Genomic DNA, 144,179 nt, shown 5'->3' with positions numbered 1-144,179 from the left:
TTTGTTACCCTCATATCCATTCTTCCTAAAAGTACCCAGCAGGTTGAATCAGCATATCCATAAAAACAAAATATTTAACATACCATTAATCGCCATTTAAACACGCCGAGTGACTACCAAGCGCACATTTTTTTGCAACGACATCCATTCTTCTTAAAATTTTTGCAAGAAGTTTTTGTTTTACTGTTCATGAACTGGCGCGTCAAGCCATGACATCCGCTGGCGTGCACGTCTGGGGTCCTTGAACTATAAAAACAACAACAACATACAATGTAAACTACATCAAAAAGCAGTGAAGGCAAGACGGCGCGTACAGCAAACGCATATTAAGGTTATTGCTTCTTGCTTGCTGCACACATTAGCCGATTTGTGCGATCGATAACCCTTTACACACTGACGACACACACGCACACACACACTTAAGCGAGATACAAAAATCAAGCACGATAAGACCCTTGCTTTCTTACATAGTTTTTAAAAATGCTATTGTTGCTGTTAATCGCCAACATTTTGCCGATGATGACTTGGTCTGTTTATGCAGCTTCCTTTTGGGCTTTCTTTTTGCATTCCATGATTTAATTTTTTGTTATTGTTGTTTTGCAGTTTAGATTTTTTCCTTATTGTTTTTTAGCTGTCAACTAGCATTTATGTATGTTTGTATGTACACATGTGGATTTAGTAGCGCTGTTAGTAAGCTGCTTGCAACACAATTCCCACAACACTTCAGACGTCTGTTGAACTTCCTTTGTTTGAATTTTTCGCATGAAAACCGGCTACCAAAAAATAAAGACTATAAGTACCAATCCAATCCTTACACACCTTTATGAATACACATACGAGTATTTTCGTCTGGGCTTCAACATTTGTCTGCAGTACACACACACACAAAAACGCACCAAGTCATCCAATTGAAGGGGAAACATGCCGAAAGAGAGATGGGCACATACCAGTGCTCACAATAATAGTGACAGATTGCAGAGTGGTGACTATTTGTTTAATTTTTTTGTAGGTTTTTTTATAAGAATATAGTTTAACGACAACTAAGTTAAAGTTTCAAACTGTGTACAAAATTAAAAAAAAAAAATCACAAAGTTTCTCCAAAATTAAAAAAAAATGTATCAGAATTTATAAACAAATTTTGAGTATGCAGTTTTATAGAGCTTTGATTTTAGTCTTGACTTTTGAGATTTTTTTGCAGGCGGTTTTTATTGTAGTATAAAAAAAAAATAAATAAATAGCAAATAAATTAAATAAATAAGAAAATTAAGTATGAATAATAAAAAAATTAAATAAAATAAAATAAAGAAACAATTAAATATAAAAAATATAAATTAAAACAAAAAAAAATTAAAGATTAACACGTTGAGTGCCACCATACAACAAAAAAAATGGGGTTCGTCCGGCCACGATTTTTTTTTACATAATACAATAGAATATTTGAATTTTTGAATAGGCCATATGATGCCACATTGGTCTCATACCCATAGGCCAAACAGCATAAACAATGCAATGGCTCTAGTATGGCGTGAATACACTACTACTAATAGCCTCTATGAAGCAGCTGCATCAGCACAAACCGAAATCTCACACATTATACCGTGAGACCAAGTGTCACCACGAGGCCTGAAAGTCCCTTCGCACTGTGAGACCAACCTGGACTCACATGGCACTCAGCGTGTTAAAAAAAAATAAAAAATAAAAATTAATAAAAAAATTATATAATATATAAATAAAAAAAAATAGACAGAAATAAAAAAATTAGATAGAAATAAAAAAATTAGATAGAAATAAAATAATTAAATATAAATAAAAAAAATTAAATATAAATAAAAACATTTAATATGAATAAAAAAATTAAATAATAAAAAATAAATAAATAGTCCAAACTTTGTCGTGCTGCTATTATTGTGATCACAGGTGTACATTTTCTCGCACATTCTACATACTCATTTATGTCTGCTCTGACTAAGGAATGCCACATTTAAAATTCCATAATTGAAGCTCAAAGTGCTGTACGTAGAACATCAAAGCTGAAAGTGGTGGTGCGGCTGAAAGAGAATTCGTGCGGGGGTGGTTGACTAAATTGGCAAATAAATTCTACTTTATGAAATACGCAGTTGATAACTGATATGTTGTCCGCAAATTTCCGGAATGTCCATTCAGTATTTGGTGCAATTCTCATGCGCCACAATTGAGCTCTCATATTCACCCTGTGTGGTCCCTCTAAAGGCTATATCCTCTGGGGCGCATACACTCGTCATAGGTATTGAAAGCAAACATCGAGTGATATGCCGTTCAGCCCAGTGGGAAGTTTCAATGTTTAAATAGAAACTGATTCGTCGAAAGTGTATATGCATATGTACCACAAGTACAGTATAAAAATGTGTATACAGATGCGAGCAGAAAAATAGCAGTACAAAAAACATATGAGATTTTTCCAAAACAAAATTTAATCTATGTTGTGATTAGGAAGTTATTATTATTTAAAAATATTATTATATTCTTTGACTACACACATTTCAATCAATTTTATAACGAAAAACAAAACTTTTTATAACAAAAAATAGAAATTAAGGGTTAACCTTCAAATAGCTGTGGTCATATAAGTAACACATTCTGACCAAGTTTATAAAAAATTAAAAAAAAAATAAACTGCATTGACAAAGTTTGCAGATACAAAGTTGTAACTAATTTTTAACGTAATTTGAATTTCCCAAATTTTTTATTGCGGCAGCACTTCGCTGCTTCGAAATCTTCAGTCACTTATCTATCACAATTTCCCAAAGATGTTGATTGTTACTCGTTTACGCATTTTGGGCAGCTCTTTTAAAGCCCCCCACAGGTTTTCTATAGGATAGAGGTCGGAGGTTTGAGCCGGTCATACCATAACATCAATTTTATTTGCGCGAAACCATTTCTTGGTCTTCCGACTCGTGTCTTTAGGAACATTATCCTACTGGTAGACTCATTTTATTCGCGTTCCTCTTTGCAACACGGCAACATTCTGCATTATTTCCACATAAATATCCGGGTCTATGATGCCATAAATTTTGTGTATGGGGCCTGCGCCATAATATGAGAAACATCCCTATACCATTATTTTTGAGCTCCCATGCTTAATGGTTTTCAAAGTGTATTCTTATAGACTCGTCAGTCCGTAAACTATTACGTCATATGTCAGCTGTCCTGCTAGCATGTTTTCTTCCAAATTCCAAACATTTTGGTGACGGGAGTGGTTTTTTCGTGGGCTGTGACCTGCTAATTCAGCTTCCTGTAGTCTTCTACATACAGTCTTGTCAGCAACATTTAAGTTGACCACTTTTTTAATTTGTATGACTGACTTCATGGGATCTTCTTTGGAGCAGAATTTTGCGATTGTTTTGCAGAGATGCTGTCGTTTTCCTCCTTTTTTTCGGGGTTTCCCACAAATTTGATTGCATTTGCGTGACTACCATTCGGATGACGTGAACACCTTCGCCAAGTAATCTTTGCTTCCTTGCGGGTTCCAGTCCAGTGTCATTCTCGCGATGCTATCTGGTGGTTTCTTAAGCGTGTAACCTATCCATCGTCACTTTCTGCGTTTGATTTGCCATAGGATGGACTCCTCGTTCGTTAATCTCCACAGCGCGTCGTTACTGATGGTTTTCGGCAAGAATATTCTAGAGATAATGCGGAGGCATTTGTTGCCGAAAGATTGTAGCCTCTGTGTGATGGTGTTGGAGTAGCTTACATCTTTATCTGCTCCGCCGTCTGTCGTGATAGTGTAACCGAGGTAGCATAAGCTTTCGACAAATTCCACCGGACACCCGTCAACCATATAGATCCTCTTCGGACTGGCTAAAGCTTAGAAATCAATTTTTGATGTATGTGTCAAAGTAGATCTCATATTAGACAGTGGGTCAAGGACTAGTATGTTATTTTTTTTGTTTTGGATTCAGTAAAACCTCAAGGTCCGCTATGGCTCGAAGTCTCAAGAAAGCGCCAATTATTATTATTATTATCGCATTATCTATTTCTTACTGGCACTTACTGGCACTTACTAACACGCCCTCACTAGCGCGCTACTAATATGGAGCCATTAACCAAACATATTTATAAAATGATGAACCAAACCTAGCGCATGCCCTGCGCCGTGTACCCAGCTTATTCTTTGTTAAATGCTTACTAGGTCCTGCATATGGCTTTGCCTTGCACATCACTCTGCCATTGCCTTGACTAACTCAGCGGAGGGCAATCAACTTTACTGACAATTTGCCACGTCTGCCCGCCTAACTGTCTAATCGCCTGTTATAGCAGACATCCAACAGCTGCCTCCGCTGTTTTTTTCTGTCCATCCTTCCAAGTACCAACTGCTACGCAGCCACGTCATTGTCACTCCTTGTCGTACCTCTGCTTCAAAAAATATTCCTGTATTTGTGCCGCTCCCAAGCTGCGCTGCCCCGGTTGTTATGGCTACTGCCATCGTCTGTGCTGCGTTGTTCGTCGCTCCCTTTTTGACTGCATTGTTTTCATTGCTGCTCTATTGCTATTTTCACATTTGCCTTTTGGTCATGTACTTTAACTATTTTATCGCTTATGCTCGCACTAATTACTATGACTGCTGTTTGTGGTGGCGGCGTTGATGCTCTAAAAGTTATACTCGATTCTCGTTATTCCTCAAACCTTTGGCAGCGCACATTAATTGTCTTTCGTTATCTGTGCGAATTTGTAGTTGCGGTTTTGTTGGTCTTTAAATTATTCGATTTTTTTCTTGCTTTTTATTTCCACTTTATTGGCCACTTAAGCGGTTCATTGTGGTTGGTTGTTTAATGTCTTTTGTCGGTGTTCAACACCACCCTCTATGCCATGACCTCAACCTCAACTAGTTTTCTGCGATTTCTATTTTGGTTTTTCTCGTCATATCTATTCGGAAAGTGAGTTTTTGTTCATGTATTGCACAGCGTTTGTCGTCGTCTGGCACTTTCTTGTAGTTATTGTCACAAAAGACTCAGACTAAAGTCATTACATTTGAATTTGCTACTTATTCGCCTTTGGCGTGTCGATGGCATATTCCTTTGGAGTTCAGCTTGTTTTTATTTTATTGCGACTATTTTCCAGCGTCAAATGCTGTTTGGCTTTTTTCAGTAAACCATATACGGGGGTGAATCAAATTAGCCAAGTGGTTCGGTTAGTTTTCGTTTATGCAGAATGGATTCTTGCTTTTGAGCGGGTAGTGGAGCTTCGAGTTGTGAGAAGATACGTTAAGGAGGGCCTAACCGAGTGAGAGTATTGATAGTGCCTTTGATATATTGACTTCAAGAATTAAAAGTAATATGGAGATATATTTTTCGACCGGAATTCAGGCTAAAATATTTTCATCCAGAGCTCCGCAAGCAGAGTGTTTTTCAGTAGCATAACACGAACGGAGCAAAAAAAATGTTCTATGTTCTAAAGGGTGTTTTTTTTAGAGGTTAGGTTTTCAAGTTGGCACTACTTTTTTCGTAGATGGTCTTTTTGACAGCTGTCACTTGATTTATGCTCAGTTTGGTTTGCCATTTCATAATGAATAGACTTACACCTGAACAACGTTTGCAAATCGTGCAAATTTATTACGAAAATAATGGTTCGGTTCGCGCGACGCATCGAAGAAAATTTTGTTCAGCGATGAAGCTCACTTTTGGTTGAATGGGTATGTCAATAAGCAAAATTGTCGCATTTGGAGTGAACATAATCCACAAGCCATTGCTGAGACGCCGTTACATCCTCAAAAAGTCACTGTTTGGTGTGCTCTATGGGCAGAGGGAATCATTGGTCCATATTTCTTTAAAAATGAAGCCGGCCATAATGTTACAGTCAATGGAGAGCGCTATAGAGCCATGATTAATGACTTTTTCGTGCCTGAATTGGACGATGTTGATGTGGACGACCTTTGGTTCCAACAAGACGGCGCTACATGCCATACAGCCAACGTAACAATCGATTTATTGAAGGAAACTTTTGGTGAGCGCATTATCTCGCGCCGTGGACCTGTTGCGTGGCCTCCAAGATCGTGCGATATAACACCGCTGGACTATTTCTTGTGGGGCTATGTGAAGTCGCTTGTCTACGCAGATAAGCCTGTGACGATTGACGTCTTGGAAGAGAATATTCGGCGCGTTATTGCTGACATACGGCCCCAATTGCTGCAAAAAGTGGTCGAAAATTGGGCCTCTCGGCTGAAATTTATTCGAGCCAGCCGCGGCCCGAAATCATTTTTAAAACATAATGGCAAACCCTTATCTTTATAATAAAGCTAAATTCTTGGCCATAACATTAAATTATATACGTTTTATTTCATCTTGAAAACCTAACCTCTAAAAAAAACACCCTTTATGTTTCCAAAAATGTTCCTTACACTCATGGACTCAATCCCCACTTGGTCCTCTTTGTTCTATGTAAACTTTTTTTCTTGCTAAACTTATTGTTGCACCTCTGGCGTAAAAAAATCGAATTTATATTTTAACCCATTAATGCTCACACAAAGAACTCGTGGAAATATAATTTTCAGCATATATTTGAAGTGATATCCGACTGTCAATTCTCAGGTTCCAAAAAAATGTTTCAAGTGATGCGGGCGTGGTGAAAGACATATATATGTATATATCAGGCCTTGTCACTAACGGGTTAAGAGGAGTAATTAGGCATAATATAAAAAAAGAAACTGCAACTTCCTTATTACTAAACAAACGTTTAAAGAGAATAGAAAATACAACAAAAAAAAATTACTGTGAAAACTTTTTATTTACAAAATTTCGCTGAAAACGATATTTAAAATTTTTTCATCTCCAGAAAAAACATGGGTCATTAATGTGTTAATAGAAATACATAGGTGTAATATAAAAACTAAAAAGCAATTTTCTTATAAATAGGTAAATTCTATTAACTCTCGAAGACAAAAAAAAATTTAAATTGACAATAAAATTTCGCTGAAAACGATATTTAAAATTTTTCCATCCCCAGCTAAAAGAAGGGTCATCAACGGGTTAATAGTAATAAAAAGGCGTAGTATAAAACCTAAAATGCCATTTCCTTATAAATAAATTGAATTAACTCTTGAGGACAAACTTGTGAAAAGAACAGGAATTAAAAAAAGCGAGAAAAAAAATTTTACAGCAAAAAATTTTATTCAAAAAATTTCCTTCGAAAAAAACGTTTCACTTTTTCCATTCCCAACTAATATATAAAGCAAGCGATATACGGTTGACCGTGCATGAAACAACTTGCCAGAAAATTCCCCAAATCTGTTCACACTTAAATTTTTTCTAAATTAAATTTTTTCTATGCGCTCTCTAGCGCATAAGTTTGAAGCCTATGTCAGGACCAGACCACTAGTCAATAAACCAAACAAAATTTAATCTAAATCCATTCAGTGGTTTTTGAGTTATTGAGTAACAACTAATACTGCTATCATTTTAAAGGTTGATCAATTTAGAGGTATCGTATTTTAAATCGAAATAAAGCAACAAAAATTCAAATTGATTGGGCTATATTTATTATTTTTCCGTAGAACCATTCATCTCATTTATTTTTTTAAGATAATCCCTTTCAAATTTTGCCCTCAACTGCGCTGTAATTCTGCCGGCCAAAAACACGTAATCCAATTTGAATGACTCGCTGGACGGCTTCGCTCGGAATCTCATGAATAACTTTGGTAATGTTGGCTTCGAATGCCTTACTCCAGCTGGTTTCTCCACAAAGCATTTAGACTTTACACACCCCTACAAATAAAAGTCGAAAGGTGTGATATCACACGATCTTGGTGGCCAATCCACTGGTCCGATGTGAGAGACAAGTTTCTCACCGAAACGACGTCACAGTAAATCCATTATTTCACGCGTTGTATGGCAAATAGCGCTGCCCGCCGTCTTATTGGAACCAAATGTTGTGGAAATCACCGACATCCGGCATCAAAAAGTCGTTTATTATGGCGCGATAGGGTTCGTCATTCACTATTACATTGGCGTCATAGAAGAAATATGGACCGATAATTCCTCTAGCCCATATGCCGCACCAAACGGTTGTTTTCAATGGTTGTAAAGGCTATTCTTGAATGGTCTCGGGTTGCTCTTCAGCCCAAATACGGCAATTTTGCTCATTGAAACTAGTAAGCCAAAAATGGGCCTTGTCGCTGAACGGTTATGTAGGCCTAAGTTGGCCTGAGCGCGATGGATACTTTTCACAGAGCGTCGATTTTCGTCAAATAATTGTTCGATTTGTAAACGTTGAGGCGTTAGTCTTTCCATAATGAAACGTCAGTGAATAATGAAAAAAATTATGTATTTAGTTTGGCAGTAGTCGCGCGTGATCTGTCAAAAAGCCCCTATCTGATTACCCTTTATTTACTCGCTCATTTACTAAATCAGTATAAGTCATTGTGTCTAATTAAAAAAGCAATTAAAATAACTCTACAAAATTGTATCCAAGTTTTAGATATTTTAGTAAATTTTTTTTGGAAATTTTTCAGGTATGCAGTTTTGTAGCACGTTCAGTTTTGATGTGAAGTGATAGATGTTTGCGTGACTGCTAATGATAATTTACGAGTTATAACGTTATTCGCTGAAGTCTTTCCACGTATTCCGCGGGAAAACAAAAATTACGTGAATGCGTTTTGTGGAGAGAATTGTCAGCGAAAAACCTAAACTCAAATTTTGTTTTTTTTTGTTTTATTATTATTATTTCTTATTTTTTTCATAATTTTTTTTTTGTTTTATTATTATTATTTCTTATTTTTTTCATAATTTTTTTATTTTTTTATTTTTTTATAAATTTTTCTTTTTATAAGTTTTTTATATACAATTTTTTAAATATTGTAATTTTTTTTAATAATTTTTTTATTAAATACATTTTTTATGAATTTTTTTGTAGTATATTTTTTTTGTATAAATTTTTTTTTTTAATTATAGTTTTCTTCTAACTTTTTTTTATAATTCTTTTTTTATTTTTTTTGTGTTTTTAATTTTTTTTATTCATTTTTTTACTAATTTTGTTTTATTCTTGTTTTTTTTATTAAGAAAACATCAGTGTTTTTTATACAATCAGTTGTTTTTTACAATAAGTTTTTTTAACGATAATTTTGATTTATACAACATTTTTTTTACAATATTTTTTGTTTTACAAAAATATTTTTTTATAGTTTTGTTTTTATTAATTCTTTTTAAATTTTTTTTTACTCATTTTTTTACTATTTTTTATTCACTTTATTTATTTTTTCCTTTTTTATGCATTTTTTGTGTTACTAATTGTTTTTATTAATTTTAGTTTTACTTCTTTTTTTTATTAATTGTTTTTTATATTTTTTTTTGTATTCATTTTTTTTAATTTTTTATCACTTTTTTTATTTATATTTTTTATAATTTTTTTATGCAACAATCTTGTTTTTTTATTTATTTTTTATTAATAGTTTGATTTTTATCGTCTTCCTTTAATAATAAAACAAACAAAAAAAAATACTTTAAACATTTGAAATTTACAGCTGTACGAATTCTAGCGATACCCCTCTGTACCTCCTCGCATACGACCCTCTTACAGTTTTCACATTCCTCAACTGTTATCTGCATACAACTTATCATTTATTATAATACTCTATAAAATTTCCTCTTAGTTTTCTTTACAATTTTTTTTTATTTATTGTTTTGCCAGACGTACGGAACTCCCCACGACATTGGCTTCTTTACTATTTGCCCTTCCATGCGCCTTTGTAATTATTACCATTTAAGTCATAAGTGCAGAAGTACGCGAAATTTAATTAGTTAAGCACAGCGAATAGAAAAGTTCGCTTAGTAACCAAAATTAGTTGCTGTGTTGGGTGTGATTGAGTCACGCAATTTACGTATTACAAATGGGTATGTGTGTGTATGAATTTTGTAGTATGTGTATATGTAAAGATGGACAAGTGTGGATGTATGCACTCTTATGTGTACATTTCGCTTGCCTACAAGAATACGTCAAAATTAAAGCATTTATATGTCCGATATCTCTACCCAAAGCAGATGGGCAAAACAGATGGACATTCGAGCTGCTTTTGCGCTGATTTTTGATTGGATAAAATGCGTCGCTTTTGAAAAACAAAAATCAAAATATTATATCAAACATATCCCTCATATATATATATGTATATGTATGTACGTATATCAAAATTTTAGATAGTGCTTTATCGGCTTTTTCCTTTTTAAATTAATGCTATTTCGATTCTATTGGCTAATTTGCGCTAAGAAAAGTAGCATAAACTCGGTAAAATAATTGCGTGGTATGAAATGGAATTCGTTCGAAATTGAGAATACGTTTCGGACGAAGCGTCATTCCACCTTAGCGCCTATGCATTTAGCAAAGAATTAAACGAAGCTCAATATGTGGTAAAAAATTCAATTTTTCATAATCATTGCAAACTTTTTCCATCCAATCTTATATATTCTCGTGATAAGCGGGAAGAACCATCGCGCATACCATCATTTTGTGCGACAGTAAGTAAAGTTTCTTATGCATTTTCGAAGAAATAAGGGCGAATGGTGACGACGGATCACAATCCATGCCGAACACTTGTGTAAAGACACCTGCTGAAGCTCTTGCGGGTTTGTGTCGTTCCAAATTCGGCATAAATGAGGTTGTTTATGAAATCACTTAGCAGAAATATACAGGTAACCCTCCTATAACGCGGTACTTCTATAGCGCGATTTCGCTACAACGCGGTTTGCGAATTGCGGAATGTTTCTTATAACGCGACTCCTACAACGCGATTTTTAAGCATTTTTTAAATACATATTCTATAAACACACAATTATCAAAAATTACTTGTGTATATGTGTATATCTATTATTCGTAGTCTCATAAAGAAATAATAATATGTTTGTATTATATATTACATATGTACATACTAAACGTGTTTGAATGTTTGTATGCACTATGGAATTTTGTAAACCGCAATTTTTTCAAACATTTACACACACGTTTTTAGATAAAACAAGGGGTTTCCCCGAAAATTAACTCTTGAGCACTGTTGCCAACTCCCTCTGAGTAACGAGAGCTAAAACACCTCAAAAAAAGAGCTAAAAAGAGCTAGAAAATTAAAAAAAAGAGCTAAACAAAGAGCTAAGAGCTAAAAAAAATATTTGAGAGCTAACGAGCAAAAAAAAGAGTTAGATCTAGCCCTGAAAGAGCTAAATTGGCAACAGTGCTCTTGAGAATGTTTTTGGAAATTTGATTTGGTTTAGTCATCCACAGTAAGTCGTGAAGAGGAGTTGAAACAAATTTTAAAACGTTTGTGAAACCATTTTTCGTATAATAATAATTTTGTAAAAATCAAGATAAATAGATTTTATAATCGGTGAGTTTCTGTTAAACTTTTTTTATAACTTAAATTAATTAATTTGTAATTTAGGCCATAAAAATGCCAAAAGCAAAGGAAAACGCATCATTAAGACGAAAGTTTATCACGATTGAAACCAAAATTCAAATTTTGAATCGGATTCAAAATCAAGAGAGAATAGCTGATGTTGCTAGACATTTTAAATTAAACGAGTCCACGATAAGAACCATAAAAAAAAACGAAGATAAAATTAGAAATTCGGTATCATCCGGATCATCGGTCCTCGCAAAAATCACTTCTCGGCCAAGGACGAAGATAATAGAAAAAATGGAACAATCGCTAACGGTATGGATAGAAGATATGACGCAAAAGCGGTTGCCTTTGGATGGGAATATAATTAAACAGAAAGCGTTAAAAATATTCAATTACTTAAAGGAAACAGGACAATCAACAACCAACGAAGATAACCACCAATTCGTGGCTAGCAAAGGTTGGTTTGAAAAGTTCAAAAAACGGCATGCTCTACACAATTTGAAAATTCAGGGTGAAACAGCATCCGCAGATGCTGATGCGGCGAATAAATATTCTGAACAGTTCATAAAAATTATTGAAGAACATGGTTATTTGCCAGATCAAATATTTAACGCTGATGAGACAGGTTTGTGGTGGAAAAAAATGCCATCAAGAACTGTTATTTCGAGGAACGAAAGAGGAGCTCCTGGCTTTAAGGTTTCTAAGGACCGAATAACATTGTTACTTTGCAGTAATGCATCTGGTGATTTTATATCAAAACCAATGTTTATTAACAAGTCATTAAATCCACGTTGCATGAAAGGAAACAATAAAAACAATCTTCCAGTGTATTGGAGAGCGAACAAAAAAGCATGGATGACTGCCAAACTATTTAATGATTGGTTCTATCATTGCTTTGTTCCCGACGTAGAAAACTATCTAAAAAAAAGAACTTGGCATTTAAAGTTTTGCTACTTTTAGATAATGCACCAGCTCATGCAACTGATTTAAGTCATCCAAATATTCAAGTTGAGTTTTTACCGCCTAATACTACATCAATATTACAACCTTTAGATCAAGGAATAATATCAATCTTTAAAGCATACTACATACGCAAATCATTTGAATTAATATTAGAGAAGATAGAATCATTGAATATAACGGTCAAAGAAGACTGGAAACAGTTCTCAATTTTAGATTGCTGTGAAATCGTCGGCAAATCACTCAAAGACATTCGTCAATCAACACTGAGAGCTTGCTGGAAAGCACTTTTGCCAGAGGTTGTAGTACAGGAAACTGTTGTTAATCTCGTTGAGGATGAATATGAAAACGTGGTGAGACTGGCAAACGTAATAAAAGGCAATGGATTTGACGAAATAAATGTGGCTGATATTCGAGAATTAGTTGTGGACGACGAATTAAATGAAGTAGATTTAGCAGCAATGACAAGTGAAGCATTATCGATTGAAGAAAGCTCTGACGACCTCTCTGACACCGAAATCAAAAACTTTTCGCTAAAAAGTGTGGAGAAACTTTTAAATCTGGCGAAGGAGTTGGAAGAGTATGTTTTGGAAAACGGTCCTCTAAATAGTAGAGCAGAAATGTTCAAAAGAAATCTTGAACATGATTTATCTGCCTACCAGGAAATCTATAAAGATTATCGAAGTAGGACAAAGCAGACATCAATAAAAGATTTTTTAAGACCAGCAATAATAGCTGAACCGGATCAATGTGATAGTGGGTCAAGCTCGGATTTTGAAATAGGACGACCAAGAGCAAAACGTTTGAAGCAAATTATAATAAGCGAGGACGAGGAAGCGGATTTGTAGAAGGTTGAGATTTAAAATCCTCTGAATTATGTAGATTTGAAAATCCGTGTCTATTTTTCCCAGATTTTATTTTCCTTAGTTTTATGTTATTTAAATAAATGAATTGCTTTTTGCTGGTTAATTAAATGAATTAATTTATGTTATTATATTGAAATAGACAAATAGAAAAATATCTTTGAAAAAATAAATTTTTTTTATTCGATGAAAGGTCTAATATACAATAATTAATTCGGCTGAGAAAACTTTAAAATGTTACTTGCGTGATATTGTTGAAGAAAAGGAAAAATGGAGGAAAAAAAGTTTTCTACAACGCGATTTTCCTACAACGCGGAGTTTTTCAGGAACCAATTAATCGCGTTGTAGGAGGGTTACCTGTACTTCATCATTATGAAGATTTGCTTCACGAGCGTTTGGCGATCACAGATTTATTGTATGTCCATATTTTTTTTCACAATTTCAACGAGCTTTGAAATGTAATGGTGAAATATGATAACCAATAAAGTATTTGATAGTTGTTAGCAAGATGGCCGTTAGGGATTCTAGTTTACCAATTGAAAACCCTTTAATAAAACTAACGAGATCTATAGATTTAATGCAATGGAAAAATTAAGTACTATATGCGTTAATGCAGTGAACCAGACAAAATTTGAGTTGTTAGCCGAAGCTAGTGCAATATAAATTGAAAAGGAAATATTAAACAAAAAAATTTAAAAGTAAAAATTAGTTTTAAAAGTAATTAAAAATTAATTTAAAAAAAATTGTTTTATTTGGATTTTCTTATTTTTAATTCCTTTATATATTATCCTTTTTATACGGGTTTGATAATTGCAGAAAGTTATTTTTTTTAATGATGATCTAAAAAGCTTTTTTTCAATTTTTTTTAACTTTCTTAAGTTTTTTAAATTAGTTCATTTAATTTCTTTTTAATTCTCCATTTGTTTTTAATTTTCCATTTTTTTAATACGGGTCTAGAAGTTGAAATTACGACAGAAAGTTGAAATTTGGACTGCTGAAAGCAAAACTACAAGCTGACATATTTTTTTTAATTTCGAAGGAAACTCAAATCTTAAAATATTTTTTTTTTTTAATGGGGATCTAAGCAGTTTTTTCTTTTGTGAAGTTTTATTTTTTTTAGTTTTTTAATCTTGTCTTTAGTTTCCGTTTTTTTTTTAATTTTAATATTGTTTTTAATTTTTTTTAATACGGGTCTAATATTAGCAGAAATTTGAACACCTAAAAGCAACGGTGTAAGCTGACATATGTTTTTGATTTTAATTCTCAAAGAAACTCAAAACTTAAAAAAAAATTTTTTTTAGTATTATTTTCAAGTTTTTTTTTTTAATTTTTCGACGATACTCAAAACTTAAGGGTCCCCCCAGTTAAGACTGATCAAAAAATCGACTCATTTATTGCATAAATTGTTAATATGATATATATATGAATATGTTGTAAAAAATTTTAAAATGAAATTCGCATTATTCCCGATTCTATGAGCACTTAAGTGACTGCCCGTCGGTTCCGCACCGTAGCGCGCGGTAGTTAGAACGGAGTTTTTCTCTAAACGACTTTTTTTCAACTGGTGGACACTCTAGCTCAAAAAGTTATCGACCAATCGTTATGAAATTTTTGGGGAGTGTTCTTTATTCCATTCTAATTTATATGAACCTAATTCTTGGATTATATTAACAATAAAAATATATTTTTTAAGCAAAATAGATGAAAAAATATGGTATGAAAAAATGACATTGTGTTCAAGCGCCTGAAAAACATGCAATTTTCAATATTATTTTATCAAAATTAGGTTCATATTCTTAGGAGACATGTTGTGAATGAAAAAACAAGTTGTTGATTACAGAGAAAAATTACAACTTCAGGAATGCCCACCAGCCAGATACTCGGATGGCGATCGTCCATGAACAGCCCGCTCTAACGCCACTATTTCCGGCGGAAATAGCTTGAAAAGATTTAAAAGTGTACTTAAAAATATTAATAAAATATCCTCTAAGTTTAAACAATTTCTAAATATTCCTTCCTTGTTAAAAAAATTCACGAAAAACACAAAAATTACAGCCTCCTAAACCGGTTTCCCCCTTAAAAATAATATTTCTTAAGTTTTATTTTTATTTATTTTTAATTTCTGTGTTGCTGTAAGTTTTTGCTTTGCAATTTCACAGTTTTTTATTTCTGGTTTTTATTTAATTAATATGGGTGTTCAAGTTATTTCTGGCAACACTATGCGTGTCATCTGTTATTGCTCATCATCTATTTCTTATTCACCATCTGTTTCTAATTCTTATTCTTCTTGTTACTGTGACCGCATTAATATCAACTTGTAAATTTCTAAATAAACTTAATCAAATATATCAACTGCAATCTCAATAGGTTATGGGCCCAGTTACCCAAAATAATTCTGCTGACATAATTTCATTTGCGCGTACTGAGTAAAACCGACGAAAAGGCGATTTCAAAAGAAGATTCCAAAAGAAGAAATTATCCAACAGACACGTGGATCGACTCTTGATACTGCATCTAAGATGGCTGTGAATTTAGTATCTAGCTCATCCAAAATTGAGCTTTTGTCCAAGGAGAACTTTGACACTTGGAGTATGCAGGTGGAGGCGTTGCTGATTAAAAATGACTTATGGGAGTATGTCAATGGTACGTGTGCTATGCCAACAGAGTGTGATGCTGCTGCTAAAGCCTTGTGGTTGAAAAACGATAAAAAGGCTAAGGCAGATTTAGTTCTTTCAATTCAACCATCAGAATTGAAGCAAGTTCGTGGCTGCGACACTTCGCGGGACGTGTGGCTCAAATTAGAGTCAATTTATGCATCAAAAGGACCGGCGCGCAAAGCAACTCTTTTGAAACAGCTAATGCTACACAAATTAGATGAGGGCGGTAATGTTAAAGAGCATATTGCTACATTCTTCGATGCAGTTGACAAGTTGGAAAGCATGTGTGTACCAATAAATGGCGATTTATTGTCAATAATGCTGCTGTATAGTTTGCCATCGTCGTACGAAAACTTTCGTTGTGCTATTGAGTCCAGAGACGAACTACCCAAGGCTGATATATTGAAGGTAAAAATTATTGAAGAGAGCGAGGCACGTAAACAAGCTTCGGGAAGTGCGGTTATTGCAATGGCCGCTGGGGAGCGTATGCATGCTCATAAGAAATTTACAAAGTGTAAAGATAAGTTCACTCCTAAGCACAACTTTAAATGTTTTAAGTGTGGTGTATTTGGGCACAAGGCAAGTGCTTGTAAAGCACGAAAAGGTGATAGTGCGAATCGCGGAAAACAACAACAAGATCAAGAAGTAAACGAATCGTATGCAGATTGTTATACTGCTGCTGAGCACACTTGGAGAAGTGAGCATAGTTTCAGGTCGAAGCATGATTGGGTTCTCGACAGTGGATGTACGGCGCATTTATGTGGCGATATTTCAAATTTTTCGTCTATTGACAAATCAACAAAGGTAAAACTGAATCTCGCTAGTCAAGCTTGTGCAGAAGTCAAAGGCAAGGGTAAAGTTAAGCTGGCAGTTGCTGGTTGTGGTGGCGAACAACTCATTGAGTTCAACAATACATTATTTGTGCCGGACTTGCGCACAAACTTGATATCTGTTGCAAAGATCACCAACAGAGGGCATACAGTAACATTTGTCAAGAATGGAGCATATGTTAGTGATGAGAATGGCAAAACAATTTTAGTCGCTGATCGTAAAGGTGATTTGTTCTTTGTACGTGAGGGCAACGAATGCGCGATTGCTGAAGTCAGATGCTCTGAGTTATTTAAATGGCATTGTCGTCTAGGTCATCTTAACTCCAAAGACTTAGTAAGATTAGTTAGTCAGGGGGCACTTCCTAAAATGGATGTTAGCGAGATTAGAGAACTTTCAAACTGTGAAACTTGTTTGAAGAGCAAAATGACGGCTTTATCGTTTGATAAAAGCCGTGAGCATTGCAAAGAATTGCTAAAGATTGTGCACTCCGACGTCGTTGGCCCTTTCAGGGAAGAATCAATTGGCCGTGCCAGGTACTTCGTCACGTTTATAGATGACAGTTCACGTTGGTGTGAAGTTTATTTCTTACGGCAAAAATCAGACGTTTTCACCGCTTTCAAACTTTATCAAACTTGTATCGAGAGGCAGACAGGACAGAAAATAAAGTGTCTACAATCAGACAATGGTCGTGAGTACTGCAATAACATTTTTGATCAGTATCTTTCAGATAACGGTATTTTGAGGAGACTAAGTATTCCCAATACTCCTGAGCAGAATGGGCTCGCCGAAAGAATGAATCGGACATTATTGGACATGTCTAGGTGTCTTTTATCACAATCTGGCTTAGGGAAGTCATTTTGGGCGGAAGCTGTTGCAACCTCTGCATACATTCGCAACAGATGCCCATCGAGTAATATAAATTGGAAAACACCCTACGAAAAGTTAAATGGCGACCAACCAATGCTCAATCACATGAAAGTATTTGGATCAAAAGTAATGGTGCTCGATAAGAATCCAGGTAAAAATAAACTTGCTCCTAGAGCCATAGAAGGTATATTTGTAGGATACCCACGAGACAGAAAGGGTTATCGTATATGGGTCCCTAATACTCATCAAATAGTCTATGTTCGAGATGTTAAATTTTTAGAGATGAATCTACCACGGTCACCACATACGGTGGTTGTTGATGAGTTGTTGTTGTCTGACAAAGAAGAAAACGTCGATAATGATGAGCGAGGGATCGTTGAATTTTCTCCTCCGAAGATGCAGGGAGATAATTCAGCAAATATTGAAGGTGATTCTGTGAAAAATGTTGCCCCTGTGAATGATATTAAACAGGTTGAAAATAGGGCACCTGGAAGACCACGACTCCTCCGCGGGCGTAGAGGGCGTCCGCGAAAGTTATTCCATTCTCGAAATTTAGAAGAAGCCTCACAAGATTCCGATCCTCCAGATGTTCAGGCTGACGAACTTAGTGATGACGTATTTACTGGAATAGCCGAAATTGAAACTCGAAGTGCTTTGAAAGGTCCCGATCGTGATGAATGGAAAGATGCTATTGAAAGTGAAGTTATTAGTATTCTTAAAAATGACACCTTTAAGATCGTGAAGACCGGCGATAACAAAAACATTATTGGCTGTCGATTTGTGCTTACTAACAAGTATGGAAACGAAGGAAAAATTGAGCGGCGTAAAGCACGACTTGTAGCGAAGGGTTATAGTCAAAAATACCGTGTGAATTACAATGAGACGTTTGCTCCTGTTGCGAGGTTGGAGACAGTCCGACTGATGTTGGCATTGGCCATTCATTTTAACTTTAAAATTTGGCAATTTGATGTCGTTACAGCTTATCTCAACGGCCCTTTAGATGAAGACGTATTCATGAAGGTTCCAGACATGCTACCTGAGATACTGAAGCGTATTGTGTCAAAACGGAGCGATGATTGTCCTATTAGTATATGTGCTGGAAATATGCTCACAAATTTACATAATGGTGGTAACGCGTGTAAGCTTAGTAAGGCTTTATATGGCCTCAAGCAATCTGGTCGCCAGTGGTATATTAAACTTCGAACAAAGCTATCTGAAATGGGATTGGAGCCATTGAAAAATGAACCCTGTTTGTTTTCTGGTATAATCTGTGATGAGTTTTGCTTGTTATTGGTGTACGTCGACGATTTATTAGTTTCAGCGAAAAGTTTGAAATGCATTGAATACGTAAAGAAGCAGCTCTTGCAAGAATTTGAGATCAAAGACATGGGTCAAGCGAAATATTGTTTGGGACTTGAAATAAGTCAATCTGCAGATTATATCACTTTGCGACAAACAGGTTATGTAATGAATTTGTTGAAGCAATACGGTATGGAAGATTGCAATCCTGTAATGACGCCATCCGAAGTGAATGTTAAGTTTCCAGATTCGAAAAAGCTGTCTGAAGTAAATCATTATAGAGAATTAATTGGAAGTTTGATGTATTTGTCAGTGGCAACGAGACCTGACATAGCTAATACTGTATCGCGTTTAGCACAGTATGTAACTAACCCATCTATGTGCCATTGGTTGGCTGCGAAGAGAGTTCTGAGATATCTTGCTGGCTCGCCACATAGGGGATTAGTGTTTCGTAAGACGAATGACCCACTGATTGGCTACGCGGATGCTGATTGGGGAGGTTGTACCGTAGATCGTCGTTCATATACCGGCTACGTATTTTTAATTAGCGGCGCTGCGATTACCTGGAAGTCGCAAAAGCAGCGTACGGTCGCACTATCATCAACGGAAGCGGAGTATATTAGCTTGGCAGAAGCAACGAAAGAAGCAATCTATTTACGAAGTTTGTTAACTGAGCTTGGTCTACGAGAGTTTATCGACATAACAATTTTTGTTGATAATAAAGGAGCTCAATGTTTGGCTGGTGATCCTGTTTTTCATGCTCGCACGAAGCACATCGACATTAAACATCATTTCATTCGTGAAACAGTCGCCGCTGGCCATTTGAAGCTACAACACATATCAACGCAAAATATGGTTGCAGATGTTATGACGAAATCACTCTCAAAAGTTAATCACGAAAGATGTCGTACTGGACTAGGTTTAACTACTTAGATGATCCGCATATTGAGAGGGCGTGTTCAAGTTATTTCTGGCAACACTATGCGTGTCATCTGTTATTGCTCATCATCTATTTCTTATTCACCATCTGTTTCTAATTCTTATTCTTCTATTCTCTTTAATTTTTTTAAATTTAAATACATTTTTTCTTTAATTTAAATCAATTTTTTCTTTAATTTTTTTTTATTTTCTTATATTTTTATTTGTTTTTATATTTCTTTTTTTTCAATTTTTTAATGCGTGTTTAATATTTTCAAAAACTTGAAACTCAATGCAAAAAAAAATATTTTTTAAGTTTTATTTTTTTTTACTTTAATTTTCTTTGGTTGTTTTAATGTTTTCGTTTTTGTTTAATTTTTTTTATTTTTATAAATTGTTTTATTAAATTTATGTTTCTAATTAAACTTTTTTTTTTAATTTTTATTTTTTAAATTTTGTGTTTCATAGTTTCAGAAACTGGAAATTCGTATTTATGAGAGAAAAAAAATCGGTTGCATATAGTTGTTTAGACAAAAGAATTACATACTTACTTCGAAGAAACTTAAGGAGACTTTATTAAATTAGGTTTTTGATTCAGTTTCTTTATTAAATTAGGTTTTTGATTCAGTTTCTTACAGAAATACTAAAAATAACATCTTTTCCCACTTGCCAGGATTTTCCATATGCCGTATACCCATACACTTTTAAATATTTAGAATTTTAATGATTTTTTTTTTACTTCTTTAACCTTTGTGAAACCTCATCCAAAATAAAAATAAAATAAAAATTTCAAGTGAAAAAAATGCTTGTTCCTACAAAATTATTTATATTATGATTGGCTCTACTATGCCCTGAACTGCAAATATTTTGTTTCATTATTTTATTATTATTTTCGAATAACTTCCGCACGTCGCTTCCTAATGAAGTGCACCAGACTCTGGCATTGACCGGGAGTGATCTTTTGTCATGCAATGCCTGGATGAAAATAAATAACATTTGAAATACTGTCGCCTCCACCTGCCGCGAACATCCAAGGCTCGAATTGGAGCTCCACATTTAGAATTCGAGTTTGGTCATTAACCTGAAATCATCATTCATGAATATTTATTACAACAAGGCGAATCTGAGGCGACATTTATTTAGATGATTGTTTTTCAGGAAAATCTTGCGATCATTAAAATGAAAAATACTAAAACGAACCGGTTATTGGTTTACGAAATTGAACGAGTTGATAAGTTTTTTATCACAGTAAGGGCGTGCATATTTTGCTGATTGAGTTATTACCAAGAAAGCCTATAAAAATTTGTGTGGATGTTTTTTTTATTTTAATGTTTTAAGTTTGAATTTTTTTTCATTCATTTATTTTTTTAATTAAAAAAAAAAAAAAAAATTTAAATTTCTTTTTCGATTTTGTTTTAATATAATACTTTAACTATTTTTTTTAAGTTCCTTTATTTTTGTTTAATTTTTAATTTTGTTTTTAATTTTCTATTTATATATAGTTATAATTTATTTATTTTCTATATATTTTGAATACTTTTTTTTATTTTTTTTTATTTTTTTTTCTTTAATATATTTTTTTTAATTTCAAACAGCTTTCAACATCATTGAGTATTTTTAAAATATTTTTTTATATTATATTATTTAATTTTATTTGTTCTCTACCTTTCCAACACCTTTCAGCATTATTGCTTTATATGCATGTGTAAAGAAATTTAAATTATTTTATCTGAATTAAAACCTCAATTAAAATATGCCGCACATAAACCCGATCGCCACTTTGACATTGAAAACGCAATTGTTTGAATTTAATATATTTTATTTGCGTTTCACACGAAAATGCAACGATGCGCGACAATTTCGCGTGCTCGCTGAATGAGGTCTCGCCGCCCAAGCACTAATCAAATGGCAAATAGCACACAAACGGACTGCTTTGTCCACATACTCAGGGCTCGTTTGGTGACAAACACTAATGATTTCCTGCAATTCGTTCATGTGTGACTTGAATATGTATGTATGTGCATATTTTCGTTCACTATCTGGGTGAAAAGTACTCAGATTTTGTCTACTAAACCCATATTTTAAATGTTTAATAACATTTATTTTTTTCATTGCCAGTGTAAATATACTCGCGCTTCATCAACCAATTCTCCATTAATTTTTAGTTAGCTGATTGCGGGCTGATCATCAATTTCTTCCGCATTCTTTGTAAATAGACCGCACGTAACCCAATTCTACATACATTTTCATTTGGCTAATTGAAAATCTAGCCATATATTTTTTCACATTCTTTAAATGAAAAAATAAAATAAAATACAAAATCATTTTATGTCTTCTCACAAATCTGAACGATTGCGGTAGATCGCCCACTGACCTCTAATTCGACCATTTCGCTTGATGAAATTGCATTTCATTGAGATGCCTGTCATAGTTATCTTAATTTCTCGAGCGAACTGATTAGAGTATCATATTCTACCTTATTTGTTCACATAACGGCAGATAGCGGTATAAATATGTATTTAAAGAAAAATACTCAGAATGATAAGAATGACTCGATGAACGATGATTCGAGTAAAAATTACGATATCGAACCAAAGGTTTGGTACGTGCAGAAAATACGATATTTCAGTATATTCTAACAAAATATTACGTACGAAGGATGATAACAAAAAAAACAATCCATTAAAATTTTTGTAAAACAGACAATAAACTGACCACTTGAGTATATGCATAAATAAATCGACTTAAGTAGACTCGGATAAAACACTGGAAAAACTGGAGAACAAATTGAGATTTTTCAGTGAAACTTGGTATCCGCATAATCCTTGTTATAAGGGCGATTGCTATTGAAAAAGGTTTATAATAGAGTTATAATGGGTTATTTCCATCAAGAAATTAACAGTAGTTAACAGATCGGCCGACGTAGCCGAAGGGGTTGGCGCGTGACTACCATTCGGAGTTCAGAGAGAACGTTCACGGGTAGGTTCAAATCTCGGTGAAGCACCAAAATGAAAAAAACGTTTTTTCTAATAGCGGTCGCCCCTCGGCAAGCAATGGCAAACCTCCGAGTGTATTACTGCCATGAAAAAGCGCCTCAAGCGCCTTTGAACTGCTGAAAGTTTGCATAAAAGATTAAGTTTGTAACACATATAAAAAAATTGAAGACACTACCTGGATATATACAGTTCGGTTCACCTTAACTTATTCAAATCTACATTTGTCATGGATTCGGTCAATATGTTTATCCTTGGCTTGTTCAGCCTAATCGATTTTGTCAAACTGCGTTTCATCACAATTTATGGTCTATCTTAAGGTTTTATATCGGAATTGCGGGAATAGGTTTCGGGATTCTAGGTTGTTTAATTCGAATTACTCGACTACATCACTTCACTGTACTTTTTTTAATCCCGAATTTTCGAAGTTAAGTTGCGTATTCTTATTGATTCATATCGATAAGACTGCGCACAAGAGTAACGCTACGAGCCAACAATTGTTACAGACCCCGATGCCAAAGAAACCTTTTACTGCAGACTTAAGAATGTGATGAAAGACTTCAAGAGAGGCGACCTAGTTATTCTCATGGGAGACATGAATGCTCAAGTCGGCCTAGGCAATATGGAACGATGGGAGAGCACTGTTTAGAGATGCTTATTGAAAATACTAAACTAACAACTATCCTGTCATTGGTGACTTAATATTTAATTACAAGCGTTTTCACAAAGTAACATGGACCTCATCCGATCGCAAAATCGAAAACCAAGTTGATCACATTGCAATAAGTCCCACGTGGCGTGGTTACCTTATAGACGCACGCAATAATCGTGGCCTTGATATATCTAGCTATCACCATCGTCTCGTCTTTGCTTCTTTGGTATTTATTGCTTTTCTTCCATGATGAAGTTACGGGGTGGAAGACTTTCGACAGCATCGATTCACTGCCCCACGACTAAAGAAAACCATTTTGAATATCAATCTAAACAAGAAGATGAATAACAAATCTCAGTACCATAAAGGTATTATATCCATGAGCTGAAAAGTCCTTTTTAACTTGAGGATGATAATTAAAAAAAAAAATATATACAATAGAAATATATAAACTCATACTTTTCATTCAGAAAATAGCTTAAGCCGCGAACGTATTAACGACCCCCTCGTATATACCTTGCGTGTGCATGTCGTCAATCGTTTGTAGCGTAAATTCGATTTGCGTCCGTTTCAGTCGCCACAAATTTTCGCTTGTTTTATTTGATTTTATTTTATTTCATTTTCAATGTATCAATAAATTCTACTTATTTGCTTTGGATTGTTTCTATAAAGCAAAGTTTCTCCTCTACAAGTCTTTACTCTTTTTTCGTTTCACTTTGCTGAATACTTGTTTGCTTGCCTTATCAACGCTTTTATCAATTTTGCATAGCGCAAGCACTTCAGATTTTTTTAATAAATTTATACAGCTGATATTATCTAAGTTTGCTACGATCCATTTCAGCACTTCACTCACAATTATGCAATTTTTTTGTTTCATATTCAATAGACTCATGGCCCTTTCTAATAGTCGCCCTTTCATCCACCTCATTCCGCTCATTGGGTATCAACCAAAACTGCATTGCTTCAGAGGAGTATTTCAGCGTGGCTTTTGCTTTTGTAATTTTCTGCTTACTCTTGCGTAAACCGCCGCTTTGTGACGCGTGATTCTTATTGAATAACAAACAAAATTTAATATTGTTTATTCGCCACAAAACCTGCATGAGCACCACCACCATCGCGACAGGCGCTGGCGTCTCAAATGCTCCGTTCACCGCGTGAGACTTTAACCGCACGCGATCACTTTGATTTGGTTTCGATTTCATTGCAATATTTCTGTTAGCGTAGCAATTTTGTGTCGCGGAAGACGTCACCGTCGCACACGCCGTCGTAGAATAAAAATAAGAAAATAAAAAATAATTTAATTCATATTTCACATTTACCATTTGGTCTCTATGTTGAAAACCTTGACTCATCATTTATTTTTTCTCTCTCTTTACTTGCAGGTAAGCATTGCTGCATACTTATTTATACTATTGCTAAGTGTCAGATTGTGACGTGAAAGGTAAATTTTTGCAACCAGCAAAACTTGAATTTAAATATTGTACTTTGATTGAGAAAAAATGGTGTGATAGAATTAAAATCCATATGTAGAGAGTGAAATTAAATTGGCCAAAAACTGGACATTTAAGCAACAGGATATCGTAAAATGGGTAAAAAAGATTATCGTTAAGAACAATAGTATCATAAAACAAAAATATTGAATATCTATGAATAAAATCTATAAATTCCACGCAAATCACGGATGCTTAGTTTAAGTGACTGTCACTGCAAAAATTGAAAAAACAACAACAGTAAAATAAAACAACTACTCACGTAAACTATGTTCTAGTGGCTCTAAGTAAATAATATCATAAGTTTTCTATTTCCTTTTGCGGCAATCAAAAGAAGCACGTTGCAGCAAGAACAAACAATACGCAACGATGTCAGCGATACGTAATATGCCAGTGGCAGGCATCGACAGTTCAGTAACAGAAGCCATCAGAGTTATGACAAGTTGCAAGTGTGACAGCAATGCACTGCTACTGGAGCTTAATTTTCAAGTGGTCGTCGCATACTTTCGTGAGCTGAAGGAACAAAATTTTAGAGTCTGTATTCAGGACTGGTTTGGTACTAGACAATTCATGATTGTTTTGAAACTAATTCGAGAATCAGTTTTGTAGTGCGCGCTTAATTATTAAGAATTTTTAAATGGTATTGAAAAATTGGAGGCTTAAGCCCAGTTCAATTGAAGAAGCAGGTGTTTAGCTTAGGAGCAAAGGGCGCTTATTGTTGGGCAGACTAGGGGATGTAAATAAGCGATTGATTAGACGTTAAGTCTATTCATATAAAAGTGGTGAGGTAACCGCGCAGCAAGGCTATCATCAGATTCGTAAACCTACTGAGCTGTTTGTGTAGTGCAGAGATATTTACACGATGATATAAATATTCTGAATTTTATTAAAAATTTCAATTAACACAAACAAAAAAATATATAAAAAAATTTGAAATGAAGAAAGAAAAAAAACAATTAAAAAAAAAAAAATAAAAAAAAAATAAAAAGAAAAATTAAAAAAATTGAATAAAAAAATTGAAAAAAAAAAAAAAAAAATAAAAAAAAAAATAAAAAAACATTAAAAAAATATACAAAAATAAATAAATAAAAACATAAAAAAAATTAAAAAAATTTAAGTTAATAAAATAAAACAAACCAAAAATAAAATAAAATAATATATATTAAAAAAAGGACAAATACACTTAGATACACTTTAGGCTATTTTTCCTGAGTTTTTCCTTGTGGTTGCTAATTTCTTGTGAGAAATAACACTGCCTACTTTTTGGCGCTTGTTTGTTGGTGCAAACTTGTAGGAAATATATTTTTGGTGCCTAGTTTTTGGCGTTATATTTCCTTGCTGCCTACTGTTTGGGGCGTTTTTTGGTGCCAATTTTTTGGCGTTTTTTTTCCTGGCTAATGCTTGTGCGTACTATAAAGTGCTATCCATTCCGGCGTCGGATTTATTGGTACGAGTACTGCCTTGCGGTAATTTGTACCGTTGCTGCGGTCCTGGAATCGCGGCCTTTGTGCAGGTGACAAACGCTCGGAGTAGTGTGCGTTGTTGCCACGGTTTGTGTCCAGCCTTTACCTACACCGTTCGACCCTTCTCCGTTTTTTGTAAATTTTGTCTATTTGTATTCTCTGCAAATGTTGTGAATCTATTTAGATATATATTCTTTCTCTCTCTCTCTCATTCTCTCTCGGGTCTCTCCCTCTTTCTTTGTCTGCCGTGAAAGTTTCACTGCTGTTATGTGTACTACGCTATATGCACTTTTTTAAGAGTGCCGAGCATTCATTCATTTGTTCACAAGGTTCGCCATAAATTGGAAGCATCAGGCGGCGATACAGAATCTGTTGCAAAGCCAAAAAAAACACAAGCAACATTCTGACACTGCCCGATCTGCACGATTTACATATTCAACAAGTGCAAGCGATCATTGACGAGGACCCTTCAAAATCAATGGCGGCCCTTGCGAGGGAGCTTAATGAAGTTCTCCGGTATAAATTCCGACAGAAAACAGTTTATGTCAGAGCAAACACGAGAACAGCGATTATTCGATCAAAACACCTTCTAAACAGAATTAACCCTCCGTTAGGATGACAGGGCTCATTGTCAAGATAAATGACTTAAACATCTACACAGATGGCTCAAAACTAGACAACCAAGTAGGCGGAGGGGTCTACTCCGACAAACTCGGAGTATGCCAATCATTTCGCTTGCCTGATCATTGCAGTGTATTTCAGGCGGAAGTCACTGCCATAAAAGAGGGACTTAAAGAGATAAAAACGAGAGTATTATCCGCAAATGAAGTCTTCATTTACTCGGACAGTCAAGCAGCAATTAAATGCGCTGGAATCAAAAACACACTCGTCAAAAACAGTTCTAGAATGTTTTAAACTACTAGATGACGTATCTAAGTGCTACAAGGTGCACCTTATCTGGGTACCAGGCCACAGAAACATTGCAGGAAATTGTAAGGCGGATGAACTTGCAAGAACCGGTACAACGCTCGGTCTCGAACCGGATAAGGCGCTGATACCCATGCCCATAGCCACTTGTAAATTACTTATAGACAGGGAAACCATCAAAAAGGTAAATACAATCTGGCAAAACCTCACAACATGCGAACTAAGCAGACAGACATGGCCGAACTGGAACAGCGGTCGATCGAAGATCTTGCTACGATTCAACAGAGAATCTATAAGAAAAATGATAGGTGTTTTAACTGGTCATTGCTTAATAGGCAGCCACGCTAGAAGGTTAGGACTTCCTTACTTCGATTTCTGTAGAAGCTGTCTTAATACAGAAGAAGAGGAAACAGTCAGACACCTTTTATGTCAGTGTGAAAGCCTAGCTATGAGAAGGCTGCGCACTCTCGAGACAGCATTTCTAACCGATGTAGCGGACATAGCCCATCTAAAACTAACGAAGCTCTGCTCGTTTATTAAAGCAACCGGATGGTTTGAAAAGCAACACGTAGAGTAAGGATAAGCTCCAGTGGTATCACAATGGACCTGCTGAAGGTCTAAGTGTATCTTGCGACAACCACCCTACCTACCTACCTACCTACCTAGGATGACATACCCGGGCCAGACTTTTTCGACTTTGGACGTGAATTTAACATATTTAATATCTACCCAACGACTTTAGCAACCAGTTAGCTTACTAAAATTTAATTTTCTATCGAGTTATGGATATAACCTTTTAAAAGGGATTCTCGAACAGGCCGAAAAAAGGGCAGCCCCGGATGCCCAACCGAAAGTTTTAAAAAAGTTGTCCAACGCAGGGTTAAACACCCTGTAGATCCTAAGATTTGATGGGTTTTTTCTGAGAAAAACAGATTTGACCAAGACTAAAATACCGAACGCTGAATCTCTTCTTCTTCTTGAGTGGCGCGATAACCGCTTACGCGGTTTTGGGCGAGTTTAAAAAAGCGCGCTAGTCGTTTCTTTCTCGTGCTAACCGATGTCAGTTGGAAACAAGTAAAGTCAAGCTCTTCTCCACCTGATCTTACCAACGCAGACGAGGCCTTCCTGAAAATGTGTATTCACTTTTACTTAAAGAGGCAAAGTAAGTAAATTGTAACGACTTGTAACACGTTATCTGGAATTTTTTCGCTATAAAGGATATTAAAGAGCAAATTGAAGGCTTGAAATAATAGACAAACAACATAAATCGCTTAAAAAGCTTACCACGGAAAAAATTACCCTAATAAGCATACAAAATAATTACTTCAAATGCGTTTAGCGCATTAACAGCGAAGCTTGTATGACCGTAGATGCCTCCAAATGAGCGCGAAATGGCTCCAAAGTGCGAAAATAGCCACTTAAAAAACGGACTAGTATTCAACCTAAATGAACTAGTTCCGCATATGTCGTGAAATAGTACAATTTACTCCCAGGTATATACATTGCTATGCACGTATTTACATTTATTCACAATTCTTATACAATAACGACTTGCCTAACATTCGATAGCGCTCACATAAGCCGGAGGAGCTTGATTTGCTGCTCAACTGCGCCAACAGAGTCCTCGCTTCAGCGCTCGCTTTCTTGACAACTTCCAAAGCAAACAGACATTTTTGAGTGCGCACAAGTGCATTTGACAAACACTCCGTATTCCCCCTATAATTTGCAATGTCACAAATTGTCTCTTCTTCGCCCCGCACCCACCCACCCACACGCAGCATTTTAGTATTGCATGCCAATGGCAAATTAATTAAATAAAAAATCGGAAAGCACAAATAACTACATCCGCTTGGGCTGAGCTCGCTTACATACATACATATGCATGCATGCATGATAATTTATTTTATTTTTAGCCGTAGCAATTGTTTGTTATGCATAAACGTCGACCGGAGATGATTCGCGTATGGCATTTACTTGTCGCGACAATTTGTGGGAGTCCACATATGCATATTTTTTTTACAACTTTTGAACTTTTATTGCACTACTCGTGTTTATTTGTTCACAATAATTCGCTTGACAGCATGGCATTTTCCAAGAACTTTTACGAACGTCATTGCTGTTGCCTTCATAAAATAAATAAAATACTCCGTTTTTATCAAATTCGTGTAAACAATTATGCGCGCAGTCAACGTCAAACGATTTGCAGTTTACAGAAATTTATTTTTGTATACAGACTTTAATTTATCTATTAAATTTATCAGCCGCAATAAATTGGATTAAACAATAGGCGTAATCCAATTTAACAAAATCCTTGGAATATATTCAAAATAATGTAAACTTTTTTGCTTTAAACTAAATTTAGTACAATAATAAAAAGTGCTAAATAACCTCAGTTTGCAATCTGCTTTATTGCAAACAGCTAAACGGATCGGTATCTGTGTCATGCATTGCAAAATGGAATTTACTACCAGCGATTTAAAGCTGATGACTCATTCTCCGCCTGGAATACGTTAATGAGTTACAAGATTAGACTTGTTGAGGGTACAACAAGGTATCGATGTATGCGGGTGACTTGATTTATACAAGGTGAAGTCCAAAACAAACAAGATTGAGCTCAAATAGAAACGGCAAGAGCTTTGTTCTGATAACTGCGAGTTTATTTATTCAAAATAATCCTCTCTGGCGGCCGCCGTAGCCAAATGGGTTGGTGCGTGATTACCATTCGGAATTCACAGAGAGGTTGTTGGTTCGAATCTCGGTGAAAGCAAAATTAATAAAAACATTTTTATAATAGCGGTCGCCCCTCGGCAGGCAATGGCAAACCTCCGAGTGTATTTCTGCCATGAAAAAGCTCCTCATAAAAATATCTGCCGTTCGGAGTCGGCTTGAAACGGTAGGTCCCTCCATTTGTGGAACAACATCAAGACGCACACCACAAATAGGAGGAGGAGCTCGGCCAAACACCTAACAGAAGTGTACGCGCCAATTATTTATTTATTTTTTTAATCCTCTCTGACCTCGATACACTATTTTGCGCGATCTAAAAGCTTTTCGAAAGAGTGTTTCAGTTCATTGACCGGAATGTCCTTCAGGATGCCAGGCTTGTACCTTTTGGATGACCTCTACAGACGCAAAACATTTTCCTTTCGTGGCCATGTGCAATTTTCCGTCGAAGTTACAGGGAGCCATATCAGGCGAATACAGTGAGTAATTGATGGTTAAAATGCGATTTCTAGTCAAAAACTCAGTCACAAGAGGATCAATGAGATGGTGCATTATCATGCAATAAACGCCAGCTTCCTCCTTCGCGGTATTCAGGGCAAATTCGACGCATGCGATGCAACAAACGCTTCAAAATGCGAGGATAGAAAATTGCATTGACTGTTTGGCTGATTGACATGAACTCCTTGTGGGCAATTCCTTAGGAATCGTAAAAACAAATGAGCATCGACTTGATTTTTGACTTCTCCAAACGCGATTTTTTGAGTGGTGGCTCGACTGGAGCCTTCCATTCAACGCTTAGTTTCAGGTTCAATGTTGTAAATAAAGTTCTCGTCTCTTCTCGCCTCTTTAATGAGGTCTTTCGAATGTTGAATTCTGAGCAATTTTTGGTCCTTAGTTAACTTGCGCGGAATGAAACGTGCACAGACCTTTCGTAAGCCCTCAGGATCAGTTAAAATGAGATAAATCGATGTTTTTGAGATAATCAACTCCGATTCCATGAATTTCAACCATGATTTCGGTTCATGTTTGATACATTTCGTTGGAGTTTTCGGTGATTACTGATTTCAGACGGCCTGTATGTTCATTGACATTTATGTCCCCACAATCATCTCTGAAACGTGTAAACCACTCATGCACTCTGGCACGAGATAGACAATCATCGTGATAAACTGATTTCATCAATTCAAATGTTTCGGTAAACGTTTTAGCGATTTTAAAACAAAATTTGATATGAGCTCTTTGTTCGAAACTCATTTTTGTAGCGACGACAAAAATCGTCTGATACCTTAGACGCAATAACTTCGCTTCCACTAAACCAAATGTCATCAAACTTTCACTGAAAGTCAGCTAGGGATGTAACTTCCAACGCTCTAACTCATTAAAAAGATGGCGCTATCAAAAACATTTTTATGACGCCAGTCTTGTTTATTTTGGACTTCAACTTTTACATATAGGGTCTTTCAATCGACGCGCCTAGATGTTGTTTTAAATAAAATTTTGCGCTACAGCAGCAAATTTTCCACAGAACGTCCAGATTTTGGTTTGCCAGCCCGAATTCTATGCTCGCCAGAGCCAGCATCTTGAAATTTTTCCCCAACCTTTGAATTGTCGACTTATTCTGAGAATTATTACCACCGACAAAATAACGAATTTGGCGAAAGTATATAAGCACTTTTCGCCATCAATTAGTGCAGTACAAAGATGGGCTGCTGAATTTAAAGGTGGCCGTACAAACCTTGAAAACGACCCACGACCAAGGACGTCCAAAAACAGCAACAACACCAGAAATCGAAAAACAAATACCGAATATCGTATTGGAAAATTGTCGAGTGACTGCAAGAGATTTAGTAGAAGGCCTAAGCATCTCATGGGGCTGTATGAGCAATATTTTGACTGCAGCCTTGGGTTTCAGAAAGCTGTGTGCACAATGCAAATGCCGCATTCGCTAACAATGGAACAAAAACACATTCGAATGTGTCTTTCTCAGCAACATTTTGAGCGTTTTGGAACGGATAAAATGTATTTTGAGCGTCGATTCATTTCTATGGGTGAGACTGTGGTAAATCAAAACAAGAGGCTAAAAAGTGGTGTGAAACTGGTTCTTCGGCTAAAGAGTAGTGTGAACCTGGTTCTTCGGCTCCGAAACGAGTTCGTGTCCAGAAATCAGCCAAGAAGGTGTTAGAATCAGTTGTTTGGGATGCGAAAGGAGTTTTGTTTGTGGATTACTTGCAACTGTTGAATCAATAAATTCCGAATATTATTGTAACCTTTTTGATCAGCTGAAAGACAAAACTCGTGAAAAGAACCAGTTTGCAAAAGGAAAAAAAATAGTTTTTATCAGTACAATGCACCGTGTTCACGGGGAGCATTTTGACAACGTCTAAAATCGTTTAAAATTCGAATTGTTGGAGCATACACCGTATCCACCAGATTTGGCCCCTAGCGACTTCCATCTATTTCCAGACCTAAAAAGATTCATACGCGGAACGCGTTTTTCTTCAAATGATGAGATCATAGCAGCTGTGGAAGCATATTTTGCAGTTCTTCCAGATTCTCACTTCAGGAATGGAATCTCGTTGGAAAATTGGTTATTTCAAATGGCCGGCTCAATTTCGGCTTCACTTCGGCTTTTTTTCGGGGCAGCTAGCAAGTGCTGCACTCAGACATTATTTAAGTCCATTGTACTACACTTGGATTCCCTTTCAATTTTCTTTAAATCTACCCGAAGAAATCTGAGTAGAGCTTGTGGTGCCAAGGAGCCAAGATGGTCGCTTCTTAACACATCAGTGCAAAAGACCTCAAACCTGATTCGAGCGAAGGCGGGGCAGATGCACAGGAAGTGTACCGCCGTCTCATGCTATGCCCACCCTTTCCATGTGCTTCGCCCACAGAAAGTGGCACGTCATCAGTCCAACCAGCCGTCTGCACTCCCTTTTGCTTAATGACAGGAGGGTTTGCGACAGTCGATCGGACATGACAGGTAACATCAGTTTAGTTCATCTGCAGCCTTTCTCAGCCTGCCAACCTCGCTTGTGGGTTGTAGTAACCCATTTGATAACCGCGGCTTTGATGGCCGCAGAAGGGAGTGGCACAACGGGCTCTGGGTCAAAGAATTTGACCTCAGAGCTTATCTTAGCTAAGAAGTCAGAGGTCTCGTTACCCACGTGTCCCGGGACCCATGTTAGCATCAGGTTATTAAGTCTACCGACATAGTTCAGCCTCGATTTACAGGACTCGACTATCCCTGATGTGGTTGGTTGGTCGCTGCACACACATATAGATCTGCCTCTCCATCGGTTTTCCACAACAAAGTTCATCGCTTCTTGAACTGCATACACCTCCGCTTGAAACACAGATGCATGCATTCCAATAGCAAAGTTCAGTTTTGTCCTGCTGGATTCCACGTAGACCCCAGATCCGGAGCCATGTTCGGTCCTGGAGTCATTCGTGAAAATGCGAAAACAGTGTTTGCCGGGCTCATTTTCTGAGTTTGACCACAGTTGAGCCTCTGGCAGCACCACACTGTATCTCTTCTCACACACGACTCTTGATGGCATGGAGTCAAGGGGCATGGGGCAGAGAATCATTGGACCGAAGTCCATGTCTTCTCTTTTTTCCAATGCCGGACAGGGGCCGTACCAGTTCCCATTGTGTTTCAGCCTGCAGATGGCCTTCAAGGCCTCTCCTTGGATGAAAGCATCAAGTGGAGGCAAACCAATCAGAGCATCTAGTGCCGGGCCTGAACCACCGGGCCAGACCGCTGATGCATAGGTGATAATAGGTCTTATCATTGCCGTGTAGATCCATAGGAGAACGACTCCACGTTTTACCAAAGACACCTTTGCACTGCCAGAAGGCTGTCAGTGCTTTGGATGCTTTTGTTTGAACGTGACTCCTTTTAGCTTGGGCAGAACAAGTCCATCAAGCTTTCTCCTTCTGGTAAAGAGGACAATACCAGTTTCCAATACCAAGTTTTTCCTTGGTTTCGGTGCTGCTTTGTTTTTTTTTTTACTTAAAAAGTAATGCTTAATGAGCCTTCACTTTGTTTCCATTTTCTTTGTAATTCACTACGTCGTCTGCTTTGAGTAACACAATTTAAATGACGCGGTCTGCTCAAAATTTGACAGTTGCCTGTTGAGAGACGATAGTAGAAAAAGTATGATGCGTCCCTAAATGATAGAAAAAGTTTTTTTCTAACACCGGTCGCCTCTCGGCGGGCAATGGCAAACCTCCGAGTGTAATTCTGCCTTGAAAAAGCTCCTCATAAAAAATCTTTAAAAGCCTTGAAACTGTCGCTCACTCCATTTGTGAAACAACATTAAGACGCGCGCCACAAATAGGAGCTCGTCCGAACACCTAACAGAAGTGTGCGCGCCAATTATTTATTTTTATTTATATAAATAAAAGCAAAATGCTTTGATAAAATTACATGCTCGTCAATACGCTTTAAATTGAAGGCTACTAGCCCGCTCAGCTGATATATTCGCCCGCACTAATAGCTCCCATCGCATATGCCATCCTTACGCTTCACTTTCAATGTCACTTGGCTGTCCCTGAGCGAGTATTTATAAGTTCTATTATTTTCTATTATAGCAAATGCACTGTAATATTTATTAGTTGCAAGGACCTTGTCACCAAGTATTTGAAGTCATCCTTCGGCGGCTGCATTTCCAACCACACAGCAAACTTAATTCTGACTAACTTCCTGCGGAAGCGTGTCCTTTAGTGCTTGCTGGCTGCTTGCGTTGGTCACCATTTTCTGTCTTTCCAAAATTGTTTTTTTTCCTCTGTCATCTGCGATTTTGTAGAAAATATTTTTTTGGTTTTTTTGTTTTGCTACGTTTCTTTAGAAGTGTTTGCTGTTGTAATTAGTTTTTTATTAGTTTACACTGACGTACCTAATAATTTCCTAGAAATTGTCGTCTGCGATTACAATCGATAGTTTGCGTGTTTGCTGCGGGCTTTTCCATTTGCATGTGTGTGTGTGTGTGTAAGCAAGGGAAGAGTGGAAGTTATGTCATTTATCCGTCAAGGACATTTCATTAAGTGACTGCAAAGGCTCTTGGGCGTTTCATATTATATTTTCGGTTGTAGTTTTTTATGATTTTTTTTCTGTCATGCAATTGTTTTTTTCTGTCTTGAAATTTTTTTTCTGTCCTGAAATTGCTTTTGTGTTTTGTTTTGTTTATTTGCTGTCATGCAATTTGTTTTTTGTTTTTAATTCATTAACTTTTTTGAAATTCCTGCTTCTTGTGCACTTCAATCAGATTACCCTTTTATCGTCCATCAGCCCGCTAGTCGGCTGCGATGTCTGTTGCTCAGTCTACTGCAACAACTTTACCTCCACTTAACAGAGCGGCTGCCTTCCTTCTCAGCAAAGTGTAAACACGTTTTTGTGGCCAGAAATTCGCTTTTAATTTGTTCATGCACACATGCATACGTTGGTTAATTCTTGTATTTGTATTTGTTCCCATTACTTTTTCGTCCTTTGTCTGCTTGCGTTTACATCACATGCCATATGTGTGTATGTGTGTATGTGCTTGTTTTCGCTTTTGCTCCCTCGTGTTTGCTTGGTTCTTGTTGTTTTTTTTTATTCCATTTTTTCGACTTTTTCACTTTGCAGTTCAAGTTCGAGTTGAATAAACCTCTTCCATACTTTTTATTCACACACACACACATGCAGAAGGACGGGAGCGGCCATTTATTTATGCATGTACTTGATTGTGCTATTTTGCAAATGTAATTTACAGACACTCACCATCTCTCACGCTTACTCTCTCTCTCTCTCCCGTTTGACGTTTAGTAGGTATTGCTGCATTGCTCCATGTCTACAAAAATATGTGGTTGCCACATTCACAAATGTCTGGGCTCACAAGAAATTTCATTATACTTTTAAGTGTATTGCCTTGGAATTTATAATATTTGTTTTGCCATGAAATTTCTTTAAAGGGCCTAGAGCTCGAAAATTTAGGGTATTTTCATGAATTTTTTTTGCAATAAAAAAATTAAAAACGATATTTACATTTTTTAGGCTTTTTGTATAACTTCTTTTACATATTGTACAAAAATGAAAAAATAAGTTTTTTTGTAATTTTAATAATTTGAAAATTGGCGCTGAAGTCGACCCTCCCGAAAAATTTGACCTCGTATTTTATTTTTGATGTTCGAAAGCAAAAAGAAATCAGCAGGTGCCAAATCAGGGCTGTAAGCGGATGACCCCATAATTCGATTTTTTGAGTGTAGATGTGTTTTACTCTGAATTAATTATATTAAGTTTCTTTAGTGGTACAGTAGCGACATGAACAAATTTTCCGAAAAATCAGCGGCTCATTTGCTTTGAGGTGCTTCTTCCGCAAACAATTTTTGTTGGATTAAGCTCGTCTTGGAACTTCCATACTATCGATTGCTATTTTGCTTTCGGCTCATATGCATAGATCCAAGATTAGTCACCTGCTATAGCCGCGGCTGAATTTCTTCAATATTTCTTTACACCCATCGAAACGAGTCGTTTTTTAAGGGAAATGGTCAAGTTATGCGGTACCCAATGTGAACAAATCTTTTTTCGACCAACTAATCATGCAATATTGAATGTATGCTGGCCACACTAACGTTCAAGGATGCCTTTATCTCGCGTTACGTGACATAACGGTTTCGTATGATCAATTAACGCACACCATCGATTGTTTCTGTCACAACAAACGTTTTTAAACGGCCTTGACGAAATTCATCCTGCAAGGATCGGCGTCCACGTTGCAACCCTCTGTACCAATAGCTAAGTGCAGTGCTTTAACGTCAAAAGTCGAAGTAAATTGATCAATACATTCCTGTCGCGATGATCTACATACGCCGAAAAACATAATAAATCAACGCACAAAAATTTTCACGAGTTCGTTCCATCTTTCGGGCGAGGTGAATTGTTCCACTCACTGAAAAAATAAATAATAATATATGTCGTAAATAAAAACGTTTTATGTATTTAAGTTCATGCTAAAAAATATCAAACTTTTCGATAAAAATAGCGAATTACAGCTCACCACACATAGTTTTGCAAAGATTTATTTTATTTATCTTATTGCAAGATTTATCAATAATTTATCGGGTCTAGAAAATTGTCATACCAAGTAAATAAATGAAGAAAGTACCACTCACCGCCCGACCAGTCAGGTTATTGCAGTTGAGTTGCTATCCGATGGCTTATTTTTGCAGTAAAAATTTTGAAAAACGGATATAAAATTTTAAAGGCCTCTGATAGTAGGTGGACAATAATAGTGTACATTTTTTCAAGCACACTGTACAGTTTCAAAATGCATAACTACATACATATGTTAGACCATCAAATAACTGCTGAATTTCTTATTGTATTTATTTTCCTTAATTGAACTAAATCTTCAACTTTACCTATGAAAATATGGTATGAACGACTTTCTGGCAAGACATAATTTTTTTTCCTACGTATGCCATTAAAATCCAATTTTTAATGGATTTAAAAAATCATATAAAAAGTATACTGTAAATTTTCACTGGGAAAACTGGGAAAAATTTCCTGCATTCAGTGAATGCAAAATTAATAGTTTAAGCAAAATACAACACTTCAGAGTGTTGGGAGACTTTTTCACTCAAAATCCACGTTTTTTTTTTTTTTTTTTTTTTTTTTTGTTGTCACCACATTTCCTATTTGCCAAATTTGAGGTATTTTCGCAACCAATACTCTCCATATGGCTGATGTGCTCACATTTTTTTGCTCTCGCAACGCAAACTTGTACAATAAACGGCACACCCAATAAACGGCGGCGCTTGCTTTTGTTATAGTTGTTGTCATTTAACCGGTTACTGTCTGCTAAATTGCTAAAGGCACACACACACGCGCACATGCACGCAACTTAACGCACGGCACCACCACCCAACACCCGACGTGCGCGCTCATGAATAAATACTTGCTCGCATCTACACTGAGTGGCGCTCATCGCGCACACATCTAACACATGCGCATGTATGCGCCAACAACGTGATAAGATACGACGGTCGTCGTCAAGCAAAGCTACTAAGTTTGCCAAAACGGCAAGCAGCAACTAAAAGTGAACGTCACCGGCCGCATCAGTCGCCATCAAATGATGAAACTGTGCTCATCTCGCACCAACTCCACTCTGTTGAATGTTGTGATCGATCAACGACTTAGAATTGACACCTGTCGATATCTAATGGAAATTCAATCGCGTCGTCTAGCGGGAGAATAGAAAATACCAACAAATAAAAGCGAAATTTCGCATACAAAGAAATAAAATTAATAATCAAAATAAATAAAGCTTAAATCGTCAAGAACAAAGCGCCGCAGCTGTGAAGCGCCGGAAATAGTGAGCAAATACACCAGCAGCGCGCATTGATAAAGAAAATAAAAAGAGGCATCAGCAAAAGTTCCAAGTGCATAAAAAGCAACGAAAAACAAAATTTTTAATTTCGGATTTTTCCACCATCAAATGTTGGGTTTGGAAAAAATTTGAATTTGCAAGAATATCGCTTAAATTTTGCGAAAAATATATTTCCAAATATTCTATGTGTATGTATGTATGTCAATTGACGTCAGCGTTAACCTCGCATAAAATTGAATAGATATTAACAAAACACAAAAAAAAAATTAAAGCAAAACGCTTAGCATAACAAAAATTGAGAAAAAAACAACTAAAAAGCGATAAATAAGTAAAAATTGGAACAAAACAAACAAAGAAATATAGGCGAATAAGTGTACAGTGTGAATTAAAAAAAAAAAGTTAAAAAAAAATTAGCTATTTTTAGTGCATGGGCATCCGGTGAAAATTATAAGCACAGCAACTAAACAAAGCATAAAAAAATTGTCACTTGCGTAGCCATACGAAAAGTTCCAAAACGAAAACGAAATTGTGCAAAGCCGTGTTATTGAAATTTTCTAAACGAAAAACCACTTGAAAGTTAAAAAGGTAATTGCGAAAAATCCAAATCACACACACATTTTGGCAAAATAAGTAAATATTATAAAAATAGCAATTGCGCTTCAAAATAAATACAAAAAATAAATTAAAGGAAAATACCATAAAAAAAAGCATTATAAAAAATAAATACATATGTACTTATACATACATATGTCCACAGATTTTTTTTTTTTGTTTTTTTGGCAATGGCTAAAATGCCTCTAAAGTGAAATTTTTTTTTAAGAATTGTAGTTATTTCGACTAGTGACTATAGAAATTGTTGTTTTTAAAATAATGAGTGCAGAAGATTTAATTTAATTTAATTATATATCATAAATAATATATATTTTTTTAATTTAATTTCATTTTTTTTCAAATTTAGTTAGAAATTATATTTTTAATTTAAAAGAATCAAAATGATGATTTTTATAATTAAATATTGAGTTGGGGAAAAAGAAATATTGTATTTGTGATCGAAATTTGACGCTTTATTTAACGTACTTAGAATTATCCGATTCAAGTCAAATATGCCCCGTTTTGTTCGCAAACTTGTTGCCATTTAGAAGGCAACTTCATTATCCCCCCTTTATAAAACCCCCTCTCTTTATTTGCAAAAAACTCAGACAACCAGTTTTCGCAAGCCTCTTTTGAGGCCAACTTGGTATCACCAAGGGCGTTTGCATGGACCGGAAGAGATGATGATAGTCACTTGGTGCCAGGTCCGAACTATATGGTGGGTGCGATAGGACATCCCATCCAAGCTCCCGTAGCTTCTGTCGGGTCATGGAAGATGTGTGAGGACGAGCGTTGTCCTGGTGGAACACAACACCATTCCTATTGCCCAATTCTGGCCGCTTCTGGTCAATCGCCTGCTTCAAACGGTCAAGTTGCTCACAGTAGAGGACCGAATTAAGGGTCTGGCCATAGTTGAGCAGCTCATAGTGGATAATTCGCTTCCAATCCTACCAAACACACAGCAAAACCTTCCGGGCGGTCAATCCGGGCTTGGCGATAATTTGGACCGGTTCCACTTTTCATCGCCAGTCACCATCCGCTTCAAAAATGGGTCAAGTTCGTTCCGTTTTAGCAGAGAATCACAAGCGTTGATTCCGTCCAATAGATTTTTTTTGCGTAAACACGTGTGGCACACAAACATCCAGCTTTTTTTGAAATCCAAAATTTTGCAAATGGTTCCAAACGGTTTTGTGGTCTACACCTAGTTCCTGACTAATCGAGCGAATGCTCACATGCCGGTGTCTTTGGATAATTTCAACGATTTTATCAGTCTCTACGACGATTGGCCTACCAGTACGGGATGCATCTTCGACATCTACTACACCAGAACGAAATCGATCGAACCAACGCTGTGCTGTGCGAATCGTTACAGTATCAGGCCCATAAACTTCACACGTTTTTGCCGCCGCCTTCGTTGCATTTTTACCTCTAAGGTAGTAAAAACGTAAAATATGACGAATTTCTTGCTTGGTGGACTCCATCTTTGACGCGCTATAACTCAAGACTGAAACGTACGATCACAACACTGTCAAAGAGACACTTGTAGTACAGGTTGTCGTCTTCAAATCGTCGTTTAGTGTGACCCGATGCAATAAGTGCAACGCAAGATATGTTTAAATGTCGCGCACAATTGACAAAAAACGACATTACTATTTCTGCTTGAATTTCTTAAGATTTTTCCTTATTTTCATACGTTTGAAAACATTGCATAAATTATGAAGTTCAAGGCATCAGTTCTCCCTTAAAAAATTCTCACTTAACCCTTTAATGCACATGCCATTTTTATTTTTAAAGTCAATTATTTTAACTGAAATTTTTTGGTTTTTTTAAGGCCTTGGCCTCATTTGAAATGGAAGTTTGTTTGGGTGTCTCTTTAAAAAGCGATTTTTTATTTTTGTTTGCAGTATTTAATTTTTTGATCCATTGTAAAAAATTAAAATGCCTGTTTTGGCTATACCAGTCAGCCTTCAAAAAATGTTTTTTTTTTTTTTTTTTTTTTTTTTTTTTTTTTTTTTTTTTTTAGTGTATTATATCTGAGTGAATTGCTTTGCAAAGGAAAAATGAAATTGAAATGAATAAATATAAAATAAAATTCGAAACAAATAGAGTCACCTGTGCTTTGGAGCTAACCTAGAAATTAGCGAAAAAGTCAGTCAGTTCACGTACTTCAACGTTTCATCCAATTTTCAAAATACTTTTGAAAGGCCAATTTTTAAATGGCTCCTATGGCTTAAATGGCTTAAAGCGCTCCCAAATTGTTGAAATTTACATTCAACAAAAGAAGTCAATTGTGAAAAGTCAACGTGCGTATAAAAAATTAAATAATGTGAAAAGTGCGCCTTCTAAGAACACCATTAAAGGTTTTTACGAAAGGTTTTCGACTGGTGATGCTCTTTCTAATCCAAAGAGGACTTCCCAAAATCGCCGTTCTCAGCAGTTGGGCATTGCTCGGACCACTTTACAACGAATTATCCGCATTGATTTGCATTTATTCCCGTATAAGATTCAATTGACGCAAAGATTGTTGCCTGCGTACAAGCCTCGGCGATTGGAATGGGGCCAAAGAGTCATCGAAATCCGTTGGATCCGTCGAATATGGGCAACCCAGTACATTTAAGTTCGATTCGGGTACCGATTTTGAAATGGCTTTCAGTTACTTCTGTGAATGCTCTTTTGGTGCTCCAATCGTCTCAAATTGTTTTTCGTACGGTCGAAATTTTAGTCAGGGGAACAGGAAAAACCAGTTGAATACTAAGCTTGCGGAACCGTAGTAGTATCGCTCTAAGTCAAATTTTCTTACCATGAGAAAGTTCGTCGTAAAAAATATCTGCCGTTCGGAATCGGCTTAAAACTGTAGGCCCCTCCATTTGTGGAACAACATCAAAACGCGCGCCACAAATAGGAGGAGAAGCTCGTGGAAACACCTAATAGAAGTGTACGCGCCAATTATTATTATTTTTTTTTTTAATGTAAAATTTTCGCATTCAAGATGAGATGTCTAAGCTTGTGCATTGCCTTCAATGAAAATGAGATTTGCACTTCCACCTCAACGTCTTTTACCTCATGCAGTGTCTTGGTAAAGCAATCATTAGTTGTTTATTGTTAATTTCCGTCTCATGCAACGATTGTTCTCTCCAAATGGTTCAGTACGTGGACTTAAACTCGTGGTATACTCACAGAAGCTACAGAGAAGTACACAGCGAATAAAGCAAACAGAGGATCATTGCAATACAAAACAAAACAAAAAAAAGGTTAATCAAACCTTGATTTTGTACCCACTTTAACTTGTTTTTTTAAGGTTTTGATTATTTTCAGAAGTTTGCAATTAGTTTTGATGCGTTTCGATGCCGATATTCATAGACTCAGACAGTAATGAAGCTTTGAATAAGGTTGCCATGACTGTCGCTACTACTTTAACGGAGCAATTCAGTCAAATTTATACCCAGCCATGCACTGTCACTTCAGCAGCGTTTTCAAAAATTTATGAGTACTGTTTTATGCTCTCTAGATAAGATTTTCATGGAAGGAAAGAATTTCTATAGTGATATTGGTGAGGTTCTTAACTTCTTGGGTGTAATACTGATATAAAGAATAACAGAAACTAAAAACAGTTGTTTTGATATTCTTATCTGGGCACTGCAAAATACATGGTTGATCGCCATTCAACGTGTAATTGTTATCTAACTACATTCAGTGCTTTAGTTCTATAAAGTTCTACAGTGTAGTTACATACATATTTATATATAATAATAAAATAAACATATTTAAGTGTACATATACCTGTGTTCAAAATAATAGCAGCGTGTTAGATAGGGAGATTTGATGAACAATTTTTTAATATTTTTTTTTTTAAATTTAATTTCTATTTGACAAAGGAAAAAATGTTTTTTTTAACTTACTTTTTTCCAATATTCCGCGTCGAAGTCTCTGTGAAGTTGTGCTGGTCGTCTGCAAAAAAGTCCATTTTCGTATAAGCTAGGTCGTAACGTTCTTTCCGAAATATTTACTCCAGATTCCTGAACCTTTCTTAAAATCATCCGACTTGAAGCATTTCTGTTCCAGAGAATTGTTGGACGATTTTGCGATCCTGCCTGGTTGAGGTGATGCGTTCTTGGCGACAATTTTGGCGATTGTTTGAAGTTACTGCGAAACCTTTGTTGGTATTTTTCAACTTTTTGGCAACATTTACCACAGACACCTTGGATATTCCAACGGTTCTTGCTATGTCTGCATAGGTCAGTTTCACAGGTCAAAAGAACTGCAATTTGTTGCTTTTGTCCCGTTGTCAAATCCGACTTTCGACCCATTTTCTAAAAAAACTGGTTAAATTGAAAAAGAAAAACGATAACCCACGATAATCAAATTTTTTAATATTTTTTTTTTTCTTAATTTAATTTCAACTAATTTCTTATAAAGTGCTTTTTATTCTACAACCAAAACCATACAAATCAAAGCTTCAAACTTTGTGCAAAATAAAAAAAAAAATCAAGATAATTTCAAAATTTGTAGAAAAACCTCGAGCATGCAGCTTTATAGTCCATTTAATTCTAGTATAAAAAAGTACAACTTTGAGGTGGCTAAACATTTCCATTGATTTTTCTAATAAGTATTTTTTGTAGACCGCATTGGGGGATTTCTTGTATCTAAAAAGGGGTTCCATCATTCGAACACATAACATAAATCAAAGCTTCAAACTTTGTGCAAAATCTAGAATAATTTTTTTTTGTTATTCAATTTCCAATAATTTTTTTCACTAATACATTTCATTCTTCAACCAAGTCATACAAATCAAAGTTTCTTACTTTGTGCAAAATTAAAAAAAATCAAAATTACAAACTTTTTCTGCAGAATTTTTAGAAATATGTCCAATATGCAGTTTTACAGTCCAATAAAATGCAACTTTGATTCCATTAATTTTTTATGAGTGTTTTTGCACACCGATTTGGCATTTTCTTCCATATAAGAAAGATTTCTTATTATTAATCGCCAAACTTCGTTTGTTCTTTATACCTTGTTCAATTCTCAACAAAACGAAAAACAACAAATTCTAAAAAAAAAAATGTAATGAAATGAAAACCACTCGCGCGCACTCAGAGTTCATGGGCCTTCATTACAATTTTATTAGTAAAGTATTCTGTATTGCCTTAAATCGTACAGTTAAATCAACCTTAAGATTAATAACCAGAAAACAAAAGGCACGCGTATAAACACGGGAAAGACGCAAAATTCGACGTAAGCTGACACAAACCCAACTACAAGTATTTCTAAACAGCTGCCTTCGAAAAATTCTCAAAATATTCAGGCCAAATATAATCTCGAATGCTGACTTTATGGGCCAGAACCCAGCAGAAGCCAATACTACTAGAGATCCGAAAGAGAAAATGACGCTGGATTGGCAGAGGAAATGGTGACTTAACAGGGACCGCCATTGAGTGAAACCCCCCAGCCCCAGACGTGGAAGACCAGCGAGTACCTGGAGACGACTGCTGGAGTCAGAAACCCGTGCCATGCAGCTTAGCTGGAATGAAGTTAAAAGATTGGCCCAAAACAGACCCGAATAGAAGAAATTCATTGTCGCTCTATGCTCCACACTGGAACTCTAGGAATTTATGATTATGATTCTTTATATATTTTGACATATTTTCCACCAATTTCGCTATATAGAAAAACTTACGATTCCGCCACAGCTTGTTCAGGTTTTTCGAACAAGAGAAGTCTGTAAAGTGGGCTTTTCTCATAATTCCATTTTTTTTGTTTCAATAGTTGATTAAGCCATATTACACTTACGCACTTTTACGCCTTTCACAGTTTATGTTAAAACAAAAATGTTAGTCACGGACTGCAAATTCCCACCGTTAATTTATCTCTGTCTAAAGTAAATCTTAACATGGCCGCCTTAACATGAACTGTAGGTTAACAACTGGGTTTAACAGTTTTTCTATACAAACTCAACGAATTAATATGATTGGTGATATTTTGAAAATTAAGTGCTAAAACCATTTGCTATCTTAAGATGCATGAAAAAATGCAGGAAAGGAAACCAAGTTAAGATGCGAAAATGAAAAGCGGATTAACAGACGCGAACGATGGGAGGTGCAAATGTGGATGGGGTAGTAGTCTTGTGTTATTCGATATCTCCGGGGTGACGCCAGCAGTACTGGTTAACTTCAAATTGAAAGCGATTCAAATCGGTTAAATTTAACCAGATTATGCACTCCCAGAAGTTTGCTGCAGTCCAACTTGGGCAATCAGGTCTTCATAACAGATACTGCTTTTCTAAAGGTTTTCGATGTGCTGAATCCGAATTTGGAGACAAAATTGCTCTCCTGGCATAGGTCTCCAAAATATTTAAACCCAAAAGTGCAAAGAAAGCGATTTTGGGTATGTATTTGAGGTTATGTAACACAAGTGAAAAAAAAAATCATAGCTTCTTAAAGTACATTACCTGTTGTGGAAAACATCGTTTTGAGTCGATATTCTGGTTTCTAGTAAAACTTCTCGTCATACATATATTCTTATGTACATATGGCGTATCTAATGCACGAAAAAATTATATAAAAACTGAGCTAATTAGCACTCATCTGTGAATCATGAATAAGTAATCTACTGTGACCAGTCATTAGCACAAGTTGGCTACTTAAAAATCTATAAGTTTAGGCAGTAATGCTGTATTTACACTGAGCTCATTTTGTATTTCTGTGCCTTATATATCTATTATTGCGAATATCGATTAGTGAGTTCGAATTATTTACACTATTAATTGCTTTTTTTGTTCTCGCCATGGATGAGAGAATCGATCGTACGCGTCACTAACGAAACTCTTCAAATCGCAAATCATGAACATACAATGCAAATTGATTTGTCTACAAAACCATCATAAGACCAGTCTAAAGCTATGGAGCTGAATGGTGGACGCTAATTGAAACAGATAGAGCAAATCTGCAAACCTTTCAACGAGAAATACTCAGAAAATTTTTTGGAGCAATCAAATATTACGTGGAGTGGTGTATAAAGTGAAACGATGAGCTAGACCAGCTTATAAATGGCGAGTCATATAACAAGAATGGACGGTGCGAGGGCGCAGAAGAAAATTGTTGAAGCCAGAGCAGTTAACACTAGAGCAAGCCGAAGACAGAGAACAAGATGGGCTGACAAACTAAAGGAGGGCATCAATAAACTTGTGATAAGGAATTGGAAATCCCTTGAAAACCAATGGAGAATCTCTTTTTGCTCTTTTGCAAGTTCTATTTTGGACTAAGTAGGCAATTGAGTAGTAAAGTCCTCTCTCGACGAACAAAACTAACACTCTTCAAGGCTCTTCATCTTGCCCGTCTTAACGTATGGCGCAGAAGCTTGTACGATGGCAACATCCGATGAAGCCACGCTTGGAGTGTTTGAGAGAAAGATAGAAAGATTCTGCAGAAGATTTTTGGACCTTTGCACGTTGGTGACGGCGAGCATCGCAGACGATGGAACAATGAGCTGTACGAGCTTTACGACAACATAGACATAGATCACCGAATAAAGATCCAACGGCTACGCTGGCTGGGTCGTGTGGTTCGAATGGAAGCAAACGCTCTGGCTCTGAAAGTATTTCAGACGGTGCAAGCTGGTTTTAGGAGAGGAAGAGGCAGGACTTCTCTGCTTTGGATAAATCAGATGGCGAAGGACTTGGCTTCACTTGGTATGACCAACTGGTGCCGGTGAGCGCAAGAAAGAAACGACTGGCGCGCTTTGTTAAACTCGGCCAAAATCGCTTAAGCGGTTATTGCGCCAATCAAGAACAAGAAGTGGGGATTGGAAAAAAGTCGCACGCAATCGAGATGTATGGAGGTCCCACGTGCAGCAAGACAAAGCTCAAAAAGAGCTTTAGTGCCAAAAGATAATGACGAATTGTTGTATTTTTAGTCTTTTAAATTTTTGTTTACCTTCATGAAACCTCAAAAAGTTGAGGATAAGTTATTTGGTGGAATTTTCTTTCATTGAACTAAATTTGACATAGCTTTTAAGATGTGTGCCACCTCGTTAGGTCTTCTTAGAGTTTGAGCGGTGCCAAATTGGGGAAAGTATCCACTCATAAAACAAACATTTTGGTACGGTGTGAATAGCTATGGTACCAGAACATTGTACTGAACCAAAATATATTGATTTCTGAGCATTGTTCCTTCAACGATAAGTACTGGGCGAAGTCTTTCACTAGAAATACAGCTCTAAATTATCACTCAAAAAGGATGTTTTACTATTGGAAGAACACAAGCAGTTTTACGGCTTTTCTCCTGTACCTGTCGACCTCTATCAAGGCTTCATTCAAGCGGCATTCCTTGCTAAACAATTTTTGTTGATACAAGATCCTTTAAAGTTTGCTTGCCAGCTGTTTTACGTAGCTGCAATATGTTGGATTGCACTCTTGTGCTCAAAATATGCCCGTTCGTCGCCTTAATTCTGTTGGCTACGACTTTCGAGCTGGCCTCTATTTTTATGTATAGATACTGTAAGTGGAGAGCAGCTTTTTACTTCAATATACTTTTGTGCTTGCTTATATATTCTATGTGTATGTATGTATGTACGCACACATGTAAATATATGTATATGTACGAGTATATCAGCTGAAGGCAGACAAAGTGCATTCAATTTTTTGCGCGTATTGTCTGTGTAACTAATTCCTTGAGTATTGAAGCGAAATAAATGTTAATCAGCTTGCTTTACTTTACTTGCATATACATTTTTTTATATTAACTAGGACTTATCGTTATATTTCTTGCGAACAGAGCAATGAGACAATAATTATTTTGCTTGGAGATGGTTACTAGGTTTTTTATATTCCTTATCAATGATGGAATTTGTGCATATCTAAATAAATTAAAGAATATTAGCCATGCCGTGCACCAGTCATTGATGTCAATACTTGTAAGCTACCGTGTCGTGATCCTCGTAATCCATCTACATATTTTTTTTTTATTTTATTACTTGAATTTTCTATTAATTTTATCTTCGTTAATTTTTCTTTGTTCAATCAGACATGCATACATATGCACACAAACGTATTCCACCTTCACAAATGCCAACGAACCTCCTCTGTAGTAAATAACATTGAACTTGAAAATTTATTTGATGCTGCTATGCTTTTGTGTCTGTCTGCCTACATGTCTACTCACTTAAATTTGTTTTTATTTAAGCATCCACATAAATACTTGCCTTGTTTGCTCTTTTACCGACGATTGTTGTCTGAGCATCTACTCTATGTAATTGACTCTTTGGTAGGGTTGGTTGGCCGTTTGACTTGACGTTGGCGTTGGCGTGACGTGACTTGAATTGGCCATTGTCTATATGTAGCTGGTTTTTGACCTTCAAAAACAGTTTTTATATTAAAGAAAAGCTAATTATCCATTGTTTAAACGAGGCCTTGTTTATCTTAAACAGCGTTTGGTCGATTAAATATATTAATTATAACAAAAAAAAAGAAATTACGAAATTATGAGTGAAAGTAATTAAAATAATAATGAAATCTAAAAATTTGAGCCAAAGAAAAATTACCAAAAATTGTTTTTTTTTTGTATCGAAGCACGTAAACGCTCGTTTTTACTTCCATTAACCCAAGTTTACTGGCCTAACTAACAGAAAATGTTATGTTAAGTTTAGGTAGCCCTGCTCACAACTGTAACAGTTTGCAGACTAGTTAGAAGCGTAGTCAGAACCGTAACAGACAGATCATTCACTAAATAACTGAGAGATCACTAATCACGTTATGTATGCTAGAATTTTTGTACAAAAAACTAATTTTTCTATTCATTTCTACAGCGATATAGATCTCCTGTAATAAACGAAGTAAATATCGCCATTATATGAAAAAAGAGCTAATGATAATCAGCATGAGACTTGCAGATTCTACCTACCCTCTTTACATAGAAACCAAATTCTGTTCTTAGCATAGAACAAGGAGCTCTGTTAGCCATCTGTTGTCAGCAAACCTCAATGTTAACAAAATTAAGGCCGGCGGGCCAATTAGATGTCCTAAATTCAGTAGTTTTCGCGAAGCGTTGTAGGATGAGAAAAAAAACAATTAGCCAAATGAAGTTTTGGGGATAGTTTAATATATATTTGAACTAAAAAAAAAAAATTTGTACAATCTCCAACAATATATTGTAAGCCGAGTTATCAATAGATTCCCAGAGCGCCTGTATCCAACTTCTGTACAAGATACAACTTGCAATTTTCATCTGAAAACAAAAAAAAAAAAGATTATTAATTTTGATGTAATTATCTTCGATGTGAACTAAGAAAATTGGGAGAAACACGTAAAATTCGAATTTTTGGGGAAGGTAGAAAAAAGTGGTTTTTCAAGGGAAAAAAACTCTTCAACTGGGTAAAAAAGTCGCTTAAAAAAAGTTTTTAAATAAATAAATGAAGAAAAAAAATTTAAATAATAATTACAAAAAAAATATATATAAAAAAAAATATATAATATATAAAAAAAAAATATATATAAAAAAAAAATATATATATGTATTAAAAAAATAAATAAAAACTTAGAAAAATATAAAATAAATTTAAAACAAAATAACAAAAAAATAAATAAATAAAATATTAACAAAAATATTAAAAAAATTAAAATTTAAATAAAAAAAAAAATTTATTAAAAAATGTAATTTACAGATATAAAAAAGTTCAAAAGTATAAAAAAAAAAAACAAAAAATAAATTAATTAAAATTACAAAAAAATTATAAAATAAATTTAAATGAATATAAAAACAAAAATATTAAAAAAAATTTAAAATTTAAAATTTAAATAAAAAAAAACTTTTTATTAAATAAATTTAAATTACAGAAATAAAAAAAGTTCAAACTACAATCAATTTCTCTATTCCTTTGAAATGAAAACCCCAATTAAAGTAGAATTTGTCGTGCGTAGCCATCGGTGAGCGTTTAGTTCAGGTTCAGAATTGAACTTGACGAGAAAACCAGCTTCGATCGGTGGGCGTTTAGCTCAGGTTCAGAATTAAACTTGAAGAAAAACCAACTTCGAATTGTCGCTTGACTATGGCTAAAGATTGCGACATTTCTCTCTCGGCCCCGAGTTGCTCTATAGCGTTCATGATCGTTGAACCATCAACTCCAAGAAGCTGATGTAAGTAATTGAAAGGGGAGGTTCAAGGCTGAGATTTGCTAGAAGATACCGCCTCGACTCCCTTTTTTATCCTGTGGATGGCTAAAAAACAAACTAGAGTGTAGTAATATTCCATCATTTTTTGTATCGTACTTGAAATTCGTGTGCTAACAAGACTTTACGGTGTTCTGATCAGAGCATATCGGTCAGTGCTGCTCGGAAAGAAGTTAACTAATTTTAGTAGGTCGGAATATCGAAATATCTCAGGTCTGTACTTGGGATGTGGTGGTGGGAAAGACTTCTTTTATGGTAACTTCCTATGTTTAGATATTGGATATTTTGAGTTGTGTAATGAGCGATAGATAATAATAATAATTGACGAAAATAATAATAATAATTGGCGCTTACACCCTTTATTGGGCGTCTGGCCGAACTCCTCCTCCTCCTCCTATTTGTGGTGTGTGTTTTGATATTTTCCCACAAATGGGAGTACCTACAGTTTTATGCCGTCCCCGAACGTTAGATGGTTTTTTATGAGGAGCTTTTTCATAACCAAAATACACTCGAAGGTTTGCCATTACCTCCCGATGGGCGATCGCTATTAGAAAAAACCTATTCCATCAATTGTAGTCACGCATCAACCCATTTAGTTACGCAGGACGCGGCCGGTGGAAGGTAGATACTCCCATTTAATAATCCCATTGGAGCTTAAATAAAATCTTCATTTAAGCTAATCATTAAAATGAGTTGGTTAGCTGATTAGCAGCCCCGTTTCGGGGAACCTTTCTATGCCAGGAACCCAAATTGAAGCTGCTCGTAGGCGATATTCAGATTAGTTCTATAATATTCAGATGGTCTCATTTTGGTATTAAAAGCCGCCAAAGCTCAAGTAGAAGGTGACTATCTCAAAACGTAGCGATGCGTTCGTCTCGGAAGCATCATTACCTACCAATCTCCGAAAGGCGGCAGCCTCTGGCGATAGCGAACACTTCTTTCTGGAGAGGTAGAAAAATCAGGCAGATTGCCGGATCTTATTACCAAAGAGAATCGGAGAAATGTGCCGACCGTACATGTTGAAAACGTCGGTGTGTAAGATGTGGTCCCAGGCAGACATATGGAAATCCTCGATGTGGGTCGATACTCCGTTTGAGAATTACGAAAATTTTTGGATGTATACTAATATTAGAGGATTTTACTTGTGTACAGACGTTACTTAGCAGATGAGCAGCTATCATGATACATGCACAAATACTCGTATAAAGTTTTCTAATAGGGAAGAGTTGTTGTTGACAAACTGGCGGCACATTTTTTTTTTTTTGCGCAGACCATCGCCTAATCTCGTTCGGTTCTATGCAGCAGCCTTTGAAAATTGCGCCTCTCGAATGCGTATAACCGCGCGATGCCGCCTTGGTCATTTCACGTTATATTCTCGAGAAGATAACAAGAAAGAAAAAATACATAAATCTATTATTTAATAACTTACACACCCATTTTAGCAGTAACATCATTTTATTACATTCAGGGGGGATTCCCATTTCAAACGCCAAAAAATTCGGTTTTTTTACGAATTTTTATTGAGAAAACTATCAGTTGAATCTTTTGGAAAATTTACAGTCATATTTATTATGCATTATATAAAATCAACTTCAATTTTTGGTCGATTTTCTGGAAAATTGTGGCTTTGACAACGCTCGAGGTGAAATTTCTTTGAAAATTCCTGGTCGCTGACCGCCACGATAACTCAGCTCCAGGTTGTCTGAAAGGAAAAAGTCAAATGGCATTTTACTCCTTATGAATATACTTTCAGTATGAGCTATTGAAAATTTTTTTTTTCGAAAATTAATATAACTGCGATGGTTGAATGGCAAAGTTTGTTTTTTCGCACATTTTTTCCTCGGATTTTTATTTATAAGAAAAAAGTCATGCATGTATCTTATTTTCCGTAGTTTACGATAGAGACAGATATTATTTCGAGATTCGTGTCAAATTTGACAGCAATCGACCGAATAGTTCTCGAGATATCATGGCGGCCGTATAGAAAACTGCTGTTTTGAGAAAAACGCATTCAAATATTTATGTGAAAAAAGGTATATATTTGAGACTCACACCATTTTCGTGTTGAATCAGCTATTCCAGGACCATATAGTAATCCCTCTTCCTCTTGCTGACCCCGACGTAAAATTCGAGCTTCTTTCGTTCTCCGCCTGGCAGCTGGCGCGCTTTCTCAGTGTTATGGAGCGCGACGAGTTCATTGATCACGCATAACTTCGTCAATTTAACGAATTTTGTCATGAAATTTTGCACAGAATTCTTTGAAAGTATAGTAAACAAGAATCGGTAAAAAAAAGAAATCAATTTTTTTAAGCCGGGGAATTGGAATCCCCCCTTCAAATCATTGATGAGTACTTTTTGCTTCCCTTAGCAACTTGCATTAGCTCCCTTATGAAACTACTGCAATCTGTCGTTCTTAACTTGCAAGCTGATTATTCAAATTTTTGTCAATTCATTGCACATTAAATATTTGTTTGTTTATTTACCTTGATCGGCGTTTTGATTCATACACATTTATATGTATGTATATTTGTTTTCTTATTAATGGCGGGGAATTTTCTTATTTACAAACGGAATCCAAATCGACGCAATTCGTCGTAATTGCACTCAAGCGGCAAAGAATATGCACAAAATACAAAGAATTTTGAGTTAACCGATTGTTTGTTTCAAAATTTTCTGCACCTATTTTTTGTTGTGTTTTTTGTTTTTTTTCTTTCTCAAAAATATTTTCCACAAACAATTTTTAAATTTCATTGTGAAACTGAAAAAGCTGAAATTGTAAAATATTTTCCGTTTCCTTTCAATAGCCAGGAGCTTAAGGATTGGTGATAACAAACAAAAATTAAATAAAAACTACAACAAAGAAAGCATACAAAATATTTAGTGGGAGAGAAGCTAAAAAAGACTGAAAAAGTAAAATACAAAAAAATAAAGGAAAACCCATACAAAAAATAGCGCTTCTAAAGCAGCAAGTGCAAGAGCGGAAAGAAAAGCAAAATCTTTCGGGCTAATTTTGTTGACATAACACAAAAAATATATATAAAAAAAAGCACAAAAACGATAAGTGTACACTTAAGTATATAATATATACACACATACGAGTATATATATATACATATATGCATATATTTTTTGGCAAGTAACAGCGTAGTAGCGCCTGACTTGCTAGACAAAGAAATCAGTGTTTTCCTCCGTGAACATATTGTTGTTGTACTAATACATACAGTGTAAATATCAGAGACCAAATTTTTGAATAAACACATATTTTTTGAACATCTTTTACTGGCTTCGCTTGTGCACAGCACGCAAAAACGACAACGTCCATAAACAGCACCACGCCACGCCTCGCATAAACCTCATTATTTGGAATCATCCTTGCACATGCAAATCAATTTTGTGACAGAAGAGTAGCCGTAGTTGGTGAGAGAGTTTTTTATGCCTTCACTTCTACTAACAAATAATACATACATAAGTACATATATTTTTGGATTTTTTTTATTATTTGTGGTACGTAGAAAAAATCTTGTTCTTATATAATAAAGCGATGCCATGTCAAGTGACCCAAATATTTTGGAGATGCATATTTTCAGTTGTAGAAATCTTTATTTGACCTTTGCAGCTGTCAAACATGATTGATGTACGATTACAAAAGTTATTAATCTTACAATGCGGCGATTAATTTTGTGCCACCTAGTTTTTTTTGTCGGAACAACTAGCAAGTACAGCACTTGGCACTAGCAAGACATTATTAAATCCATTGTACTGCACTCGGGTTCCACTTTTAATTTTCTTTAAATCTACCCGACCTCCGAAGAAATCTGAGTACTTGAACTTGTGGTAATAAGGAGCCAAGGTGGTCGCTTTTCATCACATTAGTGCCTAAGCCCTCAAACCTGACTCGAGCGAAGGCCGGGCAGACAAACAGAAAGTATGTCATCAGTCCAACCAACCGCCTCCAGTCCCTTCTGCTTAATGACAGGGGGATCTGCAACAGTCGGTCGGACATGACAGGCAACATCAGTTTTGTTCACTGATTCGCTGTAAGTATTCGAATATAACTCGAAGAGAGGAGATTCCTTATGAAACTTGGAGTGATTACTGCGCGTAGTCTACGGTAAACAAAAACAAGAAAAATATTATATCTAAGGTGGAGTGTTTTCAGAAATGACTAAAAATTTTTTTTTTATTTGAACCAAACATAAAAGTTTTTATTTTTTTTAATATATTTTATGAATATGTAATATATTTTTAAAATAAAAAATTTTTTTTAATATATTTTATGCAATCAAAAAATATAAATAAAAACGTGTATAAAAATTGTCAAAAAAAATAAGAAAAGAAAAACAATATTCCACTACAAAAAACTAAGATAATTTTCATCATTGAATAAATCTCAAAATTTTTTTTCAGTTTAAAAAATAAAAAAATAAATAATTGGCGCGTCCACTTCTGTTAGGTGTTTGGCCGAGCTCCTCCTCCTATTTGTGGTGTGCGTCTTGATGATGTTCCACAAATGGAGGGACCTACAGTTTCAAGCCGACTCCGAACGGCAGATATTTTTATGAGGAGCTTTTTCATGGCAGAAATACACTCGGAGGTTTGCCATTGCCTGCCGAGGGGCGACCGCTATTAGAAAGATGTTTTTTATTAATTTTGCTTTCACCGAGATTCGAACCATCGACCTATCTGTGAATTCCGAATGGTAATCACCCACCAACCCATTCGGCTACGGCGGCCGCCGTATTTTCAGTTACTTCTTATTATATTCAAGACAAACTTTAAAATAATTTTCATCATTGAATAAATCTCAACATTTTTTTCAGTTTCCTTCCAGATTTTAGAAAAATTCATGTCAATATCCAAAACACTTGGAACACTTGATGTGAAATTGCTCAAACAGTTCACTATACTAAACCCTCTTTACCCGCTATACTGAAACTTCGGCACACAGAGACATTTTTAAGATGCCATCTGAGCAGTATCCACTGTTTTTGGCACCTAAGGGCGTCCTCATATCCACAGCTTTATTTGGAAAGAAATTTGATGTTTGATTGTGTAAGCAATGAAGTAATCCCTAGTGCATTCAAAGTAATTTGACGGACATTCTCTTTACCAATGAGTCCAAGAATGAAATAATTTCTGGAGCCGGATGGTACCTAAACGATAGCAATAACTTTCACTATACTATGGGAGGAATGGCAACTGTTTTCCAAACGAAAACTTTTGCAAATCTGAAAGTAGTAGAATGGATAATTGAGGGGAGATGGCGTGGGAAACAGTTTGGAATCTTTAGTGGCAGTCATGCTGCTGAAGAACGCAAAGCAAATCTCAAAGATTGTTCAAGAATGTAAGTAGAAGCTTAATTTTGTTGCAAGACGAGTACAAGGACACTGCGGGGTTCAAGGGAATGAAATTGCTGATGAATTGGCCAACTATGGATCAGCGGTTCCCCCATAAGGGCCGGAGCTAATAATCGGAATCAGTTCTGCAGGATTCAAGAAGTGGATCAGCGATTATGTACGTAATTTACATAAAGAGCAATGATCCACAATATAAAACTCTGCAGAACGGCAAAGTTTTTTGTGATAAGCGCGAACAGGAAACTGTCGAACTTTTTTCTAAAACTTGGTAGAAAAGACGTTCGGTTGATGGTCTGTATTATTACAGGACACATCCCATAGGACCAGCATATGACCACCGTTGGAATCATTGAGGACTCGATTTGAGTATCTTGCTTAGAGCTGCCGGATATCACTGCACATTTTCTCTGTGAGTATCCTGCCTTTGCTGGAGCAAGGGTGCGAATTTTGGGTTCCGATGTCATGAAAACGAGTAAAATTCTTTCCCTCGAACTGGAGAATATTTTCAGATTTATTTAAATTTTTTTTTTGCGATTTCGAACTTAGATTTTATAACACCTGATTTATATTTTTTGCAAATAGACGTACGTCAATAATATAATATTTGGCACTTGTGAACTAGACAGTTGCAGTAAGCATACAAATAAACAATGGAGTGCGTAAAGGTCAAAATAAAAATTTTCGTCAACCAAAATCAGTTCTTTTTTTTTAACTGAAAAAGTTATTCAGAAACAAAATTAGATGTCAATTTTTGCGCTTGACTTAAATTTAATGTGTCAACTGCATATCTCTAAGTTTTCCGAAGATTTTGTTTAAAAAGTTGAAAATTTTGTGGACAATTTTTTAAATTTGTGAAATTTTTATAAATTTTCTTCGGAACTTTGGGTTTTAAGCGTTTTGTGATACAACAAACTGTAGCTTTATAAAAAATGAATCTAACAAGAAAAATTAGCCCGAAAATTATTTCGAATATTGTAAAAAGATAAAATGCCTGTATTATGGATGTTAGCACAAGTGTACATATTTATGTGCCTACCAACCTATGTAAATATAAAAAAATATGAGTAAAATTAGAATGTGAAGCAGGCATTGCAGTAATTCGATAGAAAACATGCGCGTGCGTTTGCCTGCCAACATTTACGTAAATATAACGGTGGCGGTCACAATAATAGCCGTACGACATATTTCAAAGTTTTGACTTTTTTTTTTCTCTATTCAATTTATTTTTTTTTTTTTTTTTTATAAAATATAGTTTATACTACAACAAAACCCATATAACTCAAAGCTTCATTTTTTTTTATTTAAAAAAAAATTAAAAAATTTACAACAAATTTTTAAATATTTAGATAGATTTTTTTAGAGGAATTCGGGATAGGCAACAGCATAATCATTGTTTATACTACAGCAAACACCATATAACGAAAAGTATCAAATATTAAAAAAAAACTTACAAATTTACATCAAAATTGTAAACATATAGACAGAGTTTTTTTTTCGAGAAATTCTGGTTAGGCAATGGATTTTTGATTTGTTGTTTTTTTGCGCAATGTTGTGGTTTTTCTGCCGAACAAAAATTTCGAGCATTCGTTATATGGAAGAAAATGCATATATTTCTGACTAAAGAGTTGAAAAATTTGATGCAAATTCGTTTGAATCGCATGAAAAGTCGTGAATCTTGAATTAATTGTTTTTTTTTTAATATGAAACTTTGAGTTTCGTTGTAGTATCAAATATCATATATTCTTGTGCAGACCAATAAAATAAATTGAATAGAAATATAAATCAATTGAATGAAAAAAAAAAAACTTTTTAATTAAATAAATAAAAAAAAATTAATAAAAAAAAATTTTTATAGAAAAAAAATTAATAAACAAGAAGTTTAATAAAAAAAAAAAATTTAATACAAAACTAAAATTTATAAAAAAAAAATTTAATAAAAAAAATATTTAGTAAAAACAAAATTTTATAAAAAAACAAATTAATAAAAAAAAATTTAGTAAAAAAAATTTAGTAAAAAAAATTAAATAAAAAAAAATTAAATAAAAAAAAATTTTATAAAAAAAAATTTAATAAATAAAAAAATCTTTACTTCTTCACTAAAAAGTGAAATTTTGAAATATTTTTTTTTGTTTAATTTAAAATTTTTAGTGATATGATTTTTGTTCTAGTATGAATTATATTCTAAAAAAAACATAAATTGAATTGAAAAAACAATGAATAAAATAAATTGAACAAATATAAATTACAAAAAACTCTGAGAACTTTACAACATGTCGCACTTCTATCGTTGTGACCGCCACTGTATTTAATATATACATATATCTACCTACCTATATACGTAGACGTCAGACGAGTGCAATGTAATTAAACCGCGTCATATGCATATAGTGAAGTGTATGCGCCTCATATTGACACTCGATAATCTGTACACTACACACATACATGTACATGTGCATGTCTATAAAAGTGCACAACTTTAGCAGCTGGGCAATGCACTTGTTTGTTATTTGTGCTTCCTCGATGCGATTTCGATCGAAGCAAGTTATACGCACACACACATATACGTATAAATACAACTGTGTTGGAAATAATAGCAGTGACATGTGGCGAAATTTTGATTGAGGAAAAAAAATTGAAATAAAAATTTATGTTTAAATTAATAAAAAGAAATCTTCACTTTTTAAATAAATGAAAATTTAAATTGAAGGTTTTACCTAGATTCTATGATAGATCAAAATAAATAATAAAAAAAAAAAATTGTATAAAAATATATAAATATTAGGCCGGGTCGATTTGTGGGGAGGCAAAAAAATCGCCCATTGCTCGGTGAAAATCATATTCTATTATAGGAATCCAAATAAGAAATTTTGCCGAAGGAACCATACCTCTAAAACGAATTCTGATGCCCCCAATTCGGGTCGAACTTTTTAGTTTCTTTTCTATAACTCACTTAAACTATTTTTTTCATTTACATATGTTCTGACTAAATAAATTTCTTAAGAGAAAAAATAGATATTATTATAAATAAATAATAAATATTATTATAAATAAATAATAAATATTATTATAAATAAATAAACATAGCCATTTAGCTGATTTTTTCATGTAAAGGCCAAAAATGGTGATATTTTTAAATTGGGGGACATCAGAATTCGTTTTAGAGGCATGGTTCCTTCGGCAAAGTTTCTTATTTTGATCCCTAGAATACGATTTTCACAAAGCAAAGAGCGATTTTTAAATCGACCCGCCCTAATAAATATATAAATAGAAAACAAAAACAAAAATGAATAAATAAAGAAAAAGCAACCAAAAATAAATAAATAAATAAAAAAAAACAAAAATAAATAAATAAAAACCAGCAAAAAATACAAAAAATTTTTTTGTATGGATTTTTTCTTCCCTTTTAATGCTTCAATTAATAAAAAAAAGAATTAAATATAAATGTTTTAAATTAAACTTTTTACTGGTAGAAAATAAAATAGATAACTAAAAAAATTAAATAAATAAAAATAAAAATAAAATTTAATATAACAAAAACTAAAAAATTAATACAATAAAAATATGAAAAATAAATTTAAAAAAATTATAAATAAAAAAAATTGAATAATAAAAAACATAAATAAAGAAAAATCAAACAAAAATTAATAAATAAATAAGTCTTTAGCGAATTTAGTGATAGATAAATCAAAATAAATAATAAATAAAAAACAACAAAAAATTAATAAATAAATTAGTCAAAATAAATAATTTAAGAAAAAATTAATAAATAAAAAAATAATAAACCAAAAGATAGTAATAAGCAAAAAGATCTATAAATAAAAATAAAAAAATTAATAAATAAATAAAAAAATGTTAATAATTAAATAAAATAAAGATTAATAAAAATAAAGAAAAAAGACATTATAAAATAAGTAAAAATAAATACATAAAAACAAAAAATTAATAAATAAGAACAACAAAAAAAAAAAAATAAAAAATATTTTAAATACAAATCTTTTATTTATTTTGTTTTGTTTCTGTTCATATTTATGTTATTTATTTTTATACAATAGTATAGTTACATTTATTCAACACTTTCTCTACCACGAAAAAACCTAGTATATGGACCTACCGTTTAGATGAAAATTCCACGCAGAAAATTTCTGTTAGCTATACCAATTATTAAAAGAAATAAAATTATTAGCATATTACGAAAGGCATAGAAATAAACAAAGTGACTACAAAGCATCAGTTACTGATATCACTAAACGTCTGCGTTACTAGCCAGGCTCTTCTTACTGTATCTCACAAATCTTTTACAATTGAAGGGTTCTATTTGCCTATAAAGGCGTTGTGTCCTGTGATTATTCCCACCAGTACCCTCAGGTCATTTCTACTAAGTTTTAGAAGAAAGCTCGCTAGTTTCCTGTTTGATTCTTTCACAAAGCACTCGGCTACCCAAAGTCATCTAAGGGTAGACCTCATGAAGTCGTCAATTCATAGTTGAATCGATGCAAAATTGACACTTAGAAAGCGTTTAGTGGTATGCTTGCAGAGAGCCTTCATTATTAGCCAGTTTAACAGCCAACTCGTTCCCTGTAATACCAAAATGTCCAGCCACTCAAATAAGACAAACTTTGTTGTTTTTTGCAACACTGCTCAGTTTTGTCTTGCATTCACTGACTAATTATGAAGAGCAACGTGGGTTAGCAAGGGCTCTTAGTGCAGCTTGACTGTCACTACGAATTCCAATAGTACTACCCGGTCGTTGTCTTACTGATTAACGCATTTTAACGGAATTTTCCAATCAGCAAGGCGAATCACATTCACATATAGTTGACCATAGATATACGTACAACTACAACTACGTATTCGCATTGACTTTAAACAAACAAAGCGAGCCAGTGCCGTGATACGAGAAGCATCTCCAAACGTATTTTGTTTTTTTTTTGGTAGCACCTCTGTGTTTCACTGCTCTAGAAACGTATTTTGGTTCAAATGAAGCACTAGCAGATCTATGCACGGCATATTTTCTGTGTCCCTTAGAGACTAATGACATTGTTTTTGTTTCATCGGGCAATACAATGTTCTGCCATTTTTGGGCTGTTCAATTGAAGCCGTCGTTGGCGAATTTTAGTCTAACTTGCACCTGCCCGGCTGCAAGGATGGTACTTTTAGGTGGCTTCTGGCAAAAAGCTTCAGTTACCTCTTTTTTAATAGTAAATGAGTCCACATTGAAATTAATTTCATATTTCAACTTTTTAAACGTAAAGATGGAATTCTCTTGCATGAAAGCCACAAACTTTTTTAAGCTGAACAATCGAGTGAATCTTTGAAAAATTTGAATGCTTTTCTTCCTGCGCATAAATTTTAAATTACTTCCTGACCAATTTTTACAAGCAACTAAAATTACATTAAAATTTCGGATTAAAGTTCAAAAAACATTTTTTTTAAGTGTAAAATATTGCAATATAGCAGAAAAACTAGCGGACTTCGCAAGGCGAATTTATTAAAGGTGGTACCGGTTAATCAGCTGATTTGTTTTGTTTTTTTCTTTCACCGCGTCTATGTGGCTGTCAGCACAGAATGAAACAAGGCGAATTCATTGTTTGTTTTCTACTTTGCCGTGCCAATCAAATGTACTAAACATGGTAATTGGTCTACTGCCATCACCTTTAATGAAAGCGCCTTGGGACCTCCTTAGATGTGATGAGAATAGTAGATCAGAAATAAATATAAATAAGGCACGCTGAACAGGTAGCATCAGTACAGCAAAAACAACACGATCAATACATTTTTTTTTTGTTTGCGTTTGAAACAAAATTTAGAGACCAAGTAAATAGAGAAAAAAACAATCAAATTAGCTACTCTCCTGCCACTACTTGTTCAATGTGCCTTGATAAGTAGATACCATTGGATTGGGTCCATGTTTCGTCATTCAAAAATTTAAATGATAGTCGTTTCTAAAATCTAAAAAGATCAGTGTTTGATTTTACATAGGTCACTGCTAATATTTCGAACTCAGTTGTACATAGTATAATGGATGTGTATGCACATTTTTGCGCGTATTAACCGCAATGCGCGTGTTTTGTATTTATTTTATTAAAAACAAAAACAATTTTATGAAAATATCATTTATAATTTATTTACTTTCATTATCTTTACTCGTTCACTTTCATAAAAAAGTCAACGTAAATATGTAGTTAAACAGCTGATAATTTTATTATAGACATTTTCGTATCTTTATACTGAATTATGCGGTATTCTCTGTTGTTTCTGTTTTTGTATGCTCATGCTTCTTATTTATGAGTCATTATTTACATTTTTATTGTGAAATCTCTGAGTCGCATAAGAGTTGCTGCAGAATTAAAAAAATAAAATTTCGTATTTTTGTAGCGCAGATTTGAAACTGAAATCATGAAAATATTGCATGTTTTTAGTTTAAAAAGGTGGCACAAAATTAACCATCCAATTATGTTTTTGAATATTTTTTTTACTAAAAAAAAAATTGTGAATTATTAGCAAACAATTTAAGTATTCCGATAGGGTGGCACAAAATTAATCATCCTTTTTTTAATACTTTGTTTTTTAATAAATTGCAAAAAAACTCATATATTGAGTGATGGCAATCTTTATCTTGACCTATACCGATAGGGTGGTGCAAAATTAATCATCCAATCAAGTTTTTTTGAATCGTTTTTTTTTACTAAATATTTAAGAAAACTGCAAATCGTTGCACAAAAAACTAAATATTCCGATAGGGTGGTTTGTTACTAAATTGGAAAAAATATATTTTGAGTGATGTCAATCTTTATTTGGACCTTTACGCGCTCCATTGCTCGTCTGTTTGTATGCTGTAGCTGTCTATTTCAGAAGTGTCAAATATGACTGACATACTTATATGACGTTGTTTGTAAAAATTATAAATCTTCTGATAGGGTGATTACTTTTGTGCCACATTTTATATTTTTTGATTTGCTTTTATGCCTTCCCCACCCGTAATATACTTAATTCTTTAAAGGACATTTTCTCATCTAACCAATTAAGTGAGCTAAACTTACCTAACGGATAAACTATTCCCTTTAAGGGGGGCCTCTTATCAGTCGGCTTCAAAAAATCGATTTTTTTTACTGCAATCGATGGATATATTAGGAGAATATGCCCTCAAAATTTTTTAGAGGAATTCAAAGTGATTTCGGAGTTACAGGCCTGTGTACCGTTCCTCATCAGACAAGCTCGTCTACGTTCTGAAAACTTTGAAACACGTTTTCTTAAAACCATGTTTTTGAAAATGGCGTATAAGATTTAAGAAAAAACGACGAAAGTTATCGTTTCATACCGATAATCTATATGAAGATAATTAAAATGCGCAACTAATTAACTAACAAAATACAAAAAAATATTAATTATTTAATGTAATTTAACGCCTTTAAAAAAAAAAATAGCGAAAAAAGCACTTTTTTCAATAATTAATTGTGTGTTAATTTTTTATAATTTTAGTCTCAGGAGTAGTCTATTATACGCGGGAAAGCCTTCTGAATAAGACAATATTTTTCTTTTGTGTTTCAGGTGAAAACTACGACCACAATCTGTGCGAGATCCCTCATATGTCCGCCATTTTGTTTTTTTATTTATGTTAAAAAATTGTTTATTACTTTTCAATCATGCCTACAAATAAATGCAAAAGTTTATTCCTGTGTGTCGCCTTTTTCGCCTCGGAAAAAATTAAGAAAAAACACCTTTTTTTGAAGCCACTGATAAGAGGACCCCCTTAATCCTTTTCGTGTTTTAACTGTCTGACTATGACAGGACTGGGGTAAAAATCCAATATTTTCTTGGTAGTGAACAGCTGTTCTTTCTTAACATAATCTTAATTAATTTCACCTTACTTTTAACCTAAGGTTAGTTTAGGTTGAAGCGTTTGTCCATTATGGGGGCATAGTTAGGCTCATAGCCCATTGTGATGCCGCGTGGGGAACCTTTCGCTATCTCTCCTAAAACCTGTGTGTACTTTTCAGAAATTTTAGAAGATCCTTGATTTGTACAGAGCTAATATTAAAGAATTGTCTACCTAAAATGGTGAGTTTACTCGTACGTCTGGATAGATCAGGATAGTGGTTCAAAAGGCGCTGGATTTTCTCTTGCTCTTCCTCATATAGACAACTTCTGCAGAAGTCATGTATTTGCACACGCCTCCTCTGGACCTGTCTGTCTATTCAGACAGTGCTATCTTATAACTGAAATCAGTGTGATGATACTGTGCTTATCTCATCCTATGAGAAATTCTGTGCGTTTAGCATTGAGAGTCGGACACACTTTAAACCTAAATACAAATTTTAAAACGCCCATAATCTTTGTGAAATCTACCGAAAATGAGTCTGTTAGAATTATTAACCGAAGTTAGTTAGTATTTGAGGTCAGCTGAGAGAAGTGTTTTAAAATATCACAAATATTTACGTGAAAACACTTACAGAGCTTTCAGGTTAGCTAAACAAGTGTGGGCTCATATTTAATCCCATTGAGCCAGTACCAGTGACCTGTTTACAAGGCAGCGCCTTCAATTTTTCTCCAAAGACAGAAGTTTCGCTCTCTATGCTGACAGCAGTCTGTATGAATACTTCTCTCTAAGTCCAATTGTGCGAATTGTTGTGAAGAAAAACTCGATGAGGTATGAACAACGAGCTACAGGGATCATTGGAAAATAATCGGAATAGGAGGTATGGGGTTGATTGAGAGAATTGTTGTGACAAACTGATTCCAAGAAAACTCGCAGAGGTATAAACTACATGGTAGCAATAGTCATCTAAAGTGCAAAAAGGGAAACGTTTTTGGGTTATTTAAGTCAAATTGGTCCGCCTCAGCAATTTGACTCTTAATCCATCCGAAAGATGGTACAAAAGACGGAAGAAGTGCTTAAACTCACCAAAAAACCTTGAGGTAAAACCGTATGACAAGTACAAGAAATTACATTGCTTGCACTACAGCCCTGTAATAAAAGTGAACAACAAAGAATCTTCTAACAGATAGATTTCAATGCGAGCATAACGAATTTATATATGGAACCAAACGCTCCTTTAATTTTCTTACGGTCCGCAATATCAAGAATTCATTCAAGTTTTACATTTTTGCCGTGATAACGTTCTCGAATTTACAATCTTAAAATATTATTAGAAATTACTATTGAAATTATTAGTAAATGATTGCAACTTTAGGTCGTTTAAATCGTCGTATTTTGGTGGCTGCCACTCTCCATGAAGGTGTAGAGGAACTCATCTAAGCCTGAAGACCCATTGTACCACTAGTTGGCTCAAGTTTGCACTTCGGCTCTCTGGTAAACGATGCAAATTTTTGAATGGTTGCGGATTCCAGGTCTGCTAGACATCAAAAAATTAAGCGATGATGCGTTCGACAAGGGCGGGATATTGGCAAAGAAAGTTTTCAACGCTATTTATTTATTTTCTATTTTCTCTTCGTTCCTACAGCTTCGACAGTCATTAGAGGGAAACCCTGTATGTCTCCCAAGGGCTTGATTATGGTGCTAACTATTGTACTAATGTCCAGACTTGTCTAGTTACTTTACAAGTGGGCTCTATGGTTCGTCTACTGTTGTTTTGCGCGATGTAGGCCGCCCTTACTTGAGGATAAAGAGATGCCCACATACTTGGCAGAATTGACTAATTTAAGATCAGTTCTCCTCCTAGCGAGCTCATGCGCGATGCAATTTCCAGCAATTTTTCTGTGTCCAGTTACCCGGTCAACATTGGGAGTGCACCGCTTAACCAACTCCTTTAGAATAGCACTAGAGACAGAAGAGTTCCTGACAACGCAGTCTCTTACAGCTATTAAATCAGCTTGAAAGACGCTGCAGTAGGGAGGTAGACTTGGGCTCAGCTGCAGCACTTCTGAGTGGATGTCACTGTCGACCCTATAATTCAGTTAGTTAAGATGGTCTGTGTCAAGGCAACGTATTAACTTTTAACCCTCCGCTGGGCACCCGAGTTCGGCCAGACTGGCTTTTTCGACTTTGGACGTGAATTTAACATATTTCTATTATAGTTAATGACTTCAGGTTCCAAGCAACTTCCTAAAATTTAATGTTCTATCGATTTAAGGATATAACCTTTTGAAAAGGATTCTTGAACAGCGCGAAAAAAGGCCTGAACTGGTGCCGAACTGAAGGTTTTAAAAAAGGTGACCAACGGAGGGTTAAATATTCCCGTCCTTTATCATTAACAACGTCCCAAGTATCGAAAATATCTGAACCATTGTTTAATTGAAAATGAGCCCAAACAATGTCTTATACAACTTTCAGAGGTATTCGGAATCTCTTAGCGTACACTTTCATCCTATCAGATTGTCTAAAGAGTAAAGCCTTTTGCCCATTTGAAGTGCCGAAATTTTTCCTATTAGAATACGCAAAAGTTATCCTCATTCTACCTGCACGGAATCGTTGGAATCACCTCTTTGCTGTTCTCTTTGCATTTTTTGCTCTATTCCCCTATAAACCAGCTTTTTTGCGCCGCCTTTTTGGCCTTATTGATAATGAACAATGTAGTATTTTCTTGTTTCCCCTTCCATTTGGAACTGACGAATAACTTTTTTCGTAGTGTAATGCCATTTTTACATCGCCGTGTGTTGTGACTCGTTGCAATATATTATATAATATATGCAGAGAGTGAGAAATGGCCCTCTAATGACATTTAGTGGAAAATGGTCACTACTTTTTACTCCACCAAAGTAAAAGGAAATAAATGAGAAGAGAACTGAATCCATACTTTCGCTTCTTCCTTTTAAGTTTTTCCTTATTACTCGTTACCTACATTTTCGTCGTAATTTTTTTCACTTTAATTGCACACAATTAACCTAATTTCATTCTTTTGCCAAAATTCACCTTTACTATGGCTTTGCTTATTTGGTCACCTTTTACTGCCTAATTGGCGCCGTTTATACACACCTGTGCGCACAATATTAGCAGCGCGACGAAAGTATACTAATATTGATTTATTTTCTATTTAATTTTTATGTTACTCTTTATATTACAATAAAACCATTTAACTTAAAATTTGAAACTTTGTACACAATTCAAAAAAATCATTAAGATTCCAAGCTTTTTAGTCTGAATTTTAGGAAAAATTTCCAGTATTCAGATTTATAACCACCTGAATTTTATACAACAAAGTGACAGTTTGAAGTGGCTCAAAAATCGTGTCGATTTTTGATTTTATGCTTTTGTTTTTCGGGTGCTTTTGTGAATATACATCAGGATAATTTCGAGCATCGGTTATATGCAAGATAACACCTTAAATAAAAAAATTTTAAAAATCAAAGCGAATTTGCAGGCACTTTAAACCGGCACCTTGTTGTACTAGAATTCAATGGGCTGCAAAACTGCATACCCAGAAAAATTGTTATTAAAAAGTTTGAATTCGGAGGAACATTTACAAAATTTTTTTTTGTAATTTTGTGCAAAGCTTGAAATTTTGAGTTACATTGTTTTTATTGTAGTATAAAATGTATATGCTTTTATAAAAAAAAAATTATAAATATCTAATAGTATATTTCTATTTTATTAAGTAGGATATAAAAAAATGTTTAATTAAAAAACAAAGAAGAGATAAATAAAAAAATGAGCAAAAAATTAATAAAAAAAAAATTAATAAATAAATAAACAAAAAAAATATTTAAGGAAAAAATAAATCAAAAAGATTAAAAAATAAAAGAAAAAAATTTAAAAAAAATCTATAAACAAATCTATAAAAAAAATCTATAAAATAAATTATATTAAATTATAAATTAAATTAAAAAAATTAATAAATATTCAAAACTTTGCAATATACTTCGCGCTACAATTATTGTGAACACAAGTGTACATATATGATATATACAAGTACGCATATTTTATTTTACGAGTAGAATAGGTCATCAAATTTTATTTTGCTTTGTAAAAATGTTTCGCAAGGTGCCAATTTTTCTAATTGTTTTTATTTTCCATCTTCCATTGCAGCTGGCTAGACCTGTTCCTACATCTATGGAGTTTCACCTAGACAGTGCAGAATACTGCCAAGCACAGCACAAATAAAAAGTAAGTACATTTTATACAAAAAATACATAAAAAAATTAAAAAAAAAACTAAGCAAAAATTAAAAAAAAAAAATTAAAAAAAAATTAAGAAAAAATTAAGAAAAAAAAATAAAAAACAATAAAAAAAAATTTTAAAAATTTTAGAATTACTCTGGCAGCATTAACTATAAATAAATATGTCTATAGAAAGTACTTGCAATGCAAAGAATTGGATTAAAATCTTTTCGCCAGTTATCCTATTCCGCCGTTCAATACCGATTGACGTGTTCGGAAATAAAACTCTAATGCACAATAAATTATAAAAAAATCAATCAATCTAAAATTATTATATAAAAAATCATCTCATTTTTTGTCTCTTGCCAAGGGTCTGGTGAGCAAAATAATACATTTTTGAGGATTTCCTTTGATTTTTTTGGCATCTCCCGATGTTTTCTGGATTTCTTGACTAAATAAAAAAAATTCGGATGGCGCTAAATTATCTATCTATTCGCGGTAAATTATTTAATAAAGCTACAAATGGATGGATTTTCTGGACCCTGGGTTTTATACAACGAATTTTTTACGGTTAATCTCTTACATGATAGGTATTCTGCAAGGGGCGCCCCCATCAGACTCATGTTCAGGTTACGGACACTGCAATGTATTCCAAGCAGAGGTAGCTAAAATTAAAGAAGTAGCTGATCGACTGTTCACTTGTGTAATAACTGTTACGAAGTTAATATCTACTCCAACAGCCAAGCGGCAATCATGGCCCTGGGCTCGATGATGGTGCACTCGAAATTGATTGGGGAATGCCTGACATCACTTTCGATTGTATCCGAATTCTTCAATATAAAGCTCATTTGGGTACCTGGTCATAGCGATGCCGCAGAAAACTGCGAGGTAGATAACCTGGCTAGACAGGGGATCTGTGAGGTAGTTACGCCACGAAACGAGAGGATTAGGATCTTCCCGGGAGAAATGGACTTCGCGTCAACTCAGCGTGCGCTGGGCAAGTACACAAACTTTTAAGGTCTCGAAATCGTTCTGGCCACAAGTGGGTCAGAGGCGTCGAGGGATCTGCTGATGTTAACAAAATCTCAGCTCTCGAATTTCAGCTCTCATGCCCTTACAAGGCCGTGGCCGTCGTGTGGTAAACATGCCGTGAGACTCAGCAATATTCGAGTCCTTTTTACGTGAGTTGCATGGAGAATGAGGTGGAATCATCTTAACGCCTTCTCCTTAATTGACCTGCTTCCTCAGGGTTAAGATTCAAGCATCTTGGCTCTCATTTCTTTGCCGCTAATATAGCAGGCATTGATATTAAAAACCTGATAAATTTTATCAGTAGTACGAAGCAGCTAACACCATTCTTCGTTCGGTTGTCTTCAACAAATATACAAAAGCTGGGGATTTTTTTTGCAACGCTTATATTGGAGTGCCACTTGCTCCTAGTTTTGAAACTCCTTTTTCACTAAACAGAGCTTGGAATGGAGCAAAGTATGAAATTCTCCTAGCACCCAGTCAACTTAAGACCTAAAAAATATTTGTAGGATAGGCAAAGACGGGTGGGCTGTGGATTAATTTTTCCTGTGCAAACTTCCCAGATTTTCTCAAGAATTTTTAGAATTTAGCATTTTGTCAAGGGAAAGAAACTGAAAATAAACTCCAACAACATCCAACCCAAAAATGTCGAGCGAAAGTCGGACAGTGTCCTAGAAAAAGCTCTGTACTATTCTCATTTACCAAACAAAATGTGCACTGAGGATCGTCCTTGATTTATATGGTGGCCATACGCTGAATATATTAGTTGCCTTTTGCCCCATTTTATTGACGACAAAATTGTCATCAAAATTTTCACTTGTTTGCATATAACCCTCCGTTGGGCACCTGTGCCAGACCAGACTCTTTTGGCTTTCGACGTGAAAAAGATCTTTGAACAGGACGTGAAAAGGCCAAACCCGGGTGCCCCACCGTAAGGGTTTAAAAAACGATGTGCAACAGAGGTTGGTGCGTGAACATTCAGTGGTTTTCTCTTCAACAACAGGTTTTTCTAGGAAAAAATTTCGTCATAAAAATCAGCCATTAGATGCAATAAATCAGGACTTCCTAGCCGCCTTTTCTCCATGAACTATCCTCAACCCAGATATAGTGGCGCTTACTCAAAAGTGCACTTAAATCCCCAATTAAAGCACTCAGCTCTTCACATCAAACTGAGCTGTGGTATCGCTAAGTTTTGAGTATCGAAAAATAGAAGCTAAGAATGGCTAACCCGACTATAAAGTCGGGAAACTATTTTGTATCGTAAAATTATATTGACTCTGAAAACGCAAATAGCTCCATATTCTCTTGACGGATCACTGATCATGGGGAGTCTGACGAATTCCTTAAAATTGAAAGGTAAAGTCTCGGGGCATAATTTGCATTCTGGGGCAACAGACAGTCGTATCCTATGCCTTCAAGACTCTCTTTTGACCTTTAAATGGTAATTGGCAATTAAATTTTTTATACTTGAAAGGTAGTCTATTGTATCGGGACATATGGTAGTTTGTCTTCTGTCTCAATAGTTCTATGCGCTGGAGATCACACCAACATAGTGCATTATGACTTGTCAGGTAATCGGTGAGCATAATTATGTCATCTTTTTATGTCGTCTCTGCATCCAAAGTGTTGTGATACTTACTTTTTCATTTCCCCTTTTTCTTCGAACTTATTTAGCAATATTTGAAATTTAATTTTAAAGTAGCATTATTGCCTTTTTTCCTTCGAGCTCTCACGTATTAAGACTTCTCATCCAAATTCAATAAAATATAAATTTAACACAAAGATCAAGGCAGACAAAAATCTATGCATCCATGTGTGCCAATTCCTGGCAAGTTAATATCAGATCTGACATCCTCAATTAAACATTAAATTTATTAAAATAATGCCTTACTTTGCACTTGTTCACGTGTCGTTATACTCGTTAAGCAGTCAACTGAGCGAAAAGCAGCAATTAAATGAAAATAATTTAACAAAAATACTATAGACTAAATTTACTTCAATCGACTATATACAACGGCATTTGTACAAATATACCCAGCGAACACAGGAAGAAATATTCTTCAACGTTTGATAAACTTTTAGTTCTCAAGTTGAGTTTCAGCCTTCCTCATCGATTGATATTAACAATTTTCTCAAGCGTTATTCATCAACTGGTGCTGGAGTAGAAAAATGCTTGAGTAATCATTCACAACTTTCTGGCAGCACTTATGTTTTCTTTGCCGTTTTATTTTATACACAAAACTTTTATTTAAAAAGTTGTATGGTATATAATTATATACTGAAAATATTGAATAAAATAAGGAATCATTTAAATTTATAAAATAAATAAAATATTTCATTTGATACCAATTGGAGAAATATCTTTGAGGTCAAGTGGTGGATTACTGGTTCCTCAACTCGATATCTAAAAAAATATCCACGTAAAAAAATAAAACACATTTGAAGTTGAAAACTCTATAATCAACTTGTTGAGATGCTGCTGAGAATTAACGTTGGAGGTTTAAGAAAATGATTTGATATCAAATGCATCTCAATTTGATATCAAACCAAAAGGTTTACTGGGTTGGTACTAACATCTGACTATCAGCCATCTAATGCATCTAAGTAAATAAGAGCTTTGGCATCCAAACAGACAATTGTTTAGGATTCAATAAGTGAGTAATGCAATGAGCGCATAAAGGGTGGGCCAATATACTTAATAGATATGTATACATTTTTAAAATTAAAAATACTATCAGGATATTTTCAACGAGCAAATAAAATAATAGAACGCTAATATGCCTGAATATTTTAAATTCAACATGAATGTGTAAATATACCATATAAGGTACGGCTGCTACTGGGTGCCCATCTGGTCTAAAATTGTTTTACGTTTGAGACGTCGATGCTTAGTACTTGGTTGGAGCAACGCCAATGCTTCAGCGTTGACATGTGCCCTTAAAAATGGTCTATGAGCCATGCCAAATTTTTTCGCCACGTCAGTGATGCCAAGCATGCCAAGACCACGATTGAGGTTAAGATTTCTCTCGTAGTATTTGAGCATGGGTGCTGTTGCACAACACTATTTTTTGGAGTCGTTGGGTAAGGATAATGCATAATAACGCGTCATTTTAACACCGACAACTATTGCGTTGCTTACAATAGTTCAGCGTAAAAAAATCAGCTGATTCATTTTTGATATTAAATTAACTCAGAAACTGAAAGCAAATAACCAATCACCCACTTTGATATCGGTTCTCTGCTTGAGTTTTGGCACAACTCGGAAAATGGCTGCGATTTTACTCAAAAAGTGTATGAAATAAGTTTATGCGTGAGACATATTTCGTCCACATTAAGAAGACAAATTTTCGGTATTAAGGACTAGGTGGGGAAACCTATACATAGGGCTAGAAAAACCAATGTATCTTAATCGTATGAAATCGGATGTGGGCGAGTTCTGGTTTCAGCAAAAATACTGCGTTTTTCAACATATCAAAGTTTCACAAATTTGAAATGGAAAAAAATTTGATTTTTGATAACTTTTTTCTCTAACGATGTTTCGCATTTTCTTCGAATAGACAAAATATGAAGAAACACCTTGAAAGCAAAAAATTATGAAAAATCAACGAAAATTTTGAGCGACTTCAAATTTGCACTTTATTGTACCGAAATTTAATGGGCTATAAAACTGGGTACCCAACTTTTTATTTCTACTTTTTCTAATAAAAAATATTGATTTTATTTTTTTCTACTAATAAATTTTTTTTCTACTAATAAATTTTTTTTCTACTAAAAAAAATTGTTAAACTTTTTTCTAATAAAAAATATTCATTTTATTTCTTCTATTAAAAAATTTCCAAATATTTAAGAAAATGTGTCGAGCTTTTATAAATCGTTAAGTTCGAAACTCGAATTCTTATGATCTTTTTATAAAATGAACTACGTTTCTATAAAAAATAATCGAAAATATAAACGAAATAAGTATCTAGTTTGGCTATTTGACTTCTCAATTCCCGGCAAATTTATAATAATTTCGGGGGCTTATTATAACATATGTATTTACATAATCGTATTAGCCACAATATTTTCATCATAGGAAGTAAAAACTTGCTAGTAAAACTTCTTTAAAGAATTAACTATGTAAATGGCGTTTGGCAGATATTATTTCTTGTTTCCAAGGCGAATCTATATAAGGTAAATAGCAGTAGTATAAAAAAAAATGTACTTCTAGGTATTATGTTTCTGCAATTTGCTGGTTTCAATGTCAAAATCAGCTGATTACATTCTACGAATTTCAATCAGAAAGTAAAGCAGATATATAACCATCAAAGCGAGATAAAAGAATTACATTTAAGGTACTTGACCACCTTATAAGTTTCAAAAAATTAAATTTTTTTTTTTTACATTTTTTCAATCCTTATACTTTTAAAAATCATCACCTGAAACTGTTTTTTTAAATTCGAATTCTAACAAAGTGAAATCAGTGAAAATGTGCAGGCGCATCCTGCACTCATTACTTGCTGACTCAGCTGAAAGAAAATAGCAAGTTTTAACTTTAAACGCGTTTTTCCAGAAATTACTTTTTTTCGAATGCCGGACACTTTATCTCCGAAACTACTTAGCCGATTTTAATGATTTTGGTCTTGTTTTATTTGTTAAGATGTTTTGTATGCCAATTTACCACATTTTGCAAAAAAAAAGTTAATAAAGTATTGCTTTTTAAGCATAACATTGTGAAAAACAGGGGTGTTTTCTTAACTTTTTTTCAAACATCCGCCATTTTTTTATAATTTTTTTTTTTTGTCAGTTTGTGGTAAATTCTCACGCAAGGAACCTTCCTTTTGAAAATTTTGTTTCTCTCTTTTGTTTTAGAATTACCATTTCTAAGATTAACTGTCCGCCGCAAGACATGATTTTCTTCAGGCCTCGACTTTGGCGCCTCCTGGATATAATATAATATATGTTAAAAAAAGAAATTTTAATAAATCAATTTTTTTTTTGTATTATATAAGCTCTAAATAAAAATTAAAAAAAAAAATTTATTTTAATATATTATACAGAACATGAAAAAAAAAATATTGAATATGTTGTACTTTTTAGCTTTCCAAGGTGGTCAAGTACCTTAAAAATTACAATAAACAAATAAGTTGTAGTAATACCACCTTATAACAATTCGCCTTATTTCGCTCCTTTCATATTACGTTTTTAATATTATTTTTTTATATATATTTTTTATATATATATATTATTATGACATTAATTTTTTTAAATTAATACATTTAAATTACTTTGTGTTAGTTTTTTACATAACATTTTTTTTTAATTATTTTTCTATAAAATTTTTTATATTATTTTTATATTATTTTTTATAAAATTTTTATTTATTAATTTTTACTTTTTTTAACATCATTATTTTTTAAATAATTTTAATTTTTTTGTTTTTAGTTTTATTAATTATTATTTATTTTCATATATTTATTTTTATACTCTTGTTTTTAATATTTTGTTTTTAATTATTAATTATTTTTTTTATATATTTTTTTTTTGGTTTTTCTCTCTTTTTGATCCTGAAACCACCCAAACCGAAGAGAAAAAAATCATATAAAGGGTGGTTAAGTTTCAAGGGCCGGTGTTGATTTTGAATAAATACAATTTTTTTAGGAAATTATTGTCATTTCTCTTTATTATGATAATATTGGTATGGCTCAATTACGTATGGAACAACTTATCTGCCAAATGGCCGTCGCAACCTCGGCGGCACACCTCCATGCGATGGTCCAAATTTTCGATGTTGCTGAGGCATAATTGAGGTTCTATGCCGTTAATGTGCCAAATTATCTCATCCTTTAGCTCTTGAATTGTTGCTGGCTTATCGACGTACAACTTTTCTTTCAAATAACCCCAAAGAAAGAAGTCCAACGGTGTCAAATCACATGATCTGTGACGTGAGATTATTCGGCCATCAAATTTTTCGCGCAAAGAGCCATTGTTTCATTAGCTGTGTGACAAGCGGCACCGTCCTGTTGTAACCACATATCGTCCACATCCATATCTTCCAATTCGGGCCATAAAAAGTTCGTTATCATCTCACGATAGCGAACACTATTCACAGTAACTGCCTGACCGGCCTCATTTTGGAAAAAATACGGCCCAATGATGCCGCCGGCCCATAAACCGCACCAAACAGTCACTCTTTGTGGGTGCATTGGTTTTTCGGCAATCACTCTTGGATTATCATTCGCCCAAATGCGGCAATTCTGCTTACTGACGAATCCACTAAGGTGAAAATGTGCCTCACCACTGAAGATGATTTTCTTCACGATGTGCGCGATATGCATTTTGATTTGAACGCCCGTTTTCATAACAAGCCTGAATAACTTTAACGCGTTACTCGATTGTGTATCTTTCCATGATTCAAATTAAGTTCATCTGAAATTGAAAAATGTCAAATGAATGCCCTTGAAATTTAATCACCCATACATAAGCTGTTCTAGTAAAACCACCTTATAAAGGGGTTTTTAATTGGCGCGGGTCGATTTTGGCGCCCTGTGGCAGCCATTTTGTTTTGGTGACATCTGTCAAGTCTTTTGTTTATTATTCAGTTGTATATGCCAAATCATCGTGGCAAGTTACACGATTCAACAGCACGTTCAAATGATAAAACTTTATTATCAAAATGAGTGTTCATTAACGCAAACGTTGCGCGCATTGCCTCCATTTTCCGGTAGACGTGGTGGCCCTTCCAATTTCTTATGGCCCATTTTGAACCATATGGACCTAGACGACATGTGATTCCAGCAGGACGGCGCTACGTGCCACACAGCAAACGCCATTTTATTCCATTTCAACAGCTACCCGCCCTTATTGAAAAACCCTTTATTAATTCGCCTTGCTTCGTCACCTTATAAGCCATTGTACGAACCTTGGTTTTTGTTTTTATTAAAATTGTCTGTTTTAATATAACTTTTTCATATTATTTTTCATATTAATTTTTTTTAATTTTATATTTTCATATTAACTTTTTTTATTTTATTTTTTCATATTATTATTTTTAATCATATTTTATACAATCTTTTTATATTTTTTTTTAACTATTTTTAATACTATGTTTTAATAATTTTTTAATTATTAATAATTTACTTTTTTATTTATTAATTTTTTTTATGTGTTGTTTGCATATATACGATTTTTTTATTTTATTTCTAAAATTTTTTTAAAAAATTTTATTTTTTTCCAATTTTAGTTTTTGTTTTGTTCGAGTTTTTGTTTCTTGTAATTTGTGCACGATAATCGAACTTTTCGGCACTAATTTCGAAAATAGTGCAATCCGCTGTTTTTGTAATGTTATTTGGCCATCAGGGGGCTGTAATACCGTAATTTATTTTATGAGTTTCCTTTAAAGATGGAAGTTAGTATTATATTATGTTACTATTTTCCACCATTAATCGCCAATTTTACTCTTTCAACAAAGCATATTTAAAAAGAAATCAACCATTGGCCCACCCTTAAAAAGAACTCAGGAAATTTTTTGGCTACCAAAACTGTTTCCCGCTCAACTGTAAATACCTGTAGGTGCATAAAATTCAAGGTGCATAAATGCAAATTGTGATTTTGAAAATTTTATTTATATGCACTTTTTATTTGTTTTACTACATTTCACTTTTCATTACAACGAGCACTAAAATATTTTTGTATAATTTTTCAAACAATTTTTGAAAAACAATTTTTGAAAAATTTCTAAATCGTTTTACTTCATATTTTAGTAGTTTTGCGGTATGTATTTTTACCATATCTTAATTTCACTTAATTGCTCAATACGAAATATTTTCTAATGTCTGCCCTATGGTATCAGTATTTTAATAGCACTTACTCGTGTCTTCGATTTATAACACTTGACCATTCATAAAAGTTTTAAATAGTTTGCCCAGAGGTCAACAAAAGTCAACTGATGCGAATATGTAAAGCGTTCACCTACGATGGGATCTGCCTCCATTTCGTTTAATATTTCTATTTGCAATTTACAAAACGCAATTTCCCACTCAAGTCTTGCGCTGCTTTTTGTTTATTACAGTTAGTCTAACAAATATTTTTTGATAATCACTTTTTTTTGGCAAATTGACAAATAATTGAATATTTGGCATTTGTCGCCATCGAATATTTCGCTATAGTCGTGTACTTGTATGTACATATTACGGCACATGCACGCATACATGAAAGAACAGCACAAGCAAATGTCGAACTCTCTAGAGTGCTGATCAACACATCAATTCGCATCAATCGTTTAGCTTCTGGTTGCTAGCCCAACTAAACCTCTAGCCAGCCCCCAGCGAAGCAGCCAGCCGAGTTTGGTTAATGGAAATTGACGCGTCGAACCAGTTGAGTTGAGCGATGGTTTTTGACAGCAGCTGTTTGTCACGCGCTCATACTTTTTTTTTTGTTTTTGTTTTTTCGTGCTTGATTTCCGTACGTTAAAATGGGCAATTTACAATAAAATTTGAAATTTGCTGGTAATTTTGTAGCTGAAATCAATTAATTTGTAAAATGATTTGTTTTTTTCAAACGCTATGTTTTCGCCTACTTTTATTAATTAAGTTCATTAGGCGTCTAACATTTTGTGGACAATTAAATAAAAAAATTCTTCACTGTTGAAATTTATTTTAAATTATTCGTTGAATGGAATAGTCGACGAATTTTAAATTAATTTTTGTTTTCATTGCTTTATTGCAATGAAATATTTGTCTGCTTTGATAATTTTTCTTAGAGAAGAATTAATTGAAAATCCCATAATTTAACTTTTGCGCCAACCAGGGGCGCTGAGAAGTATACAAATTAATTTTCTCGAGTAACGACGGACAGCCAAATGCTTACTTACAACTCGTCAGGGTTTACTGGCGCCACCCTAGGTTTTAGAATAAAGTTTGATGTAAATTTTTCCACGCGAAAGAAAAGGGATTTGAATTCAGTAGTCAAAGAAAACACAACTGCACTTTACACCGATGGATCCAATAAGGATTGCGGCGTCGGCGCCGGTGTATATTCGAAAGTTCGGGAGACTTCCAAGTCTTTTCGTCTGGGGAACTGAAATAGTATTTTTGAAGCAGAAATTCTCGAGATAAGGGGAACTTTCAGGATAATTAGAAATCATCCGCAACACCTATCGCAAGTATGTATTTTTTCATATAGTCAAGCGGCCATCATAGCTTTGAGGTCACCTATAACCAATTCAAAAATAGGCAGATAATGCAAAAAGAACTTAATGCAGACCTCACTCTCATCTGGGTACTGGCCATAAGGCCATAGAACGAAATGAGAAAGTGGTAGAAGTAGGCTGTTGCCCAGGCGTGCACAAAAGGATGATCTTCTCGCTATTCCAGAAGTAGGCCGTTTGCAGATGGACTAACACGGATACTAACTAAATTATGTCGCCTATTTCTTTTCTGCAATTTTTTTCACGTTAGTCACTAAACAAACGAAAATAGACGACATATGCAAATTCATAGTCACATCAAAATGGTTCGACTAATAAGAAGCATTGGCTCTTCAAGTGGTGGGTGTATCGAAAATACACCTTTTGTGCGAATCGGGTCTGGGCTTTATCACTTTGACAATACCTCCACCACCACTACGATGGGTAGTCAATCGCTCCACTTATCAAATTAATAACGAGAATGAGGGAGGGAATGAAATAGGGTCAGTGAAATGCAAGGAATGCAGAGCGTATGGACTAAAACTTTCTGGACAAGCTAAAAAGAGAATCTACGGTCAAAACATACTACGGTTCCCATAAGACGGAAGTGGCTCGTTAAAATGAAGAGTTTGCAGAATAAAGCGTACAAAGCTGCGTTAAACTCTTTAGATCCTTTGGACATTTTTGGGGGATTTTTTTTAATTGGGCTCGAAATTACTGAGGCGTGCTCTAATTATCAACCATTTTTCCTAGAATCCTATTATGGGAAAACTGAAACTAAAGATTAACAGAGGAAAGTCCTAAGTCAAAAACAAGACCTACTTATACCCGAAAATTCATTTACAACGACAAGACGAACATTAGACATGATATAAGTAGAGGCAATCGGATTTAGCTCTTAAGCGAAGTTCATGTGGAAATATTTACTGATATTAAGCGAAAATTTGTTTCTCATACTGCATTCAAAGTAATGTCGAAATATTTGAGATCCAAGTAATTCTGATGAAAATTATCAACTAATTTGCATGGAGTAGAAATTTGGCATGGTAAAAATAGACAGGAATATCAGTATGTCGGAATGAAACTCTGAGGCAACCCCGAAGTGACAACTAAGAAGTGCAATTTGATACGAGGGGTGCCTTTTATATGTCGAAATTAGATAACAAAAACAAATTTTAATCATCGAAAATCACTTTATTGTTTTTCAAAATATTCTCCATGAAGATCTATACACTTTTGCATGCGTTTGAACCAATTGTCGAAGCACTTTTGCCACTCTGAATGAGGCGCCTCCAAAACATGCATTCTGAATGCCGCAACCGCTTCTTCAGGTGTCGAAAAACGTTGACCTCTCAGTTTGTTTTTTACGTACGGGAATAATAAGAAGTCATTCGGTGCCAAGTCAGGACTATACGGCGGATGACCCATTAATTCGATGTTTTGGGTGCTCAAAAATGCAGTTGTTTGAGCCGATGTGTAAGAGCTCGCATTGTCCTGGTGCAGAGTGATCCGTCTTTGGCGATTGGTTTTCCTAATTTCTTGGAAGTCAACTGGCAAACAAATGGTTGTGTACCACTCAGAATTTACTGTTCTGCGTTGTTCTAGTGGTACGAAAATGTTCACGATTTAATTCCATTTTTGGAGCGAGATGAATCTTTTAAGTTACTGTGAAGAATACAAATAGCGCTGGTATTCAAAACGTTCTGAGTACGTAAAAGCCAAAAAATGTCAAACTTTGCGATACAGCTGCCAGATTGCAACACCAGGGTTGCCAAATCCCGAAATATAAAAGGCACCCCTCGTATTAGACGCCTTCAATTCGTCACTTCTCTGCTCGCTATCTTTGGACTTGCTCACTTGACGAAAACTTTGCATGTGCAAGCAGTAACAAAGTCATCGAACACGATTCGTCGCTAGGGAGTATGGTGATGCCTCATAAAATTTGTATAGTGTAACTCACTCTTTTCAATGCTGCCAACTCTCTTTCAAGAGAGCATTTTTTAGACCGCGTTCGTACAGTGAGAATTTTGTTGCTCCAACTTTCCGAATTCTCTTTTGAGGGGAACATCACGAGTTCACACTCTTTGCAATTGTTAAATTCTAGTCTACAGTCAACAAAAACATTGAGAAGAACGAGAGCACGGGTGTCACAAGTAACGAATTGAAGCAACAAATGTTTCCTTATATGAACGCGGCCTTACCAATACTCATTAAGTGCTTCCAAACAAAAGTAAGTTTTATACCAGTTTATGTTTATTTATGCCAGTTAATTCATTTATTCGCCACTTACTAACACTCGGTGAATCGAAAAGGTCTATTATCAATTCGGACATAGGAAGTTCGATTAGATTGACCAAAAAAAGGAAATTTGAATGGAAACCTAACTTTTTTAACTTCAACAAAAAAAATATATTGTCTCGACAACTGCTGCAGTATTCATGAGAAAATACTCGTAGCCTACTCGTAGAAGGGTACCTACCTAACATCCAATGACGGTAACACAAGCCACTACCGTGGAGATGTTCTCTCTTGAGCAATTCTTCTGACCTTTTTTTTCTATTTGTGGCCAAATTAGGCTGGTTGTAACACAAGTATTTTCTTCTTTTCATATGACCTATTGGTTTTCATCAGAGTACTATTTTGTCTATCTTTAATTTGCATGTTGCCATAGGAATACCAATATGGCCTCTATTTTTAAGCAGTGGAAGACTGTACCCTTTCTGGCTGGCTCATCGGTCTTGCAATTTTCTTCAATACCTCTATACCCCGCAACCCATATAATACTGACCTTGAAGATGGTGCTAATATCATTTAGAGCTGTCAGGCATTCCTTAGTAACCTTTGATCTTAGTTTAACTGCCAACATTGATTTGATGGTCGCTTGGCTATCCGAGAAGATATTTATCATAGTCAGTTGTGAGTTTAGATGTAGGGCTATAGTTTCTTACATCGTTCTTAGTACTACATTTGAGAATCCTGCTAGTTTTTAATACTAGGCCAATACCCACTTCTATAATATACAGAGGTGAGATAGCTGAACCAGTTTTCTGAAATCTGGGAAGCTGGGTATTTCGCGTACGATATGAAAATGTTTTTTTCTGAACTGATTATGTGGGAGCGCCAACGCTTCGTTGTCTTATTATACATACATATTTATATGGCTCATGTGCGCTAGAGCACAGGAACTATCGACGCTAAATGTAAGATAGCAAAATTGTAGGAAAAATCGCTAATGAAATGCGCATCGGGAGATTACTTGAAATAAATCGTGTGTCTAAAAATAGATTCGCAAAAAATTAAGCGAAAACTAAAACAAGAACAGCAGCAACTCAAACGAAATCAAATAAAACATATTAGTAAGAAAGCAGTCAAAATGTACTACCTCTGAACTACATACTTTATGACCAGTTTTCATATCAGCTGAAAAAGTTCGTCGTTTATCTTTTTTCAATGCAAGCCGCTAGAATTTTTAACTTGACAAAAATGTCAATAATCAGCCTGCAAGTATGCATTAACATCCTGACAGTTAATGAACAACTTAGCCGCTGCGTCAGCATGAAAGCTGCTAACGAACTAGTAACTAGTGACATCACTAGGCTTATACCACTCGAGGAACTAGTCCAATTTGTGACGAAAATCACAAGTTTCAGACTATTTAAAATAAAAATTGATGATTGAACTTTTAGAAAATAATTTACTATGAAATAAAATACAACTCAAATTTTTTTGTTATCTTCTAACTTTTTGCTCGACTTGAAATATTTAATTTTTTTTGTTTTTTTTTTTTTATTTATTACATATTTCATTTTTTTTCCTTATTTTCTAAATTAAAAGCAACAAAAATACCATTTATTTTGCATCCACCTCTAATTGCTCAATTTGGAACTAGTACGATACTAGTTACTTTTGAACTAGTACGCATTTTTCCATTATCACATATTTCATTTATTTTCCAAAACAAAAACAACAAACATAATAGAATACTATTTATTTTACAGTCAGCTCTAATTACCCATTTTGTAACTAGTACGATACTAGTTACTTTTGAACTAGTATGCATTTTTCCATGAAATACCTCTTCATCTACTAGAATTTGTGCTGCGAAATGTAACTTTTCACCGCACATACTTACACACATTTATATGAAAGTCTGCACACCTACTACAAAAAATTGTTTATTGCTCGGGATGGCACCAGAATTAAATTGAGCTGAAAACAAAGACAGCTAAGAGCCAAGACATCGCAAAACGTGTGACAAGAAATGAATGACAAAATTAACTTAAATGTATTTTTATTTCATACTATTTATGTCGACTCATATCCTTGCCAAAAACATGCCAAATCACTTCATTTTACAGCGCTTCGCAAAGTCGTAAATTTTGTGGCACAAAGTGCAATTTAATATTTCTTCATTTAATATTCTTAAATTTTCATAATTTTTCAGAATTTTCACTTTTCGCCAGAGTCTTGTGTATCGTAGCGTAGCATTTGAACAAAATTTATTATGCACTATTTAAGGCTGAAATTTATTTACACTAAAAACTATTCATTAGGAATTTCGTTCGACGGACAGTGGAAGCGTTTGTGATAATCTAGTTTCATTTACATAATGCATTTTATTGTTTTTCTTTTTTTTAATTTTTTTTACTGTTTTTTTTTTTTTTTTTGGTTTTTTTTACTGTTTTGTCTTTGTTTTTTTTTCTATTTCGCTCATACTATTGTGTGTATTCTAATTTTAATGAATATTTCAGCACATGCAATTCTTCAAAAGGGGAATAACTCAATTGACACATTGCCATAAAATTACAGTTTATTATTGTTATTGCGATTTATGGCGGTATATTCGGCGGTGGCCTGCAAGAAAATTCTTTAATAGGTGCATACAAACCACTTTTTGCTAGAACGGTTTTATACGTTTTAGGCAAAGTGCAAATTGCTTCGTACAAACAATTTAAATTACTCTTCTTGACTAATTTAAAGTGAAGATGGTTTTCGTCATTCAGCATTTAAACAAAAATTTAAATTACCTGTTAATAATCTCAAGCACTAAACATTTAATTCTTAATCTATGCAGAGGCATTTAAAAAGTGTTGTTTGAATGTTTATTTAAATGTTTTAATATCTTAATAAACTGCTTTGTTCCAGAAGTCGTTAATTGAGGTGTTCGTCTGAAATTTAATTTTTTGATTTTATTTAAGTTCATTGTAAATTTGCGTGCTTCTAAATGATATTTGTATTTACTATACAGCAGCAGGCTAATCACCTTCCCTGTCAGAAATCAAATAGATTAACGAAATCAACGCAAGTCAAGTCTTGTCGAGGTTCTATGCTCCCGAGAGGAGTGACGAGAAAAAAAAATGTGCGTAGTAAAGACGCTAAGCATTGAAATTAATAGTATCGCATCTAGAGGAAAGATAAAACGGTAAAAACCAGGTGTGGCTATGAAAGCCACAACGAAACCATTGATCTTTTATGGGAAAAGTTTCCGGACCATGTTATTATATATCTCGAAGAGGTGATCACAATTGGCCACCGAGATTTTGTGATTTAACACCTTGTGACTTTTTTCTTTGGGGCCAACAGCCCAGTGTCGATTCAAGACCTCAAAGATGGAATTCGCGAGGCCATCGAGGACATAGGGCAGCCACTTTGAAATTCGGTTATGGAAAATTTCATGAAAAGGATACTGTCCTGTAAGCGTGGTCGTGGTGGTATTTGCCTGATGTCATTTTCCACTATTAACGGCATATCTTCCTCTTTGTAATGAAATAAACATCCGATCATTTAGATTAAAAAATAGCATTTTTCTTTGAATATCAAAATAACACTTCTTATTGGAAAACCCTTTAGAATGATAATATCAAAATATTTTATCTTAATTTCAAATATACTTAATAAGGATGTTAATTTTTGACGTTTTTATGAAGGTGGTGATGGTCTCCCGATGAATGTCGTTTATTGTCTGTCTAAACACTGTCTGGTCCAGTAGATGGCTGTTCGTTTTGTCCTGGATCTCGTCCGCGTAATTGAGGAGGTGTCTCCTGGCGTGCCTGGAAGGCAGTTCTGCCTCAAGCAGGTGTCTGCAAGGGTGAAACCTGCGGTATTACCCAAGCAGAAAATGTTTGCTGAGTAGTTTATTGTGCTCCTTTACCGGAACCATCTGTCAGGAGGAGGCAACGTGTTGCTGTCCGAATAGCAGTGTTTCGGGAAAATCTGGAGCTTAATCCACTGCGTGTCACTAGTTCGAGGCGACAAGACAGGCACAGCATAGTTTAGAACCGACCGGCCAATTGCCTTAAATGTCGATAGCAACATTTCTTTGCCTTTGCCCCAACTGCTGTCGGTAAGCGATTTGAGGACCTTGTTACGATTTTGGACTTTAGTGTCAATTGGGGTTGTGTGCGCAGAAAAGGAGAGCAAACTCTCAAGGATTACACCCAAAATTTTGGGATTGTTTACAGTCGGAATTGGGTGTCATCGACTTCTACCTTGAGTTGTAGTTTGACCTCCTTTGTCTAGGTTGTACAGAGGGTCGGCGTTGCATTTTTTGGGGGAAAGTTGGAGATTCCTTTGCAGTGAAAAAGCAAGAAAGATCGGTGAGGTAGACGTTCACTGGGTCGTTTTTTGCGCATGTGATTTTAGGATGGTAGTAATAACTTTTCACTTTTAGATTATTTTTATATAAAACACATAAGTATCATGTTTTTATATACGCATGAAATGACAAATAACGTAAATTTGACGCAATCGTAAAATTGATGCAACCGGGCACGGTGCATGTTTCGAAGTTGTCGCAAATATTGAGATTTTTTCCATACAAATTAAAATTGTTTTTACTGTTTTTTTTTTACACGGCGGCCGTCGTGGCCGAATGGGTTGGTGGATGACTACCAATCGGAATTCAAAGAGAAAACGTCGGTTCGAATCTCGGTAAAAGATCAAAAATTAAGAAAAAGTTGTTTCTAATAGCGGTCGCCCCTGGGCAGGCAATGGCAAACCTCCGAGTGTATTTCTGCTATGGAAAAGCTCTTCATAAAAAATATCTGCCGTTCGGACACAATTACTTGTTCAGTACCACTCTGTTTTCGAACCTCTGCAGCGCCATTGCATCGTGCAGGCAAGTCGTGTTTTACTCTGACCAATGAAAGCATATGCTGAATGCTGGTATTGCCTCCTCCGATGTAATTCAATTTAGTAAGTCTTAAAATGTTTTGATTCATGGGCTGTATTAGAGCTGTACAGTTTGGAGGAAAGCACATTACCGATATTTGGCTCTCTAACTCGCCTTCTTTGGGATGGCATGCAGCATTATCAATTAGAAGAAGTTCTTCTTTCGGATTTTTCTGGGTACGAAGGAACGCTTTTACCTGTTTATTTAAGCAATTTTTGATTAAAACAAGAATCTTTGGTTTTGTAAGAAATGAACCTACCTCTGGAACAAATGTTCTGTGGGCAAACCATTCTTCAAATAAAGCGAAAGTCATCCAAACACTTTTATTTTGTTTGTAGACAAAAGGCATATCAGTCACAATTTTTAATGAACGCGGATTCGCCGATTTCCCAATAACCATTATTTTGACTTTATGATTTCCAGCAGCATTTGTACAAGCAAGGAACGTTATTCCCTCCTTACTGATCTTATGCCAAAGTTTCTTTTAATAGCATAAGAGTTTTATCGGGTAAGAAGCCTCCAGGCTTTTACTGAATTTTTCCATGGCTTTCTCTTTTACCAAACAATTTGTAATTGGTAAGTTTTTGTTTCTTTGATTCACAAACCATGTGAACAATACCTTCTCCACTTTTGGAAATTCTGAAATCTTAAGAGTTTTCCTTTTACTTGGACCGGATTCAGATCGCGCAACAAACTGCTTTATATACTGTTAATTTTTTTAATACGAATTATTGTTGCTCCATCCACGTGAATGTTTTTAGGTAATGCATTAATTGGAGGGATACAGGTTAGGTTAGGTTAGGTTTAGCAGCCGCATCGCACTTAGAGATAGTGATGCCACTTAGACCACGAAATGGGTCCGTTATGAGACGCAGGGGCTGGGCTACACTTCCACTTCCATATTGAACCATCCTGAGCTTTTGAAAAAGAGTAAAAGGTTGTTGATACTTAAAGTGTATAGATTATCTATCTTCATTAAGAAGTAGGATCTTAAATATCGGTTCCTGCTTCTGGCTAGAGCCGGGTATGTCCAAAAAAGATGTTGAATTGTTTCCAACTCCTCCGCATTCCACAGCTACGAGAGAAATCATGCATTTAGAAGCCTAATGTCCTTGCGTGATTTCCTATGAGACAATGTACTGCGAGGGCCTCTACTAAGGTCCTAGTTTGAAGTATACTCAATGGAGGGAGATGACTGTTACATTTTTTTATATAGGAAAATATGGAAAAATTCAACACCGGAAGCAAAAAAAACAGAATAAAAAAGTTCTTCAAAAACAACGCTGCATACTAGGGCGGGTCGATTTAAAAATCGCTCATTGCTCTTTGAAAATCGTATTCTAGGGATCAAAATAAGAAACTTTGCCGAAGGAACCATACCTCTAAAACGAATTCTGATGTCCCCCAATTTGAGTCGAACTTTTTAGTTTCTTTTCTCATGTAAAGGCCAAAAATGGTGATATTTTGAAATGATTGTATGGGGAACCCCCCAGGGGGTGTGCCACTGGCATGGGTGGATCGGCCGTCCAAAGTTAGTTGGGGTCGGTCATACATTTGGACTCGATTGGAGCACTCTAAATGGGTCAAAGTGGGATTTTTCGTTCGACCCAAATTGGGGGACATCAGAATTCGGTTTAGAGGTATGGTTCCTTCGGCAAAGTTTCTTATTTTGATCCCTAGAATACGATTTTCACAGAGCAATGAGCGATTTTTAAATCGACCCGCCCTCCTGAATACCCAAAAGTATTTTAAAAGTTATGATTAAAAAGTTTAATATTTTGTGAATTTTAATAAATTTCGAATAAAGTTGGGAAGTGTGGTTCATATAACTTTAGTAAAAGAATGAGTTATATTTTTATTGAAAATTGCTTCAAACTTAATTTCAAAAAATTTAAAATGTCAAAATCATGCAGCATACAGCAAGAGGCGCTCAAGTTTTTTATTTTTAGACAGGTGTACATCTTCTGGTCCTTTATTTTCTTAGATATACTTACAAATATACATATTTCTAAATCTTTATATTTGTTCCACAATCACAATCTAATTAAAACATTTAATATTTTCGTTTCTTCTTTCCAGGGAAAAAAGTTTGCTAAACAGCGAAAGAAACGTAAAAAAGCCGGGAGTTGGATCTTGTTGGCAGCGTGTCCAGTTGGGAGACAGTTAGACAGGAGAAAGCAGAGATAGCGCGGGACGTGGAAGCAAGAGAAATAGTGTAGAGAAAATTTTTGTAAATTTTGAAACATAAATCAAAAGCCTTAACGACTTTCTAATTGGATTTTAAAGAAAGTGTTGCCTGGAGTAAAGAAAGGGGGAATAACCGCAAAAAGCGCGCATATCAGAGGAATAGTTATATTTGAATTTGAATCTAAAGCTAAAACAGAAACAAAAACAAAAGCAACGAAAGCGAAGAAAAGCCAAGTCGGCTAACAAGAATTATCTTAAAGTTGATTTATCAAAAAAAAAGTTAAAGAGGAATTAAAAACATCAACAGGGATTTCCAGGAGAAGAAAAGCAAGTAGGTTTTGTGCAAGAAAAAAAAAAAAACAAAAAAAAAAAAAAAGCAAAGCGAAAGCTGCAAGAAATACTATTTTTGAAAAACTTTTTTCTAATTACTTTTTTGTGATATTTTTTAAGATAAAAATATCACACACACACACACAACTAACAAAAACTCATTAACTTTCAAAAGTAAAAACAAAAAAAAAAATATTGTACTTAATTTTAAAATTTGCGGTAATTACAAAACCATTTCCGTATATAAGCTTCAATTTGCACATTAAGAACTTAAATAATATTTATACAAAATATTTACACAACAAGCAAATTAGCATAAACTGCTGAAAGTGCTATTAACACATCTTCCCATATTTGAATTTGAGAAGAAAAAACAAAAACGAAAAGAAAAAGCAAAAAGCAAAAAACAAAAACAAACTCAAGCTTTCCACACACACTAAAAATTATAAACGTCAGTAGGTGAAGAACAGATTCTAAAGTGAAATAACTGATACAGCAGCAAGTAGAAAAGAGTAAAGAAAACATACACAAAAACAACAAAACACCTCAGCGATTTAAAACCGAAGAGCAGAATATTCTCTTGAGTTCTTAAAACAAACAAAAAAAAAGAAAAAAACCAAGAAAAACAACTCAACTGTCCTGTGTGCGTGCAACTGTCTTTAAAAGCGCACTAGAAACCACAACCACACACACATACTTAAATATTTTATATATAAATTTTTTTTAAGCGTCGTAAATTAATGAGCAACATGCGTCAAAAGGATTTGCGCCCAGCACCTGCTCTTATCGAGTTCAAGGGCATGAAGTTCCTAATCACCGATCGGCCATCCGATATAACCATTCAACATTACATAACGGTTAGTCAAGAAATTTTTGGAAAATTATTTTTAATTTTTATTTTTTCACTCTCTTAATAAATTTATTTCCCTTTTTTCCGCTGCCGCTTTAGGAGCTCAAGAAGAACAACGTTAGCACGGTGGTGCGTGTATGTGAGCCCAGTTACAATACCGATGAGCTGGAGGCTCAGGGTATAACAGTTAAGGATTTGGCATTCGAGGATGGCACTTTTCCGCCACCTCAAGTTGTCGATGAGTGGTTCGAGATTTTGAAGCAAAAGTGAGTAATTTCCATTTTTTTTATTTTTTTTTTTATTTTTTATTATATTCTATTGAATTTTTGTCTACTTATTTTTGTTGTCTCGTTTTGCTTGCCTGCAAGTGGTTAATCATTGTGATAATGGCTTAAATGCGCCGCAAATCATTTGCACGAAAACGCAAAATCACATCGCATATTCATCTTAAAAGTATTGGTGCTTTACGAAGTGCGATCAATTTTGGAGAGTTCAAGAAAATTCACAAGTATACGTACATACATACATACATATAAGTATTTCAATCAATCAATCAAAAAATAATAAATAAATAAATAAAAATTAGTTCGCAATTCGAATTCATTTAACGCCCAGAGGAGACATTTGGCTTATTTGTTGTTAATGTTGCTGTTGTAGTTGCAGCTTTATTTCGTAGGTCGTAGTATTGCCATCGACGTCATTTAAGGTAGTCCCTGAAAACAACGAGCTGTTGGAAGTGGAGAGGGATGTTAGAATCTTTGTGATATTGACTATTATTATTGGGTATTGGAATAAGTTTCCGTCCTTTCTTAGCCAAAGTTACGAATTATTTGAACAATAAAATAATACATGATATTATGTGAGGTAAAGGGTTTTCCAATAAGAGGTGTTATTTTGATATTCAAAGCAAAAATGCTATTTTTTAATATAAATAATCGGATGTTTATTTCATTATAAAGAGGAAGATATGCCGTTAATAGGGGAAAGAAACATCAGGCAAATGGCCACCACGACCACGCTTACAGGGCAATATCTTTTTCATGAAATTTTCCATAATCGAATTGCAAAGTGGCTGCCCTATGTCCTCGATAGCCTCACGAATTCCATCTTTGAGGTCTTGAATCGACCCTGGGCTGTTGGCGCAGACCGTCACTTTCATGTGGCCCCAAAGAAATCTGTCACAAGGTATTAAATCACAAGATCTCGGTGGCCAATTGTAATCACCTCTTCGAGAGATAACACGGTCCGGAAACTTTACCCGTAAAAGATCAATGGCTTCGTTGCTAGTGTGGCACGTAGCGCCGTTTTGTTGAAAATAAACATTGTCCAGATCAGTACCATCCAATTCCGGCCATAAAAAATCGTTAGTCATCTCTCGATAGCGCACTCCATTCACCTGTAACACCTGTTATTGGAAAACCCTTTATGTGCCATTGAAAGCTACAACTTTACTCAATCTTTCAGGCAGCAAACGAATACCTCTGATGGAAAATTCGAGTTCTTTTGACTTGATCCATTCATAGAGCCAGTTTGCGATGCTCTCGTAAGAAGTGAACCGCTCTCCAATAAGGGCTGACTGCATTGATCGGAACAGATGGTAATCCGAAGGTGCAATGTCTGGGCAACACGGCGAGTGGGGCAAGATTTCCCAATTCAATCCCTCTAAATATTTCTGGACCGATTTAGCAACGTGTGGCCTGGCGTTGTCATGCAGCAAAATCAGTTTGTCATGTCTACCGTCCCATATCGGCCGCTTTTCTTTGAGAGCGCGATTCAAACGCATTAGAGGCAGTCGATAACTAGTCGCCATTGATGGTTTCAGATGTTTTAAGGAGTTCGTAAATAAATTCTGATCTCACCAGATACACAACATAACCTTTGAAGCATGAATACGTATTTTGATGTTCTTTTCAGGGAGGTGTAGTGAGTTTTAAGCCTTTGCCTTATGGCTTTTCAACTCTTTGTGAGATTGTTAATCTCGTCCAGATATTTGATACTTTCCTAAGTAGCCTCTTGGGTGCCAATCAAAGCACAGAGATGACATAATTTAGTATGCGATAGCTAACTATACCACTCGGGTTGATGTAATATAAAAAACATTTACCTTACTTTCTTACTTCTTATCGCCTTCGAAGTCGTCGAATACTTCAGTTTCGTTTAAAGATGTTGCAGCCGATTGTGACAGGTTTTGTTACACCGTGTGACTACCATTAAAGGATACTTTAATAAAAGATTTTTTTTAGTACTCAAAGGGATTGCGAATTTGCTTTATCGCGAATATGCCTTCTTCAACTTTTTTGTGTCTGTTGTCTGTGTCCAAGAATTAAAGATTTTCCAGGTTCGCTCTTTAGCTATGGTGAAAAAGAAGTGTGAGGCGAACTTCGGCTGCAACGTCACTTAGGGGTATTCAGCCGAATACTACACGATCATTTTACATACTCGTCCAATCAGTCGTTGTGCAGACGGCAATGAAGTGTCATTGGTTGAATGTTTTCATATATCACCAATATAATCTCAGATTTTTTGTAAACAAACTCCAACTGACGTCAACCCATCAGCTGTTTCTGTTCGCTGAGAGCCGAACAATGGTCTGCTAAATTAGACACCTTTAAACATATTTTCACCATGCAAAGATCACTGAGTTTTACGTCACAAACTAAAACTGAAAGCATTTTGTGGTTTTCACGTCATTAATAGAGAGAATTTGTTTTCTAGAAATTATTCTTAGTTACCGAATATCTGTGTATCTCTATAATTGTTTTTGACGTAGTTGTTCCTTAAGCCACAATGTGTACTGCTTTGGATATGCAAAAAGTGATATCTGCAGACGCTAATACGTAACAGCAATACGTATCTTAATTTGAAACATTGCGGGAGAATTGTTTACAATTTTATATTTGAAGATTATTTCATGGAAATGTTGACCGCGATTGCGCTTCAAATGGTTCATCCGCTTAGTCCAATTTTGGCACACTCTTTCCAGTGTTTCGGCCGGTATAACTGCTTTAATGTTGTCTTCCAATGCGTTAATTGAAGCAGGCTTGTCTGAATAGACATGAGCTTTAACATAGCCCCACAAAAAATAATCTAAAGGCGTTATATCGCACGATCAGGGTGGCCAATTGACAGGTCCCGAACGTGAAATAAAATGTTCACCGGACTCGCCTCGAACACAAGTCCATTGTTATGCGTGCAGTGTGGCAGTGTGGCTGAAAGCACATGCCATGCAAGTCAATCTCTTGCATTTTGGGCAAAAAAAAGTTGGAAATCATTTCACAGCAGCGCTCACCATTCACAGTTACGTTACGATTCGCAGCATCCTTGAAGAACACCGGTCCAATGATTCCTCCAGCCCATAAACCGCACCAAACTGTGACTTTTTCTGGATACATTAGTAGCTCTTGCAATTCTTCTGGCTGATCTTCACTCCAAAATCGACAATTCTGCTTATTTACGTACCCATTGATCCAAAAATGAGCTTCGTCGCTGTACACAATTTTTCGATAAAAAAGTGAATCTTCGGCCAACTTTCCAAGAGCCCATTCACCGAAAATTCTGCGTTGCGATAGGTCGTTCGGCTTCAATTCTTGCACCAGCTGTATTTTGAAAGGCTTTACACCTAAATCCGTTCGCAAATCCACGTTGTCGAGTAACAGAGATCCAATTCCTGCGAACGGCGACTAATCGATAATTGATGGTCATCATTAACACTGGCCGATACAGCTGCGATATTTTCTTCAGTTCGCACTCTACGTAAGCGTTTCGGTGGTTTGATGTCCAATAATGTAAATTTGGTTCTAAATTTAGTCACAATAGCTCCTCGAATAGCTGCTTCAGTGGGTCGATAAAAGTGACCATAAAATGGAAGAAGCGCGCGATATATTTTCTTAGCAGAAAACGCATTTTTATAATAAAATTCAGTGATTTGCCAGCGTTGTTCGTTTTTAAGACGATTCATGGTTAAAATGTAGACCAAACTGAAGATGTTTGACAGTGAAACAAAACACGAAACGGGCGTCAGCTGTTTAAACCAACTGTTTAAAAAGGTAATACCTAAAAAATCACCCGTTATAATAATTATATCAATTAGCATCTACGAGGGTGGATTGATAAGTCTTTTGAATTGCGACATCTATCGGTCATTAATTTACTTAATTATTGTGATCGTTAAAAGTGAACTGTCAAAAGCGAGCTGTCAAAATTTCATAACATATGGTCAAAGGGTACTTTTTTGAGAATTATTTTTGCAAAACACTATTGTATTTTTATTAAAAATGGAAAAAAGTAAACTTCGTCCTGTTATAAAGTACTTTCATTTGAAAGGTTTAAACCAGAAACAAATTATTGAGGAGTTGCAGACAGTATTAGGGGAACATGCACCCTCAAATGCAACAGTTTACAATTGGGTAAACGAGTTTAAACGTGGTCGGATAAGCACCAAAGATGAGCCACGCTCTGGGAGGCCAAAAGAGGTAACGACTCCAGAAACTGTGGAAAAAGTGTACAAAATTGTTACACAAGATCGAAGAATTAAATTGAGAGAGATTGCTGACATTGTGAACATTAATTATGAACGTGTGCATAACATAATACATGATAAATTGGGTCTGAAAGAGCTTTCAGCAAGATGGGTGCCGCGTTTGCTAACTCCTCTGCAAAAAATGAACCGAATGTCGACTTCAAAAGTTCAAAAGTTTAAACATGTTTAACAGAAATCCATCGGAATTTTTGCGTCGTTTCATAACGATGGATGAAACGTGGATCCACCACTATACACCAGAGTCTAAAGAACAGTCCAAACAATGGGTAGAACGTGGCTCAAGTGCTCCAAAGAAGACAAAGGTCGTTGCATCAGCTGGTAAGGTTATGGCATCTATTTTTTGGGATGCGCAAGGTATAATTTTCATAGATTATCTTGAAAAGGGTAAAACCATCACAGCTGAATATTATTCACCTTTGTTGAATACATTGGACCAAAATATTAAGCAAAAACGGCCACATTTGAAGAAGAAGAAAATCCTCTTCCATCATAATAACGCTCCTTCACATTCATATTGGAAAACGCAGGAAAAAATAAATGAGTTAGCCTATGAATTGCTCCCTCATCCGCCATATTCGCCAGATTTAGCTCCCAGTGACTTTTTCCTTTTTCCAAATATGAAAAAATGGCTCGGCGGAAAAAGATTTGTGTCAAATACTGAAGTTATAGCTGAAACAAATGCTTATTTTGAAGGTTTTAAAAAAACTTATTTTAGAGAAAGAATAAATATGTTAGAAAAGCGTTGGAAAAAATGTATTGACTTAAAAGGAGATTATGTTGAAAAATATTGTAAATCAATTTTTTGTTAAAAAAACAATGTCTAGTTTTTCATTCTAAAGACTTATCAATCCACCCTCGTATAACCGCGTAGAGTTTCCACGACTCTACGGCCTTCGTTCATAGAAAATTTCTTAAACAAAAAAAAAATAGTAATAAAACACGACACATTTACTAATTCATTCATACAAAAACACAGCTATAGCTTGCATGAAAGCAGTTTACATTTAAAATTCATCGTTTCTCACAAATATGAAGCCGATTTATGCTTAATTATATTTCAAATTCTTATAACACAGCATGTTGCCCCTTCTTCCTTTTATTTGCTTAAAAATGCTTCTACTACTAAACTTACGCTTATAAAGAATTTGCGATTTAATGAAATTTTCCACAATACAATTCTACTAACCACATTTTATTACTTTACTGGTTCCATAAACCAAAAAGGGGCAGATGCAATATTTGTCCAAAATAGAAAAGAAATCCAGTAAATGTTTGGAATTTAATTTTGAATTTCAAAAGATAGCAAGCAAACAACATTTCACGCTACACTTTGCGCTCCCGAAATTATTTAATACTATAAAATGCTTTTTGTCTGGACTCTCTCTACTCTCTAATACGATTTCTGCATTTGTATGTATTTATGTAGAAAAAAAAATGTACCTGCAATTATTTCTTACTAATTAAATGACGTTGTCTTCTTAACTGCCTAACTTCTCAACTCTAAGTTGTGCGTCTCTAACAAACTAAATACTAAAAGTTGTTGCAATTTTGTTGACTCTAGTTCTTCTTCTTTTTCTCTCGTTCTTTTTTTTTAATTTGCAAAAATTGCATGGAAACGTTGAAAACATAAATTTCGAAATAATTAAAAAAAAAAAAAAAAAAAAACTACTGAAAAACACATCTGCTAAACACATCCGTAACCCTCCATTCATCAACAAAAATATTCGCCTACAACAACAACAACTAAAAACAACATGGTCATGGTCTGGTGTAGGTTTAGCAATAACAACACTGCAACTCACTCGTCAAGTACTTCGGCGCTTAGATCCGCATCGGTTTCATTTTATAAGAATAAGAGGTTTTCACTCAAACAAAAGCATAGAAATGATTATGAGAATTTAGATAATTGTTATGCAATGAACAACAATACCAACGATAATGATACCGTTACGACAGGCGATGCAAATGCCAATGCTAATAATGATGAATGCGATAATGAAAATGCCACTTGTAGGTAAGGTGCCTTTACACTCAAACAAACACACATACATACATACATACATATACACATGCACACATACATATGTATGTACATGAAAATTTGCAAAGAATTTTTCAAGAAAAAAAAACTTATCGTAAGCATTCGCGCTGCGCTTGGCAAACGCAAAACACAATTGGACACAATTTATTTTGAGTTATTGACATTTTCGAACTAAAAAATAAAATTTTTTTTTTTTAATATTCCAGTTGATTTTTTTTTTTATTATTTAAATAAATATCTTTTCGCATCCATCGCAGGTACCAACAAAATCCGGAAGCTTGCGTTGCTGTACACTGTGTTGCCGGCTTGGGACGAGCCCCAGTTTTGGTCGCATTGGCGTTGATTGAATTGGGACTCAAGTACGAGGCAGCTGTAGAAATGATAAGAGAGTAAGTTGAATAGCATTTAAAATAAAATTAAATTTCTTTACATTTTAAGGGCATTAAAGTTGATGGAAAACGGTCCCAAACGCTAATACATTTTGAGCGTTACTCTAACTTCCTTGGCCGGTAGTAGAAATTTTATCAGTAGTGCAGAGTCTGAGTGATACACACAGTGAGATAAAGGGGTTTTTATGCCATGATTTCTGCAGCAGCTGCAATTATGAAAGTCGTAGTAAGCTACTGCAATTAAGAAGGCAGCTGATTGGCTGCTCAAATGCGTACTAACAGTCAAGAAAGTAAATATTTAATCCGACAGCCAAGCGGCAATAAAGGACCTCGGGTCTATGATGGTGCATCGTTGGAATCGGTCAAGGAATGCTTGACCTCACTTTTGACTGCGTCCGAATTCTTTGACACAGCCTCATCTGGGTGCCTGGTCACAGCAACATTGCGGGAAACTGTGAGGCGGATGAGCTGGCCAGGCAAGGGGCATGTGAGATGATTTCCCCGCGAAGGGAGAGAATTGGGATCCCCCTGACTACCTGGGGTCTGCTCCTGGAAAGGTGGGCATCGCGCCAACTCAGCGAGCGCTGGGCAAGTACACAAACGTGTAAGGTCGCGAAATCCTTCTGGCCACGTGTGGACCGGAGGCGCTCGGGCGAGCTTCTGAAGCTGACAAAATATCAGCTCTCTAATCTCGTGGGTTCTCTCACAGGTCACAATCGCCGAGGAATGCATGCTGTGAGACTTGGAATCACCTCGAGTCCTTTTTGCGCTGGATGTATGGAGGGTGAGGAGGAATCATCTCAGCACCTTCTCTTTAGCTGCCCTGCTCTGGGGGAGCTAAGATTCAGGCATCTTGGCTCTTAATTCTTTGCCACGCCTGCTGCTATAGCTGGCGCTGACATTCAAAATCTGATGAATTTCATCAGCAGCGCAATGCAGTTGACGCAAACATAGTCATCGTTCGTAATCCACACGCTCTTAACCATCCCAGCACCACCTCTCCCCGCCCTCTCCCTGCATCCCATCGGTCTTTCCCTTTTACCTCACCTCCTTCATAATGGTATCCCAACCATACCAACCTAACCTAAAATACTACAACAACAAAAAAGAAAGTCGTTCCCACAACAGTCGGTTCTACGTTGCCGAAATGACTCGGATTTTTATCCGGCCAAGGACTGTCTCTCCAGCAGCATTCCCCGTATGTAAGTATCGGGAATGTTTATGCTGCTACAACAACAACAACCTACACTTCTATACGTACTTTTTAAATGCTCAAAGCTACGATTAGTGGTGTCGTACTTTAGCCATTGCCGTAACCATAGCAATCAGCTGTTCTGACAAAACACTGAATTTTGATTTTTCTCCGTAACCGTAAGCAGCTGTGAAATGTTTTACGTTTGTTTTGATATTTGCGATAAAAATTTGAATATTAAAAATGAACAAAGCAAATTATTTGACTGAGTGTAAAATTATCCGTGATTTTATGACAAAATGCAAATGTTGCCATTAATTCTACTCACTATCAGCTGTTTATGGTTATGGCATAGCTAATGTCTGCTCAAGGGAGGTGTTCGGTTAATAGAGGGCGCCCGTCAGGCGAGGTTAAACTGTATTTAGGCTACCGAACTAAGTTTCCAATATTTTCCAGCATTTTTCAAGCGTAAAGCGATTCATCTCGTACCGTGGAGATATGATGCTGAATTTCTGTCAAGATTTCCAGCAGGTCAGCCCTTTCTTGAACTGTCAACATAGCATATGACTAAAAAAAATCCATTGTACTCGTATGTACCACCCTGTATGTGTAGGTGGCACCTCTAATGATACATATTTATAGACGCATAGTTTAAATATCAAAAATTTCTTATTAACTTAAACTTCTTTTATTTTTATTTTCAGCAAACGACGAGGCGCCATTAATGCCAAACAACTATCATTCTTGGAACGGTACAAGCCCAAGGCAAGGCTAAAGCACAAAAATGGCCACAAGAATTCATGTTGCGTGCAATAGATTTTCCGAAACCATATAAATTCCCACCAGATGAAAAGTGTTCATTTTTAAAGAAGAAAAACAAAACAAAAGTTAAAACCAACAAATGTGAAAATATACATAAATGAAAACAACAGCAACATCAAACAGCAACCAGCAACAGCAACAATGCAATACAGCAACTAATCAGCAATAAATTCAATTCATTTAATGGCAGTAAGCAACAGAACATGTACCAGCAAGCAGCGGAAAAAAACAAAAATAAAACAACAACAGCAACGAGGAAAATAGTAACTGCGCCGCAACTCTCCGCTTGCCGGCAGCAGCGCAAACATTCAACCAATTAAACCATATAAATATGAATTCGGTTAGCCAGTCATGAGCCACTGAGCAAATGAGAGTTAACAGCAACAGTAAAAACACCACAGCAACAGCAACAGCAGCAGATAGCTTTGAATTTGTAGCATACAAATGGGCGCGCAAAACATCGCTAAAAGCGCGCACGGCCACTTTGCGCCGACTACTTTACGCCTTTCTGTACTATTTCTCTGCTCTTGATTGGAATTTTTACTAAACCTTTCGCTACGCGCTTTTCGCTTTTTCTTCTGCTTCCTCCAACCGCCGCAACTGTTGGACATGACAGTGAGTCCCGCGCGCGTGTGTGTGTGTATGTGTGCAAGCGTTTTGTTAATAGTACTTCCACGCACGCTAAAACACACAGACATACACACGTACACCCACACACCCAAAACACTTTTCTACATCAACCTTCAACTGTAACAGCGGAAATATAAATAACAACACCAACAACAAAAACAACAACAACTCTTTAACATTGACAATGAACGCCAACTCTTTTTTGACTTTAAAGTTCACTTTTTATTTGATGATGATTATGATAAATGATGTGTTTTAAAGAAGGAAGTAAGGAAGGAAGGATATTTGAATTTTTTATAATTAAGGAGAATAAAGTTAAAAATGATGTTTTTGTAAGTGCAACAACACACACACAGAGCTTGATAGCAGAGAATGTAAAGACGAATAAACGAAAACAATTAATTATTAGTTTTAATGTTAAAGCAAAGAAAACAAAAATATTTATATACTAACAAATTACAATGCGTAACATTGTTTTCGTTTTCTTGTTTTTTCCCCCCTTTTTGCTCTTTTTTCTTTGTTTTTTTAATTATAGTTTTCATTCACTGCTTTTTCCTTCACTTGGTTTTTATTTTTATTTTTTAATCTATTAATATACGCACGTATTTGTACTTATAATCAATTGTAAGCATAAGCATAATGTGCGAAAAAAACAAAAACAAAAAAAAAACAAAATAAATAAATATAAAAAATAAATTTGAAATGAAATGTAAGAAGAAATCGATTATGTATGATATGCGCAACAATAAACAAGTAGCAATCGCTAAAATTGTAGAAACAAATTTCAGCGAAAATCGTTCTAAAAAATACAAAAACAAAATAATTGTGCTGTCTTATTATTATTTTCGCTCACTTTTGATTGTTAAACTATAATTTGAATAGTTCTGAAAATTGAGTTCTACCAAAGGTTATGCATATAAGTAAAGCGTTTGGGTTGCTTTGATAGTCTATGTTTCTAGGTGTTCTGAAATACTGCAAATTTCGCTTCTTGCCATGCACAAAACATGAGGTCCAATAGCGCCATATCGTCTTCAAACGGCAGTTCATAGTTTTGAGATGCTTTTTCATGACTACGATAACGTTTTAGAATTCTTTGTATTGTATTGGGCTTGGAGGGAAAGGTCTGTCGTATTTTAAAGTAAAAATTTTTTTATTTATTTACTTCAGTAGTCTACGGAAAATGTTCTTACCGACTAATTCACTTAATTAAATGTGGTAAACAGATCAAGCTTAAATTTTACAATATTATCAGTAAAGTTAATGATGCTACAATAATTTTTACACAATCGCGCAAGAGGTTCATTAAAGGCATAATTAGTGGTATTACTAGAAATGTTGAATACACGATTACAGGGTCAACGATATGAAGTCTTACCTATTCAAAACACCATAACTTTTTTGTGTGAAATTAGTTTTTATTGATTTCAAAGACAAAATTGTTCAAAAATGATTACAATTTTAAAATATATTCACTTTAGCTCGATATGACCACCTTTTGCCTTGACTATAGCCTTCAAACGGTCAAAAAATGAGTTGCATGCTGCACGAATGTGATCTTGAGGTATTTTGGCCCATTCTCGTATAATCGCTTTTTTCAGCGCATCCATACTGGCATATTTTTTAGTCCTCACCTTGCTCTCCAAAATGGACCAGATGGAATAGTCCATCGGATTTGCGTCTGGCGAATTCGAAAGCCATTGTGTGGACGAAATGAAGTGTGGAACATGATTTTTTAACCATTCTTTGTTCACAGGAGCTTTATGAGACGGTGCCGAGTCCTGTTGGAACGTCCATGGTCTACGATCGAAATGTTTGCGTGTCCACGGCGGCTCTAAAGCAGCTTCTAAAACATTTTCCCAATAATAAGTCGCATTCACTTTGACACCAGGCTCGATAAAAACGATTGGAGAGCGTCCATCAGCGGTCACTGCGGGCCAAACCATTACTTGCGATGGGAAATTGCTTCGAGCGGCCATACGTAGGCTCAAATTCTCGTATGAGCGTTCGGTGAAGTAAACACGATCGTTTTGAATGTTTATGAACTGCTCAATTGGGAACTTTTTTTCATCAGAAAACACAATGTTAGGAAATTCGCCACGTTCGTGCAAGCGCACAACTCCTTTGCTCTTTCGCACCGAACTTTTTTTTGCTGGGGTGAAAAATCGTGTGCTTTTTGGAACTTGTAAGCCTTGACCTTGAGCTAATTTTTCAATATGCGTCGAATGCTGTCTTGCGATATTTTCAGTTCTTTGGCATTTGCCATTTTTGTTACATTTCGACGTGGATTTCGTTCAAGTCGAGCCTTCACTTTCCGAACCATTTCTGGCATTGTTGCTGTTTCTTTTGGTCCACCTCCATAGCGTTTTGCAATGCTACCAGTATCATTGCAACGTTTTAAGCTAGATATACACGAGGCAACCGTTGAAGCGACATGTTGCAGCAACGTGTTGCCTTTGTTTAAGAAACACGTTGCGACCGTTGCTTCAATCTCAGTATTGTGTATAACTGTGGTGCAGGAAAGGTACAAGCGGAAGATACGTAAAATTAAATTTTTTAAATGATCGACGAAATACGTAAAATTACTTCTCTTATTATAACTGACGAACTTTTGAACGAAAATGAGGAAGAAGAGATGCAACAAAAGAAGAGAAAGAAAATTTGGTTCAAAAATTGGCTTTTAAAAAAAAATCGAATTTTCGAACGAGAGGCTGCTGAAAGAACTGAAGGAAAATGAGCCAGCAGTCTATAAAAATTACATGAGGATGGACGAAGCCCTGTTTAGAAAATTGTTGGACTTCGTAAGGGTCAAAATAACGAAACAAGATACCATAATGAGAGAGGCAATATCAGCAGAAATTAGACTGGCAATAACTTTGCGGTATCTTGCAACAGGAAACTCTTTTGCGGACTTAAAATTTTTATCAATTTTATTGTATTTATTTTTTAATTGTTCGTATGCTTTTTTTCTAAAATTTTTATTTTTATATCTTTCACTACTTATATCCCACAGCTCTCTCAAATTTTTATATTCGTTAATAAAATTAACATTCTTCTTCGCTTGTTTTCAACGAACTGAACGAGTAAAAGCAGTAAACAATGATACACTCGAAGCAACGGTTGCAGCAACCTATTCCAAAAATCAAATTTATTTGATATTTCAGGCAACGGTTGCAGCAACACGAAAATCAATTGGTAACACAGCTACACACGAGGCAACGGTTGCTTCAACATGACCGTGTTGCTGCAACGGTTGCCTGGTGTGTATTTAGCTTTACGAGCATAGTGCGATGTACAAATATTTCATTTACTTTGAGGTGACTGAGCTCACGAACAATGGCTGGTTGTGATTTTCCAGCCAAATATAACGCAATCACACTATTACGTTTGAATTCCATCACAGAAAAAAGAGTGTTTCAGGTCATTGGCCGGAATGTCCTTCAGGATATCGGTACAGCCTTTTGTATGGCCTCTACGAACCCAAAACGATTTTCCTTTCATGCTCAAATGCAATTTTTTAAATAGGTAGAAGTCACAGGGAGCCATATCAGGCGAATACGATGAGTCATTGATGGTTAAAATGCGATTTCCAGTCAAAAAATCAGTCACAAGAGTGGATCGATGGGAGGGTGCATTATCAGGGTGCGGCATTCAGAGCGAATTCGATGAATGCGAAGCAACAAACGCTTCAAAAAGCCAAGTTAAAAAATTGCATTGACGGTTTGGCCGGTTGGCACGAGCTGCTTGTGGACAATTCCCTTGGAATCGTAAAAACAAATGAACATCGACTTGATTTTTGACTTCTCTAAACGCGATTTTTTAAGTGGTGACTCGTCTGGGGCCTTCCATGCGACACTTTGACTCTTAGTTTCAGGTTCATGCTAGAAACAACACCAGTTACAAAGTTGTAAAGGAAATTCTCGTCTTTTCCCACCTCTTTAATGAGGTCTTTCGTATGTTGAATTCTGAGCAATTTTTTATCCTCAGTTAACTTGTGCGGAATGAAACGTGCACAGACCTTTTGTAAGCCCAAATGATCAGTTAAAAAGCGATAAATCGATGTTTTGGAGATATTCGACTCCGCTTCCATGAATGTCAACCATGAATTTAATAAATTTACGAACAATTTCGTTGGAGTTTTCGGTGATTACTGATTTTGGGCGGCCCGTATGTTTATTGTCATTTATATCCTCACAACCATCTCTGAAACGTGTAAACCACTCATGAACTCTAGCACGAGATAGATAATCAGCGCCATAAACTTTTTTCATCAATTCAAATGTTTCGGTAAACGTTTTATCGATTTTAAAACAAAATTTGATATTAGCTGTTTGTTCGAAACTCATTTTTGTACCGATGACACAAACATACTGATACTTTAGACGCAATAACTTCGCTTCCACTAAGCTTTCACTGGAAGTCAGCTGGGGATGTAACTCCCAACGCTCTAACTCATTAAAAAGATCGTGTCATCAAAAACATTTTCATGCCGCCACTCTTGTTTATTTTGGACTTCACCTTGTATATGCTCTGTTATTTGTTACAACTTGTTGCCATCTTTCACGCGACTTATGAATTCCTGTTTTGTAGAAGTTCTCGTTTTTGGAGTTAAAATAGTCAGGAACTGCCTTAGAAACACTTGCAAAATACTTGAATTTTGTTTTTCGTTAGATAATTTTGCAGAGATCTGAACAGGTTTAATCGGATGGTGCAATGTCAGCTGATTACGGTGCGTGACTAACTACTTCCCATCCTAACTCATAAAGTTTTTGTTGTGTTATCATTGCAGTATGCGGTCGCGGATTATCGTGGTGGAACATCACTCTTTTTCTGATCTTGTTTCTTTGATAGCTGCATTCAGTTTATCCAGCTGATTGCAGTACAGATCCGCGCTGCAGGCTTTTGCCTGTGTCAGCAATTCATGGTACAGTGGACCTTTCCTGTCCCACCACAAACAAAGCAGTACTTTTCGTTGATGGATACTTGGTTTTGGAACTGTCGCTGATGAACGATGCCAGGAACGGTTCGCTGTAAGATTTTTTCTCTTGACATTTTCGTAAAGAATCCACTTTTCGCCAGTAATCAGCTTGTATCTAATCAGAACACATTCTTACAGGGTCCGGCCCTCGAAGTGAAACCAATTAAAAAGGCCATAAATTTAGTTTGGAAAATCACTTTTAGTCAATTCAGAAATAAAAAATGTATGAAAATGATACAAAATTAAGAATCAATTTACTTTTGCTCGATATGACCACCTTTTGCTTTGAGACGGTCCCGAAACGAATCGCAAGCTGCCCGAATGTAACTTGCAGGTATTTTGAACCACTCGCGGTTCAGCGTCTCGAGGCTGATGAATCTTTTAGTTCAGACCTTCCTCTCCAAAATGGCCCAAAGAGAATAGTCCATCGGATTCGCGTCTGGTGAATTTGAGAGCCGGTAACCTCCAGAATACTCTCCCGATAATATTTCGCATTTACCTTGGCGCCAGGTTCGATGAAAACCTCTCCAAAATGGCCCAAAGAGAATAGTCCATCGGATTCGCGTCTGGTGAATTTGAGAGCCAGTAACCTCCAGAATACTCTCCCGATAATATTTCGCATTTACCTTGGCGCCACCTTTGGCGGATGCTGCCTCCTGTGGCCAATCGATGACTCAAATTCTCGTATGAACGATGGGTCAAATACACCCTATCGATTTGGGAGTTTACGAATTGCTCAATTTGAAAAATTTTCTCGTCAGAAAACACAATGTTTGGAAATTGACCGCTGACGGCCAAGCGAAGAAACTCCTTCGCTCTCTCAAGTCTGACTTGTTGCTGCTTTGGTGTGCGATCATGCGCCTTTTGGATCTTGTAATGCTTGACTTTGGGACCATTTTTGCATCAACTGTGCGAGCGGTCTGAAGTTGGTTACACTTCGAGTGCCGGACCCGCTACATGATCAGACGAATTATGTTCCGTTAATTATTGTGGATTATTTTCCGACATGAATCGCAAAACATCATTATGGATCAAGGATGGTCGTCCAGATCGATCACTTTCTTGGAGGCTCAGATCCCTCGAACGAAATTTGCTAAGCCATCTGTGACAAGTGCGAAAATTCACAAAATTTTTTAAATTTTTACACGCAATCGACACGTTGCTTCCTTTTCAAAATTCATACAAAAGGCAGTGTCGTAAATGCACTTTATTTACTGACATATTTTTCACTTTAAATTTCCTTTTATATAATACAGCAGGTAAAAAACAAACAAAAAATCCCTTCATTGGGATTTATTTACAAGAAAAATTAAATGCCTATTTAAAATACGACAGAACTTTCCCTCCAACATAATAGTCCAGTGGATTTTCTTGAGTGGGTGATATTTAGTTAATATAAAAAAGTTTTGCTCTCATTAGGTGTTTTTTTTTCATGGGCGTTGTGGTAGCGCGTTACCGGCAAGTTGCCCTTTGAAACCAGGGCGAACCTGTTGTTTCATCGGACTCCTCAAACCACAGGACTGTCACCAAGCATTCGTAGGGGGGAAGGCGAATCAGTCACCGCTCCTGCGCGGTGGACTTTCGAGGGTCCTTAAATTCTTCGTCATCTCTGCTACGACGTCGCATGCTGCCGTACATTTATCCCTGCTTCGTAGCTGGGAAGCTTCAAATCGCCCATTGAATCGTCCGTGGTGGATATCTTCTACCGTGTTTTCCTGGAATCCGATACGTGTTTGAACCGATGGAGGCTCAGGTAAAAATCCACTTCTCCGCGTTTTCTTTCTAACCAGCTTCGCAAATCTGGAATGCTGCGATGTATCCAATGGCCTTTCTTTGTATTTCACCATCTATGCTGCCAAGTTTGGATACTAGTTTTCCGTGTTACGAAGCATTGCGTTTCATTTCCAGCTAACATTGCAGCTTCGTTTGCCAATAAGTCCACTGGATGCACTCCAGCCATAACTAGCATGGCTTCTTTCGACACAGTTTTGAAGACAGAGCATTCCCGAAACACACCTTAAAAGATATACTGCCTTCATACCGCGGGGATAAGATGTTTATTTCGTAGCCAGATGCCAGACAGGAGCACCGTATAGAATTTGGTTCTTCACCATGCCTGCTAGAAGTTGGCGTCACCGCTGTTTTGGCCCTCGCGCCTGGTGCTACAGTCGCTGATGCTTTTTCGGTCGCATACTCCAGGTGTATCTTGAATGATATCCTCCTGTCTATCATTATTCCCAGGTATTTTACTGCTGGCTGTGTTGTTAAGATGCTGTAATTGCCAATTTATATAGTTGCCAGCGCTACTGTTTTCCGGCTAGATATGAAAACGGACTCTGTTTTTTACTCGCTGAATTGAAGGCCGTTTTGCACCAACCATGAGTTAACGGTCGCTATGGTCTGATTAGCCTTTTTGCAGATGTCGCTTAGTCCTTTAGCAGTAATGACTACTGAGATATCATCAGCGATCCTGATAATGTTGTGGCCATTTGGTATATTAGTGTCACCGTACATGAAGTTCCAGAGCAATGGCCCAAGCACAGAACCCTGGGGAACTCCGTCTCACACTTTACAACTCTTCCTGCCTGCTGTTGTGTCGTTATCCAGTAGGCGTTCTTCGAAGTAGCTTTGTATAATTGCTCGCAGGTAAGGGGATACTCCAATCTTGTGCAGTGCGTCGAAAATATTCGCTCAGTTTCCGGTGTTGAATGCGTTTTTTACATCCAGAGTCACTACTTAGCAGTACTCTATGGAACCTTCGAGCCATCGGGTACCACTTATCGCCTGTTGTGCACTTTTTGTGGCAGTATTCACAGCATCAACGGTGGACCTTCCTTTCCCGAATCCAAACTGGTTTTCAGATATTCCCCTGACGAAATCACTCTCGTTCTCGAGGCGGTTATAGATGATTCGCTCCAGTAGTTTACCTGCAGAGTCGAGTAGGGAGATTGGTCTAAAGCTAGATGGTTCCGTGGGAGGCTTGCAGAGTTTGGGCAGTATTACCAGGATTTGTTGATTCCATATCGATAGGAGCGTTCCCTCCGCTAAGCATATATTAAATATGTGTAGGAAAGTCGCTGTTGCCTGGGCAAAGGCCACTTTAAATACCTGATCAGGCACCCCAATTGAGGCAGGGGACTTTTCAGCTTCGAGCTCTTTGCAGCTTGAAGAACCTCGTCTGCGTTGATTCGCGGAAACAGATGTGCGGTGGATCTCGAAATTAATGAAACCAGCTTGCTTTGTTTGGGAAAGAGTGTGTTCATCATTTCCTGGAAAAAGATGGGGTATGTTGATATTGATCCCTTAGCAAACTTCAACTTGATGGTCACAACCTTGTATGCTGCCCCCAAGGATTGTTTTCAGCTTTATCGCACAGCTCATGGAAGCTATGACGCTTACTTTCGTTTATTGCTGTCTTCAGTTGATGTCGCCCAGCTTTCTGTTTCTGGCTTCTAAGAAGTTAGGCCTGCCTCTTGCTCGCTGGAAGCTCCTACTCTCGTTCCAGCAGCAGACAGGAACGTGTTGGTTTGTTGTCGTCTTGCGAGACATTAGGTGCTTAAGTATGTGTGTGTGTTTCTTATTTTGCCTTTTTTTTTAGTTTATATTTGTGTTTTAAGTTGAAGTGGGCATGTAAAGAGGTGATTAGCGGAGTACGTCCATACGCCGGAGCTCTTGGTCGGATGTAAATGCGCGTCCCCATGGTGAAAATGTTATATATTTAAAGGTGTTGTCAAAATCAGACCGTTAACGAGCTCTCAACGAATTTGACAGAATCAGCTGGTGGGCTGACGTCACTGTGGATGTGGTTGTAAAAAAACTGAGATTGTGTGGGTCATATTAAGTCGCATACCGCATTCCACTTTTCCTTCGAGCGTAGCATACGATACACGAATGATTCCGGTGAAGGAGGTTCGCCAAAGGTTCTATGAAGTTTTCCTTTTGCAGTATGGAACCGCGAGCATGTGAAGAATATGTGGCGAATGTCCTCTATAACGTTTTCGTCGCAGTACTCGCAATAGGGATTGTCGTCGTGGTTGAACCTGTATAAATATGATTTAAAGCATCCATGTCCACTCAAAAACTGAAAAACATAGGTAAGGAACATCACTCTCTGAGCGGGCCATTTTCCACTGACAAGGAAAAGTGGACGCGATGCAGTATTTGAAGACAGGGCCTGGTGAACCTTTTCATGGATGGCTGGAAGTTGGACAGAAGAGTGAATTATTCTGCGAGGAGCTCAGGCTACCAGACCACTGTAGTGCGTTCCAAGCAGAGATAACTGCAATCAGAGAAAAAGCTGATTGGCTTCTTGTGTAATTGCTGTCACGGAAATAAATATCTATTGACACAGTCAAGTGGCAATCAGGGCCATGGACTCGATGATGGTGCACTCGATACTGGGCGGCGAATGCCTGGCTGCTCCTTCGATCGGATTCGAATTCTTTGATATGATTACAGGAACATTGAAGAAAACTGCTTATCGAATGGATTATCTTGACAGTGGTCTTGTGCGGGGACTTCCACGCAAAATGAGGGGATGAAAATCCTTTTGACTGCCTGTGGTCTACTCCTGGAGGGGTGGGATTCGCGTCAACGCAGCGAGTATTTGGCAAGTACACAAACTTGCAAGGTCCGCGAGATGCTCGCGAGTACATGTGAATCGGAGGCGCTCATGGGTGCATCAAAGGTTAGTAAAGCGAATTTTGTGTGTGCCCTTACAGAACAACGCTCCATAAGGTATGCATTGCTGTGATACTGGTATTACTTCGAGTTCATTTGGCGAGAATTGTGTGGAGGATGCGGTGAAATCATCTCATCGCCTTCACCTTAGCTGGCCTGTCTTTGCGGGGCTAAGATTTAAGTATCTTGGGGTGCATCTCTCTGCTAATATAGCAGTACTCGATATTAAAAACCTGACGAACTTCATCGGCAGTACGAAGCGGCTAATACTACCGCAATAGCCTAGAGCGACGGCGGAGTTAATCGGGATTACCGGCGCAGTTAATTAGTGTGACAGACGGTTGTTACGCGTTGTAGTGAACAGCTGATTTGTTTGTTGGATAATTTGGCAGTAAAAGATGGACCGCAGGCAACAAATACGGGCATTAGCTGCCCTGATACTTAGAAATAATTATTTATTTATAAAAAATCTTAAATTGCAATATCTCAAACTGCTCCGAAATGCCCAAAGAGTTAATGTAATTTCGAATTTTTGTTTTTTTCTTTAAAACTTTCATTATTTTTCATTCACAGTAGATATTAACTGTCATTTTTCGGCAATGTTACCATCGAAAATTCCAGTTTAAATACCTGATTAGGCGCCCCAATTGAGCCAGGAGACTTACGATCTTCGAGCTTCTTTGCAGCTTGAAGAACCTCGTCTCCGTTGATTCGCGGAAACTGACGTGCGGTGGATCTCGAAATTAATGAAATCAGCTTCCTTTGTTTGGGAAAGAGTGTGTTCACCATTTCGTGGAAGAAGATGGGGTATGTCGGTATTGATCCTTTAGCGAACTTCAACTTTTTGGTTACCACCTTGTATGATGTCTCGCAAGGATTGTTTTCAGCTTCATCGTACAGCTCATGGAAGCTTTGACGCTAACTTTCTATAAGACTTTCATTATTTTTCATTCACAGTAGATATTAACTGTCATTTTTCGGCAATGTTGCCATCGAAAATTCCCCCAATCCGCTAATCTATTCCTCTAAAGTTACGTGTAAGTTCTTATAAGCGCAAACCAATAAAGAAACGGTTTTTGGGCCCGAGAGTTAATTAAAAATTTTTGGTATGCAGTTACTTTTCTACTTGATTATGTCTACAATTTGTTGCACAATAAAGGTGGCGCAAAATTAACCATCCATAATTTTTTGTTTTAATAACTTTTTTAGTAAATAAAAAAATTGCTTGTCTGTTTGTACCCTGTGACCTAGACAGCTGCATTGTCAAATATGAATGACGTACGTCACCATTTACAAAAATGATAAATCTTCCCATAGGGTGATTAATTTTGTACCACCTGTATGTGTTGAAGAAAGTACGTTTTAACAGTAACACAGTGTTATTAAATTTTTAACGCCTAAATCAACCCAGCAATTATTTAAAGAAGAACCTAAGAAATTAAAATTTTTTAATTTATTTTAATTCAATTTTTTTTTAAATTTTTTTTTTACTTAAAATTTTTCTTTGTTTTTTGTCAATTTGTAGTGTTTAGGTATTACTTCCAAAAAATATATACAAACTAAATTTTTTTATACTGTGTAAATATATATTATGTATAACATTGCTTCAAATGAACCGAGCGTACACTACACGCGAAATGTACGTGGCTGATGCTATTATCTGAATTCTAGCGCCTTTTGAATAAGCTTTTTATGACAAAAAAAAATTAAAATTAAAAAATCGTTGTATATCTAAATCTGTGTGTGCTTATTAAATAAACCGAATAAGCTTCCAAAAACTACACGTTTATACTTACATATAAGATGCATTAGGGTGGCCACATGAAAAAGTGACTCACAAAGTTGTTCTCTGGAATAAGGTTTTGTCACTGTGAAACACCTGGGTTGAAATATTTCAATATTTTGTGGTACTAGATTTTGAAAATTATGACTCACTAAAAATTTCACGGCGCACCTGCTTTTCGCAGCACATTTTTGTGCACCCTATCATAGGTCGAAGCATGGCAGTGGCAACAAAGTGTATTATTTTCCAAGTGAAAACTGGGATATTTAACTGGGGAATAAGATTTAACGCGTTGTGGCTGATTTTCTCGGTCTTTTTATTATTTGGGAATAGAAAATATTCATTGCGAGATCCTTTACAGAGCTTAGTGCGTCTGTCTTATAGTATTACGATTGGATAGAGGTGCGTCAATTAGAAAAAAATATTTTCCAAATGATCTCCGTTTACCTTAATACAATTGCATACACCGGTGAATATTACACTGAGTTATGAATAGCCCAAAACACTGCACGCCTAAGAACTCCACTTCTCAAATTCTATCTAAAACCCATCGCCGAGTCCAGAAAATTAGTTCCTTTCATTTTTCTTTTATGCATTTTCCAGATATTGGTCTTCTTAATTGGCGCGATAACCGCTTACACCATTTTGGCCGAGTTTAACAACAGGCCGAGCTCGACAGTCGTTTCTTTCTCGTACTAACCGGCGCCAGTTGGACACACCAAGTGAAGCCAAGTGCTTCTCCACCTGATCTTTCCTACGCATATGAGGCCTTCCTTTTCATCTGCTACCCCCAGCTGCTACCGCATCGAATACTTCCAGAGCCGGAGCGTTTGTATCCATTCGGACGATATGACCCAGTCAACGAAGCCGCTGGATCTTTATACGCTGCACTATGTCTATGTCGTCGAAAAGCTCATACAGTTCAACGTTCCATCGCCTGTGATATTCGCCGTTTCCAACTGCAAAGATCCTACAATTTTCCGCAGAATCTTTCTCTCATATCTGTTTTCCAGATATTGCCAAATAATAATTTTTAATGGCGCAAAGAAGGATCAATCAAAAAATGTTGAGTATTTGATGAATCTGTTTGCTAATATTTGAAGAATTTGCTATACCTATAATAAGTTAGTATACATCAAGCTAGAGATTATTAAATTTGCAAACTAGGAAACACCATGTGAATTTAAGTCTTTTTCCACCTAATTTTTCCTCTTCTTCTATTACCAACATCTAATACCCCATTGAATATTTTCAGAGCCGGAACGTTTGTATCCATTTGCATGACATGACTCAGCCAACGTAGTCGCTGGATCTTTATTCGCTCCACTCTGTCTATGTCGTCGTAATGCTCATACAGCTCACAGTTGAGAATCATTCTCTCAAACACTCCAAGGGACGCCTCATCGGATGTTGTCATCGTCTAAGACTCTGCGCCATATGTTAGGATGGGCATGACGGGCACATTTATAGAGTTTTAATACTCAACATTGCGTCCTATCTGCCTCAATTTTATATTTTATAATTTTTTACTTCATAATTTATTTTTTATTTTTTTTTTATTTGTTGAATAATTCGCATTTTAGGCCGCACAACTGGCTTATTATTTGTGCAACACCTAATCCGAATGTTTTAGAGCGTGACTAGCATTCGGTAGTGCCCAGGCTCGAAACTCCGGGCATGAAATTCCAACTGGTAGAAAAAAGTCTTTTCTAATAACGATCGTCACTCGGCAAGCAATGGCAAACATCCGAGTGTATTTTTATTTATTTAATAAAAAAGTTACTCATAAAATCTCGTCCTCCGCCGTTCGGAGTCCGCTTAAAGCTTAAAATACCTCCATTTGTGGAAAGACATCAATACACCAGCACAAATAGGAGGATAAGCTGGGCCAATTATATATTATTTAATTTCAAATTTATCTCTCCAGTTTCAATATCGACGATACAATAATCAGAGCGTCTGTCTGATTAATACGAGGTTTTCCATTTTGATTTGAGCTGATTTTCGATGAATATTGCCGCTGGTAAGTGTTTTTGCATGTCGCTCTTTGTATCATCTAATGTCTAGATTTGTGTTCTATCATCAACGGCCCATGATCCATAATCTGCGATATACCGTCTCAGATATGCGATCTGCGATTAATGATATTATCTGTCATGTACCTATAATTTATGAGGAATAATCAGAGATGCAACTTTGAACATTTCGATCTGTGATCCGTGATTGGCTAAATGATTGAGCTATGATTTAGGATTCATATTTATGATATATGTCCTAGGGCTTATTAGTAATGATCTATGATCTGCAATCTATGATGAATTATCTATGATCAAATATCTATGATGTCATCCGCGGTTCATCCGCTATGATCGATAATTAATGATCTATTATTTATCAGGCAAGATTTCCGATTTATGATGGCTGATCTATGATGAAGGGAGACCTCCTCTGCGTTGGAAAGATCAGGTGGAGAAGGACTTGGCTTCACTTGGTGTGTCCAATTGGCGCCGGTTAGCACGAGAAAGAAACGACTGGCGCGCTTTGTTAAACTCGGCCAAAATCGCGTAAGCGGTTATCGCGCCAATTAAGAAGAAGAAGATCTATGATGAATAATCTATGATTGTTGACTAGTGACTTTGTTCTATGATGTAATCATTATATTATATTATCTATATGATCTAAATGATCTGTAATTAATTATACATGGCCTATGATCTATTATCTCTTGTATGATATACATATGTATGATCAGTGATTAATAACCTTGATAGTTGTTTTATGATCCATGATTTACGATCCAGTTGTATTACCCATATATTTGATCTATGATTATGATCTATGTTAGCTGATATGCAATACTCGATCTATGGTTTTTGTCTTATGATTAATGAGCTATTATAAATGACTTACGATTTATAATATGATCTATGATCCATTACCTATGCGAAGTGGATATATAAGAAACAAGTTGAAATGATATTCCAAGCAAAAAAATCCAAAATGTTTTTCAAATCTCTCGTTTTATCTTATTTCAAGCCAAAATATATTTAAAATATTTAAGCCGTAATTGAAAGAAGTCTACAAAAAAAAAGCAAATAAAAATTATCTAAATCAGTTAAGATGAGGTAAAGCTTGATTTTAATAATGAACGACTCCACCAGATATTGCAATATTTTTGATCTATAATTTTAGATTGCATAAAAAACCGTTATTTGCCGATATGTTGAAAAAACTTCAAGGCCAAAATGGTATAGATTTTCCGATTTAGTAGAATGGCGTACTTGGACAAAGAACAATTTTTATTTTAAGGAAATTTAGCAGAAAGTAAGATTTTTCTTTTGCTGAAGGCCTGTGACAGATAAATGAAGGAAGAAAAGCTAAAGTAAAATAAGAAAATTGTATTTTAATTTGCTTAAATCATTTTACAGCGCAAATATTAGAAAAATATGATAAATAAGAAAAAGTGTATACAAAACAAAAAACAAAAAAAAAACAAATTAACAAAAAAAGAAAAAATGAACAAAAAAAAAACAAAAACACTTAAAATATAAAAAAAATTATTTAAAGGTAATGAACTTATACAAAAATTAGTTTAAAAAAATATTTATAGTAAACAATCTTATTAAAGAATTAATAAAAAAATTATTTCTACCAAATTTAAAAAAAAATTAATAAAAAATGAAAACTATTTATAAAAAAATTAATTAAGAAAATAATAATAATAACAAAAACAATTATGTTTTATTTGGTTTCAAGCAAGTTAAAAAAAGTTTTAGTTTAAAAAATTACCAACTAAAATTAATTAAAAATAATTATTCATAACATATAAACTTTCATTTAAACAAAAATTTGTTGTAATAAAAAATCTTATAAATAAAATCTGTATATGTAATATATATAATAAAGTCTTATGAAAGAATTAATTAACAAAATTACTTATAACAAAAAAACACTTTTTAATATATAACGAAAACTACTTATAAAAAACTGAACTAAAAGATTACTACGAACAAATATTTTCTTTGTGTTTCAGTAAGTTAAAAAAATTGAAGTTAAAAAAAAAAAAATAAAAAAAATGTTTTATAACTAAATATTATAAATAAATTTTATAAATTATGTTTTTTTTTATTTATTTTTTTAGCAAGTGATTTAATCTTTGTACACTCAGCTTTGCAAGGAATTTAATTAACTAAAAAAATGTATTTATAAACAACTTAAATAAAAATTAAATACAAAAAAATTGTATAATAAAAAATCTTATAAAAAGATTAATTAAACAACGTGAATTCAAAAAAATTTATTTACAACAAAAAAACTTATAAAAAATAAAAATTATGTATAATGAAACCTATTTATAATATAAAAAAGTTCATTAAAGACAAAACTAACTAGAAACAAATATTTATTTTATTTGTTTTTTAGAAAATTAAAAAAAATTGAGTTAAAAAATATATTAAAAAAAGGTATTAAAAAAAATTATTTGTAACAGAAAAACGTATACAAAAATTAAATAAAAAACATTATTTATAATGCGAGACTTGTAAAAAAATATTAAAAATAATTTTTTTTAATATTATTTTAAGTAATATAAATTATTATTATAATAAATAAACTTATAACAAATTAAAATTATTTATAACGAAAACTTTTTATAAAACAAAAAACTTAAAAAAAATTACTATAAACACATATTTTATTTGTTTTTTAAGCAAATTAAACAAATATGAGTTAAAAACATTATAAAAAAAATGTATTAAAAAAAATTGGTTAAAAATATTATAAATAAAAAAATAAAAAAGATATTATAAATAAATTTTTTATAAAAACTATTTTTTATTGTTTTTGTTTTTAGCTAGTGATTTAATTTTTCTATTCTCAGCTTTGCAAGGGATTAGTATTAATTAAAAATTTAAATAAGAATGTATTACAAAAAAAGCTTAAACAAGAATTAATTAAAAAAAGTTTGTAGTAAAAAGATCTTATAAAAAACAATTAATTACAACAAACAAATTTATGACGAAAAATATTTGTAAAATAATTCATAAAGAAACAATAACAAAAAAAATTATTTTAATTGCTTTTTAGTAAGTTAAAAAAAATTGTTTAAAAAATATTACAAAAAAAATTAATTTATAACAAAAAAACGTATACAACAATTAATTAAAATAAAGATTATTTTGAATAAAACTACTTAAAAAAATAATTTAAAAAAATATTTATAACAAAAAATCTTATAAAAAATATAAAGTACGTTTGAAAAAGCTATTAATAAAATAATTCATAAGAAAATAACTGGAATAACAAAATTAATTTTATTGGCTTTTTTGAATTTAAGTTAAAAAAAATTATTTTGTAACAAAAAACATGTACAAAAATTAATTAAAACAAAGTTTATTTATAACAAAAGAAATTATAAAACAAATAATTTAAAAAAGTTATTTATAACGAAAACTACCATGTATAAAAAATTAAAACAAAATATTTTCTTTGTTTTTAGCAAGTTAAAGAAATTTGAGTTAAAAGAAATGATTAAAAAAATTAAAAATATTTTTTTTATATTATTTTTTTATTATTTGTTTAGTAGGTTCAAACGGTTATCCTGTGGGACACACTGAGGCTCATAGCCCATTGTGATGCCGCGTGAGGAGCTTTCCCTATTTCTCCTAAAACCATTGTGTGATTTTCAAAAATTTTAGAATATCTCCTATTTCTGCGGAACTGAGATCTTCCAATTCGTTAAAAAATTGTCTGCCTAGAATAGCAAATATCCGTCTGGATAGAGCAGGACAGTGGCACAGAAGTTGTAAGATTGCCTTTTCCTCTTCCTCATCAAGACAACTTCTACAGAAGTCATGTGTTTGCACACCCATTCTTTGGACGGGTCCTACCTATTAGGCAGTGTTCCGTTATGACTGAAACCACTGTGCTAAGACTGTGTTTATTTTGGCTTAGCAAAGATTCTGTGCGTTTAGCACTAAGAGTCGGTCACAGTTAATGGGCGATTTTGCAGGTGGCTTCATTACGCCATCTTTCGTTTGCTTTCCTTACAATTTCTTTAAGGATAAGAATCAATAACAAAAAAAAAAATACAATAGTTTAATTGCTTTTTAGTAAGTTAAAAAAAATTAGTAAAAAAATGTTACACAAAAAATTAATTTATAACAAAAAAACTTATAAAATATAATAATTAAATAAAATAAAGATTATTTATAGTAAAACAACTTAAAAATAATAATTTGAAAAAATATTTGGAACAAAGAAACTTAAAAAAAATGATTAAAAAAATATTAATAAATATTAAAAATGAGATAATAAATATTAAATATAATAAACAAATATTTTTTTTATATTATTTTTGTATATAATTTTTTTATATTATTATTTTTTTTATTATTTTTTATACTATTTTTTATATTATTTGTTTGTAAGTGATTTAATTTTTCAATTCTCAGCTTTAGTATTAATTAAAAAAAGTAGTTATAACAAAAAGACTTAAACCAAAAATTAATTCAAAAAATATGTAAAATAAAAAATCTTAAAAAAAATGAATTAAACTAAATTATGTATAACAAACAAATGTATAAAAAAGAAAAATGATTAATAGATTGGTTGGTTGGTTGGTTTAAGGGTGACCCCGCATCGGAGTGCCACATAGACCGCAAGTTGGGTCCGTTGTGTTGCCCTAGAGCTCATTATGTTACATGATTTCCCCACCTAACCGAGATTTTTATTGTGGATTTTGGTCAAAGATATTAATTCGTTTCGAGAATTTGATGAGAGATTCGATTTTCAGGCTCGAGAGTACTGAAAGATTGTCAATTGTTGGAGAGCCAAGAAGAGCGAGGCGACTTCTGGCTAGACCGGGACAACTGCACAGCAAATGTCTACTCGATACTTCTTCATCTTCGTCCTCGCAGTATCTGCACAGGTCGTTCTGAGGAACCCCGAGCCGACGTGCGTGAGTGCCCAACAGGCAGTGGCCGGTGATAAGAGATATTATATGCCTTAGTTCGTGTTTCGAAAGACTTATAAGGGTTTTCGTCTGTTTCAGATTGTAGGATGGCCAGATTTGTCTGGTCGTAACGCAAGTAGTTTCCACTCTCCACCTCCGATCAGCAATGATGTGAAATTCTCGATCAATGAGCAATTTACATGTTGAGAGCGGAATGTGGATTGTGGGTAAGTTACTAACATTTGATTGCGCAGCTCCGGCTCTTGCGAGCTCATCAGCTTTGCAGTTACCTTCGAATCCACTGTGACCCGGTATCCAGATAACTTGGACAGAATTCTGAACACTTATCTCGTTAAGAGATAAGAGACAGGATCGAACCACATCTGAGTGGGTATAAGAGGAGCTGAGTGCTCGAACGGCCGCTTGACTGTCGGTGAAAAAGCGGATATCCTCTAGTGATATTCTATTTTCTAAGAGAGTTTTCGCAGCATACCAGATAGCGCATACTTCCGCTTGGAATACGCTACAGTAGTCGGGTAATCTAAATGATAGATTGATGTGAGGGGAATTGGAAAAGATTCCAAATCCCACTTTGCCGTCTTGTTTTGAACCATCTGTATATATAGTCAGAGGGCCATTGATTTCGGTTAGATTTGTCTTCCATTCTTCCCTAGTTGGGAGTGAACAGGAGAATAGCAAGGGTGGTGATGGAAGACTTACATGATAGTCTGTGTCAGAAGAGATAACAGTGTTCCTGTTCAGTATGGCCGAATGGCCAAGATACTTATTCCATTTCGATATAGCATTCATGCGTGTCGCTGCTTTCGCTGCAATCGCTTTGCCAGCCAGATCGATAGGGAACAAGTGAAGCAACGTATTTAGAGCCTTAGTAGGTGTTGTACTTAAGCATCCTGTTATCAGGAGGCAGGCTGTTCTTTGAACTCGATCAATTGTGGCTACTCTACACCGTTTTTCGAGTGCTGTCCACCATACAACCACACCGTAGAAGAGTATCGGTTTGATGATCGAGGTATATATCCAATAAATGATCCGAGGTGAAAAACCCCAGGTTTTGCCTATAGCTTTCTTGCAAGTATAAAGAGCTATGAAAGCTTTTTTGCATCTGTTTTCGATGTTCAATTTCCAACTCAACTTCCTATCTAGAATAACTCCTAGATATTTAGCTGAATCAGATAGGAGTAATGATTCCCCTTTTAAGGTTATTGTTTGCAGTGGAGGAGATTGTTGTTTCCTATTGAAGAGAACAAGATCTGTCTTTGCTGGATTCGCATTTAGTCCGCACTCGGTGCACCATTTTGACAGAATATTGATTGAGCGTTGCATGAGCTCAGTAAGAGTATTCAGGTGTTTGCCTGACACGCAGAGAGCAATATCATCTGCATAGGCTACAACCTTGCAGCCTGCTTTTTCGAGATTTCGGAGCAAACTGTTTACAGCGAGATTCCAGAGAAGGGGTGAAAGTACTCCGCCTTGAGGAGTGCCTTTGACGGCGTACATTCTCATGCGGCTTAACCCAAGCTCTGAAGTGATTATTCTACTTTGGAGCATTTGTTCGATCATCTTACGGATGGAGTAATTAATACCCAATTTGGCAATTTCAGACAAAATAGCGTTGGGTTCAATATTATTAAAAGCACCTTCTATGTCCATAAATGCGACAAGAGAGTACTCCTTATTGTGAAGGGAAGTTTCCACTGTTTGCACCAGTGAATGAAGTGCCGTTTCAGTCGATTTCCCTTTAGTGTAGGCATGTTGTGCCTCTGAGATCAACTTAGTATCAAGTTGGGTTTTGATTTGCTCATCTAAGACTTTTTCAAAAGCCTTTAAGCAAAAAGAGGTTAGGCTAATGGGCCTGAAGTCGTTTGGTTTACAGTGTGAAGGCTTCCCCGTTTTCGGAATGAATACTACCTTCGATTTCTTCCAAATTGTCGGAAGATAAGACAGATTTAAACACTTGTTAAAGATCCTGGTTAACCAAGGCAGTAGAATTTCTAGTCCTTCTTGAAGTTCTGCTGGAATGATGTTGTCAGGACCTGGTGATTTAAATTTTTTAAAGCTTAGTATTGCTGTAGAGATGCTATTAGAGCTGATTAGATCTGATCTATTCCCATAATTACTCTGAAAAGTGCTGGGAAGTGCAGGTAAGTTGGCAACACAGCCTGGAAAGTGAGATTCTAGAAGTATTCTAAGAGTGTGGTCAGTTGAAGTAGTCCAAGTTCCATCTTGAGTCATGATAAAACTGGGAGAGACTGGGTTTGAAGCAAAGATTCTTGCGTAGTCTGCTTACTTCTGAGGTGTTTTCTAATTCTTGAGTGTATGATCGCCAGGATGTGCGTTTTGCACTTCTGACAGCTTTCTTAAAGTCTTTGAGACATTGTCGATATTCTTCCCATTCGTCTGTTATTTTAGATTGGTTAAAGAGTTTCCGAGTTCGATTGCGAAGTTCTGAGATTTCTGGAGTCCACCAAAAAGGTTTATGCTTACCTCCTGTTTTTGTCAGGGGACAAGATTGTCGTGCTGCGCTTTGACACGTCTTCGTTATCATGTTGACAGCGTTTTCGATATCGTTTTTATTTGCCATTTCAAACTGCCTGATATCAGGAAGTCCATTGGCAAGATGTTCTTTATATTTGATCCAATTCATACGCTTTTTGTTAAGGTACTTCATGGGTTTTGCCGTTTCGGCTTTTAAAGTGAATGTTATATATTGGTGGTCGGAAAAAGAGTGCTGTTTATCAACGCTCCAGTCCTGCACCAGTTGTGTACATGATTCGCTAGCAAGAGTAATATCGAGTACCTCTCTTCTAGACGAGTTAAGAAACGTAGGGACATCACCTCTATTACATATATCAAGCTTATTCGCTAGAATATAATCAAAAAGTTGCTCACCTCGTGTGTTGTTGTTTGTACTGCCCCAAACAGTATTATGTGCATTAGCGTCTGCTCCAATAATGACGCGTTTCTGGATCAGATGCGCCGTATTGACGAGCCTTCTCACTGCTTCAGGAGGAGGCGCCTCCGCTGCGTCGTAAGGCATGTAAGCCGACACAATCCAAATCGGGCCGTGGACAGCTTCAACCTCTATGGCAGTGGTGTCAGCATTGCTAAAGGGAAGAAGAAAAGCATTAATATGTTTTCGAATGAGAATACAAGAGCGCGATCTAACGTTAGCCTCACCTTGAAACAAGGTGTAGTGCCTATCTTTCAGGCCGCATATCTTGTTGTTTGATATCCAAGGTTCTTGGATGAGAATGATGTCTTCTCTGAGGTCAGAGAGACGAAGAATGAGGGCTGCCGAGGCAGCCTTAGAGTGGTGCAGATTAATCTGCAGCACTTTTAGACGGACATTCGATGACTGTGGCGTTCGCGTCATCACCGCTATCTAAAAGACTATCCTCGTCCCCGAGTTGAATGTTAAATAAGTTTCCCACAAGTTCGCTGTTTGATTCCGAGTCGGACTCAATCGTCGAATCTTGTGAGAGAGGCTTATCGACATCCATCTCGGGGGCCGCCGTACTCTCTTCGCTGGGTGCGAGGAGATTTTTCGGCTGATAGGTCCAAATGGTAGTGGTAGTGAACCCGAATGCCACAATCCCCTTGCGGTCGTCCAGTGCTTGAACGCTTTCCTGGTCCAGGAGCAGCGTGACATGTCTGGAGTTTCCTGAAGGCTCTTCCACCTTAACTACCCTCCAGTTTTCGGTGGGTAGGTTCGGGTTTCCGATCTTCAGTAGCTCCAGGATGGTTTCCGGATCGGATGGCTCTACAGGTATTCTTGCTCTGCCGCGGGGTTTGTTGGGAATTTCACTCTTTTTGATGAGTTGGAGATTCGCTCCGGGCCATACCTCGCCGAGTCGGTCGAGGGCCTTGCCGTACAGGCTGACCGAACGTTGATCCGAGCACGCGATCAACTTGACCCTTGCCTGGAACCATCCCGCGTCAGAGCAGAAAGGAGGAGGCCCTGGGTTCTGCTTCAGAACGTCCAGGTATCCCAACTGGAGTTTTCTCTCCACAATCTTCCAGTTTGATGGAGAGATGAAACCGTCAGGGTGGCTCTTATCCACCACCGCCATGACCAGACTATCTCTGGCAACTTCGCAGAACTTGCGTAATTTGACCTCAGAGGAAGCTTTATGCTTCTTGGGGTCGTTGGAGCTAGAAGGATCCTCTGAAGACCGCTGCCGCTTAGCTGCACTCGGTTTCTCTTTGGACGCCTCATACTTCCGAAGAAATTCCCGGGCCCAACCGAGAGTTGACTTTTGTTGGTCGGACAGCTCCTCCTCAGGGGTTTTGCCGAACTTTTCCGTAAGGAAAGTGGCGCGTCTTCGATCTCTGTATCGACGGAGATGAGGAGGGATAGGTTTTCTGGAGACTTCTGTCCGACTTGTTTTCCCAGTTTCTGGCAAAACAGATTTGGTGATCAATGGGTTCTCCGCACCCGAGTCGGTTTTGGAGGAAGTAGAAGCCACCTGGGAGTGCGGTGGTGTCTCCTTGACGGTCTTGCTCTTAGTGAGCACTTTAGCCACCGAAGGGGTGGTTTTTGACCCCGCCATAAGTTTGGTGGAGCCAACGGGTCTTCCGCGTCGGGAAGGAATTTTTTGTTGTGTTGTTTGTTTTATGTTAGTTTTGTTCATTTTTGCGGGGCGGTCACTCAGCTGACGAGTCAGCAGTCGTAACCAGAGATATTCGTAGGGAAATAATGGGGTTCGCCACGGCAGAGCCCTATGCCGTGGTAAGTCGAATTTAAACTGGGGTGCGACAGGTGCCCCAGAGTCCGCATACTAGCGACTTAGCTCACCCTAAGCCATGCATCCCTCGGCGTATGCTGTTCCACCTTGGATTGGTAGCCTTTGATATAAGGAAGTGGCCTTCTCCCCGTGAGTCCATGTTTACTCCATTCGTATTAGCAGAGACATGACCTACTAATACGAGTGGCTTCTCGCCTTCCACCGAAGTGGATATGGGTCACTGCCAGCAATTATGGCAGTTACGGCACGCGTGCAGTAACACTGCACTACATGTTGTTCCCCCTACCATAGTTGTTGGTTGACGAGAACTAGGCTGGTTCGCGAGTAGGCTTTTACCAAGGCTATGACCTACTTAACCACAGAAGATAACTGTGGCGTACCCTATCCACCACCTGGGACGCGCCGCAATAGGTGCCCAACCAAAGGGATTAATAGATTAATAACGAAAACTATTTATAAAAAAATTAATTTAAAAAAAAGTTCTACAAAAAAATATTTTATTTGCTTTTTAGTCGGCAACGTGACTATACCTCTCCCAGCGCTCGAACGCAAAGAATAGAGTCGTCACGGTTGAGGATCTATAATAAGAAATACTTAAATTTATGTGCTTAACATTTTTTGACATATTTTTAAGGGATTATATTAACATTTTATGAAAAAAAATTTTTTTTTTTCGAAATTTTACAGGTGTCTGTCCCCTTAAAAAATTGTAGTTAAGAAAGAATTACAAAAAAACTGTATTACAAAAAATATTAAAAAAAAATTTATATAAATAAATCTTTATAACATTCAACAAAAAATTTCAAAAAAAATTAATAACAAAAAAAAAAAATATTACGAAAATTATAAATACATTTTTTTAAATTTGTTTTGTAGCAAGTGATTTAGTTTTTCTATTCTCCGCTTTGCAAGTGATTAGTATGAAAATTAAAAAAAAAAAACAAGAAAAAAAAAGTCTAAATATGTTTGTATGTGTGTGAGAAATAAAATTTGTGCATAACTATGTAGTTGTAGAGTGAAATCGTGTCACGCCGAGCCGCTTAGCATTCGGCCGCCTAAAACACGAATAACATAGATTTAAATGTAATAAAGTCGATGCCCTCATTACTCGACCACTCAGTACATACTTGAGCACTTAAGTAAGACTTCAATGCGTATAAGAAAATAAGTAAATAAAAATAAATATGTATGAAGGCATAATAAAATGTACCATTTGAAAATTTATTATTAACAAATGAAAAAAAAGAACACAAACAATATAATAAAACCCACAAATGGATTGAAAGCTATAGGACTAAGAAAATCGTATCGAGACTAATACATGCAGGCATAGCTTTGAAAAAATTGTAAAAAAAATAAAAAATTTTAAAAATATAAAAAAGATATACATAAAAACTCCGTTAAGCAATGCAGCAACCGATGACACACGCAAACACAAATAGCCACACCCTAACTTAGTAAGAGCCTACACACACCAATACATTTACTACAATGATAATCTGAGCTGATCTATTGATGATGACATACATACGTACATATATATTATTTACTTGAGTGTAATGCAGCTACTTATTATATAAAAATAATATTAATTCTAATTATAATATAAAGAAAAAAGTAACGGCATCTAGACTTATAGAAATCGAGAAAAGGCATGTATTGTAAGCTGAATTGCAAGGTTAAGGAAAAATTAATTATAAAAATATTGTGGAAAGCCAGTGCGGTAACAAAAAAAGGAAATATAAAGTAGTTGAAAAAAAAAACAAAAATAATTCAGTGTGTGTATGAAATTCTAATGCTTAATTATGAAAGAAAATATTATTGTAATTTTTTAAAAGTGCTCTAAAATTACTTAAAAATCATAGTAATTTAAATACTATTAAGAAGCCATATAAATTTAATTAACATATTAATATATGAACCGTAAACAACAAAGCAGGCAAATATACCCACAACAACACACAGAACAAGGTAGGTACTTATAGAAAAACCAAGAAAAAATGAAAAAAATACAAACAACAAATATTACCAAAAATTGCTTGTTTTATTAATTACTGGAATAACCACCTTACTAACAAGGGAATATAGATTTGTCAGGTTGCTTGTTCAAGACAAGATACTCACTCGGTGGCCCTAAGCCCCACTGTGATACCTGCATTTGATTTCCATCTCGTAACTAAGTTGCTTAAACCACTTGGATTAGTTTTCTCTCTCTCAAACACTCCAAGCGTCACTTCATCGTCATCGTCATCGTCCACGCTTCTGCGCCATACGTTAGGACGGGCATGATGAGAGTCTTGTAGAGCGTTAGTTTTGTTCGTCGAGAGAGGACTTTACTACTCAATTGCCTACATAGTCCAAAGCAGCATTTATTGGCAAGAGAGATTCTACGTTGGATTTCAAAACTGACATTGTTATCGGTGTTAATGCTGGTTCCTAAGTATACGAAGTCCTTTACAACCTCAAAATTATAATTGTCAACAGTGACGTGGGTGCCGATACGCCGACTGTTGGTTTGATGACAGGAGGTACTTCGTTTTGTCCTCGTTCACCACCAAACCCACTTTGGTGTTTTGCCTCTTTATCCAGTTTGGAGAAGGCAGAACTAACAGCGCGGTTGTTAAGCCCGATGATGTCGATATCATCGGCATACGCCAACAGTTTTACGCTCTTATAAAAATGAGCGGTAATCTGGTGTTATCAAATCAAGCTCATTGGTCAAGTAACGATAAACTAAACAGCTTTGAAAAGCGTTTCTTACAATCTTGATGGGGGTTTTTTTTGCGGAAGGGGATGATAAAAATGTTACAAACATTCAATTTATGCCGTCGCGCTATTGATATGTGGGGCACGCTCCCACTAAAACAGACCTTTCCTCTTCGGCTGACTTCCACCCCGGGACCGCATTTGCACTACATCGAGAGTGGAGCCGTGATGTTCGATAACAACCGCAAAAGTAACCTGCGTCCAGGCTCTCTACCTATGACGTATTGAGGTTATACGTCGGTGATATTCTCCGTTACTCCATTAAGAAGTAAATGGAACGTCAAAAGTGGGCGTCTGGTCGAACGTCTTGTCTGCGTTTGATATTGTCGTGAGTCATTAACTCAAGCGTCCGTAATTGTTTTCGGTATGTCTGAGTCGACCTCCTCTGGAACACTGTTTCATGTTAGCTTTAGCACTTGTCGGGAAGTTCGTTGTGATCAGACGCGGCACAGGGCGTTAATATTATATTATTTTGCTCTAGCTGCCGGTACTGGAACAGCTCTATTGTTCGCCTTTCTTCGATCTGCTTGTGTAGCGTACGCAATACTTGCTTGGAAAACTTGCATGCAGCATCCCGGAAATGTTTTGAAATACACATATTGCCAGTTAAATTAGTCTCACTTGGCTGTCTGCCAAGGATAGTGGCTAACTCCTAACGAGTTTTGGACAGTAGAAGAGTACGTGTTGTGCGTCTTCAACATTCTCAGGTAGGGCAGACTGGTGAAGCGGAGAGACCAAACCTATGCAGATAATACTGAAAGCACTCGTGTCCGCTCAGCATCTGGGAGAGGAAGTAATCCAGTTCTCCGTGTCTTCGCCGTAACCACGAGACAAGGTTAGAGATAAGTTCGTGCGTCCAGCTGCCTTTAGAAGAATGATCCCATCTTCGCTGTCATTCGTCAAGTGACGCCAATCGCTGTGCCAACTTTTGGTAATTTGAAGGTTTTGCACCTTGCCTTGGATAGAGAGGGTTTAGTTCACCTGCTCGGATATCTAGTGGAATTTTTCCAGCGATCACGCAAATCTCACACAATTTGATGGTATCACACGCTATGTGGGTTGTGACTTACCGGAACCACACATACTTAAGGGGTAACACCACTCTACACGCGTAAAATAAACACGATTTTTAAAGAATTTTTTTGTATATATTAGAAAGAAAAGGAAAACAATCACTCTGATTTGGGAAGTTATTACTTATATACTAAAATACAAAGTTTGATCGAAAAATTTTACAAAGTGGCGGCATTGGAGACATTTTTGTAATGTGGTTTCTCTTGAAGGAGCTCCGTGGCACGCAGCACAGAGGGTGCAAATTTTAATCTGGAACAAGGAAATTTTTTTTTCTTAATCTAGATAAGAATAGCTAGAGAAACACGTAGGGGATTTAAAAAATATTTATTTTTGTGGAATTAGCAAGTATTTGAAGGAAAAAACTCTATTTGGGACTAAAAAAACGGCACTTAAATAATCATAACAATCGTTTAAATTAATCTATCGAAAATCCCCTACGCTCTTCTCTTAAGAAGGTTATTATACAGACTTAGTGAAAAACCTGATTAAAAGTATTTAAAATTGTTTGAGTTATGCTGCGTGCCAATTTCAGAAAACGTGTTTTGTAAAAAACGCGTTTAAAGTTTGGAAATTTGGAGAAATCGTTAGGGAGCAGTCACTAACGCTTGGTTAAAAGCTTAAAATATTTATAAAATAAACTTCGGTAACGTATAAAACTTTTTGTTCTGTATTTTAAAAGGTTCAAAGAATTTTTTAAGCTTATAAAAAAAAATCAATTTTTTGAAATTTCTACAGTGGTGCTGCCCCTTAAACTCCAACTCATCCAGTTTCGTTATTAAGAACTCATTCAATGCAGTTCGGTACTGTTCGCTAGCTACGGTTAATGCTCTTCTTTTGCCGTCTTCAAAAAACTATGGCCCAAAGACATTTTTGGAGTAAGCAGCGCGTCATATGGTTACTTTTTATGGATGGAGTAGGTTATCATGGCGAACACGCGGATTGTCGGTTGCCCATGCGGTTAATTTTTCACAACAAAGTTTACTTTGGATTCTAGACAAAAAATTACTAAATCGCTAGTTTTGTTGGCGGCGTGATGGCAAATGGTGATTGCTAGACATTTTTTTCGGCATTCTCACGATGGTAACCTAGTGACTTGCATTTGAGAGAATAAAAAGTGCATTGAAACAAAATAATACTTTTTGGAATTTGGCTTAAAAAATTTCTGACTGTTTATACAGTTTTACAGGTAAGGGTAGAATCTTAGAAATCTTAGAAAGCTACTCTTAACTTAGCACAAAATACAACCGGAAAAGGATACAAAATACACTGGTACTCAAAGTTTTGCAGACTTCTGAGCTTTTTCCATAAGAGCTTTCCCATCAAGCACTTTAAATGCAGTTACAAAACGACATACAAAGTTAATACTGTATAGGCCGGTCCGGTTTTATTATGTTTCGGCTTGGTTCACACCCACCATAGGTCTCTACTATCTAAAAATAAATATTTTTAAACTGCGGCTGGAACTGTTAGGAGGCTGGCCACATTTAAAATAATCAACTTAAATTTATTACATAAAAAGAAAGATTTGTGCAGAAAATGTAATCGCTAACTTGGCACAGTTGGTCGAAATATCTATAAAAGTCCTGTTTATGGGTTGCGATGAACTTTGTTGTGGAACACAAATGAAGAGGCAGATCTATATGTGTCTACAGCGACAGCCGAGCTGCGATCATGGCCTTAGACAACCCATCAATGACTTCAAGAGTAGTCGAGTCCTTTAAATCCAGGCTGAACTATGTCGGTAGACATACAGTCCTGATGCTAACATGGGTCCCGGGGCATGTGGGTAACGAGACCTCTGACTCTTTAGCTAGGATGGGTTCTGAAGCCAACTTCCGTCCGACCGACTGTCACAGTTCCTCCTGCCATTAAGCAGAGAGAACTGCAGGCAGCTGGTTGGACTGATAACGGGCCACTTTCTTTGGGCGAAGCACATAGAAAGGTGGGCATCTGAACAGTGCACTCTGCCCAGCATATGCGGAGGAGGATGAGACGGTGGACCACTTTCTATGCATCTACCCGGTGTTCGCTCGAATCAGGCTTGAGGTCTTTAGCGTTGATGTGTTAAGAAGCGACCACTTTGGCTCCTTGGCACCACAAGATCTACACAGATTTCTTCGGAGGTCACACAGATTTAAAAAAAATTAAAGGGAGTGCAGTAGAATGGACTCAATGTTGTCTGAGTGCTTTACTTGCTAGTTTGTCTCGAAAAAAACCATTTTTTAACAAATTTTTTACTAAATAAAAAAAATTATTCTGAGTCATGGAAATCTTTAGTTTGACCTCTATGCGCTCTTTTATGCATCTGCCTAGTTCACCAATGTCAAATATGAGTGATCTTCTAATCTTTCAATGCTGTTTTTTAATTTCTTGATTACTAGCCGAAGCTTATCCATACTTGGATACCAAGACCCGGTAAAATACCAGATGACGCTATTAAATAATTTTTAAAAACCCATTTCAACAGAACAAACCTTAATTTTAATCATCAAGACGGCTTACATAGATCAGAGCTGACGGAGTTTATCTGTGTTAAATTTGGGCATACAAAATTAACCCACGAACACCTGCCGAACTGAAGTCTTCCTAGAACCTGTTCCTTCTTCTTCTTGATTGGCGTGACAAGTTTAAACGATTTTACCCGGGTTTAACAAAGCGCGCCAGTCGTTTTTTCTCGTGCTAACCGATGCCAGTTGGAAACACCAAGTGAAGCCTAGTCCTTCTCCACCTAATCTTTCTAACGCATATGGGACCTTTCTCTTCCTCTGCTGCCACCAGCTGGTATTGCAACGAATACTTTCAGAGCCGGAGCGTTTGTATCCATGCGGATGGATTTCAAATGTTTTTTTATGAGGAGCTTTTTCATGGCAGAAGTACACTCAGGGTCTTGCCATTGTCTGCTGGGGAGCGACCGCTATTAGGGCAAACTTTTTTTCTACCATTTGGTGTTTCGCGCCTGGGGTGTCGATTCCGAGTACTTCCGAATAGTAGTCATGCTCTAACCGATTCTAGTCTAATTTGACCCAAGTATTCAGTTTTGGACTAGTTACAAATTTAAATAAAAATTAATAAATGCAAACATCCAAAACATTTTATTATAAATTAAAATATTAACATATTTTTTTTTACTTTCACATTTCTTGTTCACCTTAAAATTACTAAATATAGTGGAAGTTATACATTTTTTTAAATTTTAAATATAGGGTGGGCCATGTAAAATTTGCTTTTTGAATCGGCTATAAAAGTTAACTAATCAATATTTTTTCAAACTTTCTTTTCTATTTTGAAGATTGAACATTGTCATTTATGAATGAAAAATAATATCGTTCAAATGACTACCACGACTGGCTTTACAGTACGCCATTCGATCAACCCAATTTTTAAGCACATTTTCGATTGTTTGGGCTCCAATTTCATGAATGGCAACTTCGATTTCGTGTTTTAAAGCATCAATCGTCTCTGAATGGTTCTCATAGCATTTGTCCTTAACGGCTCCCAACAAAAAATAGTCCAACGGGCTTAAAACACAGCTCTGAGGCGGCCAACTGATATCGGAATTTCGGCTGATTATTCGGTTTCCAAAAACGGTAGCCAAAAGTTCGAGTGTAACTTTGGCAGTGTGACAAGTTGCACCGTCCTGTTAAAACCAAATGTCGTCCATATCATGCTCTTCAATTTTTGGAAACAAAAACTTGTTGAGCATGTCACGGTAACGCTCGCCATTTACTGTAACCGCGGAAGAAGAAGAAGACTCCCCACTTTGGAAATAGGTTTTTAATATTTCCCAATTTTGTTCAAGCGTGTAGCATCCCATTTTGTAAATGTCAAACCTTTAAATAAATTATGAACACATTTGACATGTCATTTGTGTTACCATTCTCAAAAAAATAGGTGGTTCAAAAAGCAAACGCTATATGGTCCACCCTGTATATATTCTGCTTTCCAATTACACTTTAGTCTGCCCTTCGTTTAATTGAACGGACGGCCTTTAAAGTCTTAAGATCCGCTACATTAATATAATAGAAACATATTTGTTTGCCTATACCTTTAATTCTTCATTTTGTAACTGTTACAATTTTGGGCCCTCTCGAACTAGTCTACATTTATCCGCAAAGTGCCAATTCATGGACTAAAATGTTTGCTGAGTAGTTAAACTTTTAACTGCATGGAAAATACCGAACGCAACAATGTTGTTTGCTCTACAAATATAAATACTTACCCATACATACATAAGTGCACAACCAGCCAAATAGACGCCACGAAATGTTCGCCTGAATTCCCGTGGATAGAAAGAAATGCAGTGCGTTCGATGCGTCTCTGTATCCTGCATCTAAAGGGCATGAGAGCCTGGTGTGCGACCGAATGCAATACGAGTACAGCTACTTTACACACTCACTGGCATAATGAGAACTAAACAACTAAGCTGAGGTTTCATATGCTCACAGAGAGTATATAAGCACTACATACATAAAGGAGTGGATATGGCGAGTTGCGTGCTAAGGAGGTAATGAGTATTGCGAGTACAAGAAAAACAAGGTAGGGAAGCATTAGCGATGCCAATGCATGTACAGTACTTATTATATACAAACGCATATCAGTGAATGGTTGTGAAATCAAGCAGCAAATAATAAAAAGACTACCAAGTGTACCGAAGGTCATTGTTTTGGTAAAAGGATCGCTTAGATCATTTATTTATGTACATATATGTATACGTGTATATAAATATATATACTTATGAGCATTGTTAAATCAACTACCAGCCTTTCCAGTGTAGAGCAGCTGACGTAAATTTTATAATCGAAGTTACTTTTGTATTTGCAAGCATGAATGGATCCCACTTTTCTTTGATACTTTGATCAACTAGTTGCGCATTGAAAATTATAACGAATCTAGCGGTTCCTATTCCACACACCATATGCATGTATAGTATTTAATATAGAATACCTGTAACCTCTCTGTGTTGAAAAACAAATGCGAAGCGATTCCATCTTAAGTGATCCAAGTATTTTGGAAATCGTCTTTAATTTTTTAGAAAATTGATTTATTATTATTGGTAATTATTATTCGCCCGCCGTAGCCGAATGGGTTGGTGCGTGACTGTCATATGAAATTCGGAGAGAACGTAGGTGCAAATCTCCGTGAAACACCAAAATGAAGAAAACAAAACATTTTTCTAATAGCGGTCGCCCCTCGGCAGGCAATGGCAAACCTCCGAGTGTATTTCTGCCATGAAAAAGCAGCGAGACTAATGCCCGATCTAAAAATTGGGTAGAAAGAAAGCATGGTGAGGATAACTATTACCTCACACAGTTTTTGTTTTTTTTTACCTCGAAAGTATTTGTGGCGAATGGAGAAAGTGAGCCTATCAAACTGCATATATGGAGATAGTGAGCACACCTTCTTTAAATGCGAGAGGTGGAACATAGAGAGAAGAGCTCTGCAACGAGCTATTGGTGTATTTACACCTGAAGAAATAATCGAGAAAATGATGATAGACGAAGAAAAATGGAACGACGTCGAAAATTTCGTAGAGAATATTATCTGAAAAAAGAAAGAAAAGGCGACCCTGGACTCAGGGTGCGTATGTAAGTGTCCTTCTTAGGACGCCGTCTTGGCCCTCTACCTCGAAGCAATACTGAAGCAGTACCGGGGTGGAGGACAAAATCCAAGAGAAGAGAAGGGATATTTTTAGTGGAATCACGACACACGTAGTAGCGACAGTTACTATAAGGAATTTTTAACCCAACCTCACACAAAAACAAAAACACACAAAGAAAAATGGATGCAGATTATTTCTATGATCTCAACTTCTTCAATAAATTTTAATATCTATCCCATGTTATTTATTTTTTCATCCTCTGATATAAAATATGTTTACCCAGGCGTTTGCCCTGCCTTCTTTATCAGTGCTGCGCATAATTCTAGCATATATTTGGTGGTTTCTGGTTTTGTTTTTTACATTAAATTTTCTTTTTAATTTTTCAGGATAAAATAAATAAATAAAAAATAATATAAAAATTTTTTTTAAACTAAATTGAATTTTTTTGTTGAGATTTTTGAAACAGAAAATACTTTTTTGTTCAAAATTTTTAAGGAGTAAATTTTTTTTAGTCATTTTTGTAGAAAAAAAGTTTCAATGTTAAAAATTACCGAAGTTGTTTCTCTATAAAAACCCCACACTCCAAATCTCAATTTTATAATTTTATTTCAGTTTATTTTGTATAGTATCAAACCAATTTTCAAAAAAAAAATTTAATAATATACTATAATGTCCAAAGTTCTTGGATCACTTGACATGGAATCGCTTATTAGAGAAAGCTTGGCTTCACTTTCCAAAATACAGAAATTTACGTTTTTCGAATTATGTTCCTACTTAGGAGGCGCGCGACTTATTGATTAACTTAAGCTCGTTTCAAAACAGGAGAATATTCTCATCTTTGCCTTTCATTTTCGATTTATTCCGTGGTTTTGCTGACTGTCCGGTGCTTCTTGACAGGATTTTCTTTAATATTCCGGCCAATGCTTCGTCCGGAGCTTTTCTATGTTGGTATTTCAAAATGTCTTTATGCGCGAAATGCTCTCATTACTAGAGTCTTAATAGAGTCTAACAAAATCTCTAAATTTGTTGAGATAGATTTTTCGTTTTCAAAAGATCGCATATTGAAATTTTTGAATATTTATTATAAATAGTTTAATTGTACTTTCGTTTTTTAATGCCTGTTAACCTTAAAAAATTTCTACTTAGCTTATAAGAATCTATTATATTCATTGGGCTTAATATATAAATTACTATTATGCTTAGAGGCATATACAGGGTGAACGATATGAAGTGTTACCTGTTCAAAATATCAAAGACAAAATTGTTGAAAAATTATTACAATTTTAACATATATTCACTTTAGCTCGATATGACCACCTTTTGCCTTCACTATAGCCTTCAAACGGTCAAAAAATGAGTTGTATAGTGCAGTACCTGTCCATTGAGTTATGACCGATGATAAAAATTACATTTTTGTGGCTTTGAGAGCGATGATTTTAAAGCATTTAAAAAAGTCTTCATATTTGTTTATTGTTATTTCCATTGAATTCAGACAATTCATGCTTATCCTGGATGTGTGACATGGAGCTCCATCTTGCATTAAGGGGTATTCGACTATCGGGCTCTTCAGGGTTTCTAAATAAGGCAGCAAAACGTTTTCCAGCACATCCACGTACTGGACAGAGCGCATTGTTCCCTCAACAAAATGTAGCGGACCTGGTCACTGTGCAGTTAAACAGCCCTAAACCATAACACTGGGGGTGCTTGACCCTTGAAAGTACTCAACCTTCAGAATAAAAAGTCCATTTTCGTATAAGCATCGTCGTAATGTTCTTTTCAAAATATTTACTCCAGATTCCTGAACCTCTTTTCAAATCATCCGATCCTTTTGGTTGAGGTTATGCGTTCTCGGCGACAGTTTTGGCGATTGTTTGAAGTTACCGCTAAAAAGATTTTGCAAAAATCACATATACCATAGACGCCTGGGATATTCCAACGGTTCTTGCTATGTCTACATAGGTCAGTTTCTGGGCTTTCAAAAGAACTGCAATTTGTTGCATTTTTAAAAGAAACTGGTTAAATTGAAAAAAAGGATAATCCACGTGACAAATTCAAAAGAATGTAAATTTAGTACTTACTGTTGTTATATTTTAGATATATGAATATTCACTATTCAATTCTTTCACTTTTCAGACGATCTCCATTAGTTTTTTTATGATCCTCACACAAGAACGAACTAATTCGCACTGGCACTTGAACACTTAACTTTTCACTTATAAGCAAACAAATTGATCATTTTCTAATCGTAGCAGTCTAATTGACCGAAAATTCTCAAAAACATCTAAGAGCAAGTTAAAAACCCCTTAATACCCTTTTTATTTAGAAAAACACAAATTACATTGAAAATTTTACTTGATATTTGAAGTTCTCAGAAAAAATGCCATCGGTTATAATTCAATGGCCAGGTACTGTTATTACTGACAGAGAATTCGAAATGAAATCTTCTGAAATAAAAGTTCAGTATTATCAAAGCAATGACTAAACTAAATTTCATCGAAATTGGATAACATTTAACATTCCCATTCATATTTTTTCTTTTCTAAGAGAAGAAGGGACCGAAATCCGGCCAAGTTTACTCTCTACAGCCACGGCTTATATGACGCCGTTATGCTCTGGTCACCCCCATAGCCGAATGGGCTTTTGTGTGACTTGCATGCAGTAGGGGCTAGTTCCGAAACCCATTGTGAGCACAAAACAACAAATAATAGGAAAAAAAGTTTTTTCTTATAGCGATCCCTTCTCGGTAGGCAATGACAAACCTCCGAGTGTAATTCTGCCATGAAAAAGCTCCACATAAAAGACCTATTTCGAAGGCGGCATAAAATTGTGGTTTCCTCCATTTGGGAAGCAATATCAAGAATTGTTAACATTTAATACTGAGTTAAAATTTTGTCGGCTGGTGTGATTTGTGATCGCGCCAAGTGACTCCCCCTTTACTCACTGTCGATATATGTCGTGTCGGATTAAATATATGTACATAAATATTTATTTAATATTATCTATAAAGGGGGTGTCGGATTACCATTTAGTGATGCTACAGTTTCGTTAGTAAACATTGGGGAATTGAGCTGATCTCCTCACTTCGACACAAGTTGTGTTTTGAAAAAAATAAAAATTAAATCAACTAACAATTGGTAGTACATTACGAATCTATCCCATCTTACATATTACTTATATGTGTACCGAAATGTATGAACATAAATATATTCCTATGCAAATGCATGCGTAAATCTATTGTCAAGTTGCACCACCAGCCTAGATTTGTATGAAGAGGTGGGTGACATTTGCTCAGCTCATCGGTGAAATGAAGTGCACTTGCGCCAGCATACAAACAAACGTTATCAGTATGCACTTGTACGCATATTTCATATGTTGGTGGCAATATTAGAAAAATACTCTTACATGTAACCCCAACTACAACATTTTATTTTACACATACACATGGACATACTCATCACTTACACTTTTGTTGCGTTCACGCCTGACTTGGTGTCGCCGGTGAGGGATTTGAATGTGTTCGCATTTCGCTTACACAAACTTGCATACGAGCACACGTACATTCATGCATTTACTTATATACTTACACACAGTCACATTGTAGGGATGCCAATCCCGAAATCCCGCAAATTTCGGGATCCTTCTTACTTATTTACATATCTACGCACATTGAATAATGCACCTACAATCTACATACACATGCACATATTATAGGGATTTTAGTCCCGAAATCCCGTAAATTCGTTATCCCGAATGTTTTTAAACTTACAAATTTATTAGAATTTAATAGAAAAATAAACCAGCTTATTCAGTGGAATTGAGTAAGCTTTTGTTGTTAAGAAACTTTTAGAAATCAAGTTGTAAAAAGTAAATGACTAGTAACTGACTAAAGGTGCAAAATTAATCATTCAATCTTACTTTTGAATAACTTTTTTACCAAATAAAAAAAAAATATTTTGAGTGATGAAAATCTTTATTTTGACCTTAAGGGGACAGATACCTGTAAACGGCCATATTTTCTTTGATTTTCATTAAAATTATTTAAAATGAAGGAGTCAACATATTTTTTTGAAAATTGGCATACAGTTTACTTATACATTAAAATAATATACATTTTTTATTTTTTTTTTATTTTAATCACTTAAAATGACGGATGTACACTCAATTCTTCCCGGAATGTCGCAGCGGGGCTGCTCAATCGGCGGGCATTGTAGCATCGGCGTCAGTGACCTGAATACAAAAAACCAAATATTTTTTTGTTTCACGTTCACGCCGGCGCGTACCACCGGTGGCCCGCACAAGTCTGCTTCATGGGGCGGCGCGTACCACCGGTGGCCCGCACAAGATTGCTTCATGGGGCGACGTGTGCCACCGGTGGGCCGCACAAGATTGCGTCATCTGGCAGCGCGTACCACCAATTGTACTTTATTAGACGGTACCTATGCGATGAGATGCCATAAACGACTACCCTTACGAACAAATTCCGTTTTATGACCTGTAATTGCTCCCGTCCGATAGAGCGAAAAGATGTTAACATTGCCGTCTGTGGGCGAAGGCCATGAATAACAGCGCCGGCGTGAACGTGTTAATGTCATAATTTCTATATGAGTTAAACAAAAATGGAAAAAAATGGTGGAATAAAATGCTTAAAAGAAAACAATGAATTTTTGGGGCGCATTTTCCTACTATTTTTGCTTCGAAAAAATTATTGTTTCGAAAACCTTTCGAATTGTAAATTCACATAGAAAGTAATATCATAAAAAAGATGTTTGCAAAACTTCAGGGAGATCGGCCAATAACTTTACGAGTTATCGTGTACGCCAATTCGAAAAATATGGTTTTGAGAAAAACGCGTCTTAAGTTGATAACGTAGCTATACCTCTCCCAGCACTCGAACGCAAAGAAAAGAGTCGTCAGGGTAGGCAATCTGTAATATAAGAAATACTTAAATTTACGTTCTAAATTTTTTTTGATATATTCTTAAAGTATTATATTAACATTTTATGTAAAACAATTTTTTTTTTGAAATTTTACAGGTGTCTGTCCCCTTAAATCGCTCCATTGCTTGTCTTTTTGTGTATTGCAGCTCTCTCGATCACAATTGTCAAAAATGATTCAAGACGTCGTAATTGCAAAAATGATAAATCTTTTGGGTAGAGTGATTAATTTTGCACCACCTCTTATATATACTGTGTTAAAAAACTAAACTACAGTGACTTATATAGAGTAGAGTGAATATATTTATAAGTTCCTATCGTTCCTTTAAACAGCAAAGGGCTGTAACAAGTTTTTTCCAAGTTGTTCTGTCGTTTGCATGAGTTTTGATCTCGTTCCAACTTAGCTGGAGATTCTCCATTTCTGTTTCCAGCTGCCTTCTCCATGCATGAGCTGGTCTTCCTCTACGTCTGCTGCCTTGTGGGTTCCATGTAATGGCTCGTCTAGCTATTTCTTCGGGTGGTTTGCATAGCGCATAGCCAATCCAATTCCACTTACGATTTCAATTTCTGTTGCTGTTGCGTCAAGTGCCACAGTTTGTCATTAGTTACTACATTGAACCAGAAGATTTTGTTGATTTGGCGAAGCCACTTACTGACAAACAATTATACTTTCTGGTGCTGTCTTTTGGTGCTGCATTCCACGTTTCGCATCCGTACAACATTGCTGATTTTACGTTCGATTCGAAAGTTTATGGTTTTGTATGGCGGAAAATGATGCGTGAGTTCCACACTGGGCCTAGGGCGTCGAAAGCTTGTCTAGCTATTGCAAGTGCAATTAAGCCGCCACTTTGTCAAACATGGAGCCTAAGTAACAAAAACCGTCAACTTTTTCAACGACTTATTGTAGACGAAAAAGTGCTCGTTACATTCGGTGTTAATTCGAAGAAGTTTGAAGGTTGACAAACTCCTTTATTCGTTTGCTTTCGTTGCAAAATTAAGCACCACTTTGATTTTTCTTTTTATATCTGCAGTGGTGCTGCTTAAAAAGCAGTTGCCATCAACGTAGTCTAAGTCCTCGAGCCTTTCAGTTAGGCCCCATGGAAAGCCTCTCTTTTCCTTAGTTGGCTTAAGGTCCGCGCCTCATTTGAAATGATGCTTTTTGGGTGTTTCTTTAAAAGCATGTAAAACGGAAACGCATAAAGATTTTTTATTTTTGTTTTGACTATTCTATTTTCTGATCTATTGTTAAAAAATAAAAATTTGTTTTCGGCCATACAAGGTCGTTCAAAGAGTTGTTAGCCTTCAAAAAATGATCTAACCAAAAAAGGTATGTCGTTGGCGACACGGATTCCGGGACTCAAAGTGTCTGAAATCAGAAAGGCAAAAAGGTTCTTGTTCAATAAGAAAGTGAATTTGTGTGAAATGTGAATGTCGATCTATAAAAAAAAAAATTGACAAAATATTGGCCGTTCAAAGATGAAAAACTATTTTTTTTACCATTTTTCACTTTAAAGGTTCGAAAAAAATACCAAAAAATTTATTTTTCAAATGATCCTAGTCCACACGATAACGACATCAATTCTAAGTCATTTAATTTTTATTTCATCAAAATCGGTTTAGTAGCACCGGCAATATCTGTGCTCTTTGTTCATGTGAAGACCATTTTTTTCAAGCTTGCCACAATCGTCTTTATTGGCTTGGAAGGTGCTTTTGTGCTGCTAAGTGGTACAGATCCCTTGTGGGTTATTTTTCGATTGCTGCTTGTGCTTCTTTGCTGATACTCTACGCCCAGTTCTAGCGCTGTTGAGAGCTGTTTTAAAGGGTGGTTAAATTTCAAGGGCCGATATTGAATGTAAACCACACCTAAACGTCAACGACACCGTTGGACCTTTTTCTTTGGGGTTATTTGAAAGAAAAGGTGTACGTCGATAAGCCAGCAACAATTCAAGAGCTAAAGGATGAGATAATTCGGCACATTAACGGCATATAACCTCAATTATGCCTCAGCGTCATCAAAGATTTGGACCATCGGATGGAGGTGTGTCGCCGAGGCCGCGGCCGCCATTTGGCCAATATTTTGTTCCATACGTAATTAAGTCATACCAATATTATCATAATGAAGATAAATGATAATAATTTTCTAAAAGAATTGTATTTTATTCAAAATCAACACCGGCCTTTGAAACTTAACCACCCTTTAGTATTTTTCCGTTCAGCTATTTTTTGCTAGGTTTCGTCTGAGATCCTCTCTTTCCGTTTTTTTCGGGGTAACCTGCAAATTTGAATAGATTTGATAACTTCATTTTTTCTCATTTAATTTTATTATTTTTCTCATGAAAATATAATTAATTCTCCTACAAAAACCATAAAAATTTAAGTTGTAACTTTTGTGCAAAATAAAAAAAAGAAATCAAAAAATTTTCATCAACATTTTACTTTTCTAATCAGAATTTTTAGAAAAAATTCGGGTATTCTGTTTTATAGCTCATTGAACTTCAGCTTAACAAAGTGCAAGTTTGAAGTATCTCAAAAATTGCGTGGATTTTTGACAATAATTTTTTTCTAAGGTTTTTGGATATTTTCTTTCATATAAAAAAATGTCGATCATTCTTCGCTACCTTGAAAATATCCCGAAAACCCGAACTCAATTTTTTCTGCTAATATTCGCGTCTGTCATGCATACATACAAACATCTGCAAATATGTAAAAATTGCATGCCCTCAAAATGTGGTTGACATGCATTTCAAAGAATTTTCCACCGCTTCACACTTTCACACTTTCACAGATCAACTGCTCACACTGAGCGCTTTGTTATAAACCTCACATCCTAACGTCAATTGGGGATTAATTTTGGTAATTAAAAATAAGTGGAAATACATGTAAGATTACATAGATGAAGTTATACACACACTTATACGCTTTCATACTTGTATGTATGGGGAAGAGTCTGCATGTAGTTGTATGACTCAAATGTTCATTCTAAATTGCAAACTAGAAATATTTGCTTGAATATGAGAAATGTTGCTTGGTAGTGTGGGTGACATATTAAAAAAGTGGGCGATTAACTAAATTGCAAATATTCAACGAAAAAAATGTAAATACAAGTGAAAGGAACGGAAGGTATTGGTGGAGGAGGAAAGAGCAATAATGTGGCATGGAAAATTAATTATAAACTTTTTTAATTGCAATCATTTTCATTTTTCATGCAATGAATGTTGATTTAAATTTTTTAGTTACATAATTTACATGCAGAGGGCAGCGTAAAACAAACTTCAGTGGATAAGCGTAGAAACGACATTCGTTGCCTCGAAAGTCTGGTTTATGCTATCAGAATGCCGAAGATTTATATATCTACTTAAATATATAGCCAGGAGCTGTCATTTCTACAGCTTAAGCTTTAAGATTTTTTGGTAAGCACTTGATCGATGCCAAACTGATAAAAATAAATTATTTTGATTAAAGAAAATGGGCCTCAGAAAGTTCTTACTCGCTCATCGGCATACCCTGACTGTTGCACAACTCATTTCTTAGGAAAGCTCAGAAAAGATGGAGTTCCATTGCTTCATGTGCTGATTCAAAAACCCTTTGGCCGCAGTGCAGTAGACGGAGGACTCAAAAAGGCACTCTGTGTCATTCAATTTTCAAACTCATAGCTGTGTTTGCCTTACGTTAGGACGGGCATGATGACAGCCCGTGAAGAGGAAGAAGAGTATATCAGACATCTTCTCTGTCACTGTCCCGCGGGATATGCCGCTAGATTTAGATACTTTGGCTCATCGCTCTTGAATGATACTGATGACCATAGGGATATAAGTGCCAGACATATCCATGGATTTGCACTTTAGAGGACAGATACCTGTAACCGGCCATATTTTCCCTGATTTTCATTAAAATTATTTAAAATGAAGAAGTCAAAATATTTTTTTCAAAATTGGCATACAATTTATTTATACATTACAATAATATACATTTTTCTTATTTTATATTAATCATTTAAAATGGCGGATGTACACTCAATTCTTCCAGGAAGGTCGCAGCGGGGCTTCTCAATCGGCGGGCATTGTAGCATCGGCGTCAGTGACCTGAATACAAAAAACCACAATTTTTTTTGTTTACTAATGTCATAAGCTCTATATGAATTAAACAAAAATGAAAAAAAAAATTGCGGAATAAAATGCTTAAAAAATTAATTTTGGGGCGAATTTTCCTACTATTTTTGCTTCGATAAAAATAGTTTTTCGAAAAATGTTCAAAAACTTTACATTCACATAGAAAGTTATATCATAAAAAAGATGTTTGTAAAATTTCAGGGGGATCGGTCAATAACTTTTCGAGTTATCGTGTACGCCAATTCGAAAAATATAGTTTTGAGAAAAACACGTCTAAAGTCGGCAACGTAACTATAACTCTCCCAGCGCTCGAACGAAAAGAATAGAGTCGTCACGGTTGACGATCTATAATATAAGAAATACTTAAATTTACGTTATAAATTTTTTTTTGACATATTCTTAAAGGATTATATTATATTAACATTTCAAAAAAAAAAAAAAAATCGAAATTTTACAGGTATCTGCCCCTTAAAGCAAAATGGTTTGACGAGGAGTAGCAGGTAATTTGCTACTGTGGTATCACAATGCATCGTCAACGGTCTAAGTTGGTTGGCTTGATGACCGACTGCCAGTTCTATCTACTTACTTACCTACTTTTTCTATACTTTAATCTTAATTTTTGGGTATACGCGACGTATGAGTAACTAAAATTGCATTTGAATTGGAAAACACACTATGTAATATAGAAGAACTCAGCTTTAAGCATTTATAACTTAACACGTTCGCGGACGTGAATGCTACGGCATTCACATTTTAAGCCAATTTTTGTACATTTTATTTCAAGTAACCTTAAGTTTTTGTAATTAATATACATTTTGAAGTAATGACCAATTGATTCATTAAGTACTGTCATATTATTTTATTTTTTCTCCGTGTATTTACAAATTTCCCTAAGCAGGCACATTGAGTAAACTTGAAGTGTAATACTTGACGTGAATATAGCATTCATCTATATTTCGTAGAATTCTCAGATAGAGCTTATTTTATCATTTCACATTTTTGTCTGAAAATTTTCATTACTTTCAACAATATGCATTTAACTGCTTATACATCTCATTATCTGCTTCAGTTAGACATTTAAGATTAAACTGAAAACATTCTTCTTCTTCTTCTTAATTGGCGCGATAACCGCTTACGCGATTTTGGCCGGGATTAACAAAGCGCGCCAGTCGTTTCTTTCTCGTGCTAACCGGCGCCAATTGGACACACCAAGTGAAGCCAAGTCCTTCTCCACCTGATCTTTCCAACGCAGAGGAGGCCTTCCTCTTCCTCTGCTATCACCAGCTGGTACCGCATCGAATACTGTCAAAGCCGGAGCGTTTGTATCCATTCGGACGACATGACCCAGCCAACGAAGCCGCTGGATCTTTATTCGCTGCGCTATGTCTATGTTGTCGTAAAGCTCATACAGCTCATCGTTCCATCGTCTACGATATTCGCCGTTGCCAACGTGTAAAGGTCCAAAAATCTTACGCAGAATCTTTCTCTCGAACACTCCAAGCGTCGCTTCATCGGATGTTGTCATCGTCCAAGCTTCTGCGCCATACGTTGGGACGGGCATGATGAGAGTCTTGTAGAGTGTTAGTTTTGTTCGTCGAGAGAGGACTTTACTACTCATTTGCGTACTTAGTCCAAAGTAGCACTTGTTGGCAAGAGAGATTTTTCGTTGGATTTCAAGGCTGACATTGTTATCGGTGTTAATACTGGTCCTTAAATAAACGAAGTCTTTTACAACCTCGAAATTATAACTGTCAACAATGACGTGGGTGGCGATACGCGAGTGCGCCGACTGTTTGTTTGATGACAGGAGGTACTTCGTTTTGACCTCGTTCACCACCAGACCCATTCGCTTTGCCTCTTTATCCAGTTTGGAGAAGGCAGAACTCACAGCGCGGTTGTTAAGGCCGATGATGTCAATATCATCGCCATACGCCAACAATTGTACGCTCTTATAAAAAATTGTGCCTGAGCGATTAAGTTCTGCGGCTCGTACGATGCTCTCCAACATCAGGTTAAAGAAGTCACACGACAGCGAGTCACCCTGTCTGAAACCTCGTTTGGTATCAAACGGCTCAGAGAGGTCCTTCCCAATTCTGACGGCGCTGCTGGTGTTGAGCAACGTCATCTTACATAGCCGTATTAGTTTTGCGGGGATACCAAATTCAGACATAACGGCATACAGGTAACTCCTTTCCGTACTGTCGAACGCAGCTTTGAAGTCGACGAAAAGATGGTGTGTGTCGATTCTCCTTTCATGGGTCTTTTCCAAGATTTGGCGTATTGTGAATATTTGGTCGATGGTAGACTTTCCAGGTCTGAAGCCACACTGATAAGGTCCAATCAGTTGGTTGACGGTGGGCTTCAGCCTTTCACACAATACGCTCGCTAGAACCTTATAGGCGATATTTAGAAGACTAATCCCGCGATAATTGGCACAAATTGCAGGATCGCCCTTCTTATGGATTGGGCAGAGCACACTTAAATTCCAATCGGCAGGCATGCTTTCATCCGACCATATTCTGCATAGGAGCTGATGCATGCACCTTACCAGCTCCTCGCCGCCATGTTTGAATAGCTCAGCCGGCAGTCCGTCGGCGCCCGCGGCTTTGTTGTTCTTTACCCGTGATATTGCTATTCTCACCTCGTCATGGTCGGGTAACGGAACGACAATTCCGTCGTCAACGATTGGGGTATCGGGATCTTCACATTCTCTATGACATGCGCAGCTGTCACCGTTTAACAGGTTCGAGAAGTGTTCCCTCCATAATTTAAGATTGCTCTGTACGTCAGTCACCAGATCGCCGTCTTTGTTCTTACAGGAAAACGCCCCGGTCTTAAAACCTTCTGTAAGCCGCCGAACTTTCTGGTAAAATTTTCGGGCGTTGTTCCTATTGGCCAGCATCTCAAGCTCCTCGCACTCACGTATTTCGGCCTCTCGTTTCTTCTGTCGGATAATACGTCTCTCTTCCTTTTTCAGCTCTCTGTAGCGATCCCACATGGCTCGCGTTGCGCCCGATCGCAGCGTGGCTCTATAGGCGGCATCTTTTCTTTCCGCGGCAGCATGACATTCCTCGTCGTACCAATTGTTTTTTCGGGCTCGCCGGAATCCGATTTCTTCTTCAATAATATTTTAATATTCAAAATATTGTCCATCGCTTACTACTACTTTTTCCCATCTTTCTGGCAATTCACGGATTCCCTTTGTGAAAAATTCGGTCGGTTTTGCCGCAATCCACGAATCGATCCATTTTTTGACTTCATCGTAATTACGGAAGTGCTGGTCAGCCAGGCCATGTTGCATCGATCGGAAGAGATAGTAATCGGATGGCGCAAGGTCTGGACTATACGGCGGGTGGGGTAGGACATCCCATTTGAGCGTTTCTAAGTATGTTTTGACCACTTGTGCAACATGTGGCCGAGCATTGTCATGTTGCAAAATAACTTTGTCGTGTCTATCGGCGTATTGCGGCCGTTTTTCTCGCAGTGCTCGGCTCAAACGCATCAATTGTCGTCGGTAGACATCCCCCGTAATCGTTTCATTCGGTTTCAGTAGCTCATAATACACAACACCCAGCTGGTCCCACCAGATACACAGCATAACCTTCAGGCCATGAATATTCTGCGCCGACGTCGATGTTGAAGCATGGCCAGGGTATCCATACGTTGCCCGACGTTTTGGATTGTCGTAATGGACCCACTTTTCATCGCCAGTCACAATTCGATGCAAAAAACCCTTTCTTTTGTGCCGTTGAAGCAGTTGTTCGCATGCCATAAAACGGCGTTCAACGTCTCTTGGCTTCAATTCATACGGCACCCAATGGCCTACCTTTCGGATCATTCCCATGGCTTTTAAACGTTTGGAAATGGTTGATTGATCAACTCCCAAAGTTTTTGCAACCTCTTCTTGCGTTTGAGCCGGATCTTGATCGAGCAATTCCTCCAATTCGGTATCCATGAACTTTGGCGGCGCACCCTCGCGTTCTTCGTCTTCCAAGCCAAAATCACCACTTTTAAAGCGTGCAAACCACTTCTGGCACGTTCGCTCAGATAGAGCATGCTCACCATAAACTTCCACCAAGATACGATGACTTTCGGCTGCTTTTTTCTTCATATTAAAATAATGAAGAAGAATTCCCCGCAAAAACACATTATTTGGCACGAAATTCGACATTTTCAAGTGTGGTAAAAATATTGTTGTTTACGCTTCAAATAAAAAACTTATACTGACGTTTGTGCCTTACGACAGTAGCTCTCCAATGAATGTTTGGAAATGTGGATCGATGGAATAATAATCAAGTTACGCCATCTGTTGTAAAACCGCACGAACTTATTCATAGTCCTATTATTTTCGTGAAACAATATGGGTTTATCAACATCATCATCTTCTGATTCAGAAGATTCTAACGGTATAAATATTTCAAAAGGGATAGATGAGACAACTACCTTGTGGAATGGAGATACTACAGAAATACAAGACTTTCATTTTGATTGGTCTTCAATCGGTATAGCTGATGATCTAAAAAATTGTAAATTTCCGAATGAGATTTTCGGTAAAAATTGGTCTACGGAAATAATGCATTTAATTGTTAGTTGCACAAATGAATATGGGAAAAATTTGCTGTCACTATCACGTCCACATGGGAGAAATTGCCGGATAAAGAGTTTCACAGA

General features: G+C 35.8%; 4 protein-coding genes across 7 annotated transcripts; 3 read left to right on the top strand and 1 right to left on the bottom strand.

Annotated features, from left to right (window-relative positions):
* The first annotated feature begins 11,647 nt into the window (after nt 1–11,647).
* On the top strand, nt 11,648–13,161 carry LOC128864613 (tigger transposable element-derived protein 1-like). The gene is made up of 2 exons (XM_054104373.1): nt 11,648–11,978; nt 12,314–13,161. The coding sequence occupies exons 1-2, from the start codon at nt 11,648–11,650 to the stop codon at nt 13,159–13,161; spliced, it is 1,179 nt and encodes a 392-aa protein (XP_053960348.1).
* A 24,676-nt stretch (nt 13,162–37,837) lies between these two features.
* Nucleotides 37,838–87,457, top strand: LOC128864076 (uncharacterized). 2 transcript variants are annotated; one of them, XM_054103567.1, is made up of 4 exons: nt 37,838–38,948; nt 52,917–53,529; nt 67,453–67,530; nt 86,969–87,457. In XM_054103567.1, exon 1 carries the CDS (start codon nt 38,106–38,108, stop codon nt 38,229–38,231), a length of 126 nt encoding a protein of 41 aa, XP_053959542.1. In that variant the 5' UTR covers nt 37,838–38,105; the 3' UTR covers nt 38,232–38,948; nt 52,917–53,529; nt 67,453–67,530; nt 86,969–87,457. The 2 variants fall into 2 exon arrangements, with proteins under 2 accessions (XP_053959542.1, XP_053959543.1); XM_054103568.1 differs by lacking the exons at nt 52,917–53,529; nt 86,969–87,457 and having other exon boundaries at nt 67,453–67,534.
* Nucleotides 87,318–98,693, top strand: LOC128864075 (PRL-1 phosphatase). 3 transcript variants are annotated; one of them, XM_054103565.1, is made up of 5 exons: nt 87,318–87,407; nt 88,135–88,263; nt 88,356–88,522; nt 95,095–95,226; nt 97,123–98,693. In XM_054103565.1, exons 2-5 carry the CDS (start codon nt 88,147–88,149, stop codon nt 97,232–97,234), a joined length of 528 nt encoding a protein of 175 aa, XP_053959540.1. In that variant the 5' UTR covers nt 87,318–87,407; nt 88,135–88,146; the 3' UTR covers nt 97,235–98,693. The 3 variants fall into 3 exon arrangements, with proteins under 3 accessions (XP_053959540.1, XP_053959539.1, XP_053959541.1); XM_054103564.1 differs by lacking the exon at nt 87,318–87,407 and having other exon boundaries at nt 88,128–88,263; XM_054103566.1 differs by lacking the exons at nt 87,318–87,407; nt 88,135–88,263; nt 88,356–88,522 and adding an exon at nt 94,524–94,810.
* A 19,863-nt stretch (nt 98,694–118,556) lies between these two features.
* Nucleotides 118,557–121,448, bottom strand: LOC128863863 (uncharacterized). The gene is made up of 2 exons (XM_054103239.1): nt 119,459–121,448; nt 118,557–119,385 (listed from the first exon to the last, which is right to left on the bottom strand). Exon 1 carries the CDS (start codon nt 120,910–120,912, stop codon nt 119,602–119,604), a length of 1,311 nt encoding a protein of 436 aa, XP_053959214.1. The 5' UTR covers nt 120,913–121,448; the 3' UTR covers nt 118,557–119,385; nt 119,459–119,601.
* Nucleotides 121,449–144,179: the final 22,731 nt, after the last annotated feature.

Source organism: Anastrepha ludens, chromosome 5 (assembly GCF_028408465.1).
Source record: "Anastrepha ludens isolate Willacy chromosome 5, idAnaLude1.1, whole genome shotgun sequence".
Lineage (NCBI taxonomy): Eukaryota > Metazoa > Arthropoda > Insecta > Diptera > Tephritidae > Anastrepha > Anastrepha ludens.
Note: the sequence above shows the minus strand (reverse complement) of the source record. Positions and strands in the feature narration are given on the sequence as shown.

Bases quoted from the DNA above. Each gene is read 5' to 3' on its own strand.
- LOC128864076 (XM_054103567.1), top strand. From the start codon at position 38,106: ATGATGAAACTGTGCTCATCTCGCACCAACTCCACTCTGTTGAATGTT.
- LOC128863863 (XM_054103239.1), bottom strand. From the start codon at position 120,912: ATGAACAAAACTAACATAAAACAAACAACACAACAAAAAATTCCTTCC.
- LOC128864075 (XM_054103565.1), top strand. From the start codon at position 88,147: ATGAGCAACATGCGTCAAAAGGATTTGCGCCCAGCACCTGCTCTTATC. The intron at 88,264-88,355 runs GTTAGTCAAGAA...CTGCCGCTTTAG, and splicing joins CCATTCAACATTACATAACG to GAGCTCAAGAAGAACAACGT. The intron at 88,523-95,094 runs GTGAGTAATTTC...CATCCATCGCAG, and splicing joins TTCGAGATTTTGAAGCAAAA to GTACCAACAAAATCCGGAAG.
- LOC128864613 (XM_054104373.1), top strand. From the start codon at position 11,648: ATGGAACAATCGCTAACGGTATGGATAGAAGATATGACGCAAAAGCGG. The intron at 11,979-12,313 runs GTTTGTGGTGGA...TGCTACTTTTAG, and splicing joins ATTTAACGCTGATGAGACAG to ATAATGCACCAGCTCATGCA.